We start from the raw sequence: 143,706 nt of genomic DNA, 5'->3' as shown, positions 1-143,706 counted from the left end.
TATTAAATAATGTTGAACTAGTTAGTTTGTTGTTAACTTGGACTGTTTTTGGCCCTCTTTTAGCATCCATGTATTAAGTAATGTTGAACTAGTCCGTTTGTTGTTAACTTGTATTGTTTTTGGCCCTTTTTTGGCATCCATGTATTAAGTACTGTTGAACTAGTTTGTTTGTTGTTATCTTGGATTGTTTTTGGCCTTTATGGCATCCATGTATTAAGTAATGTTGAACCAGTCAGTTTGATGTTAGCTTGGATTGTTTTTGGCATCCATGTATTAAATATTGTTTAACTTGTCCGTTTGTTGTTAACTTGAATTGTTTTTGGCCTTTTTTGGCATCCATGTATTAAGTACTGCTGATCTAGTCCATTTGTTGTTTAATTAAATTGTTTTTTGTTTTTGGCCTTTTATGGCATCCATGTATTAAGTAATGTTGAACTAGTCAGTAAGTTGTTAACTTGGGATTGTTTTTGCCCTTTTTTGGCATCCATGTATTAAGTAATGTTGAACTAGTCAGTTAGTTGTTAACTTGGATTGTTTTTGGCCTTTTTGGCATCCATGTATTAAGTAATGTTGAACTAGTTAGTTTGTTGTTAACTTGGATTGTTTTTGGCCTTTTTTGGCATCCATGTATTAAGTACTTTTGATCTAGTCCGTTTGTTGTTTACTTAAATTGTTTTTGGCCTTTTGGCCTTTTATGGCATCCATGTATTAAGTAATGTTGAACTAGTCAGTTAGTTGTTAACTTGGATTGTTTCTGCCCTTTTTTGGCATCCATGTATTAAGTAATGTTGAACTAGTCAGTTAGTTGTTAACTTGGATTGTTTTTGGCCTTTTTTGGCATCCATGTATTAAGTAATGTTGAACAGTTCAGTTTATTTTTAACTTGGATTGTTTATAGCCTTTTTTTGGCATCCATGTATTAAGTAATGTTGAACTAGTTAGTTTGTTGTTAACTTGGATTGTTTTTGGCCTTTTTTGGCATCCATCTATTAAGTAATGTTGAACTAGTCAGTTTGTTGTTAACTTGGATTGTTTTTAGGCTTTTTTTGCATCCATGTATTAAGTTGTATAGAACTAGTCAGTTTGTTGTTAAATGGGATTGTTTTTGGCTTTTTTTGGCATCCATGTTAAATGGGATTGTTTTTGGCCTTTTTTGGCATCCATGTATTATTTAAGTAAGTTGAACATTTCAGTTTGTTGTTAACTGTGATTGTTTTTGGCATCCATGTATTAGGTGATGTTGAACTAGTCAGTTTGTTGTTAACTTGGATTGTTTTTGGCCTTTTTTGGCATCCATGTATTAAGTTGTATAGAACTAGTCAGTTTGTTGTTAACTTGGATTGTTTTGGGCCTTTTTTGGCATCCTTGTATTAAGAATTTGTTATAAGTCACCTTTAACAATTTGTGTCTGACTTTTATTAGCAGCAATGATTCGTGAAATAAATCACCTTTAAGAATTTGTTTGTGTTTGGCTCTTATGAGCAGCCATGATTTGTGAAATAAGTGACCTTGAACATTTTGATTGAATTTGGCTGTTATTGATAGTCACGATTTGTGAAATAAGTGACCTTAAACACCTAGTTCGTGTTTGGCTCTTATTGGCAGTCATTATATGTTTAGATGACCTTGAACCTTATGTTTGGCTGTCATAGTACATGCTTTAAGTGACTTTTAAAATCCGTTTGTGTTTGGCTCTTATTTGCAGTCAACATAAATGTGTTAAGTGACCTTTAACCTTTTTATGTGTTTGGCTCGTATTTGCAATCATGTTTTATATGTAATAACTGACATTGAATCCTTTGTTTGTGTGTTGCGCATTTTTGTGGGCTACCTTATCTGTTGGCGATTTGATTGGAGCCATGATTTAAGTACCTGGTAACTTAAAACCATTTGTTTTCTAAGCTTGGTTATTTAACCTATTTTGATGCGAATATGTAATATGTATTAAACTGCATTTAAACATTTTGAAGTGAGTTAAGTTTTGACTATTGATTGTTGTGTTATTTTAGCTTGTGTTTGCCTCTTTTTGCAACCATGATCCATAAGTTGAGTGATTTTTGACCTTTTTGTTATTTCCAATGTTTGTTTTTGAATCTTTTTGTTAGCAATCAAGCTGTTGTTACCTTGTTGTTGTTGTTTTGGCAACATCTGCTATGTATTTCGCGATTTGAATTTTCTTGCCATCATACTTTGTACAATCCTTGTTGATAAGCTGTTTTTTGCAGCTATGATCCTTTTATTAAGTGAGCTTTGAACCATTTTGTAACCTAAGTTTATGTTTATGTAATTGGCTATGTGGATGTATGGAACTGTTGTTGTGCAAAAAAATGTTTTTTTAAGTATTATATATTTTTGAACAAGAATGTATGTCTCTACTATATTGTTTTTATTTTCATTTTAATCCACTTTGTTTTTGCACCATTCCGATGGGAAAATACAATGGCTTTATTATCTCCAAAATACAAATAGGCTCGTACGGGTCAGCAACAGTCCCAAGTGGTTCCAAACACATTAGTATAGGCTAGTCTCCAGTTGTCCCCATAATCTCTTTATAGGTAACGAGAAGTATCAAGTGGTGTTAAATTCCGCTAAACAAGCACAAAACCAGAAACACACTTGCAAGTTTTATTGGAGCTAAATCTCTACAAAGAAGAGTTCCTCTAAGCACAGATAACTCTGATTGAAAACAAGGATAACTCTTACAAAAACATTAAATAAGTAATACAGAGTATTGTCCCTTATTACAAATCAATCTTAACATTAATTATATTTTCTTTTCTTGTTTTTAAACATTTACATCTGTCTTTTATTATGAATTACAAAAGTTAATTTAGAGCACACACACATAATAGAAAATGTCATACTTAAACAAAAGTTTACTAGTTTTTAAAAAAATGACAAATGTTGTTCATTACATAAATTGACATGAAACAGATAATTAAACTTATTATTCATGAGACTATTCCTGTTCAAAATACTATACATTTGCATATGCACAAAATCATCAAAACAAAACAAAATAAGATGAAATAAAACAATTATGAGTAAAGTGCAGGTTCATATTAATTAAACACACAAAAACAACAACAACAAACCACAATATTAATTATTCACTTGTCATTTCCAATTTTTTTTTTTTTTTTTTAATTAATGTAATTCAACTTTACATTACAAACTTCATAATTTCCTCATTCATTTTTCCACTTTGTAGCACACTAAGAAGTTCACCACTATGTGCACCTTGTTTAGTCATCACATTGGCAAGCTGTAAGGACCCTGGGACCCAGTGGATGTTCTTCACCTCCCCGCGCTGCAGCTCCTGCTGAATGGCAGCAATGTCTATTCTTAGACGCTTATCCCCCACAAGTTTGGTAGAAGAAACAGCTTCTAGTACACTCTTGTTGTCAATGAAAATGTTTATTGGAATAGTCATTTCCATTACACCAAGAATATGGGCCAGCATGTGTCGGTAGTAGATCCCAGCTTCTATTCCTTCCTGGAGTCCAAGAGCTTCAGCTGCTATGGTTGATCGCACCACCCGTCGGATTTTGTTGGCCTGCCAAAAAATAGGGCAACAGTTGCCTTCTCTGTCCAACAGCCAAACGATATGCGCACATGTACTCCCTGTTCCATCATTGATATTACCTAATGACGCATCAGTAAACACAACAATTGTCAAGCTTGAGTCGTTCACCAATTTTGGATACAGCAGGAATGATTCAGTCTCTTTTAACCTTCTTATTGTCTTCCTTGCCCGTATCAGATCACTCATTGTCCCAGTTTTCAACTTGGTGCTAAGTGTTATCATTTCAAAAGCCATATCTGGCCTTGAGCCCTGCACAATCCAATTCAATTTTCCCACTATTTGTCGTAATTTAGTCTGATCTGCCTCATCTAAATATATTTCACTGTTCTCATTACTGACCGGTTTCATATGCTCTAACATTATGCTGTTCACATACTCTGTATGGTCTACTTTCACTTCATCTTTGGTCTGTATCATGTTGAAACCGATGTACTTGAAACATTTCTCTTCCGTCTTACGTGCTGTGAATCTGTCTCTTAACTTTTCCATCTTGCCTTCAAAACTTTTGCCACCAGCATGCAAGAAATCATCAACATGGCAACAGATCAGACCTTGCAACTCTCCTTCTGAGTACAAACAGAACAATGCTGGATCTAGCTTGCATTCTTCAAACCCAAGTGCTGTTAATTCATCTTTCACACTTAAATAGAACTGTCTGGCACCATCTTTCAAACCATACAAGCCATGCTTCAATTTCCACACATATCCCAGAGGAGTAGAGCTTTCTTTTGGAGGCTTAACAAAAACATCTCTCTCAATTTCTTTCCCTTGCAGAAAAGCTGCTTTTATGTCTGTAGTTTTGATGTCCCACCCCTTTAAGGCGGCAACAGCTAGAAATATTCGCATTGCACCTTTACCAATGGTAGGGCTGTCACTCTGTGTCATGTTATGTTCTTCAAAGCCCCTGACTACTAGCCGTGCCTTCACTTGTCCATCTTTATTAGTCATAACCCATCTTGCAGATAAGGTTTTCTGCCCTATATCTGGAACCTCGTCATATGTTTTAAACTGAACTAACTTTTCAAGTTCTGTCTGCTGTGCAATGTATGTGTCATTTCCTCGAGATTTATTTTCAGAACACATAACTTCAGAGTTGTTGCTAATGGTCGAGGTATTGTTCGTGTTATCGATTAACTTCCAATTAACCATTTCAAGATTTACACTGTGCTCGCCATCAGAATCATTTTTCACGTTGTACCAGTTTTTATATTTTCCAGTAGCCTTTCCTGCACGACTTATAATTTCAGCTGTTTTCCACTGATTTTCATGTTCATATTGAATCTTTGACCCTGCAGGTAAATGCTTACTGTGCTCCGTATTCACTATGGGTGCAACTCTGTTTTGGCAGTTGTCCGAGTTAGTGCCAACAACCGATTGGTTTGTAACTAATTCAGAGATAGATTGTGACTTTTGTCCATCAGTATCAGTTTCACACTTCACTGTAGTTGAACACCGATCTTCACATGACCTGCTTTCTGGTATGCTGTTGTCTGTTGGACCGCTTTTGGATTCAATGTTAACAAGTCTATTAGGTGAGACACGCACAAATACACCACCATGCCTCACAAAAACAACCTTCCCATCTTGAAAGACAACTTTTCCTGGACCAAGCCACCTGTCCTTTCCTTCTCGCTTGTAGAAAACCAAGTCCCCATTGCTGTATTTTTGTTCGGATGCCCTTATTTTTGACCGCAAGGCTCTTCTTATTCTGTCACTTGCCTCAGTTTCAATGAAAGCCTTTCTAGCCCCATGAAGCGCATTTAGGTGATTTGCAAACTTTTCACTTGACGTTGTTCCCTCCAATGCAGGAATATTGTCCTTAAGTATACCTGGTAGATTAGGGTTCTGCCCGAACACAAGTTGGTGGCTGCTAAAACCATTCCACATTTGCAAAGCATTCTTGGCCATGTTTGCCCACGACAGCAGAGTTTGCCTTGAAGTATTCGAGTTCTCAGCTTCTAGCTTTGTTAACATCATGTCTGTTACCGCATGATTCCTTTCACATAGGCCATTTTGAAAGGGACTTTCGCCAGCAGTAGTACAAACACGTACATTGAGAATCGATGTTATTTCCCTCATTTCATCGGAGCTGAATTCTCCGCCATTATCTGTGAGAATTGATGCCATCACCCCATACACACTAACCCAATGATTCATCATGCAAACAATAATGTCACAAGGTCTTTTTCTTTCAACAAATACTGACACAGTATATCGTGACCAAACATCGATCATGTGAAGGATCCATTTACCATTCCACTGTTTAAGGTCCATTGCAACCGATTCATTGAATACTTTTGCCATGGGTAAACCAACCACTGGTCGCGACGGTGTTCTAGCATATAACTTACACATGTCACACTCTCGAACTATCTTGTTAAGTTCATCTTCATATTCGTCTTCCCATGCACCTGCATCACATAGTAACGCTTTGAGCCTTTTGGTTGGTGGATGGGCAAACTGTCTGTGTAGTTTTAACAGCTGCTTCTGACTGTCTTGCAAAGTGACGAAGACATTCTCCACCGGTATGCTCTCAGCTTTGTCAATTGGAATACAGTAGTGTCCAGATGAAGTTAAATTCAGAGACAAGTCTTTGCCAAAAACCGTTGCCGTGTCATTCTCAAGGTCCAATTTAACACCTGCTGTCTTCATGGCTGACCTAGATAACAACAATGGAATATCCGAATCAACAACATCAGTTTTAATTGTCACTGTCTTGCCAGCCATTTCTGCCGGAATGCTGTACTCTCCCTTTGACATCAGTTTTGTACCACCACCAAACTTGAATAACCTGTGACCCTCACATGTTTCAACTTTCCGTCTGTCCGATTCATCAAGTGAATTTAGATAGTCCTTAAGCCACATTTCTCCACACACAGTACTACTACAGGCACTGTCTAATACCGCACACTTTCTCGCATCAATTCCTAGCTGTGTCACTGCGTCTTGCTTGTAACCAGTGAACAAAACCACATTTTCTTCTTCTGTGACATGAACTTTGGCAAGGTTCTCCCAACTGTCGGGGCACTCTGATACCAGGTGACGAAATGAACCACAGGATCTACACACAAGAGGCCGGCCATCCGATCCAACAGGATTTATTTTCTTGTTTACCACACTAGTGTCATTAGCTTTTCCGCGACTGAAACTTGATCGGTTGTAACCTTGACCCTGTTTGCCACCACGTTTTCTACCAAATTTTGGCTGGTACCTCGGTTTAGCCCGAACATATCCAGCAGCTAACAATGCCTCTTCATTTTCAGCCAAAAATGTTGGTTCCAATTTTATACCACTCGTGCTAGTCAAAGACCCTACTGACCCTTCTACAACTTCACCCTTGAATTTTTTGAGAGATTTCTTCGCTTGTTCATACAAATTTGCTCTGTCTTCATAATTCATTCCAGTCAACACAAGCATTTTTTCTTCCTTTGTTATGTTTGCTTTTCTTAGTAACTTGAAGGCTAAAATTTCTGGAGGTAGGACCATTTTCTTTTTCTCAACTTTCTTGTATTTCGAATCAAACTGGGCTATGTAGTCTGATATGGATTGGCCTTCAATTCTGTGATAGTCTTCAAATTCTTCAAACTTTTCTAAACTGTCACTAAGATCATCTTTAGCTAAATGTTTGTCCAAAAAAACTAGTAAAATGTCAAGACCATCATCTTTCTTGAGGTCTTCTAGCTTGACTTGGTCAAATACCTTTTCTCTAATATGTTGTTCATGGTTTTCAGGCAACGATAAGGCAATCACAACTCCTTGCTTTTCTTTCACCAATTCTGTGACTTCCCGCCAAGCCAAAAGTTCCTGTTTGTACAATTCATAGCTCTTCCCATTTGTTAAACTGGGTGGATTTATCTTTGTTGCCATTGTTTACACTCTTTTCTTGGGCAACCACGCTCTGCTACCACTGTTAAATTCCGCTAAACAAGCACAAAACCAGAAACACACTTGCAAGTTTTATTGGAGCTAAATCTCTACAAAGAAGAGTTCCTCTAAGCACAGATAACTCTGATTGAAAACAAGGATAACTCTTACAAAAACATTAAATAAGTAATACAGAGTATTGTCCCTTATTACAAATCAATCTTAACAAGTGGTCCCCGTCATCTCTAGATAAAGGTCGGGAACTGTCTCCAGTTGTGCCAATCATTGTCTCTGTTAAGGCCAGGAGTAGTCTCCAACTGTTTCAATCATCTCTGTAAAGGCAAGCAGCGGTCTACATTGGTTCTCAAAATCTCAATATAGGCCTTGGTAGTCTGCAGTTGTCCCAATCGACTCCGAATATGCCAGCCCCAGTCTTGCAGTTCCCCCACTACCTATGTTTAGGTAAGCCCTGGTTATCAGTTATCCTCCTCGTCTTGTATAGATCAAGTCTTTAGGTGTCCCTATCCATCCTGTATAGCCTAGACTCAGTCTCTATTTGTACCTATAATCTCAGTTTAGGCTAGTCTCATGTTGTCCTAAACATTACTCTGTATAGGAAAGGCGAAGTCGCTGGTTGTGCCCCAACATCTCTGTTTAGGTCAGCTGCAGTCTCCAGTTGTCCCAATCCTCTGTACAGGCCTGCAGCAGACTCGAGTTGTCCCCATCCTCTCTGTATAGGCCAGCAGCAGACTCAAGCTGTCCCCATCCTCTCTGTATAGGCCAGCAGCAGACTCCAGTTGTCCCAATCCTTTCTGTTTAGGTCAGCAGCAGACTCCAGTTGTCCCATTAATCTCTGTATAGGCAAGCAGCTGACTCGAGCTGTCCCCATCCTCTCGGTATGGGCCAGCAGCAGACTCCAGTTGTCCAAATCCTCTCTGTTTAGGTCAGCAGCAGACTTCAGTTGTCCCAATCATCTCTGTATAGGTCAGCAGCAGACTCCAGTTGTCCCAACCATCTATGTATAGGCCAGCATCAGACTTCAGTTGTCCCCATCCTCTCTGTATAGGCCTGTAGCAAACTCCAGTTGTCCCCATCCTCTCTGTATAGGCCTGTAGCAGACTCCAGTTGTCCCCATCCTCTCTGTATAGGCCTGTAGCAGACTTCAGTTGTCCCCATCCTCTCTGTATAGGCCTGCATCAGATTTCAGTTGTCCCCATCCTCTCTGTATAGGCCTGCATCAGACTTCAGTTGTCCCCATCATCTCTGTATAGGTCAGCAGCAGACTTCAGTTGTCCCCATCATCTCTGTATAGGCCAGCATCAGACTTCAGTTGTCCCAACCATCTATGTATAGGCCAGCATCAGACTTCAGTTGTCCCCATCATCTCTGTATAGGTCAGCAGCAGACTCCAGTTGTCCCAATCATCTATGTATAGGCCAGCATCAGACTTCAGTTGTCCCCATCATCTCTGTATAGGTCAGCAGCAGACTCCAGTTGTCCCAATCATCTCTGTATAGGCCAGCATCAGACTTCAGTTGTCCCAACCATCTCTGTATAGGCCAGCATCAGACTTCAGTTGTCCCAACCATCTCTGTATAGGCCAGCATCAGACTTCAGTTGTCCCCAACCATCTATGTATAGGTCAGCAGCAGACTCCAGTTGTCCCAATCATCTCTGTATAGGTCAGCATCAGACTTGAGTTGTCCCCATCCTCTATGTATAGGCCTGCAGCAGACTCCAGTTGTCCCCATCCTGTCTGTATAGGCCAGGAGCAGACTCCAGTTGTCCCCATCCTCTATTTATAGGCCTGCAGCAGACACCAGCTGCCCTCATCCTCCCTTTATAGGCCAGCAGCAGACTCGAGTTGTCCCCATCCTCTCTGTATAGGTCAGCAGCAGACTCCAGTTGTCCCAACCATCTATGTATAGGCCAGCATCAGACTTCAGTTGTCCCCATCATCTCTGTATAGGTCAGTAGCAGACTCCAGTTGTCCCCATCCTCTCTGTATAGGTCTGTACCAGACTCCAGTTGTCCCAATCCTCTCTGTATAGGTCAGCAGCAGACTTCAGTTGTCCCCATCCTCTCTGTATAGGTCAGCAGCAGACTTCAGTTGTCCCCATCCTCTCTGCATAGGTCAGTAGCAGACTCCAGTTGTCCCCATCCTCTCTGTATAGGTCAGCAGCAGACTTTAGTTGTCCCCATCCTCTCAGTATAGGCCTGTAGCAGACTCCAGTTGTCCCCATCATCTCTGTATAGGCCTGCAGCAGACTCCAGTTGTCCCAATCCCTTCTGTATAGGCCAGCATCAGACTCCAGTTGTCCCCATCCTCTGTATAGGCCAGCATCAGACTCCAGTTGTCCCCATCCTCTCTGTATAGGCCAGCATCAGACTCCAGTTGTCCCCATCCTCTCTGTATAGGCCTGAAGCAGACTCCAGTGTTCCCCATCCTCTCTGTATAGGCCTGTAGCAGACTCCAGTTGTCCCCATCCTCTCTGTATAGGCCTGTAGCAGACTCCATTTGTCCCCATCCTCTTTGTATAGGCCTGTAGCAGACTCCAGTTGTCCCCATCCTCTCTGTATAGGCCTGTAACAGACTCCAGTTGTCCCCATCCTATCTGTATAGGCCTGTAGCAGACTCCAGTTGTCCCCATCCTCTCTGTATAGGCCTGCAGCAGACTCCAGTTGTCCCCCATCCTCTCTGTATAGGCCAACATTAGACTCCAGCTGTCCTCGTCCTCCCATGTTTTAGCCTACAGCAGACTCAGGTTGTCCCTATCGTCTCTGTATAGGCCTGCATCAGACTTGAGTTGTCCCCATCCTCTATGTATAGGCCAGCATCAGACTCCAGTTTTCCCTATCATCTCTGTATAGGTCAGCAGCAGACTCCAGTTGTCCCAATCATCTCTGTATAGGCCAGCATCAGACTTCAGTTGTCCCCATCATCTATGTATAGGCCAGCATCTGACTCCAGTTTTCCCTATCATCTCTGTATAGGCCAGGAACAGATTCCAGTCGCCACCATCCTCTCTGTATAGGCCAGCGAGCTGTACCCATCATTTCTGTATAGGTCAGGGGCAGTCTCGAGTTTTGCCCAACGAATCTGTATAGGACAGCAGCAGTCTCCAGTGTTTCCCAACATCTCTGTATAGGCCAAGGGCAGTCCCCAGTTTTTTTTCCATCTTCTCTATACATGTCAGTTTCTTGCTGTCTCAGGCATCTCTGAATATGCTATCCCCGTACAGCAATTGTCCCCATAAGCATTGTTTAGTCAGTCCAGGTCCCCTGTAATCCCCATCATCTGTGAATAGATCAACCAGTTCCCAGTTGTCCCTAGCATCTCTGTATACGATAGACGCAGATTACTTTTGTCCGCACCATCTTTGTATAGCTTTGCAGCCGTCGCTAGTTGTCCCCAATATTTCTGTGTAGGACAACTGCAGTTTCCAAATTTCCCCATCCGCACCCTATAGGACAGACGCAGTCTCCAGTTCTCCCCAACATCTATGTATGGTCTAGCCGCAGTCACTATTTGTCCCCATTATCTCTATAAAGGCCAGCCGCAGTTTCCATTTTTCCTCATCAGCTTTGTATAGGTTCAGCCGCAGGTTCAAGTTGAGCTAAACATCTCTACAGACCAGCTGCAGTGTCCATTTTCCCAATATATATGACAGCCGCAGTCTCATCTTGCATCCTATATATATAATGAGTCAGGTGCAATTTTCATTTGTCCCAACATCTATGTATAGGCCAACCTCAGCCTCCATTTATCACCATTAGCTCCGTATAGATCAGCCGCAGTCACCATTTGTCCCCATCATCTCTGTACAGCATAGGAGCATTCTCCAGTTGTCCCCGTCATCTATGTGTACGCCAGCCACAGTCTCCAACCGCCCTATCATTTCATTGTATAGAGCTACCGTAGTCTCCAGTTGTCCCAATCACCTACATGTAAAGGGCTGTCGCACTATCCATTTGTCTCCAACATGTCTGTATCGGCCAACCGCAGTCTCTATTTGTCCCAATCATCGCCTTGTATAAGCCGTCGCTGCAGTCTTCTATTTTTCCCAAACATTTCTTATGCGGAATGATATTATGTTTCAACAGAGCTTGTGTGTCATCACCACGTACCCCCAACGATGCATCGGACACTACCATCAACGGCGCAGTTCTCACTTCCTCCAATGCTACACTCACAGTTCCAACGCTACAATTTTCGTGTCCATCAATGCTGCCACTCGCACCAACAAACGCTTCAGCTCTCACCATCACCAATGTTGCAGCATTCACTACTGCAAACGGCATAGTTATCACGTCCACCAATGCTGCTCCCCTCATCACAAATTCTGCATCACTCACCACTAATGCTACAGCTTTCACCATCACCAATGTTGCAGCATATACTTCTTCCAACGCTATCGCTATCACGCCCACCAATGTTGCCCCTCTCATCACATACGCTGCATCACTCCCAAACAACGCTGTACACAGCGCTTAAAGATGCACTCTTACTCCTAGATAAGATTTACCATAATTAATAATATTGTTTTAATATTCCAAAAAGGATGAATACATGTCGGAAACAATGGTTCTAATGAATTTGAAGCTTAAAACACGGTATTTCTGTCTAATGAGTCTATAGTAGATTGCAGTAAATATTTTAGCATTCACCAATCATTTAATATTTTTGTGCTTTCTGCTATTAAATATACGGTTACAATCTTGTTATTAATATTTTCCATAAATGCATTATTTAGTTAGTAGTTAAAGGTTTATCAGTCAAAATTGATGTTTGTTATACATGTTTATGTATTGATATTGAATAAGATTGTCACTTTAACATCAGCGAAATCGCAGCTCACACCTCACACTACTTCAAATGCTACAGCTATCGTGTTCACCAATGCTACAGCACACTACTTTCAACGCTATTGTTCTGACTTCCACCACTGTTACCGCTCCCACCACCAACGCTGTAGTACTCCCATCACCAATTTTGCACCTCAAACTACTTCAAACGCTACAGTTCTCTCATCCACCAATCCTACCCATCCAACCTGCAACGCTGCAACCGACCTGTTTTTCCAAGAATTCTAAACCATCCCTTGTAGATGTCATTTTAACTAGTAACCACACCTCCTTTGGAAAGGTTTTTAATTTTAACTGTGGCCTAAGTGATGTTCATAATATGATTGGCTTCCAGTTGAAGGCTGAGGTCACAGCTAGTAAATCAAAGTGGTGTTCATATAGAAGCTATAAGAACTTTGATGCAAATGCTTTTAATTATGATTTACAAACACGGTTGGCTGCTCTAGATAGAGATACAAATGATATCAACAAGTCGTATAATGATTTTAGCATCGCTTTTGTAGACACTGCAAACAAACATGTTCCTGTAAAGCGTAAACGAAATATAGAAAAGTCAATTCCATATATGAATAAAACTCTCAAGCAAGCTATTTTCAAGAAACGCATGTTACAAAATATTTACAAAAAGTACAGCACCAGTAAGAACTGGGAAAATTTCCGCAAACAAAGAAACCTAGTCACAAGCCTAAAAAGGAAATCTATGAACAAATATTTTATAGAAAGATGCGTTGGAGGTTGCAAATCTAAATCTTTTTGGCAAACCGTCAAACCATTTTTAACCAACAAAGGCACTATAGTAAACAAAGATACACTTCTGTGTGAAAACAATGTGCTAATAAATAACCAAGAAGAGGTGTGTACCATTTTTAATGACTTCTTTGTGAACGTGGCTAAGGATATTGGTACAGAATCCATTGATATAGATGAAAACCACCCAAGCTTAACTTCAATATCATCAAATCTGAAATGTAACGAGAAACTCAGCTTTAAACCCGTAGATACTTCTTTTATTAGCAAACAAATAGACAAACTATCTGCCAAAAAGGCAATCGGCCATGATGGCATTCCTGCCAAACTACTTAAATACTCCAGAGATACAATTACTCAATCAATTACAGATATGGTTAACATGAGTTTTTCGTCTTCAGTCTTCCCAGAGACTCTAAAATTGGCTCAGGTGACTCCTATCCACAAAAAGAACAGCACATTAGACAAAGGCAATTACAGGCCAGTGAGTATACTCCCGATTATGTCAAAAATATTTGAAAGAGCCATAAACACTCAGCTAACGGAGTTCTTTGACCTACATTTTAATAGTTCACTTTCTGCCTTTAGACCGGGATATGGCTGTCAGAGTGCCCTCCTAAAAATTACTGAAGACTGGAAGAAGGCTCTTGATGATAACAAGTATGTGGCAGCGATTCTGATGGACCTTTCTAAGGCTTTCGATTGTCTGCCTCATAACTTATTACTGATGAAACTTGGTATTTATGGTGTCACTGATAGTGCACTAGAACTCATTTCTGATTACTTAAGCAATCGCAAACAATGTGTGAAACTTGGTACAGAAATAAGCCCACTGAAACATATCTTTAAAGGAGTACCGCAAGGATCTATTTTAGGTCCTGTCCTTTTTAATATATTTATCAACGATATTTTCAACTTTATACATAGAAGCAATCTGTAAAATTATGCTGATGATAATACTCTTATCATATAGCGACAAAAACATAGACAACGTTGTCAAAACTTTGGAGTCTGATAGTAATATATTAATACAATGGTTCTCAGATAATCATATGAAAGCCAACCCCGAAAAATTTCAAGCCATTGCAATAGGACAAAAAACTAAGGACCAAAATATAACCTTTAACTTGAATGAGACAACTATAAAATGTGAAGACAGTGTCAAACTCTTGGGTGTCACAATAGACTTCAAACTTAAATTTGATGTCCATATTTCAAGCATTTGCAAGAAAGCCTCAAGACAGCTTAATGTTTTAAAGCGAATAGGTCATAACCTTTGTAAACTAGGAAAGTTAAACATATATTACTCATTTATCCTATCAAGTTTCAATTTCTGTCCAATTGCTTGGCATTTTTGTGGCGAGGTGCATACTAAGAAGCTTGAAAAAGTACAAGAACGAGCCCTCAGATTTATATACAATGATTACACATCTGATTACCCAAAACTTTTATCTAAATCAATGTTGCCAACTCTTAAGCTTAGAAGGTTAAGGTACATTGCTATAGAAACCCATAAAATTATCCACAAGCAGAGTCCAATGTATCTACATGACTTAGTGGTTATAAAAGAACATTCCTTTAACTTTAGATATAAGATGATGGCTGATATCCCAACTGTAAGAACTACAACATATGGGTGCAATTCTTTCAGCTCCGGTGCCCCTAAACTCTGGAACTCCCTTTCGCAACATTTCAGGGAAGAAACTAATTTTAATCATTTCAAGAGTTTAGTCCGGGCATGGAGCGGAGATAACTGCAAATGCTCATTTTGCATATAAGAATGCTGTAATATATCATGCTGTAAAATGTCTTAATCAAAGATATGTTGGATGGGACCTAGCGAGCTTAGACTGCCTAGGCAGCTGGTCTCTTTCAATGTATCTTTGATTTAAATAATGTTAATTAATTGTGACTTCTTTTGTTTTATTTCCCATGCTAAATGCATTGTCGTATTACCTTGTGATTAGTATTTTCGATTAACTTATGCTTTAAATTATGCTAATTTACCTACATTTTATATACAGCCTAATGTCTATTAACTGCCAAATATGTTTTTGTGATTTTATTATAAGAATTATTTATTTGTTTCAAGTGTACATGCTGTACTGAATATTATTATTTGCATGCACTGATGTGTGTGATATATTAGTTACATAAATTATGCTTTTTTATTATGTCGGTCAAAAGCTATTCATAGCTTATGTTAAACTGTTGATGATAGTACCCGACAATAAATAAATATTGACTTGACTTGACTTGTATATGTATTACTTGTCAGTTGTCAACATTGTAATTTCGAAAATCACTGATACAATGGTTTACCTCGTCATTGTGTGTTCTGAACAACTATTTTGTAGACAAACGTCATGCTCGTAAACTTTTAATGCGCTTGGCACTTGAAGAGTGTCTGATGAACGCCACTGGCTAAATAGTCGGTCCATTGGGACTCGTCCGATTGTAATAGTTGTTTGTAACCTTTATTGCTTTAATTTTCTTTTGCTTACTGAGCTCTCATTTAAGTAAGCGTCTAGCAACTCGGATAAAATAAAATTAAAATGCAAAAATATGAAAAATTAGAGAAAATCGGGGAAGGTAGATTATTTTTCTATCCAGTAATTACTATATTTGTTGTATTTTGAATATTATTCAGACATATTTCTTTTTTATCACTTCTGACACCTGTAAACCTGGTAGATATTAAAAAGGTTGGTTCGCACCCAGGGCAGCCGGAACATTAACACAAAGATCTACCCATCTGTCAACTGGGCTAGATCAAAGTTTCTTACCCACACACTACAATCCTTCTCCCACTATAAATTAAAGCATCTTGCGATTTACTTCTCACATGACATCATTCTAACAAAGCTTTTAAAAATGTCCGTCCACAATGGCTAAAACACTACAGTACACTCCACGCAGAACTACCACTTTCCGTTTTCCTCGGCAGATTTTGGTCATCGCGGACACGACATCCAATTGATCATAATCCTCTTTCCTCGGCGTTTTTTACTCGTTCACCCACCGAGGCTGATCAGTGGACCGTATAATTACAATCGCCGCGTTCCTCGGAGGTAAAAACACCGCGAAACTCGGAGGAAAACCGATAAGAATCTCCCACTTTATCTAATTTTGTTTAATTTATTTGATATTTTTTGCTACACCCGTAATTATATATAAAAATAATTTATTTTGCGTACCTAATTTTCGGACAACCAAAGGACATCAATCATACCTTCACACTTACCAAGTTTCACAGACGAAGATTATCTACCTAACCGTATACGCTACTGTTGACAAGTTAATTAGTAAATAACCATCCTAAACGATGTATTGCATGTAGAAAGAGGAAGTGTGAAATATTTATTGGAGGATTAAATAATCAGCAAGGGCAATCATGGGATTAAGAAAACAAAGACATGACATTTTTGTAAAACGATCTGCCAATAAACTTTAAAACGTGTGCCACACTTGTAAACTGTAAGAAGCAATTATGTACAGTTATACATATTGAATCATCAATGAAAGTCAACACATTCAATGATTTATAGGTAACTAATTAATGTGATGAAATAAAGTTGGAAATGCAATACTTAAGTTACATTCGAAAACACCACTCAGACACATTAATCCTGCATAACAATATACATGCTCTCCATGAGATCCTCGTGGGTAAAACTGTGAGTTATGTGACGTCACACAGTGAGACTGTTTGATCTGAAGCCGATAGAATGTGTTATTCATTTCAATGCATGTATACAATGGTGTTTAATGCGATTTTAATTAACTTGATGAAGGATTTACACTTATATGCGTAATGAATAAGTTTAGAACCATTGATAACTACGGATAAATTAATAAGTGGTAAAATGCAAATTAAGAAATAATGACCGAAAAATATTCACACTTACAAAGTTCTCAACACCTTCATTACTCCAATCTGATTAAGTTCTCAACACCTTAATATAGTAAGAGAAAGATGACAATAACAAACACAAATACACGCTATGGTATATCTTTTAATTACATAATGTGAAAAACAACATTTGTTTGACGATGCTGATGAAATTTGATATGGAAATTTACAATAATTGTTTTTAAAAAGAAACTGACTGTACTTTGAAAAAATTAATTATTTAATACTGTTTTAACAGAGCAATGTACTGTAGTAGCTATGCACAAAACGCCGAGTTCCGCGATTAGGTCAATAAATCGATACGATCACCGGCGCTACCGGCAATAAAACCCTCCATAGAAAACGATTAACTCGGTGCAACTCGGCAAAATTTAGCGAGGAAAAAGGTTGCGTACTCGGCGGAAATCCGCGATAAATTAAAAACGCCTCCGAGTCACCGAGGAAAGTGGTAGTTCCGCGTGGAGTGTACTGTAGCACAGTGCTCAAACCGACTGGTTGTTTCCTCCACACATTATGCATGAACTATGATAATATTTGGAGGTTAATTTCTACCTCATTCCGTTTTAAAGACAGCAGGATTTAACTTATATTTTAGGCTGCAGTCCCTCCTAGCCACAATAGTGCGTGTATAGAGAACTTATTTAACATTTGAACATTCATTTGGTTCCCTAAACCTGTAGAGTTGCCAAAACAAAAATCGGCAAAGACTCTGAAGCAGCTGTGTATATGGACTACAGCCCAACCATGAGGATGGTTGAAGCCAAACAAGAGGTTGGTTTGAGGCTGTAACCCAACAAAGCCCAACAAGAGGTTGGTTTGAGGCTGAAGCCCAACATGAGGTTGGTTTGAGGCTGAAGCCCAGCAAGAGGTTGGTTTGAGGCTGAAGCCCAAAGCCCAACAAGAGGTTGGTTCGAGGCTGAAGGAGTGAAGCCCAACAAGAGGTTGGTTTGAGGCTGAAGCCCAACAAGAGGTTGGTTCGAGGCTGAAGCCCAACAAGAGGTTGGTTCAAGGCTGAAGCCCAACAAGAGGTTGGTTTGAGGCTGAAGCCCAACAAGAGGTTGGTTCAAGGCTGAAGCCCAACAAGAGGTTGGTTCAAGGCTGAAGCCCAACAAGAGGTTGGTTTGAGGCTGAAGCCCAACAAGAGGTTGGTTCAAGGATGAAGCCCAACAAGAGGTTGGTTTGAGGATGAAGCCCAACAAGAGGTTGGTTTGAGGCTGAAGCCTAACAAGAGGTTGGTTTGAGGCTGAAGCCTAACAAGAGGTTGGTTTGAGGCTGAAGCCTAACCTTGAGGATGGGTTGCAGAAACTCAACTATAATATGTAATTATAATAACATAAAATGAATATATATTAATAAAATTACTTTTCTAATGCATAATATACAAAAGGAGGAATATTCTGATTTTGAATGCAAGAGATGAAGTGGGTTACACTATCATATATATTAGAGAGAAAATAATTTGCGGCTAGTATTGATATCGACACCCTCAGCAGTCTGGCATGTACCTCTATAGGTCAGATGAGATCAACGATGTGACCAATCCCAGTTGTAACATAAAAAATCAGTTCAATAGCTATTATTTTTACAAATGCGCTAAAACAAACGGTTGCAGACTGAAATGATGTCAAATGTACGGCAGTGCTGTCTCCGGATCCTGAGATCTAGTGTATCAAAACACTCACAGCTGCAAATGAATCTATTGTTGGTATTGTTTCTAAAAAATATTGTGATTTACCATTTTCATGAAAAGACTGCCTTCTCTGAATATTTATTCATGCTGTTCACTCTGTCGGATAGCATGTGAATTTTTACTGTGAAGAAGACTACCAGATTTCCAACTGTGTGTATTGCTATGAAGACTTTTTTCTGTTTTGGAGACTTACTTAGAAGTTTTATCATGAAGATGTACTTGGGCAACTACCTGCCAAATAAGCGTCACACTAGTTTGTGTAAGAAAAACAGTTGTACATGTAGGCCTCTCATCTAACAGAATATATCTATATTGGTTTCAGGTACCTATGGGACTGTTTTCAAGGCCAAGAACCGAGAGACCCAGGAGATAGTAGCCTTAAAGAGAGTGAGACTTGATGATGATGACGAGGTCAGAACAGTACAGTGATATCTATTTGAATATTTTAAGTTGTTTAGGCATTCTAAAATCCATGGGCATTCTTGCATATATATATCCAGCAATAATGATAATTTAGAATTATTATTATGTTGAACTATTAGCATTAGTGAAATAATTTTTAAAAAATGCTTAAAGCTGCACTCTCACAGGTTGAACGTTTTGACAACCTTTTATTTTTTGTCTTGGAACAGGCTAATATTTGCGAAAATCCATGGAAACCAGTTAAATAGACTGCTGACAAAAAATTAGCTCGTAGATTTCTATATTGAAGTTAAAAAATTGATGTTTCATGTATCTTTCTTAAACCGGTTTAGGCCATAAAACATTAATTTTGGAACGGAAAAATGAAAATCTATGATCTGATTTTTTGTCAGCAATCTTATATCATTCATTTGCAGATATTTACGCAAAAATTTGCTCTTTCCAAGACAAAAAATAAAAAAAAGTTGTAAAAATGGTAAATCTGTGAGAGTGCAGCTTTAAGATCAATTTTTTTTATTTATTTTTTGATCCTCATATAAAACAATTGTTCATAATAACACTCATTGCCATAGCAACTGAACCTGAAATAAAGATAATGGGTTTTTCTTTTTCTTTTTCTTTTTTTCTGTTAATTGATATTTGGCATGATGCTGAAATTGAATTCAGTCAATCCCCATTAAAAAAAAAGTTTGTTTATTGAATCTAGCTTATCCAAGTTGTTTGTCCAAGGCTTTAAGTGATTATTATTCAAATCGTAGCAGCTTGGTGTTTTCTCAAGTACTGTTCATCTAGGTACTGGTTACACACTCTTTTTGATTTAAAATAAGGTTATTATATATTCAGAGATGTCTGTATACAACCCACAATCGTGATTATTTCAGAGCAAAAATTTCAGTTGTACACTTAATTATTTTTGTTTGGCAGATTTTGTGAATATTTTCTATTTTTCAGGGTGTTCCGAGCTCAGCATTGAGAGAAATTTGTCTGTTGAAGGAGCTAAAACATAGAAACATTGTCAGGTAATGCTCATAAGCTTTGTCGTTCATGTGGAGAAGTTAAGTTTTACTTCCTATGGGCTGTCATTTGTATGGAATCAAAATTTTCAAAAAGCTCTGCTTAAATAAAATTCAAAGTTTGAGCATGCCCGGAATGCATTTTATCAATGCATGGCTGTACTCAATCCTGTTATTTAAAATACACAGTTCAATCAGAACTCTGTTCAAAACATAAAATAACACTGTAACAATAGTTAGTATCATATGAGAGAAAGTAAATCAATGATGTAATTTATGTTCCAGACTACACGATGTTCTTCACAGTGATAAGAAGCTGACCCTGGTCTTTGAATATTGTGACCAGGACCTGAAGAAATACTTTGACAGCTGTAATGGTGAGATTGATCAGGATACTGTCAAGGTGAGCAGAACTATAATAGTCCTAGGTTACAGTTACTGCACCATGACATAAGTTATTGGAGTTATATTCCAACAGGAAATGTTATGTTTCTTTATTTTCGGATCTTTTTCTATGCATTTTGGAAACAAGAACTTGCACTCATCTTTGGGGAAATTTAATGCTAAAATCCTAGAATAGGGAATAACATTTTCAAGGGTAAGCATGGTTTTAGAGATGTTCAACTAGTTGAATGCTTGAGTCTTCAGTTAAAAGTTCAAATGAATATTACCAGAGTTTGACACAGTTACACAACATAAGGCCGGAATGCTACAACAGATGAAACACCAAGAGGCCCGACCATCGCTCTCAAATGCCAGATGAATATTGATTGAACGTATGGTAACAAATTTAATTGAAATGCTTTTTTGTATAGCCCAAGCAAACAGCCTTAAGTTACAAAATAGGCTTTAACTTTCTAAAGATAGATATTATCATTGCTCAGAACTATCTAGGGTTAGGGTTAGGGTTAGCAATGGTTCTGTCATGATACCTTTTTCTTGCATACCGGATGTGTGTTTCCGTTCATGTGACCAGTGCTGGAAAACCCCATCTTACATACCCCATGTAAGATGAGCCACGCTCAACAACGCGCCACTTCTTATTTCATTTATTGTATGGTTTATGAAAAATATATTATGCCATTTCAATAAAGCGCAATCAAATGTATATGTTTGCAAGACTTTTAATTAAAATTGAAAATAAATTAATCATAAAAAAGCTATTTGAAGCTTTTTAAAATTACTGCGCTCTATGACGTCAGTAAACAACATCGCACGCGCATTTTTGTGTAATTGTACAAAAGTTTGTTCTATACGTCATTTTTTCCACAAATTGATAAATTTAGATATGCAAGAAAATATATCAATCATGTATTTCCGGTCCTGATAAAAAAATTGACCCTCGGGCACGCTACGTGCCATCGGGTCAGATTTTTCATCCGTACCGGAAGCTCATGATAGATACTTATAATCTATACCGGTGTTGAAAAGGTGTGTAAGCAGCTCAGTCAGAAGACCACTGGCCCTATCAGCGAATAGTCCAGGGTTCAGGCTCCGGTTTGGCTTCAATTTTTCTCTTCCTGTGACAGTACAGTACATGTGTTGATGTAAAGATGTTCCCTATTAACCTATTAATGTCTACATAGAAGTGTTGAAGTGAATTCTTGCAGTGGTGGCAAATTTTTACCTGAAGTTTTTCTGCCAAACTAATAACATGCATTTATATGAGTAACATAATAAGTATTGTATTTCAGAGTTTTATGTACCAGCTTCTGAGAGGTCTGGCATTTTGTCACAGTAACAATGTTCTACACAGAGATCTAAAGCCACAGAACCTTCTTATTAACAAGGTAAAAGATTGTTTCAATCTCAGTTTGTATCATCAATATTCAAAAAAACTAATGTCTAGGTATTTTTTGACTGTCAGCTGTCATTTATTTATTTAAAGGAAGGACCTCATACACTATCCATTTCAACAATGAATGCATTTTCATAGACATACTTTAAATGAAACCTGCAGAATCTTACTCCAAGAAAATATTTTAAACTGTAGACTTTGTTGACCAGCTGTTGAAGAAATGGTATTAAAATGAGGATTTCAGGATAACTTCACTTAGGATTGATGGATAATGATGAAACTTGGTGTGTAGGTAGCTTATGTGAATAGCTAGCTTTGGATTACTTTTGATGGTGTTGGGGTCAAGGTTACTAATAATACAAAAATTATTTTGGACAATGACTCTTGTTAGGGTTGATGGAAATTGGTGAAACTTAAAGTGAAGTTAGCTTTTGTGAAGAGCTAATTAGGGATTGCTTTTAAGGGGTGTTGTCGTAGTAAAATTGTTTTGACTCTTGACCATTACATTAGTTAGGATTTAGGATAACCATCCATGTCACCTTTATATAATAGTCACTCCAGAGTTAAGAACATTAAATTAGCAAAACAGTGTCTGCTCTCTAAATTTGATTTAACATACAACCAAATTATCACCAAATTTGTTGTCCTAAAGAATCAGCAACTACTTGAGGTATTGCATTGATACCGTAAATGACTAGGTATTAGACACACTTTTTTCCTCAGAATTTAATTTTAAAAAATGTCTGCGTATAATACCCAGTAAAAAAAAATTACTTTTTTTCTGAGGTCAATTTCAAGCCAAGAGTTTGTTTAGTTTTATGTAGAAAGGGATGTTACTTGCGTCATATTGATCGAGTATATATGGGTTAAAATGGCAGTTGAAGATCGGGATACAGTATATCGTAAGACGTTAATAATTTAAACAAAAATACTTTTCGATTAAAGTTATTCAGTATTATTTTGGATAATAAATTGAATTGAACAATAATTAAACATGCATATAAAAAGCAAAGTTTCGCCCTGTCAGTTTTTTTTTTTCAGTTGTATGATAAGGTGTGAAAAACTCGCATTGCCTTTTGTTCAAAATACCAATACTATAAATTGATGCGATAATGGTCTTGTTTTTTCACACATTTACGCGAATTTTATTCTTTTCCGTAGGTGTTGACATTTTGAGAACAGACCCGTACAACATAAGGTTTATGCATAACTTAACTTCATTCTCGACAGGTTATCGTTTACAATATACTGTCAAAAAGAAATCTTGCATATTTTCATAAAAGACACCTTTCAGTGCTATCCAGAAACAGATGGTCACAATCAGTTCTTTTAAGTGCCTTTCCTAACATAAAACGTATTAAAATGAAACACATTTTGCATTATCATTGTATGATTTTAAAGATAACCATTGCCATTTTCACGAATATTTTTCGTCACTGTCAACAAACATGGTGGCCGAAACAGACGTTTATGACACACTTTCTATACGTCCTTTAACCCAAAACATAGAGTAAATGTTTCTTCCTCAGATTTTTCCTGGATTTTTATACCCCCGACAAAACTTAAAAACTACTGGATGGAATTGGATTAAACTTCATACAATGATAGAGCATAATAAGAGGAAGTGCAGTGTACAATAACCATAACTCTATTCTTGCTTATTACTGAGTGATTGCCCTTTGTTACTTTTTTTTGTCCGGAGTATAACTTTACTGGATGGAATTCATTGAAACTTCATACAATGGTAAAGCACAATGAGAGGAAGTGCAGTGTTCAAGAACCATAACTCGACTTTAACTTATTACTGAGTTATTGCCTTTTATTTGTTTTTTTTGCTGTCATTTTTTTTCCACACATTAACTTGCAAACTACTAGATGGAATTTATTAAAACTTCATGCAATGGTAAAGCACAATGAGCGGAAGTGCAGTGCACAAAAACCATAACTCTATTTCAGCTTATTACAGAGTTACTGCCCTTGGTTACTTTTTTCTTGTCCGGAGCATAACTTGAAAACTATTGGATGGAATTTAATGAAACTTCATACAGTGATAGATCATAATGAGAGGGAGTGCAGGAATTGCAATTCTATTTCAGCCAATTACAGAGTTACTGCCGTTTGTTACTTTTTCTTGTCCAGAGCATAACTTGAAAACTATTGGATGGAATTTAATGAAACTTCATACAGTGATAGATCATAATGAGAGGGAGTGCAGTGTACAGGAACCGCAATTATATTTCAGCTAATTACAGAGTTACTGCCCTTTGTTACTTTTTCTTGTCTGGAGCATAACTTGAAAACTATTGGATGGAATTTAATAAGACTTCATACAGTGATAGATCATAATGAGAGGGAGTGCAGTGTACAGAAACAGCAATTATATTTCAGCTAATTACAGAGTTACTGCCCTTTGTTGCTTTTTCTTGTCCGGAGCATAACTTGAAAACTATTGGATGGAATTTAATAAAACTTCATACAGTGATTGATCATAATGAGAGGGAGTGCAGTGTACAGGAACCGCAATTATATTTCAGCTAATTACAGAGTTACTGCCCTTTGTTACTTTTTCTTTTCCGGAGCATAACTTGAAAACTATTGGATGGAATTTAATAAGACTTCATACAGTGATAGATCATAATGAGAGGGAGTGCAGTGTACAGAAACAGCAATTATATTTCAGCTAATTACAGAGTTACTGCCCTTTGTTGCTTTTTCTTGTCCGGAGCATAACTTGAAAACTATTGGATGGAATTTAATAAAACTTCATACAGTGATTGATCATAATAAGAGGGAGTGCAGTGTACTGAACCGCAATTATATTTCAGCCAATTACAGAGTTATTGCCCTTTGTTACTTTTTTCTTGTCCGGAGCGTAACTTGAAAAATATCGGATGGAATGTAATAAAACTTTATACAATGGTACAGCACAATGAGAAGGAGTTCATTGTACATGAATCACTACACTATTTTAGCAAATTACAGAGTTATTGCCTTTTTCTGTTTTTTTTTTGTGTGTTTTTATGCCTGTAACTTTCCCTTGTATGGACAGATTTTAAAATAACTTGCCACATGTGTTCCACATACCAAGACGACGTGTGGCGTGCAAGACTCATGTCCCTACCTCAAAGGTCAAGGTCACACTTAGTGTTTATTCATAATGGAGTGCTGCATATAAGGATATAGAGTATAGGTTGTCGTGTCCGGGCTGTAACTTTCCCTTGTATAGACAGATTTTAAAATAACTTGCCAAATGTGTTCCACATAACAAGACGACGTGTCACGTGCAAGACCCGTGTCTCTACCTCAAAGGTCAAGGTCACACTTAGTGTTTATTCACAATGGAGTGCTGCATATAAGGACATAGAGTATAGGTTGTCGTGTCCGGGCTGTAACTTTCCCTTTTATGGACAGGTTTTAAAATAACTTGCCACATGTGTTCCACATACCAAGACGACGTGTCGCGTGCAAGACCCGTGTCCCTACCTCAAAGGTCAAGGTCACACTTAGTGTTTATTCACAAAGGAGTGCTGCATACAAGGACATAGGGTATAGGTTGTCGTGTCTGGGCTGTAACTTTCCCTTGTAAGGACAGATTTTAAAATAACTTGCTACATGTGTTCCACATACGAAGACGACGTGTCCTGTGAAAGACCCATGTCCCTACCTCTAAGGTGAAAGATACACTAAGTGTTTATTCGCAAGGGAATTCTGAATATAAGGACATAACAGTGTAGGTTGTCAAGTATGGGTGGTATTGGTATGGGTTCAGAGGCAATTTAAAATAACTTGCCATATGTATTTGACACATAAAGGCAAGATCAACTTTTCATGTACTGATCTTGTTCGTAGGTCAATGTCACATTCGGGGGCATTCGTCACATACTATGACAGCTCTTGTTTTGTCAAACTTTTGTCCGGACAGTAACTTGAAAACTACTAGATGGAATAGCATAAAACTTCATACAATGATCAATCATAATGAGAGGCGCAAACGGGGGTATTAATCACCTTCAGTGATAGCTCTAGTTTCGTCTGCGTCTAATATCCCCTATCATGTTATACCCAGTCATTTACGGTACTTAAAACATTGGTACTCAACCATCCAACCTACTTAATTAACCAAGTTAGATAACTCTACTTTGCATTTAATGCTGCCCTTTATTATTCGACTTTGAAATTCTGGTTAAGGTTTTGTGTGCAAGCACACATAGGTTAATATCTCAGCAACTACTTGAGGTATTGCATTGAGACTTTATACAATGATACTTAACCATCCAACCTACTTAATTAACCAAGCTTGATAACTCTAGTTTGCATTTAATGCAAATAATTGCCCTTTATTATTCAACATAGAAACTCTGGTTAAGGTTTTGCATGTAACCACATTTACCGTAAGTCGATATCTCAGCAAATATATCATGTATTGCATTGAAACTTTACACACAGGCTCCCAACCATTTAACCTTATTTAATTAAGTAAGATAACTCTATCTTTCATATTATATAACTTTTGCCCTGTTATTATGCGACTTAGATATGTATTGCATTGAGACTTTATACAATGGTATTTAACCACCCAACCTAATTGAATAACCAAGTTAGATAACTGTATTTTGCAAACCACATTTATGTTAATATCTCAGCAGACAGCACATCATGTATTGCATTGAAATCTAATCTAACAGTGATCCATGCATGTTTCGCCAAACATTTCATTCCTTACACTGAAAAGCGGTGGAAGAGTCGAGCACGCTGTCTCTGTGACAGCTCTTGTTATTTTAACTTACTGCTTACTTTCTATAAAAAGCTCTTCAGTGATACCAATTCTGGTATAAAAAGCTTATTTTATTACGGTATATTTTATATAAATGCTGTTTAATTATGGTGCTATACCTCCATGTTCAAGGTTGAACTGTGCAATGAAATAAGTCAGTGTCTTACATGTATTTGTGTTATTATTTTCAGAATGGAGAACTGAAGCTGGCTGACTTTGGGCTGGCACGAGCATTTGGTATTCCAGTCCGTTTCTATTCTGCAGAGGTATGGACAATCTAGTTCTGATTTACTGTTTAATATAATAAGGGACAGAGCATACACTATGAAGTATCACTAAGTATGTACACAAGTTTTAACCATCATTACACCCTGTTTATAAATATGCTGAGATCTTATTATATTTACATAAACAAGAAAATTGTAAACACTTTTTCATTATTTGCCAGACCTACAAAAAGATTTACATTACATTTTACTATTTGATAGGACTTGTATTTGTTTGCTTGTAAATAAATTAGTTGTCATCATCTTTTACCATTACAGTAATCTTGTGTAAACCAATCAAATTCTTAGAATGGATTGAAACATCCCTAATATTGATGTGTGCTTCATATCTGATTAAAAAACTTATAATGTCATTTAATAAGCTTTTTATTACTTCCCAGTTGGTTTGTGTTGATCTGGGCGAATATGTACTCAACATCCAATGATATACATGTGGTCTTGAAGCGAAAGAAAACAAATCCTATGTTGCTGTAAATAAACTGTTTTGCAATTTTCTAGGTTGTTACACTGTGGTATCGTCCTCCGGATGTGCTGTTTGGGGCCAAAATGTATTCAACATCCATCGATATGTGGTCTGCAGGATGTATATTTGCAGGTCAGTCACAGCTAATTATATAAATCACTTATCTGGTTAGAAACTGTATAAACTCTCTCTGCTAACACTTTCAAAATTTACATTTTTTTGCATAGCTGCAAATTATTTAAGGTATTCATATTGAGTTTAATTGTTTTAGCTGAATTTTGTTGACATTGTACGGCAAGAAACTTTCACCTCAAGGTATTTGAAGATATAGCATGTTGAAACTGTAGTGAATACACAGCAGTATTGGAAAACATTTCGGTCAAGATTAAAACATTTCTCTTAAAATATGCATATGATAATCTTTTATCCACTATTTTGGTTATCCACTATTATGATAATGATTGTGGTATTAAAATATATTGTTTGCAATAAGAGTTTTGGGTGTAAAACAGAGATGTAAGCCTCAACTCCCAAGTAAGGCCCTTTATTAATAGGCATAAATATTCTTACAATATAAATGAAAAATTAAAATGATAAACGTTTTACGATACACTGTATCCCGATCTTCAACTGCAGTTTTAACCCGTATAAACTAAATCAAGATCATGCGAGTTACTTCCCTTTCTACATAAATCTAAACAATCTAGTTTTTTCACCATTTATTTCTCTGAAGAGCCAATTTCGGCCTGAAATTGACCTCAGAAAAAATGTCTAAAGCTTATTATTGTTTGTAAGATGCAGGCATTTTACATTGAAATCTGAGGGGGAAAAAGTGTGTCTTATAACCAGTCATTTACAGTAGGTTGTTTGTTTTTCTAGGTTTTTTTAAAAAGGTCAGGCAAGTGTAATAGCCTTGGTGTTGTCAGCAGCGTCAGCAACATGCATAAACTTACTGTTTTTAAGATATTCAAATGAAACTTGCTCCTAATTGAAGTTGTATTATTGAATTGACACTTATATATTTATGTAATAATAGTTCAAAAATAGAGTTATAACACATTAAGATCTTCACTTTTTTTGGATTTTTTTACATTAAAATCTTCACTTTTAAAAAGAATTTATATTAAATTTTCACTTTTCTTTGGATTTTCTTTCAAATTTTTTTTTTTTACAATCTGAGGTCTCTAGATTGCTTACAGCAGCTGATAAGTTTCTGTGATGCTTTCAGAGATGGCAAATGCAGGGCGTCCATTATTCCCAGGAAATGATGTGGAAGACCAACTGAAAAGAATATTTAAGTGAGTTGAGTAATGCATTGGACTGTAAGTTAGTCTGTAGTATAAAATATAAATGCCTTATAGGACTTATAGTTTCCTGGTGTATTGGGTTATTTGCATCTGGAACTGTGTGCAAAGTCTTAATTGATTTCTTATATCTTTGAAAATTGCATTGTGTAATCCAAACAGTGCATAGTTTTAGAACTTCACTAAACAATTACCAGTACACACTTAAACAACAGTTCACCAGTAAACCATAACATATGTACATGTACACAAAAGTCCAAAACACAACACCAGTAAAGTTCAAAACATGTCGCCAGTAACAGGGTTCGAATTTAGACTCGCATACTCGCAAAATGTGAGCGAAATTTGCAAATTGCAAGTGACTTTAATTCAAGCTCGCAAAATTCTGCAAGTGGCTTTTTCTAGACCACAAAATATTAAAAGGAAAGTAGAATTAACATGAACTTAACTCCGCTACGTAGTCGAGTGTTAACAGCCTTGAGTGGCATGTTTACACTACCAGTATAAAGAAGACAGTATGGAGTCACGCTATAGTAAGTTTTCAAAAATAGAACGGAAACGGCCAAGTTTTATCTTGAATCTTTCCGGGATGCTCCGAGGCATGCATAATACAAAGAAAATACAAATGACGTAATCACCTAGCTCAATCATTGGCTAAATTTAGTGCGTTTGCGCACTATATGTAAACCCCATCAATCTGAATATATTTCCGCCCAACTGTCAAATTGAAAAGACTTCGTTGATCAGTATATTTCATGGTCCAAAGCATCCACGCTACATTACTGTTGCTTTTATTTATTTCAAACTTATAATGTTATTGTTTTTAATACTTACGGTAGACTTAATGGAATCTGTAGCGTGCTTGCCGAATGGGTATTACCCGATGGTGAGGCTAAATATACAAAGTGAACAATGTCAAATTATTGGACAGCTTTGTTATCAAAAAATGGCCAGCATTTGATGAGTCTTTCCGTACCCCCAAAAAAGAATAAGCCATCAACAAGTTCTAGAGTTCGATTCACTCAAGATTGATACTTTTTAGCTCGACTATTCGAAGAATAAGGAGAGCTATACTACCCACCCAAGCGTCGGCGTCACCCCTTGGTTAAGTTTTTGTGTGCAAACACACATAGGTTAATATCTCAGCAACTACTTGAGGTATTGCATTGATACTTTATACAATGGTACTCAACCATCCAACCTACTCAATTAACCAAGTTAGATAACTCTAGTTTGCATTTAATGCTAATAATAGGCCTTTATTATTTGACTTAGAAATTCTGGTTAAGGTTTTGCATGCAAGCACACAGAGGTTAATATCTCAGCAACTACTTGAGGTATTGCATTGAGACTTGATACAATAGTACTCAACCATCCAACCTACTTAATTTACCAAGTTAGATAACTCTAGTTTGCATTTAATGCAAATAATTGCCCTTTATTATTCGACTCAGAAATTCTGGTTAAGGTTTTGCATGTAAGCACACATAGGTTAATATCTCAGCAACTTCTGGATGAATTGCATTGAGACTTTATAAAATGGTACTCAACCATCCAATCTAATTAATGTTTCAACATGTCACCAGTAAACCATTACACATGTACACAAATGTTCCAACATGTCACCAGTAAATCTATACACATGTACACAAATGTTCCAACATGTCACCAGTAAACCATTACACATGTACACAAATGTTCCAACATGTCACCAGTAAATCTATACACATGTGCACAAATGTTTAAAACATGTCACCAGTAAATCATCACAATTGTTTAAAACATGTCACCAGTTAACCATTTCACATGTTCACAAATGTTTAGAACATGTACCAGTTAACCATTTCACATGTACACAAATGTTTAGAACATGTCACCAGTTAACCGTTTCACATGTACACAAATGTTTAGAACATGTCACCAGTTAAGCATTGCACATGTTCACAGATGTTTAGAACATGTCACCAGTTAAGCATTACACATGTTCACAGATGTTTAGAACATGTCACCAGTAAACCATTTCACATGGACACAAATGTTAAGAGCACATTGCCAGTAATCCATTTCACATGGACACAAATGTTAAGAACACATTGCCAGTAAACCATTTCACATGGACACAAATGTTAAGAACACATTGCCAGTAAACCATTTCACATGGACACAAATGTTAAGAACACATTGCCAGTAAACCATTTCACATGGACACATGTGCTGCACCCTTCCACCCTTCTGTCCTCATAGAAACCATCATGTGTACCCTTCTGCCTTCATAGAACTAAATGTTTAAACTGCCATATACTTGTTTTGATTAACTATGAACTGGAAAACATACAATATTACATATTTAGCATTTGAAACCTAACATTACTTTATATTAACACAATTCCTAACATTTTCTATCAAATTCTTAATGTTCAAGTTTATCAAAGCCTCATTCAATGTTCACTTTTCACCCATAGCACCCGTTGCTCTTTCTGCAGCACCCGGCCCTTCCTAAAACATAGTTTAAACCCTACATCGGTAAATGTACACTAGTGTGACACACTTTTACCCATTGCATTTCTTCCATATTATTAATAAAACCAAGTATTGCAGGTTATTGGGAACCCCAACAGAAGAAACCTGGCCAAATATCACACACCTACCAGACTATAAGGTGAGAACATTTTATCACATCTAAACTTAAAGTAGTGAGGCTGTAAAGCATAGCGTGCATGTACCTCGTTTGTGCACTATGTACAAGTGTTCTGTAACCTCTCGAACTGTCTCTTATTTCCCCTGGTTTGACCTGCTGTTATTGTATTCTCCAAATGTATGCCTTATGTTTTTAAATTATACCATACACCTTGAGTGCCTCTGTGGAAACCTGGGTGAATACCTGGGCCAGAAGATCAGTGTTTACAAAGTTCAAATTCAACACAGCAGTTACTTCCCTTCCTGCACTCTTTTCACTGTCCTCGCGCATATCATATAATGATGGTCAATATCTCATGAACACATTCAAAATTCTTGATATATTTGAAATATATATTTAGCTTTATGAACATTCAATTTTAAAGATTAAAACACTGCAATAAAGATTCATAGAAGTGAATAACTGAAATTCAGCATATGTTGTGATAGAGACTTCCCACTTGTCCGGGAAGGTCACTGCATTAGAGACTTCTGACTTGTCTGGGAAGACCACTGCATTAGAGACTTCTGACTTGTCAGAGAAGACCACTGCATTAGGGCCTTCTTACTTGTCAGAGAAGACCACTGCATTAGAGACTTCTGACTTGTCTGGGAAGACCACTGCATTAGAGACTTCTGACTTGTCAGGGAAGGTCACTGCATTAGAGACTTCTGACTTGTCAGAGAAGACCACTGCATTAGAGACTTCTGACTTGTCAGAGAAGACCACTGCATTAGAGACTTCTGACTTGTCAGAGAAGACCACTGCATTAGAGACTTCTGACTTGTCAGAGAAGGTCACTGCATTAGAGACTTCTGACTTGTCTGGGAAGACCACTGCATTAGAGACTTCTGACTTGTCAGAGAAGACCACTGCATTAGAGACTTCTGACTTGTCAGAGAAGACCACTGCATTAGAGACTTCTGACTTGTCTGGGAAGGTCACTGCATAAGAGACTTCTGACTTGTCTGGGAAGGTCACTGCATAAGAGACTTCTTACTTGTCAGGGAAGATCACTGCATTAGAGACTTCTTACTTGTCTGGGAAGGTCACTGCATAAGAGACTTCTTACTTGTCAGGGAAGATCACTGCATTAGAGACTTCTTACTTGTCAGGGAAGATCACTGCATTAAAGACTTCTGACTTGTCAGGGAAGATCACTGCATTAGAGACTTCTTACTTGTCAGGGAAGATCACTGCATTAAAGACTTCTGACTTGTCATGGCAGGTTACTACATTAGAAACTTCTCACTTGTCAGGGAAGGTCACTACATTAGGGACTTCTTACTTGTCAGGGAAGGTCACTACATTAGGGCCTTCTTACTTGTCAGGGAAGGTCACTGCATTAGAGACTTCTGACTTGTCGGGGAAGACCACTGCATTAGAGACTTCTGACTTGTCAGAGAAGACCACTGCATTAGAGACTTCTGACTTGTCAGAGAAGACCACTGCATTAGAGACTTCTGACTTGTCTGGGAAGGTCACTGCATAAGAGACTTCTTACTTGTCAGGGAAGATCACTGCATTAGAGACTTCTTACTTGTCAGGGAAGATCACTGCATTAAAGACTTCTGACTTGTCATGGCAGGTTACTACATTAGAAACTTCTCACTTGTCAGGGAAGGTCACTACATAAGGGACTTCTTACTTGTCAGGGAAGGTCACTACATTAGGGCCTTCTTACTTGTCAGGGAAGGTCACTACATTAGGGACTTCTGACTTGTCGGGGAAGATCACTGCATTAGAGATCATTTTATTTATGTGTGTGTGTGTGTTCAGCCAAAAGTCATGTTTCATTTTGTAGGAAATCATACAAATTGATCTTGTGATGGAATTGTGGTTTGATGTTATTTATTTAAAATTTTCAGCAATATCCGATGTACCATGTCAGCACGACGTGGCAGCAAGTTGTACCGAGGTTGAATGTGAAGGGACGGGATCTGCTTCAGGTAACAAAAAAAGCTAATTTTAAAACTCATAGCCCTATCCAAAATTATTGTGAACTTTAAATGTTAACTTTGAAACTTGTAACCCTAAACCCACCATAGGTTACTATAATTGTTGAATTTAAAACCTGTAACCTAACCCAACCCCAGGCTACTTTAAATATTAACTTTAAACCTTGTAACCCTTAACCAACCTCAGCTTACTTTAATTTTTAACTTTAAAACTTGCAGACGGTACCCCACCCCAGATCACATAGCATTAACTTTGAAACTCTCAACCCTTACTCTACCCACACCAAGCAATAATCGTAATAATAAATAAACTAAAGTTAGGAAATGATTCATTCAAGATGTTTTATAAATACCGGCAAAGGCTTGTAACCCTAAAGAGATTTCTGTACTAAATTCCAGAGGGCTTGTGTCTTTTTAATAATGTTCCTATTTTCCAACACATTAATATACTTCTTAGCTTGGGAAATACGCTCTCAAATCAAATTGACCAAAAAAATATTATTGGTCGAGGCGATGGACAAGGTCAATTATGATTTTTCGGTCAATATGAACTGCATATTTCACAGCTTATAAGTAAATAACTGTTGCATTACATGATACTACATGCTAAATTATGAGGTCATAAAAACTGTTTCCACTCTACAAATAGACAGAGCAGTAAGATCAGTTTTAAAGTGATTTTTCCAGCTTTATTATTTCTTCATATGATTATACTCTTTCCACTCTATAAATAAACAGGTCAATATGGCGATTTATTCTGTCCTTGAAAATTGCTTTTCGTCCAATTATGGACAGTTTATTAATAATAATAGTTCATGTAATAATTATAATTATATTCAATGGCATTTACTTCAAAAATATATAGTTAATAACTAAATGCATAGTATTAACAGCCTCAAACACAGCATGTATTAAAGCTGACTTTGCATTCAGTTCTAAATTTATCAGTATAATGTCACTTTTTCTTTCAGAGATTACTGGTGTGTAACCCCAGCGGTCGACTATCGGCAGAAGAAGGATTGCAACACGGCTACTTTAACGACCTAAGCCCCTCAATACGACTGCCCTCTGACCCCTTCTGAACCCTGCTCTTTTATTTCCAGGCCCGAAACTGTGCTCTTGTTTTCTTTTCAGAGATATTGGCAATGGATTGTGCTTGCCTGGTGTAATTGTCATATTGAATCAAATTCATGTGAATTTTCCATGGCTTTTACATGTTTTCTTTAGTTTAAAATGAACATTCAAATCATGGCAACTTGGCAAATCTGTCAATATATTTTAAGCCATTTCGATTTTATGATAATATTGAGAGTTTTGGTTAAAATCAAATTTTAGCTGTTATACTTTCATATTGATTGTGCTAAAGATACATTGAAATATAAAGATATTCCAGCGAGGATGTTAACCATATAGTATTATATTATATTACAGGTGCACTACTGGGTTTTGTATTTCGATATAAAAAAATAAGGAAAAAACTTCCACATTTCTCCAATTTTTAGAACCATCTACTAGAAATTTACAGTAACTGTAACTCTTTACATGGATTTAGGTAATTCAGTTTTGCAGACAAGGAAAATCTGGTTGAGAATTTGCATGTAAGCACATATAAGTCAATAACTTTGCAACTACTTCATGTATTGCATTGAAAGTTTCAATAATGAACTATTATATGTCTATCTTGCATATAATGCAAATTTTGGCCCTTTAATTTTGAAACTGGTGAAGGCTTACAGTGATCCATGCACGTTTCACCAAAACTTTGCAATTATTAAACTTAAAGCGGCAGAATAGTGGAGTGCACTGCCTCTGTGACGGCCCTTGTTGTGTCTCTTATAGGGTTTTTGCTGTCAACTTTTCAAATTTTTCATGGAAACTAGCAGCTTCACCCTTTAGCCTGTATATACTTGAATGATTTGTTCTTTTTAAATACTGGCTAAACCCTAGTTATATTTGAAGTTGGTGGGGATTGAACCATAATATTCTGCTCCTGGGTAGCACACCTTGCCACAAAACCCTCATTAATCATTATTTATACATGAGACAATTGTGAACACAGTCACCTTTTCATATTATTTACACTAAAGTCAATGGTTCATTTCAGAGGTAGGTTGATCTAGTCGTAAAATGAAATTATTCAGTGTCATATTATCATTATTTTGCTACATATTTGTGTGATGTGAACTTGATAATAATGTCAGAATGATAAATGAACACAATAATGGAGAAATAAAAAAGATTATTGCTGTTTGTAATCTTCATATGTACTTAAAGGGACTGTACACTAGCCAATCATGCATAAGGAATGAATTCTACGAGGAAGACATACCCATTAATCTTTTTTCATGGAAAAATACGAAATAACTGCTAAACTTAGATAAATTGTAAACAATGTGGTACTTCAGTTAGTAAGTTTCAATGCATTGTACACATTAATACCAAGTTTATGACAGTTTTCGACATTTTTCTTTTTTTCTTGCAAATTGATCATCTGGTGCACAGTTGCTTTAAGGTCATTAAAGTTACAACTCAAATCCTTCAGTGAAATGGGCATCTGACTCAACAGCTTAATAATAGTGCATATCATCGTGATAAAACTGGTGTACCATTACCTCCCCATAGGTACTCTACATTGATACACTGGTTATGGTGTCATAACAGGTGAATAAACTTTATACAACAAAAATGCTGGATTTTGTACTCTCACCATTGTATGGGCCATTGCCCAATCGATTGTGCATGTACCATATAACATGTAAGAAAATTAAGCGTATTATTCTTTAGCTGAAAATTGTGTGTATCGAAGTATTATATGTGATCAACAGAAAATATTGTCCAATAAAATTTTAATACTTAAAAGTGACACTCTTACCGGTATTCAAAATCAATACATACACATGTATGACAAACATAAATTTTGAATGATAAACCCTTAACTACTTAATAAATAATGCATTTATGGAAAATATTAGTTAATGATAACAAGATTGTAACTGTGTATTTAATAGCTGAAAACGCAAAAATATTAAATGATCGGTGAGTGCTAAAAGATTAACTGTGATCTACTATCGTCTCATAAGGTAGAAATACGGTGTTTTCTGCACCTCTCTTCCAATCTAAACTCAGTATCCTTCATAAGAACCTTTGTTTTCATCCTTTTTAGTACATTAAAACATTTGAATCAATTTTGGAAAATCGTTTTCAGGAGTAAGAGTGTATCTTTAAGGGGTTTAACCTTGAGGGATACCTAAACTTCCTGATTTCATAAATGGATGTTTTCACTTAATATCTGAAGTTTTTACACACACACATAAAATCAAACTGAAATGATATTGTAGGTCAAGATAATGTTACATATATGTGTATGACTCTCATTATACCATAAGCCATGTCACTTGGCTAGTACAAATACTTCTTCCTAACTGGTTGTTTTGTCTAGTATTTTAACAAAAAATGTCAGTTTACAATTGTCAAACTGTGTCATTCATTGTATTTATGCCTGATCATTTGTCATCCTTGTGTAAGACTGTACAGGGGCAGATCCAGGAATTGACAGAGGGGGTGGAACTGAGGAGCAAAACCTTTTGATGTTCACCCCTGCCTCGGAAATGAAATTCAAATGGGTTTAAAAAGTAATACTGGTAGGTCCTATAGGTTGCGGTAGATGCTATTTTCATGTCGGCAACCCCAGATTTGTATAATTGTTTTTTGGAATATAGGCCATATGGCCTTATGCACAAGAAATATTGAAACTAGTCAAGGGATGGGGAGGGAGGCTTCAAACTACATGTTTGGCTTAATCTAGGATAATGAATGAAGGAATACAGCCACACACACAACAGGTAACTATATGACAGCTCCATTAACTTTTAATGTTAAATGTTGAAGCCTGGTGACCATCTATAATGTTGGTATTATTTGAAAGGTATTTGCTCCCTAATGACCCCAAGTACATTAGACATGAAGCTATACATTTTGTAAATATGCTCTGTATATTAGCTAAGCGGGAATTGGGCACACAATCACCTTTGTTATATTTTTAATTCCAAAAGTATTTTATGGTTATATTTTCTTTTGTGTAATTTTACAAAATGATTGTACATCTTGTTTTGATTTTGTTTTGTGTTTTAGATACAAATGAAATGATAAGCTGATAAATTATACATTCCAGCATGCTATAGGCTTCTTGGATAATGTTCATTTCTTATGAAATGGTGGAGATATATCCAGATTTAAAAACAACAACAACAACACTATGTATTCATTATGTTTATCCATTGTATGAATGGAATGCAGTTCCTGCATGTTTAATATGATTTCTGTAATTTGTTTATGTTGACAGGAGTGGAAATTAGGTACACCCTGGAGAAAGCAGATACAGAATTGTCTTGGAACAAGCTTGAAATTTATTAAGAGGACCGATTTCTTTATACTGAAGGCTAACAATCCCGCTTGGCTCGAAGTTTCCGACGCTCGAAGTATTTTCACCGGTCCCTGGGCTTTTGAGCCAACTGGCTTCGACTGTAGGTCAAAAGAGATGTTTTAATACATTTTCACCTGGCAATCAGTCATAGAGTTTGGCTTATAAATATAAAGATAACTCGATGGGGGGTAGTGCATTTGCTCTGGAATGTGTCAATGTGATGTATGTTTCAGAGTAATATAAAAGATCTGCCTGGTTTCACAAAGAAACCAAAGCGATATGAAATACTAAGGACTCTTGCTATCTGATTGAATTTCTTGTTACAGGCCCATTGTCTTTAAAAATGTGCAATATTGTAATAAAAAAACAGAACTTGAGAGCATTTTAACCTTTACCTTATCAAAAAAGGCCTTTTGTGAAATCCAATATAGTATATGTTAGAATATTTTGACAAACTGTAATTAAATGTATTGCCAAAAAATGCATTCAACTTATTCCGATGTGCTACTACTGCACTACATAGCTAGTGATCAGCTAGATTCAAGGGTAAGAGTGTCAGATCTATTGGTTTAGTTGTCCCCCTCTAGCAATCAGCTGGATTATGAGGTTTAAAGTGTCAGATCATCTGGATTATGAGGGTCAGATCAGCTGGCTATGAGGGTCAGATCAGATGGATTGTGAGGGTAAGAGTGATAGAGCAGCTGGTTTGTGAGGGTCAGTGTCAGATCAGCTGGATTGTGAGGGTCAGATCAGCTGGCTATGAGGGTCAGATCAGATGGATTGTGAGGGTAAGAGTGATAGAGCAGCTGCTGGTTTATGAGGGTCAGTGTCAGATCAGCTGGATTGTGAGGGTCAGAGTGTCAGATCAGCTGCATTATGAGGGTCAGGGTGTCAGATCAGCTGTATTATGAGGGTCAGGGTGTCAGATCAGCTGTATTATGAGGGTCAGAGTGTCAAATCAGCTGGTTTATGAGGGTCAGTGTCAGATCAGCTGGATTATTAGGGTCAGGGTGTCAGATCAGCTGTTTTATGAGTGTCAGATCAGTTGGATTGTGAAGGTCAGAGTGTCAGATCAGCTGGATTGTGAGGGTTAGTGTCAGATCAGCTGGATTATGAGGGTCAGATCAGCTGGATTATGAGGGTCAGGGTGTCAGATCAGCTGTATTATGAGGGTCAGGGTGTCAGATCAGCTGTATTATGAGGGTCAGAGTGTCAGATCAGCTGGATTATGAGGGTCAGAGTGTCAGATCAGCTGTATTATGAGGGTCAGGGTGTCAGATCAGCTGTATTATGAGGGTCAGAGTGTCAGATCAGCTACATTCAGAGTGTCAGATCAGCTGGATTAAGAGGGTCAGAGTGTCAGATCGGCTGGTTTAAGAGGGTCAGGGTGTCAGATCAGCTGGATTTTGAGGGTCAGATCAGCTGGATAATGAGGGTCAGATTGTCAGATCAGCTGCATTATGAGGGTCAGGGTGTCAGATCAGCTGTTTTATGAGGGTCAGGGTGTCAGATCAGCTGTATTATGAGGGTCAGAGTGTCAGATCAGCTGTATTATGAGGGTCAGAGTGTCGGATCAGCTGGATTATGAGTGTCAGATCAGCTTTATTGTGAGAGTCAGATCAGCTGGATTATGAGGGTCAGGGTGTCAGATTTAGTGGTTAAGTTGTCCGTCTTTAGCATCACCTAGTATGTTTAGATGGTGGCACGTCCACCTACCACCCCAAAAAGGTCGCCATACTGGGAAAACTTGGTAGCTCGCTTAAAGCACTCTCAACGTTGGGCCTTAAGCGTAAAAAGCACGTTTTCGACTGGGTCTTGTACTTGAGTGAATAAGGCGAAAATCCACCCTACCCTTATAGGTCATCAAGGGGAAACTCGTTAACTTGTTTAAAGCACTCGCAAAGTTGGGCCTTAAACGGTAGAAATTCCGTTTTCCGGCTTGGTCTGGTACCAAGCACATATAAGGGCACACGCAAATAGAAAAACAATCATTTATGTAACCACATCGAAATAACTCACTGAAAGCACTCGCAACATTGGCCCCAAACAAGAAAAGAAAGTCGTTCTCTGGCTAGGTCTGTTTCTCACTAGAGTGAAGTGTGCGGAGTCAACCTACCCCTTCCCCAGATAGGTCACCCCTCTTGAAAAACTCGTTAATTGGTCTAAGGTACTCACAAGATTGGATACACGGGATAGGAACCCTTGTGCCAGCTGGTTCTGAAACACATTAGAGTGAACTACACGCCTCCTACCACACCACCACCAGGTCCCTACCATGGGAAAACACGTTTAAAACACCCTCAAAGTTGACCCCAGAACACGATATAAGACCCGGCAGTGTCTGGTACTCGCTAGAGTGATAAAGGCGAAGAAACACCTAGTAGGTGTTGTAGGGGACACGCCAACCTACCACACCATGTAAGTCACAACTGTGGGAAAAACTCGTTGAATCGTTTAAGGCGCGCGGAACGCTAGGGTGGCGTACCCTGAGTACCAACTAGAAGGTGATGTAGAGGACTCGCCAACCTACCACCCCAAACCGGTCATCACTCCGGTTAACACGTTAAAGCACTCTCGTTATTCGCAAGACGATAGTGAACCCGTTTTCACGCAGGGTCTTGTACTCCCTATCTTGGAAGTAGGCGGAGTTCCACTTAAAAGGTGTAATAGGCTGGGTGTTGTAGGGGACACACCCACCTACCACCCCCTACAGGTCACCACTCTAGAAAAACTCGCTAAAACACGCTCAAAGTTGGCCCCAAAATGGTAAAAAATAGCGTATCACGGCTTGGTCTAGTACTCACTAGACTGACGTAGGCTGGGTGTTGTAGGGGACACACCCACCTACAGGTCACCACTCTAGAAAAACTCGCTAAAACACGCTCAAAGTTGGCCCCAAAATGGTAAAAAATAGCGTATCACGGCTTGGTCTAGTACTCACTAGACTGACGTAGGCTGGGTGTTGTTTTATTTACGTTTTTCTTTTGGCCTCATGCATGTACTACATCCCAACGTGACATGAACACTGATTAATTTGAAATAGTGAAATGAAACATTACAATATTGAAATAACTGCCTGTGTTATATCTAAACCCTTAATTTATTCAACAAATTCAGATCATCGGGTATCAAGTAGTGCGGAATACATGTAACGTTTGATATCTGACATAATGGATCATAATAAATTATGTGACATGACTACTTGATAAACTCAGTATTAAAGACAACAATCACCGACGTATTCAAAAATAATTAACATATTTCAAGCAAGTATCATCAAAAGCATGTAACATGAAACTAGCTGATGTCTTTTTTATGGATCCATCGCATGGAAGAGGTGATATACGCAGCGGACCCCCACCCGTGGTAATATATATGAAAGTATTTCAAGTGAGTAAAAAAAGGTTCGTGCAAATCTTAAGTACATAAACTCGGGTAATAGTTGGCCGAGTTTGCATTGAAAAAAATAATGTTGTATATGAATTTTGATGAGCGATAAATAAATAAATATAATGTAAATTAACTAATACAATTAAATCCCCGTATGTGAGTTTGATTTGTGGTCACCAAGTGGGTTGTTTCTGCACCCTCCGGTTTCGCCCACAACACTAAATCACTCTCGCGCAACAACATTCAAACAATAGTGACTAAGCTTGAGTTAAAGCTGCACTCTCACAGATTGAACGTTTTGAAAACTTTTTATTTTTTTGTCTTGGAACGAGCGATTTTTTTGCGAAAATCCATGAAAACACGTTATATATAAGACTGCTGACAAAAACTTAGATCGCAGATTTTTATATTTAAGATTAAAAATTGATGCTTTATGCATTTTTCTTAAACCGTTACTTTAAACATGAATTTTCGAACAAAAATATGAAAATCTGCGATCTGATCTTTTGTCAGCAGCCTTATATCACTGGTCTACAGATATTTACGCAAAAATTTGCTCTTTCCAAGACAAAAAAAATAGAAAGTTGTCTAAACGGTAAATTTGTGAGAGTGCAGCTTTAAGATGTTTATAATTGTTTGTTTGTTTGTTGTGTGCTTGTATGTTTATTTACCTATTTATTTATCTATTCACAATATTTGTAAAGCAAATACATCGGAGAAGAATAGACATAGATAGCATGTTGAAAATAACGAATATAGTAAACCGTTAACCTTTCATTGAATTTATTAAATGTTCAATTCAATGTGAAACCGAATATCATCTATTTCGGGGGTTTAATACTGAACCCCCGCAGTCATGGGAAACTCTTTTAAACAATAAATCGTTCTTTTATAATTAAACAAACAAAAATAAGAAAGTCGTTGTACGCGTCATTGTGAATCATCACAAACAGTATGGAGTTTTCATTTCCCTTTTACAGAACGTTCATTGTACATGCCATGATCACGTTTCCTTATCATCACAATTATGTGTAGCTTTTGTTTCAAAACAAATATACGTGTCTGTTTGGGTCAAAGTAAGGGCACACTTTGTACCAGAACCGGGAATATTTTTACAGCAATAAGGAACATTTTATTCCTGGTAGTGGGTCATAGTGGGCAGATATGACGTAGTGTTCATTTGGGAAAAAAATGTTCATTGGCACTTAAAAACTACTTTTTATTTTTATTTTGTTATTTATGAACACGTATTTCATTGCTTCGTGAAATCAATTAATGAAATCCGGCAAATGTCGACGGCGATATGAGCTATTTACATATGGGGGATTATCGAATAAGAAGTGCTGAAAATAAAGAATTGAACGTAATTCCATCGACGTTCTGTTCACATTGCAACGGACGCGTGACGTCAAACGTTACGTGTTCATTAGACGGTAACGCTTCGCCAGCAAGTAACACTCTAACGCCAGAAGCCAGTGGCACGGAGTCGCGGCTGTATGATAGAATGTCGATCCCCGGGGATCACTATGACTACCTTAGTCCTAAGAGCTCCAGCGTGCCAGAGGAGAGACCAAGATACAACCGATATATCAGACCTTGCTTTGACGTTGACGTTGAAACGACGTTAAAACCTGACAGCAATGACGTCATCATGAAGGAAGAAGTAAGAATACCTACACGTTCAACGGTTAGACGAAGAAAGACGAAATTTGAATGCCACAAAAGGTTGATGCTTTGCTGCAGCATATTTGTAGGATTTGTTCTCGGGTTTACTGTGTGTTGTGTCATGTGGCTTACAGTAGATAAACTCAAGAGTGGCAGAATTGTGTGTGAATTAGACGAGGACAATGACGGCAAAGGCGACGTGTACTCGACACCGCTGATCCAGGCGTCAACAACAACCGTCAGTGTTTCATCCGAAACCACAACCTCACCAATACTGTCCAGCCCTTCTTCGTCTAAGTCAACAAACTATACAGAAATAACGCATTTTTCATCAATGTCATCAACAGAAACATCATTGTCAGCAACAACAGGAATATCATCATCAACAACATCATCATTGTCAGCAGCAACAACAACAACAGCATCTACTCCAACAGTGTCAAGTACGCCGAACAATAGGAAGTTAAGAGATATACACGGTAAGCGAATGCAAAAACGTTTTATTCAATATAGCCGTGCTGATTTAAATGATATTAATAAAGCCAAATTGTTCTAACGAAATTGCATAAACGACTTTGAATAAAGCCTAAAAGTTCCGAACAATGTCGAATAAAGCCAAACTATTTTATTTGATTTTGAATGAAGCCAAAGGTTTCTTAACAATTTAATGTTTCTAAAAATATTGAATAAAGCCGACCTGTTCTAAATGATTTGAATAAAACTTAGTTTTTAAAGTGACACTGAATAAAGACCAAAAGAAAATCCAAACGACATTGAATTAGCCGAAACGTTCCGAATGACAGTAAAAACTAGTAATGCCGAAATCAATGAAATTGGAGTCATGTTAAATTTCGATACGCAGAATGAATAACCAAAACCGCTTGAATAAAATAACCCATATAAAGTATTATTTAACATATAATATATCGTGCATATAAACCACAATGACAGAAATAAATAAACAGTCATTATCATATTATACACCCTTCATTTATTTTGAGATTTTTTTATATATGATGTAATAAATTTATACATACATAATTAATCTGAATTTTATGAATTAAACAAGAATATATAAATTACACTGATGATTTTATACATGTACTTGAATATACTTATGTCTAAGTTTCCATTTATCCCCAACAACCAAAATATTCACTTTCATAAAATATTGGAACAGACAAAATAAGATAATCACGTAAATACATTAGTAAATCACACAATACATCGAGTTTTCAAATGAGTTTGATGAAAACGTAGATTCCCGCAATTGTCGCCAATATACCCGTGTTCACACGAGAGACGTTTCCGTCAGAAACGGGACATTTCCGAGCGTTTGAAGGAGTTGTCATCTCCTGGCACGTGAACGTTTCCGGGTTACTCCGGAAGTAGATGTGAAGCGTGGACCTGCGCAGTGAATTCAAACATACGGGAACTTCCTCCATAAGTTCTAAGAAGAACTCGGGTTCAGGATACTCGTAGCTGACGTACGATGAGTTGAGAATGGCTCCGAATGACCAGACGAACCCTTGTAAACGGCCGTGGTAGTATAGCGTCGCCACCGGAAAGAACGTTTCACAGCGCATATTGACTTCCAAGTCCTTGAAATAATGGAATCCCATCTTGGGAAAGCACAACCCCTTCACCCATGTCGTCTCGGATTCGTGTTCATCAATCTCCATTAGATCAACCTCCGGGTCGGGTCCAGTTTGAATGAACAAGTCATTTCCGGTTCCGTGCATGCGGTATTGTTGGGTAGAGCGGCCGCGCCGACAGATGATCTCGGGATTTACAAAATACGCCGTCAGTTTATAGTGCTGCCCATCAATTATGAAAGGCGGTTTAAGCTCTTCCGATGGATAGCCGTTTTCCAGTCCGACCGGAAGTCCAGTTTGCAGACCCGCAATGTACCCGTTGATGTCATAGAGCGGAATTACTGTGACGTCACCATCCTTCATGTATTGAATGCCCCTGTAGTGATTGGTTAAACACTCGGATACCTTCGTAAAATTTTGAGCTTCTGCTTCCGCTCGCGTCCTTGGGACGTCCTTAAACTCGTTAAAGCGAACCTTTAGCGCGTCCCTTCCGTTCAGAGGGTACGAGTGGTCTGTCAAACATTGATGCAATAAGCTTATGAAAACTACACATACATAAAGCGGATTCATTTTCAATAACATGCACTGGAGATTAACGTTTGCTGAATATTTATCGTTTACTTTCTGTTCGACTTTTATATAAATCCTATCATCATAGAACTGCTACGCATGAACTATTGTTCATAAGTAGTTTTTGTTGTTCGGTCATCAGGAACGGGTCCGATACAGTGCTGCGTTTTCACCGAACTTAGCAATAACAGTGACCCAGTTTACAAAATATAATCATGTCCTTGATATGAATCTCAATAAATAAATAAAATAAATAAATAAATAAATAAATAAATAAATAAATAAATAAATAAATGAATAAATAAATAAATAAATAAATAAATAAATAAATAAATAAATAAATAAATAAATAAATAAATAAATAAATAAATAAATAAATAAATAAATAAATAAATAAATAAATAAATAAAAATAATGATATATTAAAAAAGGCAAAAAAGAGAAATATTGGGATTGTTTTTTGTGGTATGTTTGATTGATATTGTGCCTTTGGGGATTAATAATCATGTTCAAATAACTTTTGGATTTTTTTATTGGATAGGGGGCGTGGCGGAGGCGTGGCAAACGTGACTGCCGCCTGTGCTTTAAAATGAATCTTTACCCGGTAATATTTTTTTTTGTATTAATGATGGATGAATGGTTATTTACACATTTTAGGTAAAACCAAATACATTAAAGATAATTTATGAAAAGTTAGAATTTGCATTTCTAAGTACGAGTACATTTTCTGGTAAAACTCTTAGTAAATAATATCATTTCGGCTTTGTAAATTGAAGAATCAATCTTGAATCAGTGCCGAAAATCAATTGTTTCTACAAACGTCAAGGCCTTTTTTAGAACATGTAGGGTATTAAATCCCCATCAAATTGAGTATTATATATTGCACAATAACATAAATGCCCTTATAATACCAAGGCCTGACCAGTGACAGTGGACAGTCTGTCTCGCATTGTCAAAAGTCCAAAACGTTTATTTTAGTGAATATATATGCAATGTATCTCTTAATAGCTAGGCCCATCCTAGTGGGCGGAGCTTTACGATTCTCTGGCCACTGGCCGCTGTACATAGAGTTAGTTAATAGAGGTATAGAGTACAAGACGGTGGTGCTTCTCTCTCTCCCCTGGTAGAATATATAACAACACGCAAAAAAAACGTTACGAAATACAATTTTAATCCATCAGCTGAAACCGTTTATATCTAGGGTTTGAACCTACACCACTAACAGCGCAATGCAGGGGAATCATCTGAGGTGACGCTAACGTCTTAGTTTTACCTCTAATGCAAACTGAAAGTAAAACCTAGTCCGTGGCAAGTGAAAGAAAACTCATTGTTTAATATCTGAGAAACATAATAAGAACCCAAATTAAATAAATTATTTTAGAAAAGGTCATGACCAACATTTTAATGTAAACAAACTGTTGAAATGAGAATGCATGTAATACTATTCGGGATGAAATCTTACTCAAATGATGTTAAAGAACTAGAATTCAAGTGCCGTTCCATATTAACCTTATCATTGTTATGTAAATTCACGTGACATCCTGTAATATAATACCCTATAGGAACCGATAGTTTGTTTTGTCAGTACACATTGTTGCTGTTATGTCACTTGAGTGCATCCTTCAAAACTGTTTAATGTAATCAGCATGATATATGGTATTTATTATTTATTATGGTATACCTTTTTCAGGTAATAGACAAGTATTCTGGTAAATTAACACAAAAAATCCACCATCAGCCAAATGTATAAAAAACGGTTTATTATTTGGTTGGTTAAAGTTTGTCGAAATCTTTATTGATTGGTCAGTTTTTATTCAATTATGACTGTTGACCTATCAACCAGTGCCCATGAGCCAACAATCCAAAATATAACCTGCTTACAACTTATCCAGATTAATACTTCAAAAGCATTTGCCTGCAGGTGGTCACGTGTATGTACACTGGGGCCGGAAGGATTGCGGACCGGGAGCAGAGTTGTTGTATGCAGGTATTTCTTTCTTTTTCTTTTTTTTCTTTTTTTTTCTTTTTTTTTCTTTTCTTTTTTTTTTTTATGCTAAATCAAAGCACCCAAAGTACTGATCGAAGTTGAATTCTGTCAAAATCTTAAACAGCATAGATCCTGGGTCTTCAGTGGAGTATCAAGCTTGGTAATGATTTACATTGATAAGAAATCGGCTACCAAAACAACATTCGGAGCTCCTCGGCCATTTTTTCAAAAACAACCTCGGATGTATGCCGGTACATCTGTTAAAGTAGTCCGTATTTTTTTTAATAAAAGCATTAATTAAATGTAGTGTTTAAGAGTTGTATTCATTGCTCTCAGTTTAAATTGATTGCCAGTGAAGTGTATTATTGCAAACATAATTACGATTCCCAAGAGTTAAGTCATAAATTTTAACTACTAAATAAGATTACTACGCGATCTATTTGCAGCGGACTTAAACGTACCACTTTTTAAGTATGTAAACCGTCCATATACATCCGAGGTTGTTTTTGAAAAAAATGGCCGAGGAGTTCCGAATGCCAAAACAAATGCTTACAAACAAAAATAATATTTCAGTTAAATTCTAGGGCAGCAATAAAATCAATATCCAATTATTAATTTAGGATATTGAACACCGGCTCAACGATGTAACGAAAAAAATATGAAAACACAATCATAGTATAGATAAATGTAGTTTTTTTTTTGGTCAGGATTTGCTGCCGGCGGCCACTACCAACATCCGGGTGGCTCCACTGATACGCTCTGTTTACCGGAAGTTCCAGTGTTCTCCGACCACGTGACAGGAAATGACGAAGACCGGAACCTCATGTACAGCGTCAAGTACGGCAGCTCGAGCAGCGCATTCCAGAAAATGATGGGTGAGTAGGTGACGTTGACTGCTAGGCGTTTGTTAAGCATTTTTCATTATATATAATGGTTTAATTGTTGTTTGTGATAAGTATTAGAAAAAAAAGCATGAATTAAAAGGGCATATAAACACGTTCATATCTCATTTTCGATATAAGTATTAACTTATAAACATATTAAAACATAATATTGATGTTTGTTTGGAATAAATCACGTTATTAATCACACCGAGAAGCATAATTAGCGCGCTTTTAAACAGGGAAGGGCTAACACCGCCTTTGAACGTTTTATCGAATATCGTAATAATCATGTGAAGTCGAAACAGGAACACTTAGCAAAAGGCTTCAAATCATAACGGTGTACTTCTGTACATTGTTAGGCGGTTCAGGTTCGAACCTTCATAATGGCGACCTTCCATGCAGCGCGTGTCAGGCGGCCGGCCGAGCCTCCCACGTGCTTGTTCCCGGAAGAAGTGTCTGCATGCACGGATGGACTCTCGAGTATTCGGGTAGGCATACTTCCGACTGCTTGTATATCCATATTCATAAAATAAAAATATGTTATTGAGATATGTGTTCGTTGGCGTAAAAAGCATTAAATAACCTTCAATGCGGTTAAATCCATTTAGAAATATCAATAAAGATACTTATGCAATTTAAAACACCAATACAACAAGTAAAATATTGATTTTTTTTCAATTTGTGGCTAATAACAACATGATATATTGTTAGATATACTTTGTATTTGTGCATGCCATATATGTAGTTTTTCCAATCTAAAAATCCGTATATTGTTAAAATTGTGTCTCATTTGAGTCGTTTATTTGAAATAATCTTTCAAGTATATACCTAATGTTATCGAATGAACAATACACGATAAGGTTTATAACAGCATTTTAGATTGACTGCCTTTTAAATTTGAAATACTTTTTTTAAAGCATTTTCCTTATTATACCTTCAGGATACTTAATGGGAAGTGCCTATGCACATACCAGTGGCAAGGAACTACTTTGTGTTGACAGTGACGCGGAGGTTTACACGGGAAGCGGTTCTTCGGTTGGCGGTAGTTATCTCTACTTTGCGGAAGTACGTTCCGGGTTTGGTGGTTACACCAGCGGAAATGAACTTCCCTGTGTTATATGTACCAGATAACAAATGTAGCTTCTGTATTTATTAAATAACTTATGACAAATTTTGTTTTTGTAAAAGGTGATATGTTTGTTAGACAATATTGTCGATTGTCTAGAACTTTGTTAAAAGTTAGCAACGTGTTAGGGACATCGTTGTCAACTATAATTTATGAGATGTGCTCAAACTAGTACAGCTGTAACAGCTGTCTTAAAGACCTTGTTCAATGAATGCTTGGCATGACAATCCCCTGCTGTGTATCTCTTGCTAATTGCACTGAAGTCACACTAGGAGCTAATTTTCAGTTTATTTGTTTATTGGCTCAGAGCCAGTTAGGGTTCATTTCTATAATAAAACCTCCAAACATGCACAGCAGATATTCAGATCGGAGATCTGATAAGACAATTGGGCAATTAGATTTCGATCGATACACAGAGGTTGTGTACAATACCCGGTTGTTGTTTTTGTTTTTTTTTGTTGTTGTCTTTTCTTTTCTGTTTTTTTTTTTTTTTTTTTTTTGGGGGGGGGAGGTCACTTGAAGAAGGATTAAACTAGGCCTTTTAAGCTTGTTACAAATACCGCACTGGTGTATCTATTGACCCAGAGCATTAAAGATTTGAAATTTACTGTGGGCAGAAACGCTACGTCCAGTAGTAAAGCCGTTGTAATTCATAGTTAACCGGGTGCAAGCCTTAATAGAATAAAACAATTACCGAATTAAAGGATTTAGTTTTTGAAAGAACTGGTCGATATTTCCAACAGCCTTGGTCTAAGCGAAATCTATCTACAAGACATTTAACCAATATGTTTGCATGTGATGATGTTGTTACATCTTGTTTTTATGTTTTATAACATCTAAGGATGGTGGTAGATTTCTGTCATTTCGTTTTTCGCCTCTTTGGAAGCAAAAACCCACAGTTTTCAACCGCTCCCTTTCAGGGTATTCGATACAAAAAAGGACAGCGACGTTACAGTTATCTTCTTTATGACGTCAATTATTTCATTGCTGGTTTGCAAACTTGAGTTCCATTCGGGTTGAAAAACGGATGTATGACAGCCATCCTTTATTATCGACGGCAAGCATTATAAACTTACTGTGTACTTTGTGGATCCGTGCTCCTTCAGCTATCGGGACCTGTCGCGTCATCACTTTCAGCATATGTAACCGGATCTCACTTGTTCGTCCAAAACGGACCAAACCCGGAACGAAATTTAATGGCAACTCCCGAACGGTAATCGTTAATAGGCTGGGTAAGGGGACTGTTATTCCCTAAACACTCCCACTTTATCAGATTTTCGTTGATTATGTTTCAACTAATGATGTTGTATTCTAAGTAAGATAGATTACCTGAAGAAATACCTTAATGATTAAAATTCATCTTTGGCTGGGTCAAAGGAGACACGCCACGACTTTGACCAAGAGTAAATCTTCTCAATATCGTTATTGAGTTGGTCGGCTGCAGTGGTTGGACAGTCTACAATAGTGTTCAAACTATTTTCGTCAGCAAAGAGACGTATCGTAGACCGAATAGAATTTACAATATCATTAATGAAAACCAGGAAGAGTAAGGGACCTAGGATCGAGCCCTGGATAACTCCCAACTGAAATAGAACACCATTTGAATTAGGCATGTTCAACGAAAACACTTTGTTTACGAGAAGACAAATGCGATTCGTACCACCGCAGAAGGCTACCCTGAATGCGAAGAGATGCAAGTCTGTGCAGGAGACCCCTGAGCCAAACCCGATCTAACACATAAGATATGTCGCAATAGACTGCTCTAATTTTATTTCCTTGGTCAAGGACAGGACAGGTATCATTGAATAAACCAACTGACTGGCAGTAGAGAATCCTTTAACAAAACCAGATTGGAATGAAGTAAAATTGTTATTCGAGATTAGATATAGTTGCGAACATATTTGTGGACACACTGTTCCATTACCTTTCCAATGCAGCTCAAACGAGAAAAATATCTCTAGTTTGCAGGTTTTGACAGATCTGGCCCCAATTTCTCAAAACTTCTTAAGCTTAACAGGCTTAAGTCGCTTAATTCAAATAGCCAATCTGAAAATGGATTTTGATAAATGAAAAATGGTTTATTCTGATAATCATACAGATTATTCCTACATAATTTCTAAAAACTCTTGAAGAGATTGTTTTTTGATCATCTGGCCCCAATTTCTCGAAACTTCTTAAGTTCTTTATAACAGGTTTAAGCTAATCTCACTATTTTTGTTGTTCTATAAAATGTGTTATATTTACTTCTTCAAGAATTTTTAGAAATTATGTATTAAAGTATATGTATTTGAATTAAGCGACTTAAGCCTGTTAAGCTTAAGAAGTTTTGAGAAATTGGGGCTGGACATTGTAGTGTTGAGCTTCTGTCTCGAGTGAACCAAATCTGCGTCGCAAACTTTGAAGTAAAAATGCATAATCTTCATGCCGATTTTAAGGAGTTCCTGATTAGAAGAATCAATGTAACCTGAAGCACTTACTTCAGATGTCGGACCTGAATTTGGATGAACATCTTGATAAAAGTAGTAACGGTAATCCAAGGAATACAAAAAATGCTTCAACATACTGACCCCGATGACTGAACCGGCTGAATACCCGTGGACATGAGCTAAGTAAGTCACATATTCAAAATTCTCAACAATAAAATGCTCACATTTTCTTGGGGGAGTACAAGGGAGGCAAATATATTTAGCCTTAAGAAGTGTCTACATGAGTCATCTCTCTTAAATCATCCATGGGGAAGTAACATGTCAAAGCACCACATACAAAAATGGTAAATACTACAGGTATTCGCAATGGACTTACGCCAATAGCTTTATCAAGAGTTTAAACGTTCGAATGATCGTATTAAGAGAATAAATTTAAAAAAGAGAATTTTTTCCGCTTAAATTCCGGAGGGAGTCCATTATAGAGAGTATTTAACTAAGTTATATGCATTCTTCATATAAGTCACATCAGTCCCATCGAGATTCGACACCGGAAACTGCCTAAATGAGCTCTGCAGTGTCAAGGTCATTATAATATCATTGTGGACTAAACAAAACGGCAAACAACTAATAGTTCGTGTTAAGTTGCTTACACAGGGGTCTGTAGAGACTGACAAATTCTCTGCTCATCTCTATATTCAGTAACTTTTCAATAAAGTGTTTTTTTTTAAGATTTAATGAAACACATTAGGGTTGTACATTCTACTCAAGGCGATTGCAGAAACGTGTTATTTCCAAGAGGTTAAAATATAATACTTATTCAAACTAAAGTATATTGTTGCGTTTATATCACGATAGTTTTCCTCGAGGCAACCATGTGCAAATATATGGACACACATACCCACAATTTCAGTGACATTAGTAATTTTCCTTAAATTGCTGCGACAAAATATTGATATTGAAATATTGATCATTCGATAGCAAAAGCTGCTTCTTCATTATTTTGTATGTTCTTTTCAAAAAACAACTTACTTACAATTAATGAAATTGAATGTTCTCAATTGCCCCCAAAAAACCTCATGTACAAATTTGCATTAAAACGCAAAATATATAGCTTAAGAAATACAAGATTTAACATTTTTGTAATGAACGTCATACTGACATACGAACTAAGCATATTAAAATCAAGGTAAATATCATTTGAATGTCAGAAATGCATATACATGTATGACAATACCGACAGCACTATTACTTCATTTTATTGGAAATGTCGAAAGGTTCATAAAATCACAAAACAGTTTTAATAATATTTCAACTCATTTTTCATGTATTAAAAGTTAGGTTGCATAAACAATGTCTAGTACCAAACAACACCAAACTATTTTTCCCAGGTCTAATCAGTAATGAGTTTCTATAAGGCCACTGAGTGCCTTAATCCTCATTAGGATGCCTCAGAGCGACATGAACGTATTTGTCGAAGATATGTTTTTCATTGATCAGTATTGTGAACAATCAAAATCACTTGTTGATTTATATATACGAGTGCTTTTGTGGACATTAAATATTCGGATAACATGTCAAATTGTTTGCTGTAGACACAATAGGTCTCAGGCAGCCCTCTGTATAATATTTGTGGTTACAGTCAAGCCGACTCATTATCAGACAGTGTTCACACTGGGGCTACTGAAGTCAAGCTATAGTTCATTCAACTATACATACTGGCTACCATCTGACCAAACTTGTCATACTGTAACCACAGACTGACTGTTCTTAAGTCCGCTGTGTGTCCAAAAAAACTTTTGTCAGTCCATATTGTGCAGAAAATACAAAACAGAGGCTCTATGAAGGTCTTTCAAAAGCCCAACAACAACAGTGACCATTTAGTGTGAACTCCAATTTTTCAAAATGTTCCCGTGTAAAACCTCCGCGTCACTGCCAACACAAAGTAGTCCCTTGCCACTATTGTGTGCATAGGCACATATCATTAAATATCTTAAAATAAATAACATAGGAAATGCTTTAAAAAAGGTATTCCAAATGCGAGGATGCTGCTTTGAACCTAATACATTACGAAATAGTGATACACTTCATGTACTGTTCATTTGATTACATAATCATTTATATTCATGAAATATAATTGCAAAAAAGATATACAAGTTTGACTCGGTATGAAATGAATGTTGTGTTCGGTTATTTAAAATGGAAAACTACATATAAGATATACGCTAATGCCAAATATATATAAAATGCATCATGTTGATCTTAGCCAATAATTGAAAAAAGCAACATCATTTCTTAACTTGTTGTATGTAATACTTGGAATTTTCAATGAACTTCATTAAAAGATCAATAAATGCTTCTTTTGCGCTTACGATAGGTTCACTAGTGCCAATATTAAACATAACTGATGTGCTTTTATCCTCGTTGTTTCACGTGGTTGGCGGTGACCCGAACATCCGGCAGATAGGGCGTGTCTATTGAGCCGCCCGAATATTGGTAGTGGCCGACGGCCGCAATTCCTGACCAGAAACATAGGTTGCATTTAGCTGAACGATATTTAAGTTTGAATTGTATTGGGTATTTACGTTTCATCGTTATGTCGGTGTTCAATATATTTTAAGTTATAATTGATTTTGTTTTTTAAGCTGCACTCAAAATGTACTGTAAGTATTTGTTTTTGGTAGCATATTTCTTGTACATAAATACAAATCAATGTTTTGAATTACCATGATTGATACGCCACCAAAGACCCCAGATCATATGTTGTTTTAGATTCTGTCCGTATTCAACTTCCATCAGTACTTTGGATGCTTTGATTTAGCAAAAAAGATATAATTATATACCTGCATATAACCGCTCTGCTCCCGGTCCACAATCCTACCGGCCCCAGCATATCCTGTATGATTTGGTTTTATTTAAACATATTTTATTTCCTTTTTTCTTTCAACATGATCGGTACTAACAACAATAATATAGAGTATACAAAAAGCAAATGGATAATACACAAGTTCTAACAGCATAAGTAACGTCTTCCCCATGATGGTTTTGGGGGTATTGTCTGTTTTGTAATACTGATGTTAGTATATGGATCCACAGAGAATTTGTTTGTGCAATACATACTACTCAATTTGCACGTTCTACTTTATCCCTGGGCATTTGTAGCGACTTTTGACTTACGGCACTGATGCAAGACTGGTTCGTCAATTTACAAAAAAATGGTATTATTCTCTAAGGCGTTTTACCAGAACATATATATTCACTGAGGTTTTGAATCGGAGTTTAAGAAATGCGAATTAATCTTTGTCATAAATTATCCTTTGTCATGAGTCTCAAATTCAGACTCACCATAGTAGTATATACGGATCATGTGATTATATTGACATTGCCTTAAACGACATCTGTTTAAAGTACCAGAAGGAAAGGGGTCTAATAACTACTGTGGAAAATGTTTTTACTGTTGTTGCTGTTACTGCTGTATTTTCTTTAGCTGCTGATAATGCTGCTCATGATGATGATGATGGTGGTGGTGGGGGGGGGAGGGGTGACGATGGTTGTGGTGGTGCTGGTGCTGGTGCTGCTGCTGATGATGATGGTGATGACGGCGATTATGCTTGATTATTGCACAATTGATGATTACCATGTTGTTGGTGATGCAAAGGATGATTTCTTCCAAACTACCAAAATTGCTTTTAAGTGCACGACCCAAATTTGTCATTATGCACCTTTTCAAATACTTCTGGCGCTATAACAATTAAGCCGAATTTACCTTAACCCTTTGCTACCAAAATACGGCGTAACAGGGTTATTTAGCTCGTCAATTTAAACTGATATTTCAATGATGATGACGACGACGACGACTTCAAAGACGACGACGCTTTAACATATATTCTCAGCCTGAATCGAGAAAAGGGACGCAACTATTGAGACAATCAAAACATTTGTCAATGAATGGTTGCCCTTGCATTGACGGGGTGTATAAACAAACTTCCGTAGCCTTAAGTGGCCACTTCGGTATACATTTAATCTTAAACAAAGTGTTGCTATACATGCTTGGCGGAAACAAAGCATTATCACACGCTGTTGTTTTTTTTTGTCGGAAAAGAGGCATAACTGGACAACAACTCTAGTCAAAACTACAAACCTTGCTATAGATGGACAAATTGTCTCTGGCAGCATGTGTACCAAGTTTCATTTGGCAAGGGCTATCACAATACCTCGACTTGATTTTATCGAAAAAAGACGAGCTAAAAATGAAATGATGAAATATGATGAAAAATGGTTGGTTGGTGGAAAGACGTAGAAGGATGGGGAATGGATCATGAAGGGTGGAGGAGAAACAAGGAGGGTGTAAACGAAGGGAGGGGGAGATAAATGGGGGGGGGGGGGGGGTAACTAAGGGGGATACCATAAAAATGCATGGAATACACGGGGAAGAGTTAAGGACGAATGGTACAATAGGAAAGAGGAAAAGAAGGGAACTAAGGATGGCGAAGAGGAACAGGACCTAGATAGAGGAGGTGGGTTAAGGAAATACAACACCAGTGTGATGTCATAATTGTTTTGACACAAGAAAAAAGAGCACCTCCTTGTGTGTGCATCTCGGTGATATTTTAAAATTTTGAGCAACCCAATGTAGCCTACCCTGATTTTATTTCCTTAATAAAAAGTTAAGCTATAACTGACTGTATGCTTATTAACTTTATTTGATGCCTTTTCATATTCAAATAATATTTGCAGTATGTTTAGTGGTTACTTTACATTATAATAATTCATTTACATAATAATATGTCATGTCTACCTCTATCCACATGTATATGAGCGTAAATAAAATTGTATAACTTATAACTAGGCAATATGGAAACAATAAGGAAATTATTGATGTTCAAGGGCCGTATCACACAACCAAGTTTTAACATATTTCAACTTCAGTATAAACTTTGGAATTTTTATATTTTTTGAAGAAAAAAAAATAATTATTTGAAATGGTGTGTTCATTTTAAAAAAAACAAATTTAAGTGTCCATACTTTGATTGCAGAATATACACTGAACATAACGCTTTCTACCAGTGGAATAAAACAGTTCAGGAAATAATTAAATGTGAGAAGGTACAATTTTAACTGTATCGCACAATAATCAAGACAAGGGATACAACTATTCCTATAACGAAACAGTATGCCGATGAATTGTGTCCCTTGCAATAGAAGCTAGCATTTCAGTCCAGATATGTTCAGGCAATGAATGTTAGTTCGAAAATAACTATTTATTTCATTTAAGAAGATAAATATATTTCACTAGCGCCAGTAGTTCTTCAAAGTTGCTTTCAAAAACGAATGTTCTTGTGTTTTCAATCCCCGTACGATAATTCTGTTTGTCTAGTCTCGTCATTAAATTACCTTTAACCACAATTTCATTGCAATAACTCATTCTATAGACTAATGTTGCATAGAAACTTATCTCCCGTACGGCGTCACCAACTTTTACCGTGTGTATAAAAACGTAATCCGTCGTGGATTCGCTTATTTGCTTAATTAATCCATGTACTTAGTCTTATCATTTCGCGACTAGTCTAAAATACTGCGGACATCCATTTTTCAAATAGATTTACAATTATACTTAAATTTACACTTTACCGTTGAGTGTATCAATGAAAATAATTTCCTATAAATCAAAGGCGGTCTTTTGTGAAGCTTATTTGTATTTGCAGTTAGTTTGTTTGAAATGAAAAAACTGTCGCAGAAAATAAACATATAATCATTTTGTTCCAAATACGGCTAATGCCTCATGTTGCATTTTTTGATAAAATGTTTAATTAATGGGTTACGCGAATCCATGCTGTCGCCCTCATAGACATAAACATTTATTCTTGCTTTATTTGATAGATAGTTCCTTATAACTTCTGATCGGAAGTTTATTGTTTATAGAAATGTTGTTGTTTTACCAAATACCTAAATCCCAAGACAACAATAACAACAACAACAAAAACAACAACAACAACAACAACAACAACAACAACAACAACAATAACAACAACAATAACAACAACAACAACAATAACAACAACAATAACAACAACAATAACAACAATAATAACAACAAATAAACAACAAAAATAGCAACAACATTAACTGAACGACAACGACAACAAAATAAGAGCAACAACATTAGCAGCAGCAGCAACAACAACAACAATAACAACATTAGCAGCAACAACAGCAAAATTAGCAGCACAACAAAAACGCAGATGACTACGACGTCAAAAATAACAGTTACAACAGCATTTATTGTTTTCACCGCTTCACGAAAACACTTAACTTTCTACATTAAGGGAGTTGTCTACATTTAAGCAATTTACTATTAATTGCACGGGGCCCGTTTCATTGTAGGATCTAAGTCGTGGCTTATCAACATTTTACTGATGGACTAAGGCCTTCAATTAAAACGGGCCACTGCCAGGGAATAAACTTTCCAATTCTTAAATTTTTCGCTCGTATATTTTTATTGGACAGTCATCGAATCACCTGCGCTGTGCGATGCTGGGCGGACATGGACGGCGGGCGTTCGGTCCTAGTCCCTTCAGAGTTATTGCCCCTAAATTGCTTATATAACCCAAACTTTATGAAGTCCGCGTTATTACTTGATGAGCTTTAAATAGTCCGATCACCACCCATCTTGGACAATATGTACACGGTATTGGCAGAATATTTCAACCAATTTCGATAACCAGTCATCTCGACCCGGTCACTTCAGAGTTATAGCCTTGAAATGGCTAAAATTACCCCCCAAAAACCCTGTTATGTTGTCCGCACTGTAACTGAAGACTTTTTCGATCATCACCAACTTGGACAATATGTATAATTGCAAAATATTTTAACCAAAAAATACACAAACTTAAACGTTTCCCGCGCTGTAACCTAAGGACCTCATCTCGTATCATCACCAAACTTGGCCAATTTGTTTAATATATGGGCAGAATAGGATTGATTACCAGCCGTGTTCTCCGAGTGATTTCAGAGTTATGTCCCTTTAAATGGCTTAAATTAGACCAAATTTAAAAACAAAAAACAAAAAACACGTACATTTTTCATTCACAATTTCGACGAACGTATCGTTTGACAGTTTACATCTCTCGTTGACAAAACGATACGGGAACTGCCAAGGAGCTGCGAGCATGACGTCATATACGGATTAAGGTATTCAATCCATTAGCAGCTCGCCGTTCCTGAAATTGTGCAATAAGTATGTATTGCCAACTTTAAAACAAATATCTACCGGAACTCACCAAACGCGTCATTTCATGTCAAAATATACAAAAAGGAGCCGAGGAAATCATTTCCTGAGTGGAAGGGGTCTCTCGCAAGTTAACCTTTACATCCTTTATCTATCCCTGCCATCCTGATCAAGATTATATTACGAGCTTGGTTTGCGGGCCTTGGAAGATATGAATAATTCTACGTTCGACTCAAATAGAAATACACAGCAATAGTGTACAAGGCAAAAACTATGACCGATGGTTTAATTATGTGTACGATACGTATAGTAATTAATTTTGTCTAGCAACACAAAAAAAATCAAGTGAATTTGTTTTAAATGAGTAAAGTGAATAACAAAGGGGCTTCGAAATAATACAAATTTATATGAGATAAGCAGATTGCAAAAGGCATTCAAATGATACATATGTGGGGTAAGCAGATTGCAAAAGGCATTCAAATGATACATATGTGGGGTAAGCAGATTGCAAAAGGCATTCAAATGATACATATATGGGGTAAGCAGATAGCAAAAGGCATTCAAATGATACATATGTGGGGTAAGCAGATTGCAAAAGGCATTCAAATGATACATATGTGGGGTAAGCAGATAGCAAATGGCATTCAAATGATACATATGTGGGGTAAGCAGATTGCAAAAGGCATTCAAATGATACATATATGGGGTAGGCATATAGCTAACGGCATTCAAATGAAACATATGTGGGGTAAGCAGATAGCAAATGGCATTCAAATGATACGTATGTGGGATAAGCAGATTGCAAAAGGCATTCAAATGATACATATATGGGGTAGGCATATAGCTAACGGCATTCAAATGAAACATATGTGGGGTAAGCAGATAGCAAAGGCATTCAAATAATAAAAATTGTGTGGTGTAAGAAGATAGCAAAAGGCGTTCAAATGTTACAAATTTACGTGGAGTAGGCAGATAGCAAAAGGCGTTCAAATGTTACAAATTTACGTGGAGTAGACAGATAGCAAAAGGCGTTCAAATGTTACAAATTTACGTGGAGTAAGCAGATAGCAAAAGGCATTCAAATGTTACAAATTTACGTGGGGTAAGCAGATAGCAAAAGGCGTTCAAATGTTACAAATTTACGTGGGGTAAGCAGATAGCAAACGGCGTTCAAATGTTACAAATTTACGTGGGGTAAGCAGATAGCAAAAGGCGTTCAAATGTTACAAATTTACGTGGAGTAGGCAGATAGCAAAAGGCGTTCAAATGTTACAAATTTACATGGAGTAGGCAGATAGCAAAAGGCGTTCAAATGTTACAAATTTACGTGGAGTAGGCAGATAGCAAAAGGCGTTCAAATGTTACAAATTTACGTGGGGTAACCAGATAGCAAAAGGCGTTCAAATGTTACAAATTTACGTGGGGTAAGCAGATAGCAAAAGGCGTTCAAATGTTACAAATTTACGTGGGGTAACCAGATAGCAAAAGGCGTTCAAATGTTACAAATTTACGTGGGGTAAGCAGATAGCAAAATGCGTTCAAATGTTACAAATTTACGTGGGGTAAGCAGATAGCAAAAGGCGTTCAAATGTTACAAATTTACGTGGGGTAAGCAGATAGCAAAAGGCGTTCAAATGTTACAAATTTACGTGGGGTAAGCAGATAGCAAAAGGCGTTCAAATGTTACAAATTTACGTGGGGTAAGCAGATAGCAAAAGGCGTTCAAAATTTACGTGGAGTAACCAGATAGCAAAAGGCGTTCAAATGTTACAAATTTACGTGGAGTAAGCAGATAGCAAAGGGCGTTCAAATGTTACAAATTTACGTGGAGTAAGCAGATAGCAAAGGGCGTTCAAATGTTACAAATTTACGTGGAGTAAGCAGATAGCAAAAGGCGTTCAAATGTTACAAATTTACGTGGAGTAAGCAGATAGCAAAAGGCGTTCAAATGTTACAAATTTACGTGGAGTAAGCAGATAGCAAAAGGTGTTCAAATGTTACAAATTTATGTGGGGAAGGCAGATAGCAAAAGGCATTTAAATGTTACAAATTTAGTGGAGTAACCAGATAGCAAAAGGCATTCAAATGTTATAAATTCATGTGGGGTTAGCAGATAGCAAAAGGCATTCAAATGTTAAAAAAATTACGTGGGGTAAGCATAAAGCAAAAGACATTCAAAGATGCAAATTTATGTAGAGTTAGCAAGAAGCAAAAGGCGTTTTAAATATTTACGTTGGGTCAGCAGATAACAAAGGGCATTCAAATGCTACAAATGTGGGGTAAGCAGATAGCAGACGGCATTTAAATAATACAAATATATGTGGGGTTACAAGAAAGCAAAAGGCATTCAAATGATACAAATTTATGTAGTGTTAGCAGATAGCAAAAGGCATTAAAATGATACATAAATATGTGGGGAAAGCAGATAGCAAACGACAATCAAATGATAAATATGTGTGGAAGGCAGATAGCAAAAGGCATTCATATGATGCAAATCTATGTGGGGTTAGCAGATAGCAAAATACATTCAAATGATACATATGTGTGTGGTAAGCAGATAGCAAAATACATTCAATTGATAAATATGTGGGGTAAGCAGATAGCAAAAGACATTCAAATGATACATATGTGGGGTAAGCAGAGAGCAAAAGACATTCAAATGATACATATGTGGGGTAGGCAGATACCAAATAACCATTCAAATGATACAAATTAATGTGGGATTAGCAGATAGCAAAGGCATTCAAATGATACATATATGGGGTAAGCAGATAGCAAACGGCATTCAAATGATAGAAATTAGCAAACGGCATTCAAATGATAGAAATTTAAGTGGTGTAAGAAGATAGCAAAGGGCATTCAAATGATACAAGATTGTGTGGGGTAAGCAGGTAGCAAAATACATTCAAATGATGCAAATTTATGTGGTGTAAGCAGATAGCAAAAGGCCTTCAAATGAAGCAAATTTATGTGGGGTAAGCAGATAGCAAAAGGCATTCAATTTATCCAAATGTATATGTGGGGTAGGTAGATAGCAAAGGCATTCAAATGATACATATATGGGGTAAGCAGATAGCAAACGGCATTCAAATGATAGAAATTAGCAAACGGCATTCAAATGATAGAAATTTAAGTGGTGTAAGCAGATAGCAAAAGGCCTTCAAATGAAGCAAATTTATGTGGGGTAAGCAGATAGCAAAATTCATTCAACTTATACAAATTTATATGTGGGGTAGGTAGATAGCAAAAGGCATTCAAATAACACAAATTTATGTTGTGTAAGCAGATAGTAAAAGGCTTTCAAATGATGCAAATATATGTGGGGTAAGCAGATATCAAAAGGCATTCAAATTATGCAAATGTGGGGTAAGCATATAGCAAAAAGCATTCAAATGATGCAAATGTGGGGTAAGCAGATAGCAAAGGGCATTCAAATGATACAAATATACGTGGAGTAAGCAGATAGCAAAAGGCGTTCAAATGATACAAGACTATGTGGGGTAAGCATATAGCAAAAGGCGTTCAAATGATGCAAATGTGGGGTAAGAAGATAGCAAAGGGCATTCAAATGATACAAATTTACGTGGAGTAAGCGGATAGCAAAAGGCGTTTAAATGATACAAATTGATGTGGGGTAAGCATATAGCAAAAGGCGTGCAGATGATACAAATTGATGTGGGGTAAGAATATAGCAAAAGGCGTTTAAACGATACAAACTGATGTGGGGTAAGCATATAGCAAAAGGCGTTCAAACGATACAAATTGATGTGGGGTAAGCATATAGTAAAAGGCGTTCAAACAATACAAATTGATGTGGGGTAAGCATATAGCAAAAGGCGTTTAAACGATACAAATTGATGTGGGGTAAGAATATAGCAAAAGGCGTTCAAACGATACAAATTTACGTGGAGTAAGAAGAATGCAAAAGGCGATAAAATGATATAAATTAACATGGGGTAAGCAGATAGTAAAATGCATTCAAATAATACAAATTTATGTGGGGTAAGCAGATTGCCAACGGGATTTGAATGATACAAATTTATGTGGGGTAAGCAGACAGCAAAAGGCATTCAAATGATACAAACTCATGTGAGGTATGCAGATAGCAAATAGAAATACAAGTGATGCAAATTTATGTGGGGTAAGCAGATAGCAAAAGGCGTTCAAATGATACAAATTTACATGGGGTAAGCAGATAGCAAAAGGCATTCAAATGATACAAATATATGTGGAGTAAGCAGATAGTCAACTAGATTTGAATGATACAGATTTATGTAGGGTTAGCAGACAGCAAAAGGCATTCAAATGATACAAACTCATGTGGGGTTAGCAGGTAGCAAAAGGCATTCAAATGTTACATATGTGGTGTAAGCAGATAGCAAAAGACATTCAAATGATACAAATTCATGTTGGGTTAGCAGATAGCAAAGGGCATTCGAATGATACAAGCTTTTGTGGGGATAGCAGAAAGCAAAAGGGCATTGAAATGTTACAAATTTACATGAGGCAATAAGATAATTATAGCCGAATACAATATTCAAATGATACATATTCACATGATAGTAGCAGATAGCAAATACCATTTATGATGCAGAACAGTGTATGGGGTTAGCAGACAGCAAAACAAAATCATTTAAATGAGATAAATTCTGAATAAGGCTAGCAGATATGGAAATTTAACACGTGGAAGCAGAAAGCAACATTTGGGGCTTAACATAAAGCAACACACAAAAGGGGTAGCAGATATCAAACTGATTTAAAAATAAAGCCAATGAGGCCGGCTGTCATGATGAATATAAACGGCTGATTTCAATGATGAATGAAATGCCTCAAACATTTTCCTGCACTTACAACTATTACATGCTATATACATTTCATAAAGCAATATTTTAAAACTCAATCTAGCCTTTAGGTATTTGTATACAAATGGCTAAATTTATCAAGACGTAATTTGTGTAACAGGATATGCAATCCTTTCAGTCCGTCTACAATAATATTTGCAATTTTCATACTTTCCTAATCGCTTGTTTTCCATAAAAAGGTCTAAATATCAATAAACTGGGTCCAATGAAAAGAAAATCAAGCGAGCCCGCCTTAAGAAAAATCGAGCCCAGATCATATCTCGTTGATTACATACAACGCCATACAAAATTTTCAACAGCGGTTGATAATCTTTCAGAGACAATTTTAGAAAATTATAAAATTGTCGTAAAAGTTTTGAATGGAGTTGGACGTTTTTATTCGAAATTAAAATAATTACCGTTCCCGGATGGGCATTTAGCAGACGCCCTTGGCCGAACTTGTCAATGGAACCATATACGACCATTTACCGACCGTTTGTACGAAAACAGGATAATTGAACAATTAATAAAAAATCTAATATATATATCTAGATTGTACATGATTTAAATCTTATAAATTTGGTTCTGGCACATTATTTGAACTGATATGTTGTTGTGTGGCAGCTTGTCAGGGGATCTGATGTTGAACTTATCCATGCCCTGGTCTGACAATCTGTCAATATTTGAAAGTCATTTTAAGATGAATGCTGGGACCTTTTCATTCTCTTTAATTGGGTTTTAATTGCTTTTAATTATGTACAACTGATATGTTCTAGCTGGGGACTTCTATTGAATTAGGTATATATGTAGAGGCGATGTCACACTGGATCTTGGGGCCATCTACATCAAACGATCCTACGAAATATCATAAAAATAAAAAATAAATCAGATGAACACAAGTCGTTTGTCAGGAATTGAATAAAGTTTCAAATTCATATAAATCGATCGTAACTCTTCCAGACATCTAATTAGTCAACGAAACGTCAAACAGAACCTGTTGTATGTTCCTATTCTTAGCTACGCATAATGTTTGCTACAAAAACTGTCCTCAAAAAAGACCTTTTCAGACCTTGTCAAATCATTTCATGTCTCAAAATCACTGAAATAAAATAAGAATCGTCTTTGAGAATTAGAAAACTATTTATGTCTGTCGGAAATGATGACTCTATAATAGGGATGCAAACGAATGGCAAAATCGATATTCGAATATTCGGTAATTCTTTCGGTCGAATATTCGAATATTATATTTAAAAATTTGAGTTGTAGTAAACTGTTACTTTTCGCTATAAACCACGATTTCCTTATTATCATATGTCGAATATTGCCAGTGTTATTTCCGGTGTTATATTTATAACATACATGTCTATAGCCATGCAGTATATGTATATAATAGATATGTCCTATGTGTAAATATCAAGTATTTCGGTATATCACGCCCCCAACATAAATGACACAACGCCATTGGTCCAAGACTCGCCACGTAGTTACCCCATATGTTTCCATATTGGGTCATCAATTTTATATCGTACCAAAATGGCGTCTATTTTTCGATTCCGATGAATATTCCGACGAATAAATGAAATATTTTAACATGTTAACAGGTTGTCGACGTGATATATACGTTACGGGGTTAGTAGGTGACCCATATGGGATATACGGGGCGCAGGGAACCATCATGATTCGGGTTCGAGCTTCGCTCTCACCCGATATGGTTTCCTTTGCCCCGTATATCCCATATCGGGTCACCTACTAACCCCGTAACTTATAATGTTTTTTATACTCTTAAAACGGTATGTTTTCATATTGCATAACTTCTTTTGGTATACATAAAACTGTCGTTTTCTTTTCTTAAAATTGGTTAGTATCATTTCCATTAATGGCTACGCAACTAAAATATGATATAATTCAAATCGCTTCCGTTTCGTTTAATTTCTTTGCCGGTTCCGCCAACTTCATTTTCTATTTCATTTTTTTTTTGTCTCTTTACTTCGTAAGTTGAAGAAACACGATCCCCTGAAAACAAGAGAGTTTCAAAATTTCTGCACAGTATCATATAACCTTAACAAAACATTCGATCATTTGTATTGAACACGAAACTAAGTACGGGACGACTGTCAAATGCTGTATATAATAGTTGGAGCCTTTTCGCTTAAAGCTTTTACTAATCACGATTTCGGATCTCCGGCGAGCGAGCGGAATGTCTTTCGGACGTCTGGGCTCAGATAAGCGAAAGTGAACACGGCCCAGGAAATAGTAACCCAAGTGATTCCATTGTCAATGGCGTTTCTAGCTCTTTTCGTCACAATAAAGCATTTTGTGACAGTTCTAAGAGTTAAATAACAAAGCACTTATTTGATCTTTTAATGATGTATTATCATTGAAATAAGCATTTGTTCACACTAAACACGAAATAAAATCGGTTTAAAAACATCTAACGAGCAGCTTTAAATAATTATGAGTTCGTGCTATTAACCTTTCCTTGTGTAACCTATAAAACAGTTATTAAATATGTCTGTAAACATCCGTCATAATCCCTTCGACGACCATTCGTCAAGATAGGTTTATGATGATGATGATAGTGATGATGATGATGATGATGATGATGATGTTGCTGCTGCTCCTGCTGCTGCTGCTGCTGCTGATGATGATGATGAAGATTGTGGTGGTGGTGGTGGTGGTGTTGCTGCTGCTACTGCTGCTGCTGCTGCTGATGATGATGATGATGAAAATGGTGGTGGTGGTGGTGGTGGTGGTGGTGGTGGTGGTGGTGATGATGATGATGATGATGATGATGAAGATGATGATGATGATGATGATGATGATGATGATGATGATGATGATGATGATGATGATGATGATGATGATGATGATGATAAGCATGATGATGATGATGATGATGATGATGATGATGATGAGCATGATGATGATGATGATTGGTGTTAATGTCGTCAAATCAATGATGATTACCATGTTTTTGGTGATGAAAAGGATGATTTCTTCCAAACTACCAAAATTGCATTTCATTGCACAATCCAAATGTGACATTATGCACCTTTTCAACGAATTCCGGGGCTATAACAATTAAGCCGAATTTACCTCAACTCGTCGCTACCAAAATACGGCGTAAAAGGGCCATTTCGCTCGTCAATTTAAACAGATATTTCAACAGTACGATATTTTATATACTATCTCTTATTTACAGACTATCGGGCGCCCGACGAAGAGAATTTACCTAAACATTCAAATTACTCATCCAAACTTCTACCACCTCATATGAGGTAGTATACGTATAGCAGGTAGTATACGTATAGCACTACGAAATAGTCATTTCAAAATGTTTTAGAGTAAGAGTGGTTTACAATTGATTCAGGTTTGATTGACATATTATTTCTCTTTTATTTTCAAACCTAAAGCCATTTTATTTCCAGAGGATCGCAGCACTGGCTTCAACTTCGATCGACATACTTTAATTATACGCCATGTTGGTGAATGGTAAAATGTACGTTTAACATAAATGCAAATTTGAATTACTTAATATAATTAGGAAAAATATGTATAAAGCGTTAAATACGAATTTCTTTAAACGTATCAGAATATGTATTTTACTTATTAAAGCAGATTATTGCACCCAGCTAATATCTATATCTAAAAACAACATTAAAGCAATTACAAAATACTGTAACAGATAATGGACAATACTATTTACAATAACGCCTTTGTAAATCAGGTGACAGACATATTAATTTCCCTTCCATCGCTAATCAACTCTTACAATCGTCAAATCCAGACATTATAATCACAATAAATGTATTATCAGTTTGATCATACGGAAGTTTTGTCAAGTTTACAATTAACCAATAGACACGCCTATTACTCCGCCCCAATTATTATCTCAGCCAACCAAAAGCGAGCTATTACCTTCTGTCAATATGAATAACAACCTTTCATTAGCATGTAGTAGTATTGGGTTTACCTGTCAAACTTGAGCATATGGAGAAATGAAGAGTGTTTTGTTTATATGGATATTAAGCTTAAGAAAACGGAGGTTTCTAGTATAGATTTTGATTATTAGGTGATATTTAAAGTTATATCATTGTGCTAACAACATGGACATATCGTTATTTGTTATAAATCACCTGCGATGGTTATGAACAACACCATCGATTGACGAAACTGTCTGTACGCCGGGGCTATAAGACACCGCGGACTCCAGAGTTTGTTTACTAGTCATTATTTGAGAGTTTTGTGCAATATTTCATATAATAATCTGAAGATCTGTAGATGACTTCATTATTAAAGTGCGGTACACTTTGTCAGCTGTGTTAGGAGTTACAATCATGCAGATATCGGATTAGATATAGCAGAAATACAAAAAAAAAACACTTGTATTTTCTCTCATAATTCTTTGAAAGTCATGTAAGGAAGAAAACAGTGGAAATACAGAAAAGGTTGTTAAACCAACAGTTTGTGGATATTAACCATGAAGACAGCTCACGAGCGGGCCCTAAAAGGGGCCACATTGATGTTGCTGGTCTGCTGTAGCTACGTGCATGGTAAGTTAATAATAGCTGTAGTAAATACAAGAATACTAAACAATAAAAACAATATATAGTTTTTTAATGAGAGTTTTCATACCTTCGATTTAGTAAAAGAACATGTTTTAATATCACGTAAACTTATCACCATACGCTACCACCATCGATATACTTAGTAATCAGTGACGCATATTAAATCAGTATCATCATCAGTACCAACAATTCAAATACGAATGTTATTAAGCAATACCACCAATAATGGCCATAACAACTACTACATTTTACGAATAATTGTACAACTACGACTGCTACAATAACACCTTCTACTACCACCCCCTCCAACACCTATATATATATATATTATATATACATTTATCAACAGAATATCATTTTTATTTGTTTCTTTTCGACCGATTAAACATAACAGGTTTTAGAAAACATACATCCCCTTGTTGAGCTGTTCTTTGTTCACGAATTTAGAAACAATATGTCATATTTATTATCTCCTTTCATTGCCGAACCAGGCAAGCGAATCTTTAAAATGATAAATCATGAAGCTCTAACATACATTCCATTTACAATGAGCATGTCATTGTTTTTAAACTTAATATTGCACGGTGTTTATGAAGACTCCTTGCTTTCATCAAATACTTCTGATGTATGATTCTGTCATCTTTTCAACTGAAGTCGTCTACAATTCCTGGATTTTGTGTGTGTGTGTGTGTGTGTGTGTGTGTGTGTGTGTGTGTGTGTGTGTGTGTGTGTGTCAGTCAGTACATCTAGAAACTACATAAACGTCTTCCTCTTGGATTCTGTAATTAAAAGGACTAGGATTTAAAGATGGCGATTCTAGAGTAATGCATGTAGTGGTCAAATGGGGGTCTTTTGGAAGTGCCTGCCGACAAGAAATTCGAAATGATTTCACAGTACAACTCTTATGGCGGCTATAAGAAGTCGACAAAAAACAGACACATACATGTATATTTTTTCGGGTTTTCCATTATGTTCTCATTACCAATTCCCCTTGCCTCAAATCCCCGTACAAATCTCTTGACCAGTGGCATCTACACTATCAGCAAGATCATCGACGATAGCGACGGGAAATAATAACCAGCTTTCATTAAAACATTAAACCCTCGTAATATATACAAAACGAAACATGTCTGCATCAGTAGTGGCTCCAGTGATCTTGTCAGTGATGTCTGAGCTATGTTTAATCATATATTCATCTTTTATTTATGTCCCTCGGGGCCCTTTCACTTGTAAATTACGCTTCATACGTCGCGTTTTGGTCGAACGTTTGACGTAACGTATCGTTTGACATTCAAGAAAATTTCAATGTTATATATAATGGATTTTCAATCGTTTATGCTTTGAAAGACTTGCTTGTATTTTGGAAATTTTGAAAGACTTGCTTGTATTTTGGAAGTTTTAAAAGACTTGCTTGTATTTTGGAAGTTTTGAAAGACTTGGTTGTATTTTGAAAGTCTTTGATTTACATTATATAAGTGTATAAAGAATTATCAACAAAGCCATATCAAAGCTTTTGTGCCAACACTTCCCCCTAAAATACCTATAATAAAAGCGGAAATGCTATGCTTATTTTTTCGGTTTCAGAATTTTGCCACTTTACATAACGTTTTACATTAGCAATAGTTTAAAGTTAGGTTTTATGAAAGGTTTGCATGTGTATCTTTAATTTCGCGTAAAACTATTAAGAGTATTGCTTGAAATGGCTCTTTTACGATTGAGTGTGCATCGAGAGACCGAGAGAGCACGCAGCCATGAATAAAACAACGTGCAGAGATATCATTTCCACTAATTATGGTTTTCAATCAATACCAAATATATTCGAACATTCAGTCGGTAGTGTAGAACAGGATCATAAACACCAATAACTTGTACATTAATCTTCCGACACAATCGCTGTTGTGATTAGGGTCTCCACATAAAACATCATTCGAATTAAACATTAATGCTATAGCTTTTTATACAAAGGATTGTCAACTCCACTACAGTGTAGCTGTGCATGCAATTGACTGTCTGTTTTACGCAAGGCTTACAATGCGACAACAAAAGTTTGACATAAAACTACAACACGACGTCTTAATTGCAATTAGCATTTATAAACACGTGGCCATGTAAAAGGTTGTTGTTTTGTGCTCCTCCTACACGAATTTCAACAGATGTTGGAAGCGACAGCGTTGCCGTACAACAATGGTTGCAATCGATAATGTTTGATATAAATCTTGTGAACAATTAGCAGCTTTTTTCTCTGACTGTATACGACACATAGCAATCATAGCACCATCTGTGCCTGAGATTCTCATTGTTAAGATATTGATAGAGTTTGACCAATTCCTTGTGTTCCGATTGTCCACTTCGGAGGCGGTTTTAGACAGGAAAGCTGTGCTTGATTTTTAAGCAGAACAATCCACAACCAATTCATAAACATGCCATACTTAAAGCAAAACATTGATTAATGATCGAGGCATGATTGCAAATAAAACAAATCTGAAATCTGTTTTAAGTGTTTGACAACATTGACTTTGCTCCGATTGTTTGCAGGAACATATTAAGAGCTTTAAGAGATTAGACGTTCATTTGTACCCATAACATGGAAAATGCATATCATTTTATAAGTTTTACCATTGAGGTTGATATAAATATTAGGTCAAAGTTTTCAATAATGTTCCCGTATTGTGGATATTTGTAGACAAACAACTTCGAAGGGTTTTATAACAAAATATATTTAACAAAAATAACAACATAACGAAATCCTTTGAACCAACGACAAAATTATTCTAATTTGTTAAAATTAAAACCACATAATTGAACAATTGATTTGTGTCTCCATTACAACAATTCTCGCCTAAAATGGTTTCCTCCATTTAAGTAAAGTCACATTTCAACACGAAGTTTAGCCAACTGAGATATTCGCACAAACTTCAGAGACATCAAACAAGCTTAAAATCACTTAAGAAAAGGCGAGCAATTTTTTATCATATTTATCAACAGAACGTAAAAGCATTTGAATGCTATTTTGTATTTTATGGGTTTTAAGCCTAATTATTTTGCAGTAAAATATCGACACATCTAGTTACTGAAGTGTTGAAAACATTTTAGGCGCATACTTTTAAAAAGTTTTTGTCAGAAAGTGTGTTTTCGGGTGCAACTTTAGATGATATTTACGATGCTGGCACATTTTTGCAATTTAAGGGCATTTCTTTTTATCTTTTTACCAACACCCATGAGAGCCGTGCGATCGATGTGATACTGGCAGCAGATGGAAATGGAGTTGTTTGTATGAATCAAAATAGAAAGTTACTTTTTCACGTAATTTGATCTTTAAAGATAATTCAAGAAACCAAATTATTAAATTTAACGCGTTTCCCTTTATAATAACGAGTAATAACGTTACTTCACGTTTTAAAACGGGCACTTTCACAAAGGTGAGCAGTTTGTCAGAATCCTATTGTATACCTAGGAATGATTTAAAACTGTGCGGTGCTGAAACTTGGTATAAACCTTGATGAAATTGCGCCCTGATTAATCAGTATACAAATTCTGAACGCCTCAAGATTTCAGAGGAAAGCCATAGGACTAAAGGCAAATCTAGTATGTTTTGAACAGATTACACGACGATTCATTCTGCCTAAAGTGCAGTCATTTGAATGACAGGATTTTCTCACAGCTTTATAAAGTTTCTACTTGATTTAAAGTCGGGACGTGGGTATTTAGTGACAATTACTGTGTACTTGAAATTATTTAGTATTGCTGTCTAAAGATGTAGCTCATTTAAGGAAACTTAACATTAAACTGCACACATTCATATTCATATGGCTGAAAATAATGAATGAAAGGGTTAGTGGGAAAAGGTTCTATCTGTTATAATGTCGCTTAAACCTGTTTTACTTTCGCTCTTCCATGCGTTGGTGAACCTTTTAATAGTTTAAGGTCGTTAGTATGTACCTACAAACATACGTGATTTGAAGGAACGAAGTCGTATAACCTTTGATTCTGCGTTAGTACATGCTAACAATATTGAAGATTTTAGTGGTCTTCATTGTCTTGCGTAAACTACTCACGAACTGGGCCAGCCACTATTTTATTTACCACTTCACATGATTGAAATCAATAACGACTGACTGCTGATTTACTGAAATAAATATATCGGAAAACTTGAGAAAACTGCCTTCTCATTAGACAAAAGAAAATGTTGACCACTTAGTATCAACACGAATAAATATTTTACATCAAGGGCCACAACAAGTGTTTTTTAAAAGTTTGAATTGTTTCTCTCATATTTCCCAAATCAGCAGGTTAAGCAGAATGTGTGATATTTAAAGCCATATTTTTCTCAAACCCAAACTTTGTGCACCCCCGTTTTTCATTTTCAATCCACGATTGTTCAACTCAACTGGTACCTTGGGATAAAGTGTCATTATTAAATATTTATAAAGGTAGCGTAACATTTAGTCCATTCATCATAACATGCTATAAAAAGCGCAATCATATTACCCGTGTGTAGCTTCATTCACATCACGACGGGAAGCCGAATATTTAGGCGACACTGGATTGTATACCCGATAAAGGTTCGCGACGTGAATGAAATAATATTTTGAAGTAAATATGATGGTATTTGGAGAGTTAAATACTTTGACAGGTCAGATAGTGAAGTGCGAATGCTAAGACATCAGCAGGAGGGCTTCGGGAAAATTCGGCAATTTTCGCTTCTTTCCGTCATTTAAAGGCTAATATCTTTATTTTTGGGACAATCAAGGTTTTAGTTGTATACCGTTACCACTTAAACTCAAATTCACGAACATATTTCTTTAAACATTATTTGCTCTTTATTTTTAAACGAACTACTAGAAGATTTCAGCCGAAATGCCATCGACTTATTTATTCTCAATCCATTATCTCGAAAGCTCTAACTTGGTGGTACAGAGGGAACTTGGATGGCTATTCAAGCAGATGTATGGATCTCCAAGAGTCTCTGCGCTAAAATGTTTACATGTAATGGGAATTTATTTACTTAACGAGAATCTGGTTTTTGATATAATAAAGTCAGGTTTGCATTTGAGTACATTAGAAATAGATCTCCCCAACAAATTCATGGTCTCGTAAAACAGTAGAGGTACGATATTTCATCGCACCGAATCCCGGGTTATATATATTCTTTTTTTAACTATCAAGATTGTCATCAGAGCAATTGTTCTTGAAGAACGCCATCTTGCGGCCATTAACAATGCTGCTTCCCATTCCTTGAATTTAAACAGCAATGTTGTCTAGTCTTATCATCCCTCGTCGACACTAGCACCACCCTAAACAGCAGCAGCAGTAGCAGCAGCAACAACACAACACCACCGCAACCGCCACTACTTTTACTTCTCGAATACTTATAACATTATTATTATTATTATTATTATTATTATTATTATTATTATTATTATTGAATAATAATAATAATAATAATAATAATAATAATAATAATAATAATAATAAATTATAATCAATAATAATAATAATAATAATAATAATAATAATAATAATAATAATAATAATAAATTATAATAAATTATAATAATATAATAATAGTCGAAATAGAAATAGCAGCAGTATCCTTTTTGAATATAGAAAAACACTCCCAACCTCTCCCCAACCCCCAACCCACCATACTCACACACTCATTGAACTAGTCTTCAAAAGAGGTTATTGCAGGGGTGTTTAATTTGGCGATCTTTAAATCGAGATATGAAATAAATGTTTAATTCCTAGAGTCCAGGGTTTCTGAAATAGTAATCACTTTATTGTCAGAGACGTTTGAAGTAAATCCATAACTAAATAAATGCTATCAGTCTGCCGAAAACCTTATCGGTCGTGAGCAAAAGTTAGCAAATACATTGATAGACTGTCTGCCCAATGTTCATTAGGTTAATCTCGATTTTGTAAACAAAAGCAGACAACCAGTCATCCCTTAATGCAGAGCTAGGCAAACACATATTCGAATTCGAAAATCGAGAAAATCTGCTCAGACAGGTTTTGTCTGTGCATGGTCCACATTTTCTTCTGATCTGAATTCTATAAATTTGTTGCTATGTTCAGCAAAGAGATGAAGGGGGTTCGTTCGTGCATTAAAATAATGGCTAATGTATGTCCCTAGGGAACGCTTCAAATGCAAGGCAACAATAAAATTTGGCTCGATCAAAAGTTTATTAACACAAATGCGAATTCTAAACATACCGCTGCACAAAATGAGCCATCAGGGAGCATTTAGTTAAGATTTGTGAGAGTTAATTATCTGTCTAGCTTAAAACATTGACTTATTTATGATAGTCTTGCTTCTTGACATAGAACCTTCGTAATGATAGCTACCCGCTTATAATTTTTATTCGCCCGGGTGGAGACATATTTTTTACGGATACCCCCCCCCTCCCCCGGCTCGATTCTACCCATTAGTAAATACAAGGAAACGGTTGTAGTTCGGTAGTATTAAAGGAAAGATCTATATGTAGAGGATAGGTGAACATGTTCAATTAAGACAAGTAACCATATATTTCAGACAACCATGTTTGTCCTTAAGCCTGGTAATGTTTCAGTCACTCTGGTGTAAAGGATGCAAATTAGAGGGCTCAAGGCGAAAGTGATCTATCTGCTACTTTATATAATACCTCTATGAACCGTTTCGTTACCTCCTCTGTAATTACAGGGTGTTAAAGGATGTGTGATATCAGATGTTTGACGAACACCGAATCTGAGCAAGGAAGGACAAACACGACAGCTATATGAGATATTTGATCCGCTCTTACACCGATTTCAAGCTCATCGAAACCTGTGGCCACCGTATTTTTCAGTTTAAGATTTCCTAAACTTTGACCCGAGCGCGAGTGTCACGAGTACCCAGAACGAGCTACCGAAAACACACATAACTGGATCAGTAGGGAAATAGGTGAAAGTGCAAAAATGCACCTTTTCCAATAGGTCTTGTAAAGATGGCGGAATACTTTAAGAACTGCATCGTCAGCGTTACGAATCCCGTTGTAGATATTAATATATTCATTGGGCGAAAATAAGTCTACAAGAACACATTATGAGACAAAAAGTAACTACCTATTAAATCATGGCATACATTGATATACCAGTCACAACGCTGTAAAACTATATTGGTCATAATTTGTCTCGGCGCTATCCGAGACCCCAGGACTCGACTTACGATCACGTCCCGCGGTTTTATGGGCGTCCAGAGACAGACTAACTGGTCTGGGGTTTCCTTATTACCATTCCGGCTGTCGACAGACAGAAATATTCGAGCAGAAGTAGTCAGGAAAGTCACTCAAACTGACATGTTTGATAGCGGAATACAAATCGAGTTATGAATTGGCATAACTCTGACATGTATAGATGGATCTTAAAGCTGCACTCTCACAGATTGACCATTTTAACAACTTTTTTTATTTTTTTGTCTTGGAAAGAGCAAATATTTGCGTAAATATCTGCAAACCAATGATATAAGATTGCTAAGAAAAAATCAGATCGTAGATTTTCATATTTCGGTTTGAAAAATAATGTTTTATGGCTTTAACCGTTACTAATGGTTTAAAAAAATGCATAAAACATCAATTTTTGAACTTAAATATAAAAATCTGCGATCTGATTTTTTTGTCAGCAGTCTTATATAACTGGTTTCCATGGATTTTCGTGAAAATCGGCTCGTTCTAAGACAAAAAAAAGAGTTGTCAAAACGTTCAATTTGTTAGAGTGCAGCTTTAAAATCTAGAACGATATTTGTGATTTGCACTGTTTTTTTCTGTCTGTATGTCCGTCCACACGCCTGTTAATGCCCATTTACACATGTAGAGCGTTATGTTTCTACTGTCTTGTTTTAAAATCATTGTTATTTTTCCCACATTATGATTGTGTATTCTAGTGTTAGTCGTCAAGAAGTTCCGAGATTAGTTAAGTTACGAGGAGTTCCGTGTTGCCTAGTTTCTAAGAGCAAAGAGAAATCAGGATATGTTTTAATGTGATATCACTTACACCACTTCAAATGTAATTAATAAAGTTAATGACTTCTCTTGACAAGACTATTAGAATCCATATCTAATACGACGGGTTTCCTTGTTTCAATATATCCGCCTTGGCGTAGGGAAAAGTTCTTAAACAATGGCAGACGATGGTTGGAGACATTTGGTAAATTGATCCTGGAGTATATTGTTTCAGAATGAATACCACTCAGTGTTCGCATGTTTAACACTATCTTTGTCTCGATCAACATTTGAGTCAGTCATGTTTTCAATGCCTTGAGAATGTCTTTGAAATTCAAAAACCTTTCCTACTGTAATTGAAGACCTCAGTGTTTCTGCTGGTTCAAGTTTCCTAACAATTATTTTTTACTTGTTTTTGAGGTCATTTTAAACAATTAGACATGTATTCTAAAATGACGATGAGATCGAGCTCTCATAAACACATAGTTTATAACAAAGAACTTAACGCCTGTAATGTACATACTTTCATTGAATATGCAGTCAATTTAAATTTATTCACAAAATGAGACAACACGACTGCATAATATATCGTATATTCATGTCCCGTATAACAAAGTAAAGTCTTGTGTTAGTTTTGTTTAACATAATAAATCTCTCATTTTGACGTGAGTTTTGCATGTACATGGCCTCAGGCGAACTTCTGTCATACAGGCTAGCAAAGTGTATACATGGTATACGAACATGTTTTGATTGTCGTACGTTTTAATTTTCAGCGTAATTATCAAGCGACATATTAATGAATCTTATGTTATACTTTGTCTTTCTATTTCATACTTGTTTAGGGTTTAGCTAACCGTTACAGGCCTGTCTGCGACTCAACAGACACATTTATTTTGGTGTTTTAAATAATATTTTGTCTACTCACCGAGCCCCTGTTTAATTCTACCGACTCACCTGATTAAAATAAGTATCGGCCGAAAATAAATGTAGGGCATATTTGTACAATACTGCAATCCCTTTGGACAATACATATGTTCTAAGACGAAGTCAGTAACATGAATTATCGCATAATACTGCTCGTGTTTACTCAACATAACTGATCTCTAATAGGAACCCAGTTAAAACGATCTGCACGAGTGCATGTAGATCGTATGTAACTTGAAAAAAATGTTCACCTACATAGATTGTACATTTTTCGCTTCTTAAGTAAGCCCACCCTCTTACAGATTGATGGAAAAGCGATGTTCTAACTATACAACAGGTTGTTTAATCAAAGTTCCTAATCTTTTGTAATAATAACTCAATCATGCGATGTTCAAGTTATCTCTGACAAAATCTTGCATTTTTTTGCTACGACTACAAGCGAAAAATGTAAAATCCCATGCAATTCCGCGGTAGCTGATTTGATTATGTTAGGAATATTAGCACTAATGCCTGGAATGTGTGGTTCTTCTCACACTAAATGCACATCCTCTGTTTGCCCCAGTGTGGTAAAACATGTCCAGCCTTCTGTCAGCGCCCAAGCGGGGCGGGGCCGGGTTTGTTTAGCAAACAATTTGGGTTTCATCCGACCCGAGTACCACACTGCGATAAATGATGGTTTTCGTTTGGTTCTTGTGATGTTAGTTAAGCTGTCGTATTGAGAGCGTTTTTAATGTATATACCGATATATGATATTCTTATTTTGTTTAATTTCATAGCTGTTATCCTGTGACTTCCTATCGTAACAAAAAGCATGTATGATGTGTTTGTAACCGTTCACCGACTTCTCTGCATGTATTGAACACACCACAGTTAGCTGCACTGATCGTGTATGGTAAAGGTTACATTAAACCTGAGGTATCACAGCACTGTCTGTCACAAACACATGCGCGCCATCTGGCAGGGTCGGGTTTATCTTTCCAACATGTCGCTGGAAATGTCATACACAAATGTCAGGACTTTGTTTCTCTCACGAAACCCCGGGACAGATTCGCGACTTTCAACACCGTGCTAAACACAGGAAGTGGCACCCGAATTTCCGTCATTATCTCAATAGTTAATGATCACAGTTGATCGCGGTCGCTCTGCCACTTCTGCCAATGGTCAAAACAATATGGTCATGTGTTTAGTGACCAAGGTATGTTTCGTGTATTTTAACGTGTTCTAAACATAAGACCGTTTACGTGTGTTCAATATTTCGCAAAAGAGGTCATGTCATTGCTGTCGTCGCTGTTAAAATCATCAGCAGCAGCAAGCAGCAGCAGTAGTAGCGACAGCATCATCTATCATTAAATTACCAACCATATAAGCATTTAAGAATGTAAATCATGTTTGTATATTATATAAAAAAAGATATTCTTAAGTGAGATTTTGGTCCCCCCTCCTCTAAAGACATTGAACTAAATAATATATGCAGACATTCAACTATTTCTGCAGACTTTCCAAAAACATGCAGCTCGTAATGAATCGCTATGTTTTCCAAGCAAGGTTTAGGTGTTTGTTATTCGGAATATTGAGAACGAAAATGCTACAAGCAGATAAAGCCCCGATTGTTTATTCTTCTTGTTAGAAACTTTTCGATCAGCGAGAATGCGAACTAAATCCCCATAATCTCAGAGAAAATCAGAAATACCTCGCGAATCTATAAATTTCCAATGCGAATCCTCGCCGTGAGCCCTTAATACTGGCCTGATATTTGTTACATCTACAAGTATTATTCAAGAGAAATGAACGAGACTTACCTAATATTTGCACCTGATTTTTTGTGTAATTATTTCAGTGGTTGTTTTTGCAATTGCTTTGATAGAATATACTAGTGCATTTCTTATTTGTAAACGTCGATGCTTCTACACTAAAGAAAAAGCCACAATGACATTTAAGGTTGCATTCAAACGATAGTTCGACTATGATAAAAAAAGTTTTTTCTTTCGACAGTATTTATTTTTTCATAATAAGGTACACATGTTAAATAATCAAAATCATTTATTTACTATGAGTAAACACTAAAACAGCCGCAAAATTCTGATCAAAACTTGAAATTGATTTTTCTCTCAACTATAGCTATTAGCATTAGAGCAAAACAAATATGTTCGTATTTAATAATCTCCCCGGTTCAACATTCCTGTGCTATTCTAATGACATAAAATCTATGCACCCTGCCCTCTCCACATATGGATCTATTTTCTTTCCCTTTGTCGCTTATGTTTACATAGACAACAAAATAGTTCATTTTACAAAATTACTTTATATATTCATACGCCCCTCTGCATGCTTGATTTCTACAGTCATCTGAACCGAACATTGTGTACTTAAGAAATCAAAACCCACTTGAAAACCATTGATGTGCCATTTAAACGGAAAATAAACTTGCTCTGAGGACAGGACAGTTATTATGAGAAGGAATGACACTTTTTGAAAAACCGCAGTGGCGTCTTCTCTGGGTGTGCATGTTAACGAGGCACTCGATCAAGCAGACTCTCTGCTTATGACCTTACGTGGTACTTGAGCCGACCGGATAGGTTCAATTTGACGCAATTATAAATGATTCATGTGAAGAATACTTGTCAAAAAGTTATCAGTCTGAAACAATAATATGAAAGTTGAAATAAAAGGGATGACCCAAACCCGGCATCACGTTATCTAAGGGCTCCATACCACTGAAACCATGACTTGAGAGACATGATGCACCTTGTAGAGTTGGTCGGACCCGGTGTGAAGACATCAAAATGAAGCGTAGACGTCTTCAAACAAAAGGCCGTGTCATAACAGACAGTCTGGCATTACAGTTTATTGGCTCATAAATACTTGATTTTAAGTGTTATCACTTTCTCTTTAACGCCGCCACAAGTATAAAAAACACAACAAACCACATTCCAAATTATTGTATACATAATTGATACACGTTTAACATACAACATTATTATTCGTACATCAGTGTGCATCTGTATTGTATGAACATGACGTGTGCGTTTCTACAATGTCGCGGCTTGTGCGATGAGGGAACATTATCACCGCTTTATCATCTATTATCGCTGATAATCTCTTCCTATAGTCTGCCAACATGATAGCGCGGGTTTCCAATGTAACCCCGCCAGCTTCACAGTTGATAACGAACCTTCCTCGGCTTCCAAAACTATTAAAGACGCATTAGAAAACAATGTGGGACGAAGCGATTTGAGGACGAATGTGATATTAATGATAATGGCTTTATAAAATTAATATAAAATACATTACATAAAGTAGATATTAAAGACATTAAATATATCAAAGCTACTGTTTAGAAAAAATGCTAAAATGTCATTCTGTATCTTTAGAGTGTCCATTAACAAATTCTAAACTATGAATCGCCTACAGCTATAGGTTACAACCATTGCATGAAAAAGTAACTAACAGTGCAAATGCAGTTTGTGTACACATATCATTATATGACTAATTGTAATTACTATTTATGTGGAAATGGTATACGTTTAATGAGGATATTTTTAAATACCATAGATAGAAGGGAGTTTTAAGGTCATCATGGGAGCGGGATGATTCAACTCGTTTGACTGACATAAAAGTGCAGACGCTTATCAAAAGTCTTGGCTAGGGTGACCGAAATGATCAGCAACGATGTGTTTATACTGTTTTGTTTTTAAACGCCATCATGACGTCCATTTTGTCGTGTCCTTAAACCAAACAAGAGAGGGAACGAGACAGTAAAATACTCCGTCCTAAGCTGTGTTTGTTAATCTTTACCTAATCATACAAGATTAGTCTCCACAATGGCCACTTTTATGTAAGTAGATAATGATCAAGTGGTTTAAAGACAGGAATCAAGAGGGGGATTATATTGTACGCGGATAAATTTTACTGGCGGCCAGTAATCTGGTCAATTAACATGGATGACCGAAAGAATCTGGACTGCTCGCGACATTCAGACGACAAACAGAAGTGAATGTTGATTTGTATCATTTCTGCGCCATCAGATAAGAAAAAGTCCAATTAAATACATACAAACGGCCGATTTGTATATTTACTATATTTGTGACCATTAGATCGATATCAGAATATAGTCCGCCGTGGGTTATAAGTGCAGAATATTGCGCCCATGGGGTTAGAAATGTGAAAAACATGATTGAAAACAGAGATATACTGCAATGAAAGCACTCCTTAGTGATTTACATAGCCAGGGAATCGTTCTGTCAGGGAGAAACTTCTATAATCTTCAGGATTTATCCGTCTGTCGCCAAGAGAAGTTTGGCAAATGTATTCGTCTGCTTTTTTCCTCCATTTATCAGTCGAACGACAACCTGCCTCGGAGTATCTGTGAGAGGTTTTAATCACACGTCTTTGATATTTCTAATGCCACTGTCGAGACTTAAAGAAAACAGAATGCCTCTCTGTGATAGCTGCTTTGTAAGCACTGATGTTCCATTTATTGTGTTCTCAGATATTTGTTTGAAGCATCGTCTTGTCGTTGTTGCTGATGACGGTTTCATTGTTACTGTTGTTGTTGTTGTTGTTGTTGTTGTAAGGTACAAAAGTTCACCAGAGGGTAGGTTGTATCGGCCGACATTTCTGCTTTTCCCGACCTTTTGGTTACAATGTTGATAATCTACAGTAAATTGACTATAATAATCATGAGTATTGCGATAGTAACGTATGCTTTTAATATTTTAAACAAGTAAACCTTTAATCAAGCCAATGGTTATGTAACACGTTTGAACCAGCCATTCAGATGAAGCAATAATGATTGTTAGAGCCTAAGATGTACACATATTCAAGACATTAAATCCCCCAAAACTGTGCAAAAACTCTGCCAAGCGGATGTTATAATAACAGCATCTTTGTATCAAGACAGGGAACTAGACTTTAATTTCTTGGTAATTTGACGGTAATTTGGTTTTACCATGGAACAAGTGCCGACTTGTGTTTTAATTGCGGATGCTTTTCGTGGAGCGATTCGGGGGGTGAATGTTAGTAAGCTCTAAGTTGCATTAAAGAATGAAGACGATAGAAGCTTGTCGCGTTCTCCTCTCGATTTCCAGTAGCATTCAGTTTGCTACGACGTTTTTTTCTCTCTGGCGGGTAACGACTTTTAATACCTGTCAGTTCAGAGGAGTTTGTTCTTTTTTGTTTTCAAAAAGCAGACATACTTAATATAATGTTTTAAGTATTAAGTATATCATCGTATAGTTAATGTTTTTAGGGTGTGACTCCAATCCCAATAGCTAGAATGCAGTTGTCTTTGATGTTTGAAGCATGTGCATCTTTGTGTACGTTTTGCATTTGTATCGATCAATCTTGTAGGAAATAACTAGTCCAGGATACACATACATCATGGACCTCTGGTATAAGAACTCGTTTATTTTGCGGAAAAGTGGAAATTTATCAAATATTCGTACACTACGTAAGCAGACTGGCTCCAAGTATCCGAGTCGGTGAAAACTGCACTCTCAAAAATCCGCTCAGAGTTTACAGTTATTGTTGAGATGGAAGAGTTCTCATCCTAGACACAGTTTGACAGCAGTGCAATACTGGTGTTATTGCCTTGTTTTAATATTGCATTTACGGGCATTTCTTGGCCATGCACGGACTTAAAACGTTAACAAGAATAATATGCTTGTTACAAAGACACGCTTACAAGGAAATGGTGACACCGAGGCCGCAGTTTTCATGTATCCGGTATTATGACATGTCCGGTACTCGCCTTGTTGTACTGTCACTACTGTTTCTCAATAAGCTCTAACCTGAAAGCTGTGTACACTTAGTGCCGGGTTCAAACTCGCTTCCTGTTTCGTCTGCCCACTTTATACAATGGGTACAAACGTTTGACACATTTTACAACCTAATGCGACGTCAGAAAATAGCCGCGTTGCTTTTTACAAGAATACAAACTGTGTTAAAAGTACTACCTTTTTAGCACAGAAAATGCCATTTTTCACGTTGCAAATGTTTTGTATTACGTTTATACATTCTAATCAAGTCCGGCCATAAATGATACCTAATCCGAATAAATCGAGCGCGCCCCGTCGTTTGCTTATAAAGCACTGCGGTTATTATTGTCAAGGCATATTGTGTCTGTCTGCCATTTAACATAGGACCAGCCGTAAAAAAGGCCGTAAATAAATAATAAATACAATTTTGTATGTAAAATATGAAAATCCTCGCCATATGAAGAGTATTATTCGTTATGAAATTTCACGCATGGAGGGGCAAGAAAAAGTTATGAATAAAATCTCTGACTTGTGGGGAGTAAATGCAAATTAAACTATTTTAACGTTCAATCAGTCACAAAATAAGAATTCAGTATTCTCATAGCTGGAGACGGGTACATGGCCTTAAACGCAGTAAATCAAAGAGATAAAAAGCAAACGACAGACTGAAAATTACTGCATATTATGTAATTAAAACTCATAAATTCCCATTGAAGTGAAATTACAGTGAAAAACGCACTCATGATAAGATGGTTTGTAGCGCCAGGTTGGTCGAAGCTCGCATTTTGCATATCAAACGTCTAAATAAATCAGAGAAAAAATGACATTTTTTTGCATTTCAATTTAGGATCGGCACCGGTTCTACACAATGAATGTTGTCTGTTAAATAGATTTTTCTCATGAAATTACAGCTCTTGTGAGCCTTTGTTACAGAATAGTGTTTCTTTTACAAGCTGCTTGCATGATTGTCTCTGTTTGTTGTTTCCATCTTAATTGCGTGTTGTTACGGTTACCGTATCTATGGAGGTCTGTTGATTAGTATTTGCAGTAAATGTACCCAAAGTAATTGCTTGTCGTTTGATTTACTGAGTTTATTGGTTGCAACACACGCTTGCCTGACATCGACGTTTTATTTCGATATTTCCTGGACAGAAAACGACCGCTTCCCGGCTTATTTATCGTACGAAGGAATCCGCTAAATGGGAGATAGCGATGCCACTGGAAAGTCGGAAATGTCCATGTTATGTGCCCTCTGGCGCCAAATAAATATTCTAGATAGTCGATATGACAAACCATGATGCCATTTGGTTTCGACAATGGTGCGGCTACATATCGGGACTTCATGGTCAGTCATTTTAATGACCAGCTATATGTTGGGATATTTTCATACTCAATCCATGGAACATAATTTAGATGCAGGGAATATTTAAATGATTAGAGTAAGAGAAAATACAATAAATCAAACCACCCTGCAGAGTCTCAGAACAGCCCTATCTAACATACATTGAGTTTTATGATTCTTACAATCATATTAAAAACCTCGTATAGATTCCACCATTCTCTCATATAGATTCCACCGGCTTCAACCCAAAGTGTGGAAGTCTGATGCACGTATATCATAACTATTACATTTTTGAAGCAATGTAGCCGTAGATAACCGCTCATGTAATTACATAAAGATTATGATAAAAGTAATCAGCGTCCCAATCTTCGTTAATGTGAAAGATCGTCAATTTAACATTCTCCCACTGCTAAAATATTCCTGAAAATACTCGGCGATTTAATGCCCATTAACCGTTTGTTCTTTTGCACAGGAAATAAATGCATAAGCTTTGGAAAACTCTCAACACAAAAAACACTGGCATTTTTCCTTGAGAAGTCTTAATTCGCATTAAGATTGGATTTTAACGAGTTTAGTAGCTAGTTCATTCGACAATATGTGTAGGATATTTGGGAATTATATTTCACAAAACAACAACAGCATCACCATCAAGTAAATTTTACGAAACTGTTGTACGGTTAAAACTTTCAAAAATAATATGTAGCCATACACAGTCGACAAATTGAACAAGTACGGAGGAATGAGGTTCCAGAAATTATATAAAAATCAAAAATAGAAGACCGTCACTGGGGAGTCTTTATGCCGTTATGTTTCCAGACAAACATTAATCGATTAAAATCAAGTCGGCCGCCCTTGTGGCATATGTTTTGGTAGCCGAAATACTGCAAACAAGCGCGCTATAATTGGCGAATATTATCAAGGATTCTTACTAATTACGCCCGTCAAATGCAATTTGCCTACAAGATGCGCTGATAAATAACGTATTGACTTATTTATTAGTTCCCAGAACGTCGGCGACTACTGGAAAATTGTTTGCCTGGCATGTTTCATGTGTTGGCACCAACATGGCTACAAATTCACCAGCTAATTTCCTGTCACCTGTAGCTGGCAATTCTGTCATCTTTGTCCACTGTCGTCCTTGACCCAATTATTCTTGAAATAATGTTAAATAGGGCTGCTCTGATGAATTTGTTTTAAGTACATTATTGCATGGTGTATTCAAGTGTAATATCAGCATCAGTGATATTTGCTTAAACACTGTGACCAGCCAGTCGTCCCGGGCATAAGAGGTCTTCAATATCAGATCTCACAAATGTGTCTCCAACGCTAGACTGTGAATAAAATAAAAATTATCCGATTTGATGGGACACAATTATTCCGCTGGGAGCAACCAGATAGGAATATCTTCACTCGCTAGTCTCATCATCTGATGTATGTTCAGCCACAGTAGCTATTACAATCGGACCGGTTATTTATCAACGATGGCACAAAAGCTACTGTCGCCAGCACCATTTTATCGTCTGGACTTGGAGACTATCCAGAACGGAATATACGAAGTATCGGCTCTTCAGAGTGGAGATCTGAATGACCATCTATCTAAAATCGGGATGACTTGAAAGCTTAGAGAGCTCTATTCGTCAGACGTTGGTGCCAGTCGGCCATTGCGTTGCGTTCTTTCTCTTTGATCCAAAAGCATGCCATTAAATAAATCCCAAAACCTGTTATAGAAGTATCTTTTTATGACCCTGACTAGACAGAATCATTGAACGCTTCACAGACAGTTTTCCGAGAAAACAACAATCAAACACGCACATTTGCATTAATTCAATATTTGTCGTAGCATATGCCTCTTACATATTACATCCAATACTACTACATGCACGTAACGACAAACTGAATTTACTGCAACATTATTTTCTGTCGTTGTTTTTCAAGCCATTAAAACTAAGAAAAAAAATCTTCTTTAATACTACATATCAAAATTATACTCTTAATCTATTTCCAGGTGAAATCCGATGTTATTGCAACGAAGCCAAGTGCGTGTCCTCCAGTTACATGTGTAAATCTCAGCTGGGCATGTGTTTCACGCATGTCAAGGTGAAGGACGGGGTCAAATCCATCGTTTCCGGCTGTGCAGACTCACTGCAGGAGGAACCTCTCCTAAGCACTTGCGCTGGAACTGGAATCGAGGCTACTGAAACGGAACTGACTGTAAACGAGACGCGTGTGATAAATGACGTCATTGATGACGTAACTGGTGTAGAAGTAAAAGAAACCACTGTTGTTGAAAGTGTAAAGGAGACAGTTGAAGTACAGAATGTGAACCCAGTGCCTCTTGAGTCGGGTTTAAGATGCTGTACGCTGGATATGTGCAATTACAGAGACAGCAACGAGATCACTATCACCATAGATACAAAAACGAATGACAAAGGTAACACAATGATTTTTTATTGAATCATTGGTCGAAATTAACACAAGCCAACAAGCCTTGCACTGATAAAAAGTCTTCATGGCTTGCTCAGATTCTGAACTTAATAAAATTATAGCAGGGCTTGTTCAAAAATTTGATGCTAAGCAATAGTATAAGAATTCAAGCTCGTTCATCCAAAAGTCTAATTTCATTGACTGTTAAATGGGCTGGTCTTCGCTCAAATACATAAGATGCAAATATGAATAATATGATGCAAGTAGCCGCCAGAAGAAAACAGTTATTAAGTTAGAAGAATATTTATAATACCCTGTCGCCTTGTAGGCAAAACATTCTACAATTCCCATAATTCCTTCGACGGGGTCCCTGTTTTTTTTCAAAAGTCAAGTATTTCAACAATTATCGTAAAACCAAAGTTATGTAGCTCATAACAAAGTGGTACATTGTAGAATCCTATGCACAAGCATCTTATAACTTACCAGTGATGTTTGCTCATACAAGAGATTTATTATCCCGCCAATTTGTCTGCGAAGTCGTGTTTTATGATGGTCTACTTGATTACCAAGACTCACAGCAGAGAAAGTTAACCGAATAATGTTCCTCGCGGTTCCACCGGTTCTGATGCTGTTTAAAATGCATGATTTGCAGCTAAAGTAGTGCACTATATCATCGTCAATGGGGCCCTAGATGAAATATATGTTTTCAGGAGCAATCGGTTGTAAATCGGCAATCTTATACTTGAAATCAGAAGTGAACTACTCCAATCTATAACCAACAAGAGGATAATTACATTTTTATTGTTTGTTGTAAAACAAAAAATTCTGACATTAATACTTCAACATCTTTGCATAACATTCATTTTAAAGGCATTTCAAAATGTAATGCCAGATTTAACATTATTATAAAATTCATAAAAATGATAAAAAATGGTATTTTGATGTCTGTAAAACTAACTTTCTTAATGACAATCATAGTTTTTGCCAATTATATTCCTGCCATCAGCCATACAAATAAGGCTGTCCATTGTCATGTAGAGACTGGTATTTTAAATAGCGACATTAAGTATTCGGTCGTGGGCGCCGAGGATTAGTGGACAAACGATCGTACTATAGTGTCAATACGGAACGATGAAAACATAAATTATCTTGACAGCTATAAGTTTTTGTCTATTAAAATGGTCAGTATGGTTGATCTTATTTGCTAAAGGAAGACATTTAACTGAATCAAAACAAGAATGTTTGATGTATGATTAATTTGTACTCAATGTATGCGTCGAGATGTTTTTGAGGATTTTTTTTAACAATAACATGTACTACTTAAATGTTAGTCTACAAAATAAAAGAAAACCCATCTTCCCTTAATGTCTTTGTGGAGACACTTCCCAGTGTTTTGTCTCTCATATTTAATACATTATTCATAAAATTCAAAACAAGGCGGAGACTATTTTGAAAGTGTTTCCCTGTGTAGAAAGCATAGAATGGATATGTTTATCAAAAACGATCAGCCTTGAGTCGCCAGAGCAAAACAAAGTTGATATACAAACTTAAAACTTAATGGACTGTATGTCTGAATTGATGCACTTCGACATTATATCCATTAAAATAGCTGGTCTGGCGCAGAGTTGTCTACACCTGATAAGTTCGTCTCAACCACGGATATTTATCTTTTACCGGTCCTCACAATTTAGAAAGCGCTCCGATGTTTACACAATCCATTCCACTCTCTTCATTTCGCCATAAAGTAAATTTGTGACTCAATTTTCACTTCGATACTAAGGAATTCCTAGATAAGAGCATTTGTTTAAAGATTAAGAGGGTCAGGGGAGGTAATTCTACGCTATTTAACTCTTTAGCGATGAAAGCTTATAAGACTATTCACAATAAATGTCTTGGCTACAATTTTATGCCTTAAAATGTTTTTTTGTCTTTGAGTTGGAACCTTGACTGAACTTTAAAAGCAAAACAATTTTAATATGTACACAAATTACGAATATATAAAGGAAATTTTCAGACATATCGTCTCGAAATATTCGATAACAAAACCTTTTCTGTCTTTCAAAAGTGATTGATTATTTGAGGTCCTTTTTATGTGGTTTCAAAAGATATATGTAAAACTTGAGAGAATACGGCATTTGGAAAAAAGAATAAAAAAGGTGTCCCCTTTCAAACATGGATCGTTTTCCACTTTACGCCATTATGGATCGTAGTTTCGAATAATAAGCACGTGGGATTACTAAAAACAAGCACCGTACTGTCTGCATTAGACATAATGGCAATGTGGAACAGAAAACCACTAGTTCACCATTAATGCAATTAATTAATTACTGTCATTACAAGGAGACGTTCTAAAAACTTTGTGTCGCCATCCAACTGATGTATTGGGATACAAATTTGCCAAATGATGTATGTAATTTTAAACAAATAAATCGTATTTGCATAATGAGGCGAATTTTGCTGGCGTTTTAGGTAGATATGAAGCATCAAGATGAGTTATTTATGCAAAAGAGATTACAAAAAAACTGATGACACTAGAAGAGAGACAGACACTGTTTAAATATAAGTGTGTGTGGGGGGGGGGGGGGGGGAGGGGGCGCAATGAAGGAAGAATAGACTAGTAGGCATGCACTCACCGTGTGTTGGGGGTTGGGATGGGGGATAAGGAGCGGAAAGATGCAGATGGAATCAATGTTGTGTGTGTGTGTGGACGGGGGAGGGGGGGGGGGGGTCGGTGGTCGGTTATGCCTCACAAATGGGGGGGGGGGGCAGTTGGGAGAACAGTTTGCGCGCGGTGGGTGGTGGTTGGGGGTCGGTTGTCGGATATGCCTAAAAATTGGGGGATAGGGCCGTTTGGAGAATAGTTTGCGCTAAATATAAAGTATTGCCTTTCCTCCTATTCAACAATGACAAGCTTATTCTTTATTCCAACTACATCAGTATCTTCATAGACACTGCAAGGTTTTAAATTCAATGAATATGTTTCTCATTTTTCCATGAATAAATGTCCCATTTATCAATGTCTAGTGCCGTCTTTCATTTACTGATTTTCTTGAGTTAATGAGTTTTAAATGAGTTGGAGATAAAAATAATTTCAAGATGAATATTGATAAGAAGTAGTTATTTAAATGATGTTGGTACTTGCCGTAAATGTGAAAAAGGGTCATTATCTTATCTGATGAATTTCTTGTTTTGAGGTATAATGACGAGTAAAATACATACTGCCCCACCGTAATGTCGAGTATGAATCATACTGCCCCACCGTAATGTCGAGTATGAATCATACTGCCCCACCGTAATGTCGAGTATGAATCATACTGCCCCACCGTAATGTCGAGTATGAATCATACTGCCCCACCGTTATGGCGCTTTGTTCAATGTATGAGTTCACATTTTTTATGGACATTTCGTTTCTGGAAAACGTTTTTTAAACGCTGCTGAATTTACTCCTTTAAATATCGCCTATTAAAATGAGATTTGTGCTACTTTTGATAATAAGATTCATATACAGCTCATAGAAAAAAACACATTTGTATTAACTCATTTGTGTTGTACATATTTCTTCGTTTTACTCACCTGTGTGCCTATTTTGAATGGGCATTTCAATTACATTTTATGAATTTTATTTAACAAAATGTTTCATCTATTTTCAGGTCTGGGAGTGATGTCGTCTAAGAAGACGGATGAGTCCAACAAAGCCCAGAAAGACCTCTGGTTTAAAGCGGCCGTAATCGCGGTCCCGATCGCTGGAGGATTTATTCTCATTCTCCTCGTGTTGCTCGCAGTGCGCATGCTCAGAACTGATTCGAGGCAGCATAAACGCTTGATTCAAATTCGGCGGGAAAGAAGTCTCACAAAAGCTCAACTTTACGTTACGGACCATTTTATTGATAGAGAAAAAGACAAAAACACGTGTACCATTGGTCAGGGTGACAGTCTTACTCAGCCTAGTAACACAATATTCACTGGACACGTGAATAGTGCCATACATAATAACAATAGTCAAAATCCTAATTCCAAACGAGAAACTGTTCATTCTACACACTTGAACTCAAACTCAAAATGCCATCATCACCATCATCATCATCATAGTAACAAAAATAATCACCCGAAGGCGACAAGGCATCGAGACGGTCATACGTACGAGCAGATTCTGTCTCAGACCAATAGTGACACTAGTACGGGGTCAGGTGAGCGAGATTGTCAGACCTCGCCACATTCTTCTGTGATAGTTTGGGGGAAATCAGACAATACAAACTCTGCTGATGTTGTATAATGTGATTAAAACGTAGGGTAAACGAAACGTTTGTGTAATACGTAGTCATTGGTCGCTGCAGAGGGCAGTTGAACTGTAAGCCGGACAGTGATTGGTTCATATTACGTTGCAAGAACAATGCTGATTGGTTAATCGATAGGTCTTAGAAAGTTCCTGATTGGTTCATTGCTCAGTGAAACTGAACAGTTTTTCGGATGACCTAAAATAATCTGAGGATGTAATCTTATGGAATAAAGATCTGCTGTACATGAGAAGGCGGTTTGTTTATGGTGATTCTTGACATGAAAAGTGGTCAAACACTCTAAATGTAAATACTGTAATATATGGATCTGGTTCAGTCATGTTTTGAATGTCAGCTTTTAAATGCAAAAACTAGTCTTTGATTGATTCCAAAGTTGTTTGGTGAGAATAATATGAGTTAAATACGAAAACACTAAAGTTTCACATTCATAGTAAGAAATCTCAGAGCATTTAAAATTATATATAATGTACAGCTATATTATAAATGTCATTTGGGTACTAATAAAAAGTAAATAATTATTATCAAAAGGGCTAAACATTTCAGTGTTAGGGTGCTCATATAATTCCTGTCGTTGTTACTCATATTGCATGGAGGTATTTGTTGTACGATTTAATCGTTGTTTTGAGGAATAAAGAAATTCTCTGTTTGTTTAATATTGCATTATTTTAAGATATTTATTTCTGAGAAAAATAATAAAATGTTATTAATTAAGATAAGCTTTGTTTTCCTTGTAAATTCCATTATATATGTAACCACATGTGCATAGTTATACGGACTCTGGGTTACAACCGAATAATGGCCAATAGGAGAGTGAACAATTGTCATGACGTTGGAGCAATATGTTGAACAGTTAATGGAGTTCAAGATGTATAAAGTATCGATTTCAATTTCTTTTTCCGACGACTCATGAGGTATCAGACAAGGCATCAATATCTCAAAAATCAAATTTCAATCTCAAATCATTTTATCAAATAACCAACGTTTATTCACACTCGTAGATGTTTTTACTATTTTTAAAATCGCATTCTCACATGGAGTATGTTGATTTTATGTATATTTTTGCTCTAGAATTATGTTTTAATAAAATGTTGACGAAAGGTTTAAATCAATACATTTTATGAGTATTGACGTTTTTGAAGAAATAAAAACAAACGATATTGAACCAAACTGTTCTTTTTAGGTAAAATGAGTTGATATTGAGATTGAGATTTGACTTGAGTATTTTTGTGATATTTGGAGATCGGGGCCCGTTTCAAGAAAGGCCTCAAGTCAATACTTAAGTTATCTTAAATCTGTACAATCGTCACAAATGGCAATACATCGATTTTATGTTTTGATTTGTTTACCTCAAGTTCCGATTTCCAATGTTGGCTTAAGTACAATTCACTCAAATACAATATGCATGGGTGAAAGTTTTCCGTATTAATACGGAATTCTGTATTTTCCGTCTTCTCAGGGATCATTTTTCTAAATCGTGTAAATCAGGGGAATTTTTCTGGGGGTGGAGGGGGTACCCCAAACCCCATTATCAACATCGCGATCTACTCAAAATCGAAGATAAAACAAAGTTAAATTTTCTGGTTTCCCAATTTCGTTCTATAAATAGCGTTGCCATAAGTGGTAAAATTCTGTCGGCGATATCAGCCGAACGTTTCCGAAAATAGTCGTTTCTTTTCGTAAAAAAAGAATTGTCATTCCAATCTTCTCCGAATAACCTTGGCAGTTTCCGTGCCAAAAAAAACTTGGATGGCGGAAAAAGCCGGTTTTCGCCGAATATTTACAGTCAGTATCCTTTACGACTTTACGACATACCGCAAATTGGAGGCAAAAAATAAACAATGAAATAAATCGAAATACTGCTGTCAAAATTGAACAATGAAGTTTGTATACCCCGGGGTATAATACTTAAGAACTTGATTGATTAAAAGACAGGAAAGGCTTTGAAATGTGTTTTAAAATGCTTAATTCCTGGAGCTTCCGGGGGCCTCCAGCCCCCTGGACCCACCATGGGCCCTAAGGCACCATGGCCCCAGCTTAATTTTTCAGTATTTTGAAAATTTGCAACTTTCACCCATGAATATGTAGGAAGATAGTGAAACAATGGCACTAGGATAATTTCAGTTTACGACTTGAACCCTTCTGGTGTTCAGACAACAACATGCAAGGGCACTACGAGTGACGGTCAAGGGGCATAACTCGACAATGTTTTCGAATTCAGAGAGATGAACTACAACAGATATGTGGATTTCTGCAATTAGCATTTGTACTAAGTTTCATTCAAACATCTAGAACTGTTTGTGAATGCCTGCATGGCGTCGCCGAATACGGTAGATCGAGATAATAAATAGGTAGACTACTACGTTTTGTTGTCTAAAAACAGATGAGCTTTAATAGTCATGCCCCACATTCTGGAAACGAGATTTACGTCCCCTATGTTTCGAAAAATGGTTGGCCAAGGTAGTTTAAAAGATTTAAGTTGACCTAAGTCGTATATTGAAATGATCGTAGTGCCATAATTTCATTTTGCTACAATTTTGGGGGAATATTCTTTATCGATGTATTGCCAGTTGTGTCGTTTATACAGATTTTAGATACTCCCAAGTTACGACTAAAAGCCTCTCTTGAAACGACCCCCAGGTTTATTGTTAGACACATGACTATGGCCAAGTGTATGGACATGCGCACTCGGAATGTACATCAAAACCCGGCAGCCATTTGCATAAAACTTGGATATGCTGTCAACGGTTATCTTTACGCTATAGTTGGCACATTCAATGATTTGATTGGATTCGATGAACTATTGGATAACATTCTGGTTAACTTTCCCCCGGAAAACCCAAAATATATCCAGTTTTATACATCCAGCATCCATTTGAATAAAACTTTGTCCATAGGTTATCTTGAGGTTATTTTGTACATTTAAATGTTCTGATTGGTTAATAGAAAATATTGGACAAATATCAACCAATCAATAAACAGTTCGACTAAATTTAACCAAAACAAAGACTTGATCAGTTCTATACAACTGACTGCAGAACGCCAGCCATCTTGTCAACGCCTATCAAGAGTGATAAACTGTCAATTAATGAATCATTCCATTAAGATGTAAGTGCTCTTGAAATTCCAAACTTATCAATAATATACCTATTGTTTTACCGCCCAAGTACGGTTCCCACGGCGGACAGACACGAGCTGGGAGCTTCAAGTGTTTATCTTTCTGTTTAGCACTTCAGTAAGCCAAACAAATTAAGATTAAAAATCTCAACCCTTCGTAAAAGCCGGGTACACTGGGCTATAACCACGAAGTCATACATTTTGAGTTGTTGAAATGTTATCAGCTCCAAGTTAGCTAGATTGTTTGGTGCAAATTTTATGAGGAATACCTGAATATATAGATCATATATATTCGCTGTTTGATGGCATGTAAATTTTAAATCATACAATTATGTATATTCATCATACGAACCGTTGAAAATGTCTTCCGTTAATTCGGAAAACTGAAGAAAGAAGCATGTTTGCATCCATCTGCGGGTCAGTGTGTCCCATAATAGGTACACTGGTGTATCACCGGGTAGCTCAGGCCAGGCATTTCCCCACCATTCTTCGATGGGTCGGGGCACGCCTCACCATCACGTTGAGTTGTCTTTCCTAAAATTGGGACTCAGTTGAGCTTTACATTACAATCGACTAATATAGAGAATCATGCTCTCGTCAAGGTCAAACATTACGAAACATTCCACATCTGGGAGTCTGATATACACCAGAAGCAATTGGAGTATGACTTACATGAATGATAAGTATGCATAATACTATTCAGTATTAAAAGATGCGCACATGACGGAGTCACGGTGTAGCCCCTATCATTTTGCGTTCTGAATACAGGAGTCCTTCATCTTCTTTTCGAATCTTGCGTTACAAATACATTATACTTTTTGAAAGTATGCGTACCGAATAAGGACAATATTTAGTTAATGCGTACCGCGTATCACCGCGTGTCACCCTGTTTAGTGCAGAGTACAGTACTACTAAAAAGCCCCTATAACTTCGTGCCCTAAAGGGGGTGGGGTTACAATACAATGACTGTCTTTCTTAATTCATTGAAATTCGTTTTAATATAGAATCGTGTTAATTACATTAAATTGTATGGTGTTCAATGTAGATTTATAACTTAAACTGGGATATACACACTGTACTTAAATGCCCCTTTTATTACTGCTGAGCGTAATATTTAACGTTGAAATTGAAATTATATTATCAGCAGGGGAATATCGTTTCATCAGCTGCCGAATTTATTGGGATAGGACATAAAATTGCAATAAAATGTGCAAACTATCCTCATTAATACTATATCAAACGCCATCTTCTACGAAATTAATTCCCTGTCTAACTCTTATTACATGTGTGTAATAGCTGTCTTAAATCGTAAGTAAGAATAATTCCAAACAAATATTTCAATATAGATATAAACAATAAAAAATATGAATTTCGTTACATTTCAGTGATAAAACTACACGCTACCCCACAAATGAATAAAGAGGATATACGTGTACATACTAAGGCGTAACAAATAATTCCTATGGTCATGGGGCCAAATATCACTCATCCGTAAGTACCAAGAAGTTATTGGTCGCTTTGACAAAATGTTGTTGCTAAGGAGTTCCATGGTTGCTAAGCCGTTGCCGAGTTAGCCATTGGCTACTTAAATGTGGTTGCTAAGAAAGTTGATGGTTGCTTAGCAGGTTGATCTTTGTTTAGGTAAACGATGGATGCTAGGGAAGCAAGCAGATGCTAATATATCACCTAGAAAAAAGTCACCTAGAAAAGAACATTATGTTGCCAAGCAAAATTGTGTTTGTCATAGCGATTGATGGTTGGTATGGAAAGTGATGGTTGCTATGGAAATAAGGTGGTTTCAAGAGCGTTGGTAATAGACCACTAGACAAATCTACATATTTTTTATTAAGTTTTTCAGCTCAGGGATTTGCATTTTTGATTCAACAACGATTCTTAAATAGTTCCGTGTAAAACAAGTGGCACCAGGGTAGGTTCAACATTGACCCCAGGAGCATGATTTGAACAAATATGATAGAGAACCACAATGCAGTGCTACGTTTTAGGCCTTGCTGTAAGAAAAAAGGGAAGATTCCACCCCCTGGCGGCCATATTTTTTAAGATTCTAATACCAATTGAAGGAATCTTGTAGACGGTCCCACAAGGAACATTTGTGCGATTATTTGGTAATGCTCGGTAGTAATCGTGTGAGCGATGTCTGACAAGAATATTCCCAAATAGACATGTCGTAAAAACCGCTCCCTAGTGGCCATGTTTTTGTATCAACAAACATAGCTTTATGGAATTTGGTAGAGGGTCACCTAGTGCTTTTTTCTGAGAGGTTATTTTAAAATTAGACAATCGATTTTGGAGTAAACGATCTTTAATTTCAAGTTTTCTATGTATAGGTGAGTTTATTCAGTTATTTCTTCTTGAATAGGTATCCTAATGGAGCCGAGCTCCCCCCTCCCGCATTCAAAACAAATACGTGTATGTGCATACCCTATTTTGGGGAGTAAAATCGAAAACAACAACACATTTATCTTTTTAAACTAATATAGACCAGATGATATCTAAAGAAAAATGAAAGTATTTCAAACAACAACGATGATGTCACTAATAGTGTCGCTTAAATTCATTCCACAACACCCTGACCCTTACCGAGAGGCTAAGCTACTAAACTAGGATCAGACTGCCGAACCGAAACCACTGCTTTACGGAGGTAAGGAATATTTTGCTTCTCTGATAATAGGGATGTGCAGACATTACTGACGCCAATAATAGTATAAACTATGTTGTTTTTTTCTATCAATAGTCATTAGGATTATATGCCCGTGGTAACAGATGGTTCATTTAATCAGATGAAAGCTTTCTAGCAATCATGAATTTTACCGGTGGCAGTAAGCTGACCGTCAATTACACAAACATGAGACAAAAAGTCGCCAGAACTTTGCCGACACTCGGTCACAAACGTCATAAAAGTAATTAAAATGAACATCGATGCTGCTAGCTCTGAAAGATAAATAAGATTCGAAGCTCCGGCAACTGTACAAATCATGCGTTAGTCGATATTGACTAGGCGCGAGACGAAAAGCAAGCTCGTTAATGATTCAGATTAGTTCATAAATGGCGACGAGCGGACTGGACAACAGGGCTATACGTTATGAATAATTGATGAGATTTAATTGCTTCGGGGTCTAACGTCGCCAACAGTTTCGTCTTTTCATCAGCGGCCGGGAGTTGTGGCGACTGACCGGCTAGTGGCGGCGAGTTCCGGGAAATATACAAAGGTTTATCGTGATGGAAATAGGATAACCGGGCGGGCTGGCAGGCTCCCTGACTCCCGGAGATCTTGATCAGCCATGACTGGGATGTAGCTAACAGTGGAAACAGATTAATAGCTTTTATAGTTCAAAGACAAATATACTTTCATCGCAATCCAAATTATGGCGACAGACGTAAAGAACGTGGGCATTGTTTGGATAAAATACTCATGGGATGTCTGCGAATGATAACAGCGGTAGTTTGTATATGAATCCTTTTTGTTGACACGTGATGTCACTTCCAGATAGTGTTTTCACCATTTTGAATTAAGCTTTACATCAATTATCAAGAAAAAAATACAGCCTTTGACGGAACTGTTTTATGGCAGCAGGCCTTTGAATTTACAGCTGCAAGCGATTAAAGCTTAGAAAATAATACGTTATTGGCTATTTTTTATCATTCTATTAATAAATCATCTTTTAGAATACAAAATTAAAATAAAACATGCTCAAAAAATAAGTAATAGTTCTCTTTTATCTTAATAAAAACAAAGCTTACACTGATAAATCGTCCTTGTAAATTGTGAAGCCAGTCTGAAATGACAGATGAACCATACCCAGTTTATGTTATAGTTCATGAAATGCAAATTTAACGAGATCCAAGAGCTGGGGACCATATTGATAGCATTTTCTTCGTTTTGTTCATTAATTCTCATATCAGAATGGTAACCAGTAGGCGGAGCTCATATCGTGCAATAATTGTCATGAGGATAAATAACAACGATATTCACATAAGCGCACGCTACTTATTGAACGATGACCCTGTACAAACAGTTACTACGCTCAAACCATCGCGAGTGAAAATATACAACTCGCGCTTCGTGCTCATGTTTAATTTCAATATTTCAGGAAGCGGGTGCAGTAACTAATACACAATCATCACGTGGTTAGAATTGTGTTTTTTATTAGGAAATTATTTCATTGGGTACATTTTAATGGCTACACATTTTAATTTCGATAATTAAAAAGGCTTTATAATGAACAAGCTTTTTATAAAACAGTTGATCTCCCTAAATAAAACAAATTAGGGGGATATTTGAATACAAGGAAAAAAATTTTTTTCGACGAATTAAGAGTTTGTTTACAATTAAAATGAAGGGGTATTTTTCATCCTTGTTCATGTGATATATTACAATGATGATTGAATGTACTGTGTATTAAATGTGGGCATTTCTGTAACTTGTCAAACTGCATATGTTAATGAGCATAAATCATCTTTAATTTCAAGTGATTACGTGCTAATGCAGGTTTTGAATAATTCATTATTTCAGAATATTTCAAAATACCTCGCGTCACCGTGTCTGTAACAACTGAGACAGGATCGTCTAAAACTGTATGTAATCACCAGGTATACATGCAAAAAACGCGTTTCAAACTAAACACGTATCTAAATAGGGATTTTAAAATCAAAATGTCTCAGACACAAGTCTGTCTTAAGCAATAAACATGGGGGTTGGGTTGTCTAGAAAATGATTGAGAGCTCTCTTATTATTTATAATTTTGGATTGCAAATATTCAGAGATGTATTCTAAATGCAGTTTATCTGACAACTCACAAAAATTAAACCCACGACAACGTTATTACTAATGATGATGTGATGTTGCTTGCTTACCGCCGACTTAGCGGCACTTGTCCTTCTAATTTTGGAACATAAAAATACGATTAGAATTATATAAATGATGCGCTTATGTTTTATTTAGTTATTAGGTACAATTATCTTGGAACCTCGTCCAAAGCACTTAAATTATTTGAGTTTGAGACAGTTATTGCTAGACACGGCCAATAACGCTGCAAGGATTTCGATTTTTCAGGAAACGTTTTTGTCATATTTGTAGTTTTTGTTGATTAATCAACGGTTTACTCGAGCTTTCAGTCTGCCATCATGCTTTTTCGTAACATTAAATATTCATGGTATCATTCTGTCCCAAACTAATCGACTCATGTTGGGCGTTCTTCGAGGCAGCATCAACATAGAACAGGTGCTTGGTATAATGCGTGCGTCTGCTGATACCGATGTCACATTAATTATCCGTCTTCAATGCCATTCGTCCCAATGCTACTGTCGCGTCACTGCTAAATCAGTAGCAATCGAAACGATGTACGCATAATAATGAATCGAAGAGGGGCAAATTGGCGATATTGGCAGTAATTATTTGGCGCCTCGATGGTTCTGAGCTCCAAGCATCGCTCCGGGAACCAATTAAGTACTACTCAGCGCGTTCTGTTATCGTATTTTGAACATTGTTAACATTAATTATGAAGTTTTGTGGCAATAATTTGATAAACGATCTTTCCTCTGGGAAATATAACTGATGCGGTGTTGTGAACCGGCTGCAAAAAATACGAACTGTATTGCCAGAAGGGTTGATGTCTGCCGAAAATGAGGTCCGTATACTATTTTTGTTTTTAAAGGAGATCAACGATTTTCAAAATAACAACAAAACTTTGTTAAAATTGAATAATTTTGCACACTTTTATTGACAAACAGCGCTTAGTCGACACTTATTTACCATATTCTTGTTAATTCGAGGCTAAAATCTTTGAACTATCCAGTCGGTTTCTAATGCTCATAGACAAAATAGAGGGGTCTTTGATGATGTTTATATAGTATTATAACAAACAATTTAATCACTTTTCTCAGTATTTTATAATTTTGGTTGTCTGACCTTATTTAACGTGAATGTGTCCCTTAAAGCATGACAACAATTCAATTGTTGCCTTTATCGTCAAGCTTAATTTGGCGCCAATAAATAAAGGGGGGTAATAGATATTCAGTTTAGCGTATAGGGCACACAGTTACTCCTCTTAACCAGTTTTTTTTCGCCACTGGATGCAGGAACAAACATGACACGAAGAGCGTTGCAGTCATCTTTACAAATACTGAATAGCTGGACCAGCATGAATACAACAACTCATTTACACTAGACGGGAGAGATATGGAACATTTTCGGTGTACATGAAATAAACAAACAGAAAGACTGCTATTTTGGGGAATTAATACGACGACGATGGAACAGTTTTGATATATGATAATTCTCTGATAAACGTAGAAAATATACATAATTAAACTTGTATTTGAAAATGGATGTTACTCACTTTAAAATTGTACCATTTCATTGACAAAGTTTCGTGCCATTCTTAAAATTGCCATCGTCAGATACGGACCCCTTGGTGTTCCACTGCAGGATGGATTTGCAACAGCCGACTTTGGAAAATGCAGAACAGGCAGACACACAGACAGAGACCCCTCTATCCTGCCAGAAACGAGACGTTCCTCTCACAACGTGACCCACATGCTCAGTGGAACCGGCGAAACGGGGCACCGCGAGGGGCGGAGGGGCGGCTGCCAAGCAAGCACTCACATGAAACAACATATTCCCCTTTTAGAACCTCCCACTCGAAAATCGATCGATTGCCTCTAGAGTCGGCTGTAATCGTTACGAGGTGAAAGGAGTTTTTTCAGTCTCGAATAACTAAATGTAATTTCTCAAAGAAACCAGCTAGTAAGTTTCCGTCTGTAGAATGACATGAAATAAGTTGGTTTCATATGAATAAAGTACACCATCAAACATTATCACAACATTATTACTTATTATAGAAGACCATATCGAGGGGTGAAAGCGAAAAGGTTCTAAGTGACATTAAATAAAGAAGCAGATAGAACCTTTTCGCTTTCACCCCTCGATATGGAAGGCGTCGACCAGGTTTGTGTGGTAAACGGCGCAATGACATTCCATGACTGAGATCTGCCTCCCCATAGTCGTCCTCATCCTCGTCCGCGTCATCTGCATCCTTTAGCAGCCACCCTTCACTCGGAAGTGGCGCCAATGCAACGTCTATTCCGGAAACGGGATAAACAAACCCGGAAACCGATTCAATCAGCCCAGAAACGATACGAGAGAACACGACGAAAAAGCTCGTGCGCACGTGTTACACGACTGAACAGATTCAGACACTACTGAAGTTGTTCCACAATAATCCATACCCCGACTCAAAACAAATGGAGGATATCGCAAAATAGTTTGGAGTTCCAGACAACAAGATCAGAAAACTAATTATTTTCCGGTCACCCTTTTTTAACGATCAAAGATAAAAGGCAGAATGCAGTAAAGAAACTGGATTATGTTTTTAATAACTTGAAGGAAACTGAAAACAATCAATATCAATGTTTGCATACTTAAACTTTAAATGTACTTAAATTATTTCAAAACTTATAGAAAACGAAGACAATGACATCATCCATCAAACTATATTGTTGTAGTTTTCAGATCTGAAAAAGCGTGCCCGCTTGAGGCGCCGCGTGAACGAATCCATGAACAGCTACCTAACTGGCTTCGTTCCCGTGACGCCCGCAATGTCGCCCATACATCACTCCAGCTTTATGACTTCCGATTATATGTTCCAGCTATATACATAGATCCCTTGATTAAGACGAACAACCACAGAGGCGCTCAGCTTCCAGTGATCCCCGCCAAGTCACGACTTTCGCCGACGACGTTCATTTCCGCCTCTCCATCGGACCAGACATACCCATCTGTGACCATAACTACCGTCAATGTGTCTTCATTACCGTTAGCTCTGACGTTCTATCCGTATCAAGTGATAACATCACAGTTTTCGGTAGTGAGGATTTTACCAAAATTAATAACACCTTCTTCTTGTCGTCTTCTAATTTATCATACACAAGAACGTCCCCACAATATGTCATAACGTAGTTCTGGCTTCCATAACTTTAAAAGTCGCTATTTTAATTTTTTGACATTTACGCGACGTAAGAACAGGTCTATCAGCACTATAAAAACTGTTCGATGAAGTTCTTTAGCTAGTCATAACGTCGAAATTCCCGTCGGCGACGATTTCACCAAAAACATATCTTACTAATCGTCTGCTTCATCGTCACATCCGAGTACGTCACCGCAACAAGTCAAGACGTCACAAGTCACTAAGTCCTACCAATATTATGATCAAAGTGCTCTGGGCTACAGTTGCTATAAAAATCCCCGAGCTGTTTATTAAATGTCCGGATACTACATAAACTTGATGAATTTGACATTACATATTAACGCAAATACAGTATTCTATTTATTCTGTATTTATATATGTGTCTGTGTTCAATGTTACTGATTGTTGTTGTTGCAATTTCAAATTTCATCATTTTTAATATGACCGTCCAAGTACTATTTAAACCAGTTGTACTTAGCCACGGGCAGATGTTCTCTTTGATAATCGAATAGTGCACGTCATTATAAAATAAACATGTACATAAATAAATGTTCGTTGTATTTGATGAAATGTAATGCCATTTCACACAAAACGGGTAACCTAGGGTCAACGGGATACCTCATTGCGACGAAGTTTAATACACATGTATTTTGAATGATTAAACATTATGTCCAGTTTTTCCTAGGTGTCTACAAGATCCTCTCGAATGTCTGTCGATATTTCAAAGTTATGAACGTATCTTTCCCGGGCTTCTACCTTGCCGACCCGATTTTATGTTTAAACATGTATTACCCTATTGTCTGGTTATATTTTCCAGGTATATGCCTCCCGAACGTCTGTCAGTATTTCCCGATTGTCTATCTATGTTTTCCAGGTATATGCCTCCCTAACGTATGTCGGTATTTCCCGATTGTCTGTCTATATTTTCCAGGTATATGCCTCCCTAACGTCTGTGAGTATTTCCCGACAGTCTGGCTATATTTTCCAGGTATATGCCTCCATAACGTCTGTCGGTATTTCCCGATTGTCTGGCTATATTTTCCAGGTATATGCCTCCCGAACGTCTGTCAGTATTTTCCGATTGTCTGGCTATATTTTTCCAGGTATATTCCTGCTGAGTGACTGTCAGTATTTCCCGATTGTCTGGCTATATTTTCCAGGTATATTCCTGCTGAGTGACTGTCAGTATTTTCCGATTGTCTGTCTATATTTTCCAGGAATATACTTGCCAAGCGTCTGTCAGTATTTTCTGATTGTCTGTTAATATTTTCCAGGTTCAATGTTTATACCTGCAGAGTGTCTGTCAGTATTTCCCGATTGTCTATCTAGACATTACAGGTATATACCTGCCGAGCGTCTGTCAGTATTTCCCGATTGACTGTCTGTATTTTCCAGGTATATACCTGCCGAGCGTCTGTCAGTATTTCACGATTGACTGTTTGTATTTTCCAGGTATATACCTGCCGAGCGTCTGTCAGTATTTCCCGATTGACTGCCTGTATTTTCCAGGTATATACCTGCCGAGCGTCTGTCGGTATTTCTCGATTGTCTGGCTATATTTTGCAGGTATATACCTGCCGAACGTCTGTCAGATTTTCCAGGTATATACTTCCCAAGCGTCTGTCAGTATATCATGATTGCATGGCTGCATTTTGCAGGTATATGCCTACCGAACGTCTGTCAGTATTTCCCGATTGTCTGGCTACATTTTCCAGGTGTATACCTCCCAAGCGTCTGTCAGTATTTCCCGATTGACTGGCTATATTTTCCAGGTATATGCTTCCCAAGCGTCTGTCAGTATTTCATGATTGTATGGCTACATTTTCCAGGTATATGCCTCCCGAGCTTCTGTCAGAATTTCCCGAATGTTTGTCTGTCTTTCCTAGGTGTCTACACTGAAGTCTCTGCAGGGTGACTGTTGTATTTCCCGAGAGTTTATATTTCCAATTTACCAGTGTCTGCCCGTACTTCCAAGGGTACTTTGAGTATCTTATAGAAATAATACGTTTTTTTATCGATTCATACGCACCGTGTTCAATTTAAGAAGCAAATTTTAATCTTCCAATTCGCGGCCATATTGTTTAAGTCATATACTGTACTGGTTGAGAAGCAGTTTCCGACAGTTTTTATACGTTTTTATTGAATTATTTATACGTGTTTAAATACCTACTAAAATTGTTCACATTTTAGATAACTACAGCTCAAGCTGCTATAGTCGATATATTTTTCACATGTGTGACGTCACATATAGTGTATCTAATAGGGGCGCAAAGAGGGTACTTACACTGTTCTGATTAGCTTGTGATGAGAAGCAGTTTCCGACAAATCGAATGCGGGGCGGATTTATGTGCCTATTGTGTGTTTTTATTATCCGTTTATTTGATATACTAAATATAAGACTTTAATAAGAGAAATATTATTTAATTTTTCAGGATTTACGAAAAATTTAAACCTTAAAATATACGACAGTCAATTCATACTCGTAATCAGGCTGACAGTGAATATCAATGATATTTTGATTCATTTCTGATATAAACTGTTGTTTGTATACATTTAAGTGAATGTAGGTGCGAAACAAGCATGACACCAGTGTTCACAAATATGTACACAATGATTATCGTTTGTATAAGTCAATTAAGGAAAACCTTGTAGCTATTCATAGATATGCAAATTAGGTTCACACGCATGCGCATTACGCGGCGCGTGCCGATCCCCCACGTGCAAGTTTGTGTACAAAATGATAAATAAACATTAAACATTTAATAATAATAAAAGTAACTTACGTGTCTCGGTAAGAATTTCAACTTTTGATTACCTAGTTACCACATTGTTGAATTACAGTACCTTCTTTATGAAGATCTAAAGAAAGTACGCGAAAAAGCGATTTGTCGGAAACTGCTTTCCGTCGGAAACTGCTTCTCAACCAGTATACTATATGTGTTAGAAAAGTCATAACATAGAACTCGTCTGTTTTCATTTATGTCCCTGTGACGGCGGTGTCAGTGGCATATTAATTTTAGCAGTTAACAATTGTGTGAGTGAAAGACATTTCACATAATGTTTTGTTGTAAACTGATAAAGGGAGATCACTACACAGGAAACATATTCATAACTGTTGACCGCAATCCTGTTGATCGTTACCTTGTGATATAGGCGCTTGGGGTAAATACTCAAGCGTCTTATAATTTGTCACATGTTTTCGTGAGTCTAGTTTCCTATGTGTTTACGTCTTGTTGAAAACATGGCTGAATCAAATAACGAAAATGATGACAACGCCAAAAGGAAACAGTTTGGAAACAGATTTTTAACCGATACACAAAATGTCTTCGAACATAACGCTTGGTTTGTAGAAGTCTACTTCTTCCGATCACATGTATTTGACTCATCGTTTATGTATCGTGTACATTTTATGAGATAATCTGAAGATATTTCCTACGTTTGGTATATAAGAAAGAAACAAGGTATTCAACTCAATCTTACCCGATTTCACGGTAGTGTGCATTTTTTGTCAAATTTCTTATTCACAATGTGAACAATCAATTTTTGAGTATGTGCTATGAAAGGATGAGTCAATGCCCTTTAAAATAGTATGCGATATGTTGTTATAACTATAAATTCCTTAGACAACCAAGCAAAATTCATTGTCCCATACTTGTCTTTGTGATGTATTTTATTTTTCAGTACAGCAAATTCTTATGTTTGATATGTCCCCGAATGCAATACTCACGAAATTCTTTGAGATATGTTATGCTTTGTAAAGATTATACTACATTATCTGAAAAACTACATTATGTTAAACCTATGATTTGAGGAACAACTGTATCAGTCCTCAAATTAAGATTCACATTAAAATTTCAAATGCGACGGCCATCTTCTTGACAAGTGCTCAGATGATGTCCTGGATAAACCTCTTCGAACCAGCTTGAGCATTCACTACATAAGCGAGGCTTGGTCCAGCACACTTTTTTTGGGAATATTCATAGCTACTTATCTCTGTTGATCATATAAATTATGCTTCATCTGAGTGCTTGTTATGAATATGGCCGTTGCATACAAAATTTTAATATGAATTCAAATTTGAAGACTAAGATTTATATTTACTAATTTTGGATTAAATTACACACCTGGTTAAATGTCAGTCATAAGGATGTAGAGAATTACCATATTGATTTGTCTTAGACTCCCTGGGAATGTTACAAGCCTGGGGAGGATTCTAAAAAGCTTTGACTTAGTTATAAATGTATAACTGTCAATGCAGGGATAATGTTGTGTGGAATGAGGACCAGGAGATGGAGGCGAGAGCCAAGACAGAGGAGCAGTTGGCTAACAGGGCCACACAGGAACAACAAGGTTAAATAGTGTTTGTTTGCAATGGCCGTACTGACTAATGCATCCTTTACAGAGCTAAAGTATGATTGCTCAATAATCTAAAAAGTTTAATTAACAAATCCACTGAGAAATGAAGATCAGGTCATTCAAACCAAAAGTTTTTAAAGCAAATGATTTTTTATATTCAGACTTGAATTTAAATAATTGACTGGCGAATGATGCAATAAAATGCAAAAGTTGAGATTGTAGTTTGTTATATTATAATAGCAACACTACTGAAGTGAACCAAAGGTAATAATTTGACGAATTTATTTTTTAGAGAAGTTTGAGGAGGAGGCTGATCAGTTCTGGGACAAGTTCTACTGTATCCATGAGAACAAATTCTTCAAGGACCGACACTGGCTCTTTACCGAGTTTCCCGAGTTAGCGCCAGAATATTACCTGAATGATGGAGACTCAGGGAATGTGGGAATGGAATCTCATGGGGAAATGGCTGCCAATAAAACTGATGGATTGGACATAAATAGTGAATGTGTGCAAAGAGCTGATGAAAATGGGCTTAATAGAGCACAAATAGGTGGTGAAACTCCAGTTCTAAATTCTGAGAAAAGTGAGGATGAATTTGGGAGTACAGTTACAGAGTTGTATCCTGGACAGTCAGCAAAGTTCAGAATACTGGAGGTATGATTAATAGATTTTAGTCTGCTGTTTTTCGAAGAAAACAAGTTGATGTATTTTGCTAGCCTGGGTCACACTGACGTGCAAAAACTTAAACATTGGCCATTGCTCAAAAAGTGTTTTAAAATATATTAAGTAAGATTTGATATACATTTTGGTAGAGACTATACACACATGTTAAGCAAGGGCTTTAACAATTGTTCAGTTATGCCCCTTTTTCGACTGAAAAGAACAACAACCCACAACAGGCGAAAGCTTTATTTTTGGTTGGCACTGAAAACCCTAAAATATTGTAGTGTAAATAAAGAATGTTAATTTTCATGTTTTTTTCTCTGTAATTTAAAGGTCATTCAGCTAACTTTGTTTAAGCAAGGTTAAAATGTATCATTCATTTTCAAATCAAAATTAATTGTTAGTCTTATTATAAATTTAAATGAAGAAAAAAGCTAGTTACTCAGTACTGTTTCAGGTTGGTTGTGGTGTAGGCAACACTGTGTTTCCAATCTTGAAGGCAAACAGGTGGGTTACATCATGTGAATAAGGCATGGATATTTTGTTTATTTACTAGTAATATGGATATGTGAGATGATTTTATATAGCTGATAGATACATTATGTAATATTGCAAGAATAATATCAAATTTGTCATAATCTATTAACTTTAAAAAGATAACCGTTTCAACTTTATGTATGCATTATCACATTGTTTAGACAGAGTAAATGACAGTGAAAATAATTAAGGGCTATTCCAGGTACATGTAAACATATAACCCCCTGGGGGAAGGTAATTATTTTCATAGTATTTGGTGTGTTTTTTCGCTAATTTGGACCCTAAAAGGATAAATTTGCTTTTGTAGAGGGGTGGCATAATTTAAAAGTGCCTTCCCCCCGGGGGTTATATGTTTAAATGGAATAGCCTTTAATGTATCATATATGTATCAGGTGCAATCCAACTTATTTTTTTGTACACATATAAAGAAAATGAATGTAGAGTTAATTCAATACAGAGATCCAGGTCTGATGGTGTACTGCTGTGATTTCTCCAAAACAGCCGTGGATCTTGTCAAGGTATGTTGTTTTACTATGATTTCTCCAAAACAGTTGTGATTCTGGTCAAGGTTTGTTATGATTTCACCTTAACTGCCATTGATCTGGTCAAGGTATGTTTAGATTTCACAAAAACAGCCATAGATCTGGTCAATACTTTTCCAGAACAGCCATGGGTCTGGTCAAGGTAGGTTGCGATTTCTCCAAATCAGCCATGGATCAGGTCAAGGTAGGTTGTGATTCCTCCAAATCAGCCATGGATCAGGTCAAGGTAGGTTGTGATTCCTCCAAATCAGCCATGGATCAGGTCAAGGTAGGTTGTGATTTCTCCAAATCAGCCATGGATCAGGTCAAGGTAGGTTGTGATTCCTCCAAAACAACCGTGATTATGGTGAAGGTATGTTATTTTTTTCGCATATGCTCATAGTGTAGTGTAAGGCAAGGGTTGGATATATTATCATATCATGTTTCTTGATTATCAGTTTGAAGTGTTTCGTAACAGAATTATTTATTGTCATATAAGGTTCTCAATAATATCTGAATAACTTGTGCATGGTGCCCACAAATGAAAAACGGATTGTGACTTAAGCCCTGTTGAAAAGCTAGTGAGTTTCAAGATAATACATCTAGCAGTACCTGGCTCTAAGGAGGGATCAAGCGACTTGAAGGGAGTATGACTGATTGACATATTCAAGTGATGATAGAATCCCTTATGAAAGTGTTTATATCTTCTTTGTGCATTGTTCAGGAGAATGCTGACTATGAGAGAAGATGCCACGCCTTTCACTGTGATATTTCTAATCCGGAATCTACTGTACCATTTCCGGACAACAGCCTTGACGTTATCATCTGCATATTTGTATTGTCTGCTATCAACCCGGACAAGTAAGTTTTGAAAATGTCTTTGAAATTAACAAGTTGAAGCACAAATGAAAAAAGTTTTTTCATTCATTGAACTATTCTTGACATGCTTGCTCTTAAAGACTATTTATACTCTGAAATTTGAGTATGTTATTATACCTGACAAGGCATAAACTTGTTTTGTTCATTGAAGTTTCCTGTGTTGTGAACTTCAACACTTCATATCTCTTGATTTTGAGATACTCATAATTTTATCCAGATTCCAACCAGCAGGGGATCTAAAGGGGCTAAACTGCATCCCTTGTCTTGATTTTTTATACTTTTCTGTGCAGATTCCAAGCAGTGATCAACCGTCTAACAGGGTTTTTGAAGCCAGGAGGGGTCATCTTGTTTAGAGATTATGGAAGATATGACATGGCTCAGCTCAGATTTAAGAAAGGTATGTGTATCTTTGTGTTTGATCTCTATAATGTGAAGTGACCAGTAGTGTTGTGCCGATGATCGATTTAATCGACAATTGATCGGAAAGGCCTATGTCGGCGACAATCGATAGTGAAATTTGAACAATCGATTATAGAAACAACGGGCATAACCACTACTGACCACCAGTAAACATTTTGTCATGAAAAAATGTTTTCTTTCTGGTTAATGCTAGTTAATGTTGAAATGTTAAGGTGTTCATATTCTCATAAAGTCAGTAAGTCACTACAGCACCCTATTGTAAACTTTCTTTGTAAATTAACTGCTAAAGGATTGGTTCTCAAATTCTCATGTTTGTGGTTTAAAAGTGATTTTTAAAACATATTACCGTTTACTTCTAACCATGTTAGAATATAGTTTTCTCAGATTTCTGAAAGAAAATGTTCTTGTAAAACATATAGAATATTCAACTGCTTGTAGTATTTGTTACTGAGTGATTATTAAAAAGAAATTGATATATTTCTTTGTGTTTATTTTACACATGTATACAATACTAAATGTAAGACAAAAAATAGAGCCTGTGGTCTCATGTTCTGTCATAGTAATTTGTAAACACTAAAGGATAGTTGCGTTCTGAATAAATAATGTAATTTATACCAAGAAATGTACAACAAATATTGTAAGGGAACATTGGTGCTTAAAACTGGTGCATATACTGCATCTGTATGCCTATATAAATGATGGCCAATGAAAATTTAATAATGATTAATTGATCGGTTTCATAAACCGATTATCGATAGTAATTTTTCTGTCCGATTCCCAACACTAGTGACCAGACACCATCATCCAATAAATATATTCATTCTGTAGACCCAATCAGACAAAAGGCAATAGCTTCTTATTTTTACTAACTGGCTTTTTTTGGTGTTGCCTGTTGGAATAGGATTTGACTTATGATAAAAAGAAAATTTAATGGCGATTTATTGGACCATTCTAACCTTCACCCTCTTGACGTCATTGCTCTCACAATCTCTGATGTATTTGTAGATATGTATTATTTAGGTATCTTTATTGTGCACATTGTCTATGTGCAGGTCGCTGTCTGAGTGAGAACTTCTACGCCAGGGGTGATGGAACCAGGGTCTACTTTTTCACACAAGGTAGTTCTAACCTAATGTTTCTAGGAATCTTAAGCTTTAACTTGAGTCTGGAGCGTTAGATGCTCTCTTCCTTTTAAGTAGAGGCATTATTGAAAACATTATTTAATTGTATTTCAAACATATATCCCTTTGAAAAGAGAAGTCAAACGTAGTAAATTTAACCACCCAACCCATTAAAGGGTATGAACTCCTGGTTCGGTCCACCAGTGCACGTGTGTAATCATTCAAAAAAATAACTCAAACTGTTTATATCCTTTGCTTTTCATCTTAATTTCATCACTTGTGATTAATCTAAAGTTTTATCTTATTTTAAAGATTGCCTGTTGTTGGAAGGAAAAAAGTCATATTATTGACTTAGCTTTGGTGTCATTGTTATTTGCGGCAGCATGATGTTACAGGATCTTATCTCGAAAACCTTCCCAAGTTATTAAAATGAATCTGGTACAAATGTTACTAGAGACAATAAACACATGTATAGCAAGGTCCATAACTCTGGCTTTAGTAACTGTGGAGTTATGCCCCATGTTTGACTCATAGAAATAAAACCACACAAGTGTAAGCAATCGCTTTACCATGATTTTGTTGCTCTAATGTTTATTTAACACTATTAAAATTAGTTTGCAAGAATTTCAAGTTGAATTTAATAATGGCAAATGATGAAACTAAATAGCAACTTTTAACAATTCCATTTTAACTACATGATTTCAGTTGAGTTGGGTGAAATGATGACAAATGCCGGTCTTGTAGAGAAACAGAACTTGGTTGATCGACGACTGCAGGTGAATCGTGGACGGCAGTTGAAAATGTATCGGGTCTGGATTCAGTGTAAATATGTGAAACCAGGGGGAGATAATCATAGTACAGTTGTCAAACCAGGGACAGATAACTCTATAAAAGACATAAAACCAGGAGTGTTAAATAGTTATGACTCAGATTCTAAGGCAAAGACTACAGTGAAAGTTTGAGTGCATGGGGAGATAATTGCAATAATTTTATTTAACAAAGGACAAGGGCAGATAACTATGACACAGTGCAAATTTGAACTAGGAGCAGGTAACTGAGTCTGTGATGCAGACTCTTATCTGGGGAGGACAATTAAAGGTGGATATGGATCTAGTGTTAATATATTAAATCAAGGGTCACTATTGTCATGGAGGCTACAACACTGATATTGTGACAATGAACATAGTTCTTGAACAGGATTCGTAAATTTGAAAGACCATGAAGTTTGTAATAGAGGATATTGACTTTGTAGTGATAAGAAAGCTGAAGCAGGTTAGAAAGTGTGCTGCAAAATGGAATTATTAATGGATAAGAAAGCTTTGTTACCATGCACCATGTACTTGAGATCTTTGTTAATAGCATGGTTTAAACATTGGATAACTTATTGAAAACTTCTTGTTCATTATTAAAAAAGATACTTTTTTCTTGTGATCTTGTCCAGTTGATCAAATTATTAGATGATAAGGCATCATATCTTTGGAAAAGAAATTAAAGAAAAAGGTTTTTTAATCTTTATTTTCTCATTTAAATAATTAAAAGCATGAAACTCATCTGTCAAGTTGCAATATATATACAATACAAACAGTATGGAGATAAAGTGTGGTAAGATTCATACAGGAGTCATCAGAAACAAAACATTATAAGCTGTTAAAGGGATCAACAAAATACTGTAACATTTATACATAAACACATGCATAACTAACAAAATAATTCATATAATATTATCAGACCCTGTTCCACCAAGACGCGCATTTCATTCTTCATTATTGTGGAAAAATAACGAGAATGCAAACACTTGTCTGTTGGTTCTCTTATTCAAACAAGGGACACAACTCGATGATCATTAAAACCAGTGTTATAGGTTTTGGCGTACATGTAAGAACTCGTCTCTGGCAACATGTGTACCAACTTGCTGCACAAAATCTTGAACAGGTTTTTAAGTTATGGTCAAGGTTAGATTTTAAGCATTTTGACGCCAACAACAACACCAAGGCTATGATGAAACCTCAACCTTTTTCCGAAGAAAACAGATGCTCAATCAAATAAAACAACTAATTTCATAATGATGATAACATTAATATCAGATTAAAGACTTGACAGTACAGTGATTCAAGACATTACAGTGATTCAAGACTACATTACATTGGTTCAAGACTTTACATTACATTGGTTCAAGGCTTTACATTACAGCGATTCAAGATGTTATATTACAGTGTTTCAAGATTTTACATTACAGTGATTCAAGACTTTACAGTGATTCAAGACATTACATTACAGTGATTCAAGACTTTACATTACAGTGAGTCAAGACTTTACATTACAGTGATTCAAGACTTTACAGTGATTCAAGACATTACATTACAGTGATTCAAGACTTTATATTACAGTGATTCAAGACTTTACATTACAGTGGTTCAAGACTTTACATTACAGCAAGTGGTACATTAATCATACAGACATTCACACAAACAAAAATGAAAACAGGGTCAAAGCAATGCAATGGCTTTCTCAATACTGTTGGTAATGGTCAATATGCAAATAGCCCAGCACCGATCAAATAAACCCGTTTCAAATTTTGCACAAGCACAGTATTGTTGCATGTTACTGAAGTGTTGTAGCATGGTCAGCAGGTTATGCAAAGCCTCTGACTTTGAACAGTTTTAGTAATGCTATTGGGTCAAAATAAAGAAAAGATTTGAACATTTGAAGACATATCCTGCATAGAGGAAGCTTCCAGGAACCCAGTATTACTCTAACGACATATGCAATATCCTACATTCCGGCCAAGAAAAACAAATGTTTTGAAAAGCGATGAGATTCCTATTCAATGGCTTCCACAATAATGATTTATTTATGGGGGAACCAATCTTTTGCACCGTAACAAAGATGACATGTCATCTATCTTGCCTTTTTACCTTTGATAAATGACCAATATTTTTTTTAATCCCATTTATACCGGTTACCTATGGTGTATTTTGAAAGCATGCATCTATTAAATGGAATGTTCACACACAAATGTTCTATTATATTATTTTTTTATTTCCACTGGCAAAATAATACTTCAACTTAATAATAAAATGCAAATAAATATCAAAATCATTAAAATGAGATGAGAATGAGACTTTAGAAGTATGGTACTCAAATGTTCATGACTACAAATTAAATGTTAAATATCTATGATAATTTCATGTATACACACATGTTGGTGATTTCCAAGTCATTTAAATCATACATGTGCTTTAATATGTTCTCTCTAAGACAGAAAATGGGCCGAAATATTCACAACATTGTTAACGATATCGTTGTTAACTTTTAAAGTTGAAATGTTTTATGATGTCATCATTTATCTAAATAAAACAAGTACAACTGAAATAAGTCTTTCAAATCTGTTAGAATAACTATAGATCATCGAGTGTTTTCATACAACTTGAAGAGGTGTAACAATGGAGTTCTTAACAAGGTTGTTCACTTTAACAAAGTTCTGAATGATCGGCCCATTGTTAAACACCTGTGACATTTAAACAAATGTTTAAACTTTGAAAGTTATATACAGAATAGAAATAATACTACCACCGATAGAAGACCCAAAGGTAAATCTACAATGATGACGAATTCTTCAAAGTAAAATTCCGATAATCAGATGTGTCTCCTGTCATAAGCAATGACAATGTCCTAGTAAAAGTCACCATAACCTTGACCCTTGATCTTCTGACCTTGTTGGGATCATCTATTGACTTTGACCAATGCACATACCAAATTTGAAGATCTTAAACCAAGTTGTTTAAAATACTCTTAATATAGATTGTAACCCTTAAAACTCTTATTTTTTAAATAAAGATGACATGACCATTGACTTATTGAACTCAAAATTAACTGTCATCTACTGACCATGACCAGTATGTGTACTGTACACCAAGTTCTTCAACAGTTATTGATTGGAAACGAAATGACCCGTAATCTTTTCAGCAAATAACACCATGACCTTGTCCTTTGACTTATTGATGCCATGGTTCCACAGATAAGTGATAGTCTGCTGACCATGATACATGTGCAATCCGTGTATGAAGACTCGACACCATGCTGTTTAACAGTTATTGAGACGACGACGAACAAAGTAATCCCTCTGTGTCCTTCATGCTTTGAAAGGGACACAAAAATAAGGTCAGCTACAACAGATAAGATCAATAGCTATCACAATATCAATGCACCAGATATGCGGACTTATAAAGATATGCAAACTTTTACAATTTCAAAACGGTACACCTATCTAAGTACATAGCACAAATTATACACAAGTAACCAGTAACAAGTACTTTAGTAATTGATATTGAACCATTATCAAGATATCACTTTTTCTATTTAACAAGAGCTTGAAGTCTTGGAAAATATAACAAGGCCATATTCACTAGCATCTTGAGTCTAAGTTTGAGATTTATACTAGAAAGATAAACTTCATTTTGTTGATTAAATGTTATTGTTGGAGTAAAGATGGTAAAACATGCTAAATCGATTTCAAAAATCTACTGTACATCGATTCATACACCAGGTTAATAAATGTTATATTATAAGTAATTTAAAACTTTCAAGAATTCTTTTTGTGAAAATATAAAAAATATATATTAAAATATATATTTTCCTTAAAACTGTCAGCTATATATCACAATGAATGCATTTAATGAAGGTATTTCTTGATTCATGAATCAACACTTTCTCCTTATTTCCATGTTATGCACCAGTCCATTGTAACCATGTTATACACCAGTCAATTGTAACCACGCCCCCTTCCCCCCCACCCCTCCCCCCTCCCAGTTCAAGGGAATTAGCAGGAACTTTGACTTTCAGTTCAGCCAAACCCGGGTAAAAATCCCCGCCCGCTGGGATGAACTGCCAATCCATTCAAAATGCCCCCACACCCCAGGGACCCTAGGTAAGGCCCATTCCCCATTATTTTGGATATGAAGACAAAACCACCGCATTCACCTGGCACTGCAGGGCCACTTTGAAGGTAAAAACTCGGCCCAATTTCCCTGGCTATCCCCGGTATACCTCTGGATCTGGGGGGCCGTGGTTACAACTGACTGGTGCATAACTGATGTGCCATGGAAATAATGAGTCTATTGAGATTTGAGACACAAATTACTCGGTTTTTCACATAATCATTACAAGGTTTTCAAGCCAAATTTGACCTCTGTTCAAGGTTAACAAATAATAGAGAAAAAATAATGTTGTGCTCAACCTAATCTTACATTAAATCAGGAATATTGGTTTGGTAGACATTTGAGTTTTCAACTTTAACTAAGAAAACAACGAAATCTCTTTATTAAACAAAAATATTGCGCACGTTTACATATTGAGCAATTAAATGGTTAGAACACAATAAAACAAAGAACATATATGAGGAATTTCAAATTAATAATTTATAGTGGTTGAAATTAGCACAAGCCTGCAAGTCGTGAACAGGTAAAATGTTTTATCAGGCCTGTTTAAAACCTTGATATTACAATGATAGCAGGGCCTGTTGAGATTTTTTTATGGGAAAAGCACTCCAGCTAGATTTTGCGGCTTGTTTATTCTGATTTCGATGACTGTTTATGAACCATTTCAAACACACTATAGTACTAGTATTTATAATCTTATTAAAAAGGGTAAGCTTAAGGTGTGTTAACCCAAGGTGCAATCAATTGTTACCAAAAACACAAACCTTGTATCACATGACATTGTGACACAGCTCAGAGGGAATGTGAGTTTATCGGAGCCAGTAAGCTCGGTTGTTACAGCAAATGATTCGCAAACAGGGGACATTATTCAAGGCCTGTGCCATTCATTCATTCTCAAAATACTGATTTCTAATTCTCAATTACTGTAACAATTATCTAAGGGGCTAAAATGTGAAATATCCTAACATAAGACAAAGCAAACAATACAAGTATCAGGGCTGTTATTCATAGAAAAACCTTAATTCATTTCCTAAATTTATCCTTTACCTAATTTAAGCATCTCACCAGTTATGATATTATTTCTTGATAATGTCAATACAACATATTTTCATTGACTTGAATCAAAATTCATACTTTATGTTTAAAGCAACCAGTTCAAGTGGACACCTTATTAAAGCTGTGTTTTTCATTCTGACAATTGTTGGCAGGAGGACATATGCTTATAGAGCAAAATGAATAAGTTGCCAACCAATATGCACACTGTTTCTAAATACCATGCAGAGAAATATTCTGACTGAGCTTCTTGAAGATTGGGTACCATTACACTGTTGAATTAATAAAAAGCAAAAGAAACTTTTAACACAAAAATGTCAAAATATTTTACTTTTAATTTTAATATTTGACCCTTTAGGACCCATTTGACAACCAATCAGACTAAGTTTTATGTAGATTGGATATACGCTGTTGAGTTGATGTACATATTTTTTTCTTGATTTGACTTTCAACCTTGTATAACCTGGTCTTTATTTCACGCTTATCATATATATATATATATCCTACTTCTGAGACAGAAAAAGAAAAACACAAAATTCATTAATTGTTAACAACACCTGTGCGCTTGCTCTGTTTTTTCGCCAACCTATAACCCATGTTAAGATGAAAACTCCAGCTAGAAATACTAATTATGGTATTTTAATAACTTTTAATTTGACCATAAAAGTTTGAGGAAAAAGGTTTAGGAAATGACTTGAGATGTTCAGAATATGTGCCCTAAATGCTACCATACTTGCAAAAATCTCCTAGCAAAACAGATCATTTATTTTTTGTAGAAACAAAATCAACTAAACATTGCCATATCCTACTATGATCTACATATTCACAGATGCAATCAATAATAAATATATTTAATTAAATACCTTATCTACAAACTTAACGAAAACATATTAAGATAAACAATGTGCCAACAAGGTTTTACATATGATTGTGCCATTGGTTGCAATGTTAAATTGTGATGCCTGCTCACCTCATATAATTTTGGTATCGATTGAAAGGGTCTAGCTGGGTGATTATTTATATGCAGAAAAAATCAATAAAGACTTTTTTTGTAATATTTCAAGGCCAAAAAAGATTATTTATGACCTTTTCAAGTACAGTGGAAAATGTTTGGCTCGATATCCAAGGGACCATCCAAAATACTTTTTTACACAAGGAAATAACCAAGATTAATACTTATGACTAGAGTAAAAATAAAGAATTTAATCCTATTATATTAGTTTCTTGATTTTACAATCAATACTCTATGCCAGCCTATCATTATAAAAATCAGGTTTTGATCATGAAATCAAGTTTTGCATATTGTGTAAAAAAATATATTCATTCAATTTCAAAATTCACGCTGTTTCAGGTTCTAACAACTATAAACTAAGTCAATAAATATCTCTATCAAGCAGGTGCTGTTATATGTAGTTTTGATAAAAACTAGTAAAAAATTACATTTTTTAAAAAGTACTTCTTAAATAAAACAATTGAATAATTTATAAAAACTAGACTAGTTTTCTATCTGCCGTAGATATTTGAACTTGACAAGGGCCAGGTTTTGCGCTAACATTTACATGTCTAAAACCCAACTGCAATATCAAAATTTTGCTGAATAATATATCAAGTCCTATTGTAAATAGCACAATACAAAATTGCTGTTAATCGTCTGAGACCAATTTTTTAATATAAAAAATCATAATAAGCTTAATCCTCATTTAGCCAAAATAGTTTATCGGGATTATTATTAAACATTTTTGTTTAACTATCCTTAAGCCTCTTTAAAATAAGAATATATCACAAATAAAAGCACAACAAACATATATTGAACTTAGCTTAATCCTGTTATAAAAGTTTTGAACTTGTTGGGGACATGGTGCCACAAAACATCACAAAAATGAAACTGGCAAATTTAAAGCAATTAACAATACATTTTCATAAGTTCTACAACATGAACACTATGGGACAAAGTTTATCATATTTTGAGCTTTATTTTCTTCCTCTTTAATCGTCCGTTCACCGGGAATCTGGAAACAGCCGATCGGAAAACCACTCAGTGTGCGGTTATAAAGCGTGAGATCGAACTCCATACAGCCGGACAAGTGGATCTTGTGGTCCTCGTTCGCAACATTCACCTTAGCTGTCACATTGGAGAACAGCGTGCAGATGCCAGCCACCTTCCCAGCAGCCTCCAGGCAGATTTTTGGCGGAAACTCAGCTGAAACATACCAGGAATATACACATCATATTTTTGCTTATAAGAACTGACAATGAAACATTTTCATATCAACAAAAAATGACAATCTTTGAACAAGCAACTCAGTTATCTTTTGATAACATGGACACTTTGAAACCACTTAGCAGGCTACATTCTTTATTACTGCAAAGAAGTCAGTAGGATTTTTTTTTAAATTTGATACAACCTAAATAACAATTTTAGAGTATAAATGACATCCACAATGTTTTCTTTACAACTACTACTACTATCAACTCTTATTAGATGTTTTGCATATGGGCAATCAGAAATTATAGCCAATTAATTTCTTAGCTAAAGTATTAGCTACCTACACACCAAGTTAAATCACTATCCATCAAGCCTTACTCAAATCATTGGGTGGTTACCATTTTTTCTATTTTTTAACCTGAAACTAGATCAACGCCCAGTGTGCGAAACAACAACACCAATATCAACCCCGCATCAAAACGTATGAACTTTCGCGGGCGCAATGGAACGAATTATATTGGACAAATGGTTACTTTTGATACAAACAACGACAATACACACAGAAAAGATGCGTCAATAAGTGAATCTATCAGTGACGCCGTGGCTCAACAACCGTCGGCTAGCAACGACGAAGCTGACTTTGGGCAATATGTGAAGCGCCGACCTAAACATTATTACGTCGGTGGGTTTAAACCTAGCATAACTGATTCAAGACTCGCCAAATACATCAACGACCAAGGGTTAAAAGTCACAAATATCCTGATTATGCGCAAACGACGATTTAACAATGTTGTTATCCGCATAAATCTAGAAGATGATGGCCAAGCGGACAATATTTTAAAAGAGGACTTCTGGCCATCCGGTATCGTATGTCGTCCCTGGAAGCCGCCTTCGCGACAACCTCAACAGGGACCCGGATATAAGTCGGGAACCAGTCATCGTTACTCGGATGGAACCAGGGGGCGCTCCTCAACAGAGCACCAGGATGACGGCTATAGGAGCGATTCCAGAGCGTGGAACAGTCACGAGCGTGCGTATGACACACAGCGACAGACAGACCACAGAACGAGACCCAGTGTGCAAGAACGGGACCTTGACTATTATAATGTCGACGTTCAAAACCGATTCGACCGACTTGAAAACGATATCTATTACCAGTAAATACCTAAGATATCATTTACAATACAGTGTTTTTTTTCACTTTTAGGGGAATGGGGCCAGGGCCCGCCAGGAGGGGAAAATCGCGTTGTAAAAGGGCAAAAAGGGGAAAATGTATAAATGCAAAAATCATTAAAGCTTTGCCTTCCTCTTTAATAGATTGATCATGGGACGCTTGTTTTTTCGTATAATCGTAATATAATTAATTTTCCGAGCGCTTGAACGATACCGATCAATCAAGGGAGACTAGCACGTATGATCACTACGTGTAAAATGCGGCGCCAAACTGCGTTTACCGTATTGAAAAGTGCCGTAATTACGATCGGCAAAGTTATTTCAGAGGACGATTTTGACATCGTCGGGAGGGGAATTTTTTACTGAAATAGGGGAAAAATATATACTTTTTGGAGAGGGGAATGGGGCCGAATTTCGGCCCCAAATCAGGCCTAAAAAAAACACTGCAATATATCATATATCTATTAACAATGTATTTCAAACTACGTATAATAATTTTTATGGTGTTATGCAAAACTATGACCACTTCTTATAACATTGCAACTTGGAATGCAACAGGAATAATGTCAAGTGCAAGCTACCTAAATGAACTATTAGTACATTCCAATCTAGACTTTTGTGAAATAAGTGAACACTGGTTACTGAGAAAGCATTTACATTTCATGAATCAAATTAACAGTAACTATATAAGCTATGCAACGTGCGATCCAGAACTTGACATTTATAGTAATCGCAAAGTTGGAAAGGGCGGACTATGTATCATGTGGAAAAAAACTTTAGACGATAAAGTTTCAGTGTTGAATTTAGAGATAAGTTGTTTAATTGGTATAGAATATCAGTTAGATGTAAACACTACATTATATATTTTTCAGGCATATATTCCCTGTAAAAATCACAACATTGTAAAATATAAACAGTGTATTGAGGACATAGACAATGTATTAAGCTGTTATTCTAACAAAGGAACGGTATTTTTAATGGGAGATTTCAATACTGAATTACCGTCGAGGACATGTATAGACACAAAATTTACCTTTGACACAAGGGGCAATACTCTTTGTAACATGTTGTTAAATTACAGTTGTGTCCCCTTAAATGCTTTACCATTATGTACAGGAGCGGAGTATAGCAATGTTCCATATGGGTGTTTAAGAGAAACACTGATTGATTATATTTTTGTAAATGAACATTTTGTACCTAATATTGAATCGTGCAAAATTGTTGATGACCATGCCTTAAATGTATCTTCGCATAGGCCGATTGTATGCTCTTTTAAAATAAGTGTTACTATGCAAGAAAGTAATCAATGTATAGACAAAGACAAATTTGTTAATTGGAAATGTATTAAACAGAAACATATTGCTATGTATAAACAATTTATGTCTGAGTGTCACCAACTAAATAACTTATTGTGTAAAGAAATAACATGTTGTAATGATGTATATGCTGTATTGTAATATTGTTGAAATAGTTTCTATGGCAACCTTACAAACTATACCTAAACCTGTATTTAAAGCCCATGTAAAACCATATTGGAACGAAAGATTGTCGGCACTGCACAAAACTATGGCGGAATTACGTTCATCGTGGATCTTAAATGGTCGTCCTAGAAATGAGAGTCACAACAGTTATAGTGAATATAAAAACGCTAAACGTCGTTTCAGGAACGTTCACCGTACTAGTGTCACAGAATATCACAATAAACTTGAAAACGAGCTGCTGAAATTGATGCTACCGCTTTCTGGAAGATTGTAAATAGAAGAAAGAACAATACACGCAAAAGCAAATCATTTGAAATGTGTTTCCATGGAAACGTATTCACTTCCCCGGAAGAAATTAACTCGGGTTGGAAGAATTACTTCTCACAGCTTTATTCGCCCTCGTACCAAGATTTCTTCGATTATGGTCATCTGAAAGGGGTTTATAAAGACTATGAAAATATAAAGCTCCATGCAGAGAATTCGAACGAGAACAATTTACTTATTTCAGAAGATATCGTAAAAAGCGCCTTGAAGACATGTAAGAAAAATAAATCCTGTGGGCATGACGGAATTTACTATGAACATATGAAATATGGTGGAGATGTCTTTATCAGTGTCTTAACATACTTATTTAAAAACATGTCGGACTTCGGATATTGTCCTAAAGATATGAAAAAGGGAATAATAACGACACTCTTCAAAACTGGAAAAAAGGATAAAACTAATCCAAACAATTACCGAGCAATTTCTCTCTGCTCGACCATTCTCAAATTATACGAGAAAGTGATATTATGGAATATAGACACATGTAGGTACGTCAAAATAAATGGACTGCAGGGTGGATTCCAAAGAGGGCTTAGCTGTTTATCAACATCATTTATGACCAACGAGTGTATAAATTATGCCATTGAAAATAAATCTAAATTATACGCCTGCTACCTGGATGCAAAACAAGCTTTTGACAATTTGGACCTCAAGATTCTTATATATAAACTTTATAACGCTGGTATTCCCCTCAATATACTTAAAATAATGATTAATCTACAGGCTGAGGTACAAAGCTGCGTCAGATCAGGTCCGATTACGTCAGATTGGTTCCCGATCAGAAAAGGGGCCAGGCAGGGCCAGTGTCTCAGTTCCTTCTACTACCTCGTATACATAAACGACCTTCTCGAAGACCTTTGTGGTTCCTCAATAAGTCTCCATATTAACGACACAAAGTTCACATGCCCAACAGTCGCCGACGATATGATGCTATTTTCATTAACACCAGACGGTCTACAAAGTATGTTACATATATGCTATGAATACACTAGAAAAAATCGCTACATGTATAACGCCAGTAAATGTAAAATTGTAGTATACAATGACTCTAAACCAAAGCCAAATCAACAGAAACTACAATGGTTAATTGGTCGTGACATCGTAGAAGAAGCTGAGAGCTACGTTCATCTTGGGATAACAAAAGACAAATACTCGACCCTAAATGTAAATATAGATGAATGTTGTGCAAAGCTACGAAGAACCTATTTTGGTCTTGGTGAAACGGGCCTTAACAGTAACACTGTACATCCATTATCCATAAAACGTCTTTACGAAAGTGTAGTCCTACCTAAAGCACTCTATGGCTGCGAAGTATGGAACAGATTGACATCATCACAAATATTGCAACTAGAACGGGCACACCGCACATGTGTGAAGCATATTCAAAGTATGCCACGACATACAAGATCGGACATAACACTTAGCTGTCTTGCCGTATACCCACTAGAAACATATATAGACAAGAGAAAGCTACTGTTCTTTGGACAATTATGCAGGACCAATTCTGACAAAAATCTGAAGCGCCTATTTATATACCGGCTTTTCAGCTTTATCAATTCTCCAAGTGATCAAATTGGATTTGTTCCAGATTTGTATAGACTATTTTGTAAATATTCATTGAAAGCTGTACTCGAAGAATTTATGGCGACCTCACACTTCCCAAATGAAAACGCGTGGAAAACAGCAGTCCGAAAAGCGATTCATATTCATGTATGTCAAGAGTACAAGTCTAGAGGAGGCGATACACAGTTAGAAACTTTCAAAACAATACACTGTGACTACTCCTCATCGATTCTGTGGGTCTTCAGTAAAATCTACAGCGATCAGCTTCTATACTGCCGCTCATCAATGAGAGTCCTCTGCAAATTCTTCGGACGACGATATACTGTAACATGTCACCAATGTAACATTTCGACTGAAAACATAGCAGCACACTCAATACTCTATTGTAGAAAAACGGACCAGTATAGACAGCAAATGTGGAAACATATATACAAATGCATGGGTGCGAAAAACTACCAACAGTTTGTGAGTCTTGAACCCGACGAACAAATGCTCGAACTACTATCTGGGTTCGTTCACATTAGCATGAATGATATGAAACGTGTGTCCTGCTTTAAAATTGCAGTACGCTATGTGCACATTTTAGGACAATATGGGTGCAATGTATTAAACATATAAAATATTTGAAAATATGTGATAATAGTTCTTTAATGTCATAGAACATGTCTAGTACATTTCGTTTCGACCCTAGAATGTTTAGGTTGATTATTATTGAACTTACACGTATTTGTTTGTAATTAATAATTACTTATATTTTCCTATAGTCTTAATAGGTTATGCTCTAAGTATTATTAATTTGCACACTTTGTTTGTTTACATGTATACTATTTATTTGCTGTATGTAATGTTTAATATGTGCTTATTTGTCACCAAACTTTTGTATCTATGTCACATTTGTATGTAACTATGTTTTGCTCTCCAATTATGGAGGAAATAAACAATCTATCTACCAATTTAATTGGCAGAAACCCAATTAGTTTGATGCCAGCCTACCAGCCAGCCCAATGCTATCCTCATTCTTATTGATTAACAATAAAAGGAAATGATAATTTGAGTAAAAGTATTTAGTAAAGATTTATTTTGTTAAAATATACGATCATATATAAAATAAAATAAAATATATAAATAGCACACAAAAACACTTTATATGTCTACTGTTCAAAATATACAGCGTGTTTGGTTGGTGGTCACAAAGTTAGACAAGTGAGTTTGGTCCAGGCACACTGGTTTACACCCATAACACAAGACCAGATGGGAAACCAGAGTACCAGGAGGAAACCCATTTGTCTGGCTTGGTGTCCACTGACAAACTAACATGCGCCTAGTCCTGAAATAGAACCCGGGTCACGAATGTGAGAAGCCTGTGAGAGTGCTATTTGTTTCATTAATAAGAAAACCATCAGTAACAAGCCATAGAAAATAACGATCACAGTATTTCCTGAGAGAGGATGAGAGATTTTTTTAAGCTGCTTACCTGCTATTGTGCGAGTAAAATATGTTTTCTTGTCCACAGAAAACTCATACTGAAGTTCCTGAAAAATACAATTCAGATTTTAAACAAACTGTTTGCCTGCGTTTCATACCATTTCAACACAGTTAAACCACTTTTGAAATTCATAACATTAAGTCTTTATAGATCAGAAAATACTGAAATTGTTCATACATTTACCGCCCTGCAATATACATGTAGTATATCATTAGTAAAGTCATTTGGTACTTTCAGGCTTTAAAGGGACTAGACACCAGATGATTCAAATGCAACAGAAAAAGAAAATTGTCGAAAGTTTACTTAAAATTGACTTCGTTGTGTACAACCAGTGAATCTAGCTTAATGCAGGGCTTTTTCTGCCCATTTTGGGAAAAAGACCCTAGACATATTGGGAAATTTTGCTTCGTGAAAATGCGGAAATTGGGAAATTTTACAGTGAAAAGAAAAAGCTGTCTAGTCTCCTGTGAATTAGGAAATGATTTAATATTAGTTTATTTTCCCTATAAAGGACCCACAATGGCTGAAATATCAATCCTTGGGGTGTAAATATCTATTGCAATAAATCATGACAGATAATATTTCATATCTCTGAATGTGATGAAAATCAATGATTTCTGAGTTTACCAAAAAATCTTCGCATCACATAATTTATTAGGATGTTGAAAATGAACCAGTACAGGTAAAAAGAATTTCTAAAAAAAAAAAAAAATATTTTTTTTTTGGATTGGGATTTTTTTCTGAAGATTGGAAAAAATATCTTATATTTTGCTTTGGGAACGGGTCCGATAGTCGGACCCATGGGTACTATAGAAAAAGCCCTATAATGGTTTATCACATTGCTTACAACACATGCAGCTTTTGCGCATTTTCCAATTCAAAATATACTTTGTCTACCACGTAAATCCTAGTAAGTTTGAGAATAGTGTTGGTATATTTACCTGTACTCATAAACAGATAAGATGTAAACTGGGAAACCAAAATACTCTATTATTAAAAGGAGAAACTCAGATGAGACAGCAGCATGATTGTTGCGTTTGTTCTTAAAATCATGTAAAATCATATATATTCAGCCTCCTACTAGCTTACATTGACAGTTTTATTAGGCTTGTTTTGAGGAAACACTGTTTTTGCCAAATTTTGGACCATCTGGTGTCTAGTCCCTGTAACTTTTTAGCAAATTAAAAAAGCAGTTTAAAATGATAATTACTAACCAATATAGGTTCTTGTTTCATAAATTAATAACTGGGGGCTGTTTCAATAAGAGATACAAGTCGTAACTAAAATCTGTAAAAATGTCACAAAAGACAAGTTGAGCGTTCTTCATATCCGCAACTTATTTTTATTTTTAATACCACATAAAGCTCAATTAACTCAAACAATGGAACTTGCAATGTAATGAACTTACACACTTCTACATTCTTTCTTTAAAAAATTACATCCTTACTGTTAAAGAAATGAATAATGAACCCCCCCCCCCCCCACCCCCAATATTGTGGTTATAAATCTTACCTGAGATTTTGAAGAGTAGGCTATGGCTGCACAGGACGTACTGTTTAATCTCATTCTTTTATTAAATACCCTGACACAGCATAAACAAGACAAGTCCCTACACTCACAATAACCTAGCCCATACTTGGACGAACTTATATTTAGTGTCGCATTTGAACCAGGTTGATATAATGGCTGATAAGCCATTTCTGTCAAATTTTGCTTCTTTTGAAGATATTCTGTATCTTTCATTATATTCCCAATATCCTCAAAAGATAAACTTAAATTCCAATTAATATGCTGATATACTAACTTTTCATATTCCTTCTTTTTATAAACCCCCAAGTTGGCTAACTTCTCTAAAGTTTTATTTTTAACACTTTCACCAATAGCTTTTACTTTATTTTCCACCTTTTCAAACACAGCTTGTTCAACTGTTGCATTTATAACTTTAGTTACATTATTCAATTTGACCACATCCTCTCCAATTTTTCCTTCTTTTATATTTTTAATATTTTCTTTAATGTCTTTAATATTATCCTGAATTTCTTTAATGATATCTTTTTCATTACCCTCTTTCTTCTCATCTTTCACCTTGTCTTTATCCTCCTTTCCCACCTCAACTTCCTTATCTTTATCAGCTTCAACTTTCTTCTCGCTGTCATTATCTTTACCCTTCTCACCAGCACCTTCATTTGTGTTAACAGGTTTATTCTGATTATCAACAAGCTTATCAGGATCATGGTTTTTGCCCTCCTTCTCTGTATCGGCTCCCATATTTTCTGGTGGAGGTCTTGGTATCTTGTTGCTAAAGTTATTTTGTTCCGGTGCTGGCCCAATCATCTCCCTGCCAGGGGGATTCTGGAAAAACAAGGAATATATATTTTTTTCAGTAACAGTTTAAGTTAAGATTATGAAATAGAAGTTAATCATTATATGAATGAAGTCATTCCTATTGTATTTTTAAGCTTTAATAGACTAAGTAACCAGAGATAGAAATAACATCAGGGATGTAACCAATCATTTTTGGGTGTAATCAATACTTTTTTAATTTAGGGAGTTTATAAGCAAGTAATAAAATTCAAAGACTGATCAATGACAATTCAAAAATATGTAGAAAGGCAAGGCGACATAAAAATCTGTCAAATTTCTACCCTGCCACTTGGCAATTTCTTCGTGTTTCATAATAATGTATTTTCATCCGGCCATGCAGCGTATAAAGCCCTACTTAATAGCATTTTTTTTTGCCCTGCAACATGGCATATTTTAGTCTACATCCATGGATACAAGTATTCACCTCACCATCATTCTATACAAGATATTCACCTCACCATCATTCTATACAAGATATTCACCTCACCATCATTCTATACAAGATATTCACCTCACCATCATTCTATACTAGATATTCACCTCACCATCATTCTATTCAAGATATTCACGTTACCGTCATTCTATACAAGATATTCACCTCACCATCATTCTATACAAGATATTCACCTTATCATCAAGCAATAATTGTATAATATAGACCAGCTAAAAGACGGACTTTGAAATGGTGGTTTTATGCAGATAATCAATATAATAATGAAAGCATTACATTGTAGCTGCATATTTATAAGTGAAGTAGCTAGTAAAAGATATGATTACACCCCAAAACATTTCTAAGATATGATAACAACCCTAAATATTACTCAGGTATGATTACACCCCAAACATTTCTCATGTATGATAACACCCAATACATTTTTCAGGTATGATTACACCCCAAACATTTCTCATACATGATAACATTACTCATGTATGATTACACCCCAAACATTTGTCAGGTATGATAACATTACTCAGGTATGATTACACCCCAAACATTTCTCATGTATGACAACATTACTCAGGTATGATTACACCCCAAACATTTGTCAGGTATGATAACATTACTCATGTATGATTACACCCCAAACATTTGTCAGGTATGATTTACACCCCATACAGTTCTCAGGTATGATTACACCCCAAACATTTCTCAGGTATGATTACACCTCCTAACATTTCTAAGATATGATTACACACCCAAACATTTCTCAGGTATGATTACACCCCAAACATTTCTCAGGCATGATTCAACTCATACATTTCCAGGTATGATTACACTCCCAAACATTTGTCAGGTACAATTACAAACCAAACATTTCACAGGTATGATAATTTTTCTCATGTATGATTACATCCCAAACATTTCTCATGTATGATAAGACCCCAAACATTCGTCAGGTATGATTTACACCCCAAACATTTCTCAGGTATGATTACATCGTATACATTTCCAGGTATGATTACACCCCAAACATTTCTCAGGTATGGTAACACCCCATAAATATCTCAGGTATGATTACACACCCAAAATTTCTCATGTATGATTACACCCCATACATTTCTCAGGTATGATCACACACCCAAACATTTCTCAGGCATGATTACACCCCATACATTTCTCAGGTATGATTACACCCCATACATTTCTCAGGTATGAATACACCCCATACATTTCTCAGATATGTTTACACCCCATACATTTCTCAGGTATGATTACACCCCATACATTTCTCAGGTATGATTTCACCCCATACATTTCTCAGGTACGTTTACACCCAAAACATTCCTCAGGTATTATTACACCCCATACATTCCTCAGGTATGTTTACACCCAATACATTTCTCAGGTATGATTACACCCCCTTACGTTTCTCAGGATGACTACACCCCATACATTTCTCATGTATGGTTACACCCCCAGATATTTCTCAGGTATGATTACACCCCATACATTTCCAAGTATGATTACACCCATACATTTCTCAGGTATGATTACACCCAATACATTTCTCAGGTATGCTTACACCCCATACATTTCTAAGGTATGTTTACACCCAAAACATTTCTCAGGTATGATTACACCCCATACATTTCTCAGGTATGATTACACCCCATAAATTTCTCAGGTATTATTACACCCCATACATTTCTCAGGTATGATTACACCCCATACATTTCTCAGGTATGATTACACCCCATGCATTTCTCAGGTATGCTTATACCCCATACATTTCTCAGGTATGTTTACACCCAAAACATTTCTCAGGTATGGTTACACCCCCACACATGTCTCAGGTATAAATACAACCCCAGATATTTCTCAGGTATGATTACACCCCATACATTTCCAGGTATGATTACACCCCAAACATTTCTCAGGTATGATTACACCTCATGCATTTCTCAGGTATGCTTATACCCCATACATTTCTCAGGTATGTTTACACCCCATACATTTCTCAGGTATGATTACACCCCATACATTTATCAGGTATGATTACACCCCATACATTTATCAGGTATGATTACACCCCATACATTTCTCAGGTATGATTACAGCCCCACACAATTCTCAGGTATGATTACACCCCATACATTTCAAGGTAAGATTACACCCCATACATTTCTCAGGTATGGTTACACCCCCACACATGTCTCAGGTATGAATACAACCCCAGATATTTCTCAGGTATGATTACACCCCATACATTTCTCAGGTATGATTACACCCCCACACATTTCTCAGGTTTGATTACACCCCATACATTTCTCAGGTATGATGACACCCCATACATTTCTCAGGTATGATTACACCCCATACATTTCTCAGGTATGGTTACACCCCCACACATGTCTCAGGTATGAATACAACCCCAGATATTTCTCAGGTATGATTACACCCCATACATTTCTCAGGTATGTTTACACCCAAAACATTTCTCAGGTATGATTACACCCCATACATTTCTCAGGTATGATTACACCCCATACATTTCTCAGGTATGATTACACCCCACACATTTCTCAGGTATGATTACACCCCATACATTTCTCAGGTATGATTACAACCCATACATTTCTCAGGTATGGTTACACCCCCAAACATGTCTCAGGTATGAATACAACCCCAGATATTTCTCAGGTATGATTACACCCCATACATTTCTCAGGTATGATTACACCCCACACATTTCTCAGGTTTGATTACATCCCATACATTTCTCAGGTATGATTACACCCCATACATTTCTCAGGTATGTTTACACCCAAAACATTTCTCAGGTATGATTACACCCCATACATTTCTCAGGTATGATTACACCCCATACATTTCTCAGGTATGATTACACCCCATACATTTCTCAGGTATGATTACACCCCATACATTTCTCAGGTATGATTACACCCCATGCATTTCTCAGGTATGCTTATACCCCATACATTTCTCAGGTATGTTTACACCCAAAACATTTCTCAGGTATGGTTACACCCCCACACATGTCTCAGGTATGAATACAACCCCAGATATTTCTCAGGTATGATTACACCCCATACATTTCCAGGTATGATTACACCCCATACATTTCTCAGGTATGATTACACCCCATGCATTTCTCAGGTATGCTTATACCCCATACATTTCTCAGGTATGTTTACACCCCATACATTTCTCAGGTATGATTACACCCCATACATTTATCAGGTATGATTACACCCCATGCATTTCTCAGGTATGCTTATACCCCATACATTTCTCAGGTATGTTTACACCCTATACATTTCTCAGGTATGATTACACCCCATACATTTATCAGGTATGATTACACCCCATACATTTATCAGGTATGATTACACCCCATACATTTCTCAGGTATGATTACAGCCCCACACATTTCTCAGGTATGATGACACCCCATACATTTCAAGGTATGATTACACCCCATACATTTCTCAGGTATGGTTACACCCCCACACATGTCTCAGGTATGAATACAACCCCAGATATTTCTCAGGTATGATTACACCCCATACATTTCTCAGGTATGATTACACCCCCACACATTTCTCAGGTTTGATTACACCCCATACATTTCTCAGGTATGATTACACCCCATACATTTCTCAGGTATGATTACACCCCATACATTTCTCAGGTATGGTTACACCCCCACACATGTCTCAGGTATGAATACAACCCCAGATATTTCTCAGGTATGATTACACCCCCACACATTTCTCAGGTTTGATTACATCCCATACATTTCTCAGGTGTGATTACACCCCATACATTTCTCAGGTATGATTACACCCCCACACATTTCTCAGGTATGATTACACCCCATACATTTCTCAGGTATGATTACACCCCATACATTTCTCAGGTATGGTTACACCCTCACACATGTCTCAGGTATGAATACAACCCCAGATATTTCTCAGGTATGATTACACCCCATACATTTCTCAGGTATGATTACACCCCCACACATTTCTCAGGTTTGATTACATCCCATACATTTCTCAGGTATGATTACACCCCATACATTTCTCAGGTATGATTACACCCCCACACATTTCTCAGGTATGATTACACCCCATACATTTCTCAGGTCTGATTACACCCCATACATTTCTCAGGTATGATTACACCCCATACATTTCTCAGGTATGATTACACCCCATATATTTCTCAGGTATGATTACACCCCATACATTTCTCAGGTATGATTACACCCCCACACATTTCTCAGGTATGATTACACCCCATACATTTCTCAGGTATGATTACACCCCCACACATTTCTCAGGTATGATTAAACCCCATATATTTCTTAGATATGATTACACCCCACACATTTCTCAGGTATGATTACACCCCATACATTTCTTAGATATGATTACACATGAATACATTTCTCAGGTATGATTACACATGAATACATTATTCAGATATTATTTAACACTTTAACAAATTGTGATAAGCAAAAATACAAAATATAGGTCTTAATTAAGTTGGTTATCAAGCTAAATATGTTAAATTAATGTTGAAATAATTGTACCTGAACAGCTGGAGGGGCCATTTTTGGAGGGGCCATTTTTGGAGAGGCCATTTCTTGGGCAGCCATTACCATCCTGGTTACGGACTCTCTCATAACACTGCTATCCTCGTTCGGAAAAAGTGAATTTTGAAACCTCCGATCTAAAATTAAAAATATATATAGGTCCTTTTTTGTGAAAAACAAAAATATTATTAAACACTTTTTTTTATTACAATCAAACATTTATGCAATTCATTATATATATACATACACATATGGTAAGTTACATCCAATACGCAAGATACTTTCTAGAGGTAGAATTACATTAACACGCTATATTCAAACATTTTAGATTTAATAAACAAAATTTGAAGTTTAATTTCATGCTACATTCTATATTGAGAAATTGTTTCAAATTAACACACACATATATATATATATATATATATATATATATATATATATATATATATATATATATATATATATATGTAAAACTTTACTTTGAACATCTAGCTACAAATGGGAAAGGTTGCCTTGAAGGGTAAGGGTGTACATTTATAACAAGGAATGAGGGACTCATTTATGTTCAAATTAACAAACACCAAAACAATCATTGGGGCAAAATGTGCACAATATGCATGTTTTGATGCTAAAACATTGTCACAAGTTCAAATCAGAGTTCTATTATTAATGGCTATTTAAGACAGGTGAAAGAAAATGCTCTAACTTGCTGGAAAGCTTTAATATTGCTATTAAAAATGGAATTATATTATGCTAAGAACTATCAAATTCTGTTCAAATGGATATTGTTTGGTGTCTGTAATAGAAAGAAGTAAAATAAATCAATATCTGCCAAGTTTAAAAATAGAGCCGAGGCAAACGCAAACCTGTAAGGGAGTACCTTTAAACATAGGCCGGGCGTGCAGACAAGCAGAGATGAATCTTATATCCATTCATCAAAAATAAACTTTGTCCCTATGCTAAGTTGTGCCTGGGAACATTTATTTTGATGAATGCATACTGACTAACACTAACAGCTGCTTTAGTGTTTAACACAATAAATAGAGATGTTTTAGTGTTCAAAATTATATTTTAACCAATGGGAAGGCAGTATTTTTCAGATATGTCATACATTTAGTTGGTATATAAGAATTTTAATAAAGTAAATTTTACACAAAAATATCTGCAAACCAGTGACCACTGGTTTCCATGCATTTTCACAAATGTTGACTTGTTTCAAGACAAAAACATAAAAAAAGTTGTCAAAACAGTATATCTGTGAGAGCGCAGCTTTAACATCCACTTTAATTTCAAAAACAAATTATTGAAAACCCTCTCTGATGCACACTTCACCAATATATAAAGAAATAGCTTTTGATGAAGCACTATGTAATGTTTGAAGGTTATTAGTGTGTATTACCCAGATGGGCCTGGAGTTTATTCTGACTAATTTCAAGACAAAAAGTTGTCAAAACGGTAAATCTAGGTATATATAATACAATCTGTTGTCTTGGCATATTAGAGTCTGTCAAATGGGTTGTAAAATTAAAGTATATACCTTTTTGGACAACATCTGGAGCATATGAAAAGTAATCAATATCAAAAGTTTAATAGTATCATTTTATGCCACAATTGGCAATTGATAATTACATTGCAGTAAAATCAACGGATGACAGTGACAGACTGGCTCGCATAAAATAATACATATATATTGGAATAAGAAGATCATAGGTTTGATTAAGGGGTCAATCCATAATGCAGCCACTATAGGGTGCGAGCAGACCTTTATAAACTCAACAACAACAGGTTTGAGTACAGTTAACAATCCTGGTTGACAACCAGTGTTAATTATTTACAAAGCCCTGATTTGGAATCAAACCAAGGACATGGACCACCCTTCAGAGTCTGATACACTAAATGTTTGGCAAAAATCCCTGGTAACTTGTTCATTATTGCCATCTAAACAAAATCTAGTTGTTCCTTTCACTTTCATTTGCTGCTGTGAGTCAGCTGTTAGTTAGTAACTTATTGTTATGAAACATAAGACTTTAGGTGCTGAAGCAGTCATCGAAATTAGACTTTGGGTGAACAAGCCCGAATTCCCTAGACACTAGAGCTTGGCATCAACATTCTTTAAAAGTCCTGCTATTTAATATCCAAAATTTAAGTAAGCCCAGAAAGTATTTTACCAGTGCAGGGCTTGTGGGCTTGTGCTAATTTTGAATACTGCTGAGGAATGAAATGAACAACCAGTAACAGTTACACTCTACATCAAAACAAAGGTTAACAAATTAATAAAGAATAAAATTTTTTTTTAATGCATTCTGTTGGATTAAAGAGATTTTTCAGTGAAATAAAGTTGCTACTTCACTGTTTTAAACAGTGAAAATGTTTTTTACTGTTTACTGTTTTAAAATTTAAACCCACTCTCAGTTCCAATTCAAACGTCAGCACCCATATGGCTGGGACTCTGTTTCAAAGATGTAATTGCATAAATGACGCTACTTCCGCATATAAATTGGCAGGCTTATCTAAAAAGTGTAATTAAATGACTTTTAACTCCAATTAAGGCATATAATAATTAAAGAAAAATGATTGTTTCAGTGTAAGATTTATCCAATCTAAACGGGTTTGTGCAAAAACAGGGGGATTTGGAAAAATATTGAAATCGTACATGTATTTAGAGAAGTATTTTATGTTTGAAATAGATAATAAAGGTTTATATTCACATTTTATCATGTAAGTGTAACAGGGTCATTTATTATTATCATCATTATTATTATTAGTATGGTGATGACACCTTAAAACTAACACTGCACGGTTCAGGAGATCGCGTAATGGGGGACTACTTTCTTTACTTTCGTTTTCCAATATATTTACATGTCGTCACCTTAGTGCAATAACTCAATAACTGCATATAGACATAGAAACAGATATTGAGTTCTTGCACTAAGGTGACGATGTATGACCTCAACATTGAACTTCAGCGCTTGGTATGGTCTTAGATATTGGTTTTCCATTGGCCGATAATTATTGCCGCTTTTATTGAATCGTGCTTTTGTGACAAGTTTTTAATTCAATTACATTTTGGAGCTGAACAGAGAAGGTGTTACTAACATTTCAAATTTAGTAAAATAACATGTAACAACTACGCACCTGTGAGAGAGAATTTAATATGTGCTCAGTACCACACACTGGTAAGACATTTATGTATAATTGTCATGTAATGTTTACTATGTAATATATTTCGTTGTATCGTGTTTGTATTGTTTTATGTTATATGTGATTGATTATGTATTATTAACGGACAGTCGCTTTGTATTGTACCTTTTGGAATTATTGCGATTGATTATTGATTTATATTGCTATGTTAAATATATTTGAACTTGTTCTTTCAGTGCACGAGTTTTCATAATAGCTAATAGCTGTTAAATAAAAAGAATAAAACGAACCCGCAACTTAACGCCTTATATATTCCCATTACGAAGAATAGACAATAAGGACGTGTTACATAAGTGCAAAGATATTTTACACAAAACAATCATTGAATGCATTAAAACACAGGATTTACCTTTAAATATAAAATGAAATTTGACTGACACAGACAACAATTATTTTAATAGTAACAATTCGACCATCTCCGGCAAGCTTCGAGATAGACCTTGTAAATATATATATACAATCGTAACACCCTTAGCTGAAGTGTTCTGATTGTTGTAAAACTGTGAACCGCAGCCTTGCAGTGCCCTTCATGTATATATCATTATGTTATGACAGTACGAAATGAAGGAAAACACTTCAAACTCATAATAATTCATTGGATATTTATTTTTTTGTGTATGAAACTAGTATAAAATAACATTATCTGGTAATATTTTTTTGTTTTTATGATATTTTAAAGAGGCAATATGCTTTAACCAGGAACTCCAATCAGAATAACTACCCACTTTTGGTACAAAACAACTTGTACCTGAAGGATTTGCCATATCAAAAATCGTAAAAAAATATGTCAGCATACTGTACAATTATTTGGACTAACTGAAACAAACAAATTTCCTCTATAGAAAAGATGGCAGTTAAACAAGTTATTAGCATAACAACCAACTGCATCAATACATGTCCAAACTATAATGAAGCAACCAAACAACTGTAAATATGTTAATTAAAAACTCATTTTGTTTCATTTTCATGATTTGTAAACAAATGGTAACATTTCTTTTCGATCCAAATTAAGAGAGAAAAGCAAATGCATCAACTATTCAAATTCGTTAAATTCATTTACCTGAAGCAGCAGGAGCAGAAACAATCAGGTAAAATATCCAGGACATCGTGGCAAGCAGTAAAACTGCGATTAAATTTACCCTTCGACGAAAATGTCTGATGATCGCCATTATGTCGGCCGCTTAGTAGGCTACATACAACTTATAGCACGGTATCAGAGGTGGTGCTAAAACCCGGTATCTGGTATCATATTGGGAAAAACCGGTATCACAAAGTGTGACACAATGTAGACATCAATATGTTATTCTGAAATTAGTGAAAAGTGCGAGAAAAGGATGAACTTTTAACAAAATCTTTAAAAGCAACGATGATTTTGGGAGGATTCAGATCTATTTCAGAACGGCAGTAAAACATCGTGTGTGTGTGACTAAGGCATTACAACGCTGTACGAAGATTCTGTATTGGTTACCAAATTAACCTTGTCACAGCGCTAAACACCGCCGAATTTGGAAACGTTGTGACAACGTTATGACATCATTGTTACAACGTTATGTATAAATTTGCTGGGTTAATCTTTATCAAATTTGGCGAAAAAAGAGTCAAAAATTAGTTGTTCGTAAAGTTTATTTAAAATTGAAAATAAATTATATATTGATAAATTGTCAACATCGATTCAATTTATTTGAATGAACTGCTAGATTTTTTGTATTCAGCGATCCAAAGTTTTTTTTAGACCACTGCCTCCCAGTCGTTCGCAGGAATTTTGGGGAGCTAACGGAGTGTCCCGCCTTACACACTGCAAATAAACATAACCACATAATTACGTTGACATTCTCTGAAGAATGATTAACAAAAACAACTTTGGATATTTCTTTCAAACTCTTGTTAATAAATTTAATGAAAAACAATCCAAGACAATACACGTCTTATTTAAAATTATTGACGTCATTTTTTATCGAAGTTTAAAGTCTGACGAGTTATTATTTCTAGTTAAGTAATGTGATCAATGTACATGTTCATACCATTAAATTTTGATTTTGTATCTTTCAGAAAACAAACCTTATTCTCATTTCTACCAGAATTGGACCTACGATCGACTTGGACTTGCTGTTGCTGGTTGTTCAACTCGGTTCTGACATCATTCACTGTGATTACGGGTAAACGCGTTGGCGTCACTGACATCTCTACGTCATCTGTTGTCAAGAGTGTTTTGTTTATACTTGGAAAGCGAAACATTAAACTTAATCGAAACAATAACCAGAATAGGATATATATATATTATTTAACGCACGCGCGCGCGCACGCACGCACGCACGCACGCACGCACGCACACACACACAATAAAAGGGTCAAAGCAATAAAGTATACGTTTAAAAACACTGCGTAACTCACCTTTACATAGAATTCTTCTAGAGCTTTTCCCGCTGCTGTTTTGATTGTCTTTATTCTTCTTTGCTGGTAACACTGGGAAACGCTTTTTAGGGGACGCTTTTTTGAAGTCATCTGTGACGGAAGTGTCTGATTTGATTCCCGCAGTTACGTCATTGATGATGTGACGTCTTGATGTCCTCATCTGAGCCTTCCGTCTGCAATATTCCAAATATGGCGAGGAGCAGTCATTCCGCCTTGGAGAACTTGGCCATAAAGAAATCAAACTTTCAAGCTCTTTTGGACATTTCAAGTTATCTTTATAAGTCCTCGTCTCCTTAGGAACAGGTCGCTCCATTTGATGTTTATCACAATGCGTTGCTGTTTTATTCAGCCAAGTCTTTTCGGATAACTTTGGATCTCTAGCCTTACTTTCAGCAGAAACCCCGGATTGGAACTTAACCTTGATATTTTCGTTCATGAATCGTATAGAAAGTTCTTCACATTTGCTCTCTGACTTTGGCGACATTACACACTGAGTTAGTTGTATTGATTCTTTGATCACATCTCTTTTCATCTCAGATTGATGCTTTCGAGAATGTACTTTGTCATCAAGCTTAGCACTCTGAGTTTCAAGTGTTTCAACATCCAGTTCTGAAATAGTATCGACTGAGTTAAACGAATGTCCCTTTTGCAGGTGCCACTTTCCAGCGGCCTGTGAGCCACAGCAGCGCGTGTCGGTTTGCTGTTTGGAGTTTTTGATGTCCAATGTCTTCTTCTCGTGTCCACTGGTATTGCTCTGTTGTTCATTTATAGAGCCACATGACGTGCATACTGAGTGGATGGTTGGAATAGCCTTTGCATTGAGCTGCAACTTGTTGGCATTTCCCCTATTAAACATGTATGGCGATGTGCAGCTTTCAGCACGGACAGCAATGCCTCTATCTTGACGTTCCTCTTCATGCTCCTCGTGACGAGGCGTTGCTCTTTGCCCATGGAACTGTGCATTTTCCTTGTGCGTCGGTAAACTCATGCCTTTAATTGGAGGCAAGAAAAACGAGCTAACACTGGGGCCAATACCGGGATTTTGCCTAGTTATTGCCTTTTTCGTGACGTTACATGGGCTTTGGGAATGATTGTCAGGCAGGGAACATTCGCTCCTGCATTGCAAAGAATCTCTCGGGGCTAAATCCAACTTATTTCCACCAACTGCAGGTAAAATTTCTTCTTTGGTCAGCTTTGTCCCACTTTCACTCGTGGTGCTTGTAATTTCTTCCTGTGGTGCAAGTACGCTGAATAACTTTCGTCCTTGCAAATGCTTTGGCACGGCTGGGCTCTGGTTGAGTTCCTTTAACTGTTGAGCCAATTTATCCGATAAATTAATTTTAGTCGAGACCGTGACATTGTGACGAAGGTCTTGCTCAATGTTAAAACTGGTGCAATGCGAGAAGGGAACATTTATGAAAGGCTTGTCCACAAATCCACTCACACTAGGACCGCCGCTTTTCATGCTACCGTTAGATTTTGTGAGGCGCAGCTTTACAATACTGTCTGCGTTTTTCCGCAGTTCGCTCAAGTCAGGGCGAGGTTTGAAGGCACTTGTTTCTCGTGGTATGGTGTTTTTGTTCTTAATTTCAAGGCCACGGAGGCAAGCACTGAATGGTGTACATGCATGGATGTGGATAGAGTCTGGTGGCCACGAACTGTTTGGTTTGGAGAATAACTGGAAAAAACACAGTCACGTATAACAATACAATTGGAAAAGAAGGACCCGAGAATTTGTAGCATTATTTAAAGTTATTGATTGTCTTCAACCAGGATTTTGTCTAAGGTATTGTAAATTTATATGTAATTTCTATTAATTGCTTGGTCAGAAAACAAATTTAGATTAACCAATGGGAAATGACGACCTTAGGCCATCATATTATAGTACCTTTTGCTCCAAAGGCGCGCTATCGGATGACGTCCAAACGGTCGGGGTGAAATTATCAAGGGAATCCACTGGGTGAAGCACGTCTGACGAGGAAACCTGAAGATTATGTGTGTCATCAAACATACTAATTTCTGTCGACCAACCGTTTAGGTCATCCAGATGATATCCTGACGGTGAGAGGGTAGATTTCTCCTTTCGGCCATTTTGTTGCGTTTGCACTTCTGCAGTCTTGCTGTGGTTATTGATCTGCTTTGCTTTCAGTTTTCGCAAGTACGTTTCTTCTAAAATAAGACTGGACAAACACTTATTCTCCAATTTCTGCTTAGCCAGCTTGACGATATTATAATCATCTTTGTGGACATCGTTTATGTCGACACTAAACGGACTATTATCCCCGAAATTGCTCTCTCGTAAAAGAGATCTGATGGCTCCTTTTGTCTTGGGTGTACGATTTCTGTTGCAGACGACCGTATCAGAGGAAGAACCTGAAAATTATGATGTGAACTAACCACCGTTCAAATATATGGTAACACTGAACATGTATTCTCTTTGCAATTACTGCACAGATATTTGTCAAAATGTGAGTATGACCTAGTAATTTCCTAGCCAGCAATCTCATATCGGATAGACATCGTCATCTGATCGGAATGTCGGCAATCGGCCCAATGATGACCCGATTACGGCCCGAATTTAACATTATAATTCCCGTATGTGTATTGGTACACAGTAGCTATATTCTTACTTATATATATATAATATATATGAATAACTAAATACTCTTAAAGGGTCTGTACACCAGATTGGCACAAAAAAAGTTTTTTTTCTGTAACGAATCTCAGGACAATTGTTTAATAGAATGTTTTACACTTTGATATCATAATTGTAAAAAACCGGGTTCGAACCCGTGTCGCCAAAATTGCAGTCCAGCGTCGTATCCACTGAGCTACGACGGCTTATTCTAATCGGGTGACATAATTAAGCTATACACCTAACTCGGTAATATCACGTGATAACACCGACTAGCCAATCACGCATAAGGAATGAATTCTACTAGGTAGACATACCCAGTAATCTTTTTAAATGGAAAAATACGAAATAACTGCTTAACTTAAATAAATTGTAAACTATGTGGTACTTTAGTTAGTAAGTTTCAGTGCATTGTTTAGAAAATATAGAGGCCTAACATAGGACGGATTTTTTTAAGTACATGTATCTGATATATATCGAAAACGATATATATAGCAGTATATCCTCACGGTTTGTGAAAATGTTTTAAACTTATTACCACCCTTGATCTCAATTCCCTTAATTTGTTTTTGAATCCTATACTAAATATATCGAATATGATCATATATAGTAATTTATATAAATGAATAATAAAGCTGTTGCATATTATATATATTTTTATGCACAATTGTAGTTTATAATAAAAACATTTTTTTTAACTTAAACTTTGTGCTGTATCTTGTGCGTCTGACACAGTGAGTCAAGTCCACTGTGGTAACTGTGGAGAGAAATGCGTTGAAGTATTTCATGTTGATATCTAGATAAAATTTTATCTTAATAATACATTTATGTGAAGCTATAAGATATCTGAAAGAATGTGGAACCGATGACTGGCCGATGGCGAACATATATTTATTTTATATAGACCCGATTATTAGCCCATAGCTAGCCGACAAGATACCGGTCCGAATTGTATCCGCTGGACAAAGCAATTTCGACAAAATATCGTTAACCATATATGTCCGATATATCAAATATATCGGTTCGATATGTATCCGATATGGGATTGCCGGATGGGAGCCAGTTTTGCATAAAAATCTGATGAAGTTCGTGATGACCGTAAAGTTGAAAATAAATGTTTTCATGTTGAGGTTGGTTTGCTGATATTATTATTGAGTATGTCTATGGAACGAGTTTTATTTTGGACATTAAATCTGTAAAAAGTACACGCTTACCTAAAAAAAGTCTTAACGGCAATACCGTATTTATAAAGGGTTATGCATGCAGTGCAACAAGATAAGCCAAATATTTTGAGTAAAAAATGGATTACTGAAATAACATCTAGAGGAAATTCTCTTCATGTTTAGCATAACTTTGTAACATACCGACATCTTCAATTTTGAGAACTGATGGGATTCCACGATCAAACAAACTTTTCTTTGAACAAGAGCCCTGCGTGTGTCTGTGTATCTCTCCATCTGCAAAAATCACAATAGTATAGGTGTTACCACACCCCCACCACTCACACACACACAAACACACGTACACGCAGACGGACACACACGCACATGCACACACACGCAGGCATACAGCTAGATATGAGTGTCTTACATGGAAATATATACCATATTATTTATTTTTATATTTATTTTTAAAATTAAAGCAACGGCAAAATTGTTGCAGATGACTTTCCTTTCTTATGTTTTGAAGTATACTCTGACCACATTTCGATCAGATTGTTATATATATATTTGTCTAATGTAAATGAATGAATTTCGATGATCAGTATTCAGCAGCTTACCTTTCTTTTTTTGGAATATTTGCTGTATTATTTCAGCATATTTTTCTACCTCACGGTTCGTATTTGCTATAGTCACTTCTTGCTGTTTAGGTATACCCTGCCCCTGGCCGCTTCGTGTTTCACACATCGGTTCCTTTTTCTTGAACACATTCTCTTCACTGCTTCTAGTATGTGCTGTCACCCTTTGTCCGTGCGCGTATTTATCATTTCCGGGTCGTTGTTGAGTCGCCTCCCCTCGTTTTGATGTTTCCAGTTTCCCATTTGTGCTTGGTTGCGCTATGTTTGGTTGTTGTGAATTGTCCTGTCCCAAACTGGCGCATTCAGCCTCTATTGTGTGCTGTTTCTGCGCGCCTTTTGTTGCACCAATGTTTGTTTCAACTATAGCTTTCAGTTTTAACTCATCGTTTTCTTGATTGTGATTATGTTCTGATATATTCGACTCGACACGCTTAATTGTGAGTGGTTTAGCTGGTAAAGCGGCTATGCTATGCATCTGAGGTTTTTGGACGTTAGAGTATTGCCCGAATGGCTGCTGCGTCATTGTCGTTCGATTTTCAACTTTAGATCCAGTGCCATGCTTCTTTTCATGTACATCTTCAGAAGCATTATGCATATTGGGCTGAACTGCAGGAGAAAACATCGTTAAATACAGTACTTAAAAGCAAAATTTATAATGGATCGCGTATGAGGAGTTTTTTTTCTCGTCGACATTTTAAAGGTTAAAACTCCGTACATCGTTAAAATTACATGCATATTGAAGAAACACATTTGTAATGACTTCCTTTAATATATTGTAGTTTTTTCAGACACAAGCAGCAAGGTGAGTAACGAACCTTCTTTGACGTTGTCGTCTTGCTCACCTTTAGTCTCCGAAGGAGGACCAACTTTATCCTCGGGCTTACTAATACTGGCGAACGGCTCTCGGGAGACAGGTTCCTCTTGCTTACTGAAACTGGCGAACGGCTCTCGGGAGACAGGTCCATTGTGCTGACAAAGTGTACAGTTTCTCGAGCATTTAGACCTGCAATGATTGCTCATGTCGAAGAGATAGTGCTACGAGGGTATATAGGCTAATACATATGTAACATACTTGAATATTCAGTACAATCTCCAACAAAGTGATCTCCCTTGACAGGCAGAGGTTTCTCATTGTTTGAATCTTAAAACCTATGTTTCACATCTAAAAGTTAAATTGTATGTAAAATACATGCACCACAACATTCAAGTGACCCTTATCGCGTGATTGTGACCATAACCACGTGATAAACATGACGACAATGACTACTGTATAGCAAAGGGAAGTAACCAAAATCCGTAGTTTGCAAGCGGTATTATAAGTTATTGGGTTAGTAGTGACACGATATTGGTTCCTGCGCCCCGTCCATCTCATATTGGGTTACCTACTAACCCCGTAGCGTATATATCTAACGGCAACATCCTGTTTGCATTTATCAGGACGCCAACACGTGTTTGAAATATTTCAATTATTCATCGGAATCGGAATATAGACGCTTTTTTGGAACGATAAACTGATAAGGGACAAGATATGGAAAATATGGCTGAGACCAATGGCAATGCGTTAATCATGTTGTAAACGTGATATAGTTTTATACACAGCAAACATTTTAGCCGGAAATGAATTAAATCCTACAATTTCTTCCTAACTGAACATTCAG

The 143,706-nt window shown here is 36.4% G+C and overlaps 6 protein-coding genes across 7 annotated transcripts; 4 read left to right on the top strand and 2 right to left on the bottom strand.

Annotated features, from left to right (window-relative positions):
* The first annotated feature begins 15,575 nt into the window (after nucleotides 1-15,575).
* Nucleotides 15,576-34,762, top strand: LOC128239812 (cyclin-dependent kinase 5-like). Its single transcript, XM_052956252.1, has 11 exons — nucleotides 15,576-15,655; nucleotides 18,989-19,077; nucleotides 20,041-20,108; nucleotides 20,388-20,505; nucleotides 21,797-21,892; nucleotides 26,866-26,940; nucleotides 27,460-27,556; nucleotides 28,653-28,722; nucleotides 31,327-31,387; nucleotides 33,274-33,354; nucleotides 34,335-34,762. The coding sequence occupies exons 1-11, from the start codon at nucleotides 15,619-15,621 to the stop codon at nucleotides 34,443-34,445; spliced, it is 903 nt and encodes a 300-aa protein (XP_052812212.1). The 5' UTR covers nucleotides 15,576-15,618; the 3' UTR covers nucleotides 34,446-34,762.
* Nucleotides 34,763-43,951: 9,189 nt separating this feature from the next.
* On the bottom strand, nucleotides 43,952-45,026 carry LOC128239811 (uncharacterized). The gene has a single exon (XM_052956251.1). It carries the CDS (start codon nucleotides 45,016-45,018, stop codon nucleotides 44,077-44,079), a length of 942 nt encoding a protein of 313 aa, XP_052812211.1. The 5' UTR covers nucleotides 45,019-45,026; the 3' UTR covers nucleotides 43,952-44,076.
* Nucleotides 45,027-46,652: 1,626 nt separating this feature from the next.
* On the top strand, nucleotides 46,653-49,008 carry LOC128240921 (short-chain collagen C4-like). Its single transcript, XM_052957916.1, has 5 exons — nucleotides 46,653-46,662; nucleotides 46,928-46,993; nucleotides 47,701-47,868; nucleotides 48,237-48,365; nucleotides 48,818-49,008. The coding sequence occupies exons 1-5, from the start codon at nucleotides 46,653-46,655 to the stop codon at nucleotides 49,006-49,008; spliced, it is 564 nt and encodes a 187-aa protein (XP_052813876.1).
* An 18,436-nt stretch (nucleotides 49,009-67,444) lies between these two features.
* On the top strand, nucleotides 67,445-91,469 carry LOC128239810 (uncharacterized). Its single transcript, XM_052956250.1, has 3 exons — nucleotides 67,445-68,048; nucleotides 86,046-86,471; nucleotides 90,115-91,469. Exons 1-3 carry the CDS (start codon nucleotides 67,976-67,978, stop codon nucleotides 90,735-90,737), a joined length of 1,122 nt encoding a protein of 373 aa, XP_052812210.1. The 5' UTR covers nucleotides 67,445-67,975; the 3' UTR covers nucleotides 90,738-91,469.
* A 13,554-nt stretch (nucleotides 91,470-105,023) lies between these two features.
* On the top strand, nucleotides 105,024-111,902 carry LOC128239808 (tRNA N(3)-methylcytidine methyltransferase METTL2-like). Its single transcript, XM_052956246.1, has 9 exons — nucleotides 105,024-105,197; nucleotides 106,114-106,205; nucleotides 106,504-106,865; nucleotides 107,332-107,381; nucleotides 107,869-107,929; nucleotides 108,657-108,793; nucleotides 109,102-109,208; nucleotides 110,284-110,349; nucleotides 111,058-111,902. Exons 1-9 carry the CDS (start codon nucleotides 105,073-105,075, stop codon nucleotides 111,312-111,314), a joined length of 1,257 nt encoding a protein of 418 aa, XP_052812206.1. The 5' UTR covers nucleotides 105,024-105,072; the 3' UTR covers nucleotides 111,315-111,902.
* Nucleotides 111,903-115,181: 3,279 nt separating this feature from the next.
* LOC128239807 (uncharacterized) lies at nucleotides 115,182-136,376 on the bottom strand. Of its 2 annotated transcripts, XM_052956243.1 has the most exons (6): nucleotides 136,264-136,372; nucleotides 133,540-133,554; nucleotides 132,000-132,139; nucleotides 126,088-126,927; nucleotides 124,564-124,621; nucleotides 115,182-118,542 (listed from the first exon to the last, which is right to left on the bottom strand). In XM_052956243.1, the coding sequence occupies exons 1-6, from the start codon at nucleotides 136,370-136,372 to the stop codon at nucleotides 118,283-118,285; spliced, it is 1,422 nt and encodes a 473-aa protein (XP_052812203.1). In that variant the 3' UTR covers nucleotides 115,182-118,282. The 2 variants fall into 2 exon arrangements, with proteins under 2 accessions (XP_052812203.1, XP_052812204.1); XM_052956244.1 differs by lacking the exon at nucleotides 133,540-133,554 and having other exon boundaries at nucleotides 136,264-136,376.
* Nucleotides 136,377-143,706: the final 7,330 nt, after the last annotated feature.

The sequence above is a fragment of the Mya arenaria genome, chromosome 7 (genome assembly GCF_026914265.1).
Source record: "Mya arenaria isolate MELC-2E11 chromosome 7, ASM2691426v1".
Taxonomy (NCBI): Eukaryota; Metazoa; Mollusca; class Bivalvia; order Myida; family Myidae; genus Mya; species Mya arenaria.
This window is presented reverse-complemented; position numbering and strand designations above follow the sequence as displayed.

Coding starts and splice junctions, on each gene's coding strand:
- LOC128239811 (XM_052956251.1), bottom strand. CDS start 45,018: ATGTTATTGAAAATGAATCCGCTTTATGTATGTGTAGTTTTCATAAGC.
- LOC128239807 (XM_052956243.1), bottom strand. CDS start 136,372: ATGGCGATCATCAGACATTTTCGTCGAAGGGTAAATTTAATCGCAGTT. Junction 126,928..131,999: donor TGGCCCCTCCAGCTGTTCAG/GTACAATTATTT, acceptor TTGTTTTTCCAG/AATCCCCCTGGCAGGGAGAT. Junction 118,543..124,563: donor TTTTACTCGCACAATAGCAG/GTAAGCAGCTTA, acceptor GGTATGTTTCAG/CTGAGTTTCCGCCAAAAATC.
- LOC128239812 (XM_052956252.1), top strand. CDS start 15,619: ATGCAAAAATATGAAAAATTAGAGAAAATCGGGGAAG. Junction 20,506..21,796: donor TTGATCAGGATACTGTCAAG/GTGAGCAGAACT, acceptor ATTGTATTTCAG/AGTTTTATGTACCAGCTTCT. Junction 33,355..34,334: donor AGGGACGGGATCTGCTTCAG/GTAACAAAAAAA, acceptor TTTTTCTTTCAG/AGATTACTGGTGTGTAACCC.
- LOC128240921 (XM_052957916.1), top strand. Junction 46,994..47,700: donor AGCAGAGTTGTTGTATGCAG/GTATTTCTTTCT, acceptor TTTTTTGGTCAG/GATTTGCTGCCGGCGGCCAC. Junction 48,366..48,817: donor ATGGACTCTCGAGTATTCGG/GTAGGCATACTT, acceptor TTATACCTTCAG/GATACTTAATGGGAAGTGCC.
- LOC128239808 (XM_052956246.1), top strand. CDS start 105,073: ATGTGTTTACGTCTTGTTGAAAACATGGCTGAATCAAATAACGAAAAT. Junction 107,382..107,868: donor CCAATCTTGAAGGCAAACAG/GTGGGTTACATC, acceptor AATTCAATACAG/AGATCCAGGTCTGATGGTGT. Junction 110,350..111,057: donor GGTCTACTTTTTCACACAAG/GTAGTTCTAACC, acceptor ACATGATTTCAG/TTGAGTTGGGTGAAATGATG.
- LOC128239810 (XM_052956250.1), top strand. CDS start 67,976: ATGAAGACAGCTCACGAGCGGGCCCTAAAAGGGGCCACATTGATGTTG. Junction 68,049..86,045: donor CTGCTGTAGCTACGTGCATG/GTAAGTTAATAA, acceptor ATCTATTTCCAG/GTGAAATCCGATGTTATTGC. Junction 86,472..90,114: donor TACAAAAACGAATGACAAAG/GTAACACAATGA, acceptor ATCTATTTTCAG/GTCTGGGAGTGATGTCGTCT.